Source organism: Emydura macquarii, unplaced genomic scaffold, assembly GCF_026122565.2.
Source record: "Emydura macquarii macquarii isolate MOO-44397 ecotype Brisbane River unplaced genomic scaffold, CSIRO-AGI_Emac_v2 contig_383, whole genome shotgun sequence".
In the NCBI taxonomy this organism is placed as follows: domain Eukaryota; kingdom Metazoa; phylum Chordata; order Testudines; family Chelidae; genus Emydura; species Emydura macquarii.
In genome coordinates this window covers 1,171,997-1,316,175 of record NW_027130520.1, presented here as the reverse complement: position 1 = coordinate 1,316,175, position 144,179 = coordinate 1,171,997, and the positions used below count along the sequence as shown (strand labels likewise).

At 40.7% G+C, this 144,179-nt stretch overlaps 1 protein-coding gene across 3 annotated transcripts; it reads left to right on the top strand.

Moving 5' to 3' along the window:
- Window positions 1–39,812: 39,812 nt before the first annotated feature.
- On the top strand, window positions 39,813–115,366 carry TRIQK (triple QxxK/R motif containing). 3 transcript variants are annotated; one of them, XM_067536393.1, is made up of 4 exons: window positions 39,813–40,377; window positions 63,485–63,566; window positions 87,680–87,765; window positions 112,626–115,366. In XM_067536393.1, exons 2-4 carry the CDS (start codon window positions 63,506–63,508, stop codon window positions 112,737–112,739), a joined length of 261 nt encoding a protein of 86 aa, XP_067392494.1. In that variant the 5' UTR covers window positions 39,813–40,377; window positions 63,485–63,505; the 3' UTR covers window positions 112,740–115,366. The 3 variants fall into 3 exon arrangements, with proteins under 3 accessions (XP_067392494.1, XP_067392487.1, XP_067392498.1); XM_067536386.1 differs by lacking the exon at window positions 39,813–40,377 and adding an exon at window positions 40,393–41,099; XM_067536397.1 differs by lacking the exon at window positions 39,813–40,377 and adding an exon at window positions 54,928–55,068.
- The last annotated feature ends 28,813 nt before the right edge of the window (window positions 115,367–144,179 follow it).

Here is a 144,179-nt window from a genome sequence, read left to right as displayed (position 1 = left end):
TGTACCAAAACAATGCACTTAATGGGCACTCCCTGACCACAGCCTTAGTACTAAAGGCCTACATGCCCAGGACCCTGACTGGATGGACAGGCAGCACTCCCATTGGATACCTGCACTGTATAAAGGCCCCAACAGGAAGAGGAAGCTGTCTGAACAACAGACCAGTGCCTGATGATTGATCCCCTGATGACCTTGCCTCTTCACCTGACGCTGCCTTGTCAAATCATGTCCCCAACCCACTGACTCAGCCCCATGGATTGGATATTCTGGTTACTAATCCCTGTGAGAACTCAACCATTGCCCTTGACTGCCTCTGATATTGACTGACCTGTTGGCTACCCAACCACCTGGGCACACTTAACTGCTGCTCTGGACTGCCCCCAGCTGTCGTTGGCCACTGGATATTACAACATTTTACATGAGCGATGTGATAAATCAGCCTAGGATCACTTTTGAATCTTAAAAAAAAAAAAAAAATCTCCCAGGTTTTAGATCTCTAGTGGATTCACTCAACCTTGGTGTAATGTGTGGTTTCCTTGCAAACACTTTGCATTGCTCCTTCTAAATTTACCATTCTGTAGTCTGAAACAGACAGTTACACTGAACTCTATTTTAAGACGGGACTGTCTGTTAGTGCAGTGCTTAATTACCGTCTTTTGGTAATAATAATAATAAAAATGTGATGGAAACATGATTCATCTTACAAGAAGTTTCCAAGTGGTTGCCAAATGTCTGTTCAAAGCACCCTGCGTTAAAGCAGCCAAACTAGTGAATATGTTCTCAACATCTTTGCGATGTGGCAAGCAGGAATAATGTAATATTCTTCCTCCAGATGCATTACATTGTTAAGTACTTAATCTCAAGGACCTTTTTGAAGTTCAGATAGTCCTACTTTATTCATCATCTAGTGTTTAGCTAAAAGTAACAAATGATCGAGCTGGAAGTCTTTCAGAAACAAAATTCCTTTTTTCCCCATACATAAACAGAGTTGCAGCCCTTGCATTTTTCACCATCTGGCCTGCAGTGTGAAATGACATTAGTAGCATGTCAGGTTTATTCTCTTTTCAAAAAAAAAAAGAGAGAAAAAACATAATCCTAATCTATAGTATGAAGAGTATTAAAATGAAACATCTGCCTCACTGAAAAGAGTGGATGAACTCTACAAGCTGCTGGAGTTTGTCAAGTATATGTTTACATTGCTGACTGTTGTAAATTTTCAGGATGGTGACAAGATGTCTACAAAGTAAAATATCTTATTGAATGTTTTTAAACACTCTTTTTTAACTTGTCAACTCTGTTTTTTTTTTTTAAATGTACGTTTTCTTTTTAAAAATAGAGTAGGCCAGAACAATGCAGTGTCACTGTGATCACAGTCAGATTGAAGACACAATAATATCATAACTCATGTTTACATAATAAAAGTTGTAAAGAACTGATGTCAAGAGACACTTATAACTAAAGTTACAAGCCTGTTTTCTAAAATCAATGGAGTGGTCAGAGAATTCTGTTTGTAAGGTAGCCCTGTAACTTGATCCAGAGTAAAGACAAAATATGATAGATTTCAAATGCACCCTAAAAGGATTGCTTTTACTCTGGCACCTGCTGCAGAGTTGATCACAAACTCCACTAATTCTGTCCGCACATCTTCTAAAGATCAAAGACAGTAAATTCCTCTAAACCTTTCTAAAAACAAATAATCACTTGAAAAAAGTTGTTGTATAGTCTAACCAATGAACCTTATCCCCACTATAAAAAGTTGTTGTGCACTTCTTCAGTTTCCAGTTCTAGTATAAACACCTCCTTTTCATCCTCAATTTGATCTAGTGACAGTGCCATGCACCAAATAGGATTCTTTTTTTCTGTGCCTAGTAAAACATCCCGAAATGTTCAGAGCTCTGAAAGGGTGGCAGATTCCATTGCCTCTTTTTTTGAGAAGACAGCCATTGCCTAGGGTGAAACATTGAACACAGGATGTTCCTGGTCACTGCTGATGAAGGGAAAGCCTTAAAATTGTAATTACATTTATTTTAACTTCTAAACTAATTATGTGACATGTTAGAACTTTTCCCCGAAAATGACTGAACATACTGGGAGGCTGTTAACAAAGAGGCGGACATTTCATTAACTGTCCCCACCATTAAAGGGCCCAGCCTGACTCTCAGGAAATATTTAAGCTCTAAACTCAGAAAGGATAATAGATTTCAATAAACCTCCTCGATGTCTTTGACCAAGTGAAACTGTGGGAAGAACTATACAGTTCTTAATTACCCTACTTAGCTTTATCATAAGCAGCTGCATATGTGTTGGCTCTGAAGTTTCCCAGAAAGATACAACAAACAAGTAATGAATTACAACTCTGCCATTGATTGGCTATATTACTTGGGCAAGTCACTGTCTCTCTGTGGCTCAGTCTCCCTGTTTATAAAAGGGGCATAATAATGCTTACTTACATTTGTAAAGGGCTCTGAAATTTACAAATGAAAAGAGCTGTGTAAGTGCAAAGTATTGTTAATATTTATTTCATTATTAGAGTAATGTGGGAGAAACAAATCTACTTAAAGAGACTGGCTGCCATCTCAACACTGTTTGAGTTGTTGGATTTTTTTATAGAAATGTCCAGTATATGTGTTTAAATGGCTAAGTTATAGTAAGTCTACTAGGGTGGTCAGACTGGAGCACAACCTAACTTAATGGCAGCTTGCTTGTGAGGTGAGGTGAGTATGGGTAAAAAGAAAGAAGCTTGATTTATGAGACAGGAACAAGGAAAGGAATGAATGCCCTCACAGTCAACCACCCACAATGGGCGATGAGACTCTCAGCTCTTGGCACATAACTCGGGCTACACTTTCTACCAAAGAATGCTATTAAGTTTTATTAGATCTTCATATTTATCTGTAACACAGCTTTCAGATAGCATGAACTGATCTACTAGATTGCTTTTAATATTGCCTTTTTCTGCATAGTATCATGTTTCCTGTCCTGTATCATTTTGGCCTTGTAAATAGTGTTATTGTTATTTATTATTTGATTTATATCACAATAGCACCTAGGAGCCCACCCTTGGACCAGGACCCCATACATAAATATAATCAATATAAGTCTCTTTGAGTGCACCTTATTTAAGGAAGCAACTTTCCAAAGACTTTGTCAGTAGAGGATTCTCCCACTTCAGGGTAGTCTCCAGCCACCCCTTCAGGGCACATTTCTAGTTGCTTTGTTCTGCCTCCAGGGCTAGAACAGGGGCTGAGGATCTGGCCCCCATGTCACTGCAATTCAGTCATCAGTGTCCCAGAGGTTCACGCTATGGCAAGTGAGAGAGTCCATAATGGAGCTGATAATAATGAGGCACATGAGAAAAGACTCCATGACAAAATATGAACAGATTAAGGTATTTAACTGTAATAATTTACCTTTATAAAGCACCTTTTCTGTGAAAGAATGCCATTGCGCTTTACAAACGTTATATATTGTTCAGAAATCACTTTACTGACTCTGTAGGTGCCTTCTCCTCCGGGATGGAACATGGAAATGGTGACAAGGCACAATAACACTGTATTGTTGATTAGAACTGGAAAGAAAGTTGAAACAGCAGGGGGAATTTAGGTAGGCAGAAAGGGCTAGAGCCAGTGACTAAGTACAACATAAATAAAGCTCAAGTCCCTTCATGGATCTAGCCCAAAGTAATTAACCAAACTGGAATTTGGCCAGGATACTAGGGACTGGTATCCTACCAAAGTGCTGTGATCAAGACCTCAATTTAGCATCTTATCTGAAAAAGGGCACCTCCCGCAGTTCTAACAAGTATTGGTTAAGTATGAACTGAAATGAAGGAGTGCTGTTTTCTATAGTGCCTTCCTTTTTCTTGGTGGTCAGATCTCTGAGGATCAACTCTGCTTGCCTTTTGAAATCTGATGAGATTATGGCCCTCTATAATATTGTTCCCAGCTAATACATAAGTAAGTCCTCCCCAGTGATGGTTCTCTGCTTATGAGTGCATCTTTCATTTTACTTTCTTTTCTGTCATATCTAACCTGGTTGTATAATTGTCCCTTTATTAGGAAAAGAGTTGTTATCACAAACACTTGTATACCAAATATGCTAGTTTCCCATTTCTCAATTAGCAGTGTGTTAATGTAGACCTGCATTCAGTTGAACTGAAAGTGATTGAGTGAGATTTTCACTCTGAAAATGTAAGAGGTTTTAGTGTATGTGGATTTCTCATTCTCTCAGTAAATTCATTCCTGTTAAAACCACAAAGCTTATACAATTGAATGCAGCAGAGAAAGCTGCCATGTCTGTTGATAGGAGCACATCTGTTAAACCTAGCAACAAATAATCAAAATACATTTAAAACTTTAAATGCAATTTAGATTAGAAAAAGTAGACAAATACCTGCAAAGATTTTTACCGTCTAGCTGCTTCATGAAGTTCTACAAACACAAAGTAGCATTCCCACACACAGTACAACTTTATTTAACATGTAGGTGTATCTTTTATGTACTTAGCTCTCCTAAACAAGGATCTGGATCAAGGGCCAACATGTTTCAGAAAGCCTAAAAAACATAGTCTTATGGTCTAGTAGCTTATTTGTGAGCATAAGTCCAATTAATTTTAATGAGTTACTTGTGTACATACATTGCAGAGAGAGCAGACCATGTCATTTGGTAAACAGGAATAAGAAAAGGGCATTTATTTGACTGTGTAAATATAAGAGACCTAAGAAAAGCTGGCCACAGTTCAGATGTATTTCCACTATGTGGGTTGGAACAGGATTGAGGAGCCCACACATTGTATTGTGCACAGAGTTTAATTTCATGGAGTCTCTTTGCACAGAGCTGTAGAGATGAGTTATGGGCCAGGCCAGTGAATGAGAAGGGTATTTATTATTATGCAGAACCAATTACTGCATGACTCCAGGGAGGGGACGCACAGCCCAAGAGGAGGCTACTGAATCCTCCACTGAAGTCAGTGGCATTACACAGGGAACAAGTTTAGTCCATTAAATGATTCAGGTAGACACATGAATTTGCAGCAAGGGTGGGAGGAGAAACCTCTTTTCTTTTTCCCCCACCTTCAGCATTCTGGAGTTCTGTCTACTTTAACTTCAGTGAAGTTAAACAGAGTGTGAAGTTGGTTCAAAGTATTGAATACCTGGGGCTCTCTCTATGTGCCATTAAAACAGAAACCAAGATGAGTGAGAGGATAATATTAGGACAGCAGTTACTCTTCTTCTATGGGCACAATCATGACCACTTTATTTTACTTTTGTATTTATGAGACATATTTAATTTTTAGAGCTGTATTTTATATATGGACAATAATCTTTTTATTAGACTTGAATTAATCCACTTACATATTAACTTCAACATTGGTCTCTGTAAATGAGAGTCAGATAATCTTTGTATATGAAAAATAGGTGAAGGAAACCTGAATGAAAAGATAGCTGACTTTACCTAATTTTTCTTTCTTTCCTATTAATAGTTTTTATTTGGGAGGAGGAGCAGGACCGGTATTTTAAAAACCCAGCCTTCATGCATTAATTTAAAATATGTTAGCTTTCTATTGCACTTCAGGAGTGTAAAAAAATCTGGTGATAGGAGATCCCTTAAAAATGTAAATATTTGCAAAGAATTGGAAAAGCACTGAAGGACAAGTTTCATGTAAATCATAGGGATTTTGAACGAGCTAGAATTACATACAATGGATATATGAAAAATATAACACGACATTTATGATGTAATAAAAAGTGGATAGTTGACTTAAGGCTAAACATTTTGGCACATAGTTCAGCCTGTGTAAAAATATGCCAAAAGTAGAATAACATACTGTACTACGGTATATTCTGTCATATTAAGGAAAATACCTAATTTGCCAAACTTCCTTTGCCAGCCGTAATATCCTTCAACTCGATTATAACAGGATAATATCCTTAGAGTTATCACCCTGAGTGCTTAATACTTCCTCAGAAGCCTCCCCAGATCATGTCAAATGTAAAATATTTCATGATGGGCCAGGCTTTACTAAAGAAACTCTAATCAAGCTGCTTCTGCTTGATAGTTTATCTAAAAGACACATTATGAGAAATCTCTTCCTTGTACAGGAATTTTTTTGTATTGTTTATATAGGTATCACGGAGAGATATGTTTGATACAAATTGTTTCAGTTAGAAAGAGCTCTGCCAAAGAAAACAGACAGGCAGCTGTTTGCATTGCATATAAAAAAATTGTTAAATATGGCTGCACCTGTGTAAACACAAATTTATTTCCAAGAAGTACCCCTGCAGCTGCAAAAGCTTTCAGACACTGCCAGACAAGTTATTTTTATTAAACCATGTAACATACTAAATAGCTCTTTGGTTGGCTGTCATGCCTTAAAACACATAATATAAAAAATCATGTTCATTTTTAGGGTAGATATTTTTATTTTCCTTTTTCACAATGCTAACAGAGCAAGGGCCTGCTTCCTACCTCACGTTGTGTTTTGTATGAGGGATTAAAGCAGGGGATATAAAATATATTTGCCATGCAAACAGTATGTAATAATCATTAGAGCTTTTTATTTTATTTACACCTGAGCACAGGCCTGATCCAAAGCCCACTGAAGTCAATGGAAAGACTGCCACTCACTTCAGTGGATTTTGGATCAGGCTCTAAACCAGTAACATCAGATGTTTTTATCTGGCATGGCAGCATACATTCTCTGTTTCATCTCCAAACTGGACATAAGCAAACAAGTGCATTTGAAGATCAGGAAACACTGGGGCAGAGCACAGTTTGTACAATGTACAGGCACAAGGGCACACTCCCTTCCTTATTCCTTTGTGCTAGTGTGCCATACCACCACTTCCAGCATGTGGGAGGAAGCAGAGCCGCTCCATCTCCTCCACCATGGGGAAGGTGGACAGGAAGAGGAGGATGCATGGAGTGGGTAGAGCCTTGACTCTGCCTCCTCAACAGATCTGGTGACATAGCTATGCCTACGCTTCAGAGAGCATACACGGCAACATGAGGAGCCCAGAAACAGCACAATAACATGCTAGCCCTTACTATGGGGTAGATGGCAATCACAGGGGATTGTGAAAGCCAAAAATGTAACTTGGTTCCAAAAAGAATTAGATAAGATCATGGAGAATAGGGCCATCAATGGCTATTAGCCAAGATGATCAGGGATGCAACCCCATGCTTTAGGTGTCCCTAAGCCTCTGACTGCCAGAAGCTGGGACTGGACGACAGGAGATGGATCACTCAATAATTGCCCTGTTCTGTTCATTCCCTCTGAAGCATCTGGCACTGGCTGTTGTTGGAAGACAGGATACTGGGCTAGATGGACCGTATGCTTGATCCAGTCTGGCCATTCTTATGTTCTTATTGAGCCATCTGTTATATTATTGAAAGTTACATTTCAGTCCACATAGATTTTTCAGTCTTTCTTCATAAAATGGAAAAGAATTAGTAAAAAGCCTGGTTTTTATTTTTAAAGAAACGGCTCTTCTGTGAGTTCCTGAAGTGGTGTGCAAATAAGATATAGCCAAACCAACCCAATGAAAATTAAAGGGAATCTCTTTTGGAAAAGGTATGGGTTTTTTTTTTCCATGAACTAACTGTTATCTAAATGAGGGTGCAAAAACTAGATGTGATGGGTCAAGTTCTGTGCTCAGTTACACTGCAGCAACTGAAGGTAGGATTTGGCCCACTGAGGGGTATGTACCTCTGGTCTGGGCATCCGCAATTCAGATGGGATTTTATTCTTGTATTTCTTTTTTGAGTTCATTCAATTTATAATTCCAGGCAGTGAAAAAACAAAAGCTCTTTAAAGAAAAACACATTCACAGGGCAAAAGCTGGTAGGCTGTGTGCCTAGATGCAAATCAGCAGACCTACACTCCACAGTGGGACTGAGGTACCCACTCTGGTCACCTGTTGTAGGCATCCTAAAAACTCATGGAAAGATCCCTCCACAGGTCCTGCAGAAGGGTTTTCCTGGCAGGCACCTAGTGATCAGGGAATGTGGTCCATGTTTATGGATATATATTCCCTAAACTTGAAGTGATCTCATACACAGGATTTACCTGGATGGTGTGTCTGTGGATTGGGGCTGTGCATCAAGTTGTCTGCCAGAATACAGGTGTATGTTGTGCAGTGTATATATCTGCACAGTTTGCTGTAGTTCCAAAATTTGGCCCCAAATATGTATATCATTATTTTGGTTGTGTAATAGTTTGGGGTTGGCCCGGGGTGTTGGCCTCGGAGGGAAGCCACACCACCTTGCTACAGGCAGGCAAACAGTCAGGAGCCTTGGCCCTCGGTCAGGGCCAAGTCTTTAGCCCTGGCCCTTCTGACAGGGCGGAGCAGACAAAATACACAGTCTCTAGCACAGGCCCTCAGTCAGGGCAGGCAGGCAAAACGACACAGTCTATATGCCCAGGTCCTCAGGCCGGGGCGGGGTCAGCAAGACAGTCTATACGCGCAGGTCCTCAGACTGGGCCAGCAGGCAAGACAAACAGAGCAACCAGCTACATCCTATCGAGGCTTAGCAGGCCGAGGGGCCAGTGACCCTGAGGGGAGGGGACGCAGGCCCACCAGGTGGCGTGCGTCAGCCCCTTGGTGTCAGCCTCAGAGGGAGGCCACACCGCTTCGCTACAGGTCTATATGCATATACACACAATATATATATGCAATACACATCTCTTCTTAATATGCTCACGTATCTCCCATTGACATTTATGCTGGTTACACATGTGACTCACGTTCAAGGAGAACAGAAGCCCTTGTATTCTGTAGGTTCTGTAAGTGTCTTCCTCTAGCAAGCTGAAATCAATAGCTCTGAGTGGTTCAATCAGTGTAGGTTCAAAACTGTTTCAAAGGTTAGGGCTCTTGGTTGTAATGATAACAATGCTGATGAGTCCATCTGAGCTCAGTTTTCTTTCCTTTCTCTTTGTGAAGATTCACAATAAGGGGTGATAGGTCCACTGAAAAGCTGAGATCCATGAATTACAAGTACATTGTTAGCTCATGTACCATATTTGAACTCAAATATGATCTGGCCACTTGTGGCTCACTTTTATGAATAGCTGTAGCAATTAACAGATTGTTGCAAAAATGAATAATCCATCCATTGTTCAAGTATCTGGGTGCACTGTACATGTATTTAGATCAAGTACAAGAGAACTGTTTCCCACTAACAGAATATTACATACTATAACCCCCTTAGCATCATCAGCCTAGTTGCTCTGTGAAGACCTGAGAAGGCAAAACTAATTGACAGGTTGGATAACAGGGAAACACCAAAACTGTCAGGTTCCTATTCACTTCATCATAGAAATGTGATCTGAATCAGCAGAAATATTCATCACATTTCCAGTGTGAACACACTTAAAATACTGACAGAAAAGCAGTCGAGAAAAGGCAATCTCGCCACAATGTGCAGTTGGGCACAGTGCTGACATGATCATTCAGCATGATTACAGGTCTAAAACTGTGGGGAGGGGTGTGTGTGGTTAGGAAAGAAAGAAAAAAAATGAAAATTAGAGCGAGAGAGAGCAGGTCAAAAGTGGCAAAAACAGGGTTCAGAAACATTAATTTGAATTCCAAACAGCTGTTTGTTTAGAACATGACAGGGCTTCTTTTTTGTTGTTGTTCACAAACATTCCTGTGAATCATTCATATGAATGTTTGGAAAATGATTTCTTTGTACAAATGCCCATAATCAGAAGTTGGAACATAGGTGTGATCCAGTATGGCTAGTCCCGTGTCTGGTCTCTGACAGTGGGCAGCACAAGATGCTTCAGCAGAAGATATAAGGAATCCTGACATCGACAGATGTAGGATAATCTGTCCCTCAAGAAGGTCTCATCCTAGTCCTTAGCACTGATTGATGCAAGCCCTGAAATATGCACTTCCATATCCCTTCCAAAAGTTTTGTTAGCATTGACTATTATAGTTCTGGACAGTCATGCTATAATAATGATTAGGTATACATGTATGAACAAGAATATTTGTTATTCACTATTCATCACTTGTTAGTCTCCTGTTTTAAAAGTTTTGTTAGCCAATCAGGGAGCAGAAACTATACAGAACAGCCAAAGTAAACTGCTTGCAAACAACCAGAGTCTGAAATTTGTTCACAAAAATTTCTGTTAGACAGTCAGAAATAGCTAAATAAATAAACAAAATACATTTGTAAAAATGGTAATTCAGGAAGGGGAATAAAGTATTAAATTAAAAAGACAGAATTCATCTTGTTTTTGCTGATTTGAGCTTTGATCATGAGCCTCAGCTTGTATGTGCAGCCCTTCTAGTATATAATAGGTGAGCCCATGTTCTGAAGTTCAGATCCAGATTAAAATTTTCTCAGAGTTCCAGGTAGTCCAAACCCCTGTGTCCTTGGTAAATTCAAGTACGCAGTGGTTCTTTCCTGGGCCATTTGTGCGGGAATGAAATTAAGGTCTGTGATGTAGTCTGCAGTCCTTCAATGCCATGTCTTATGGCTCATCTGTGTGGTAACCTGGAGCAATTCATGCTTTATCGGTTTGTCTGAGAGCTGAATATCCAGGGTGCATTACAAGGTGTATCAGTGTCCAATAACCTTAGAAAACAATTCCCTTAATATTCATGATGGTGAAGTCCTGGTTCTAGTTTGCTGGAAGAGGCTCCAGATTGGCAATGACAACATGAGTCCCACATGTGGAAACAATAGCAAATCACTCAAAAAACAACCTCATCCCTTTAGAACATAAAATTCCCCACAGATTTCAATGGGTGTTCTCTATGCTGAGCAACTACAGGGACAGGTGGTAGACACCAATCTTTCTGGTGAAAGGAGTGTAGAATGTACTGGAAATTGAAATGCGTGATCAATCTACGTTCATTCTTTCCAGGGAAGAAAAGAGCTCTCCTTCTAGCTTCCCACACAGGGAATTTACAATGGTCATTTCTGGGTTTCTGTTCAGTATGTAAAATGCAGTATATAAAATGAATGCAAAAGCAAAATTGTGCAGAAAAATCTCGGAACATGTTGCCCACTCACATACAATAATTCATGTTTTATTGAACAAAGCCCTGAAAATATAAAGTGTTAGTTGATTATGTGTAATTAAATTATGTTAGATGTCCATGGGCAATTATAATAAAATATTAAAACAGTTTTATAGCCTAGAAAAAAAAGATAAAAATATACAGCCATATACTTTTGATTTAGTTGCTTCAACTTCCTTTTTTGTACATTAAAAATGTATATAAGAGCTGCTATCTCAATGGCATAGGATATGAAGCTACTTTATTTTTTTAGAAATATCAAGTTAACTGAAGTACTGTCGAATTGCCAGGAGTCACAAAGAGTTGCTGCCGCTAAGCTACACATAAACTGAGTCAAGCTCATGATCCTGCCTTTAATAATAAATTTAGAATCCTTATTAGAAAAATATGTCGCTGTCTAGCACTTGGAGATAAACTATGTTGCAGAAGTCTCTCGAAAAAGATAGAAATAAGTTGCTTAATAAAGTCTAAATCATTCCTTAGGTTAGCTAATAGAAGCACCCGTGGTTATAAAATTAATCAGTTCCTGCTATTACAGCAAATTGGTGAAGATTGTATTGACACATCTTCATCTGCATGTCTCATCAGAGGTGTCCGTGCCATTTAGCTACAAAACCCTGGAGGCTTTACTCTGCACAGAATCTTATAATACTTCAATTAAGGGACACCAAGCTGCCAGCCAGACAGCAGAGCATTTATTTCTTGATGACTCCTTAAGTTGTGCCACAGGCCTATCATTAAGAGAATATTTTTCACAGCATGTTGCAAAGATCCTCATGCCATTAAAAGGAATTGAAAAAGCATCAATTTGTTGTTTTCACCTAACAAAGATATTTTTCATTGCTGGAACAGCCATTAAAAACAATCTGTTTTATTGCATTCTGAAAAGATCACAGGAAGTACACAGTGATTTATTTGAAGTATGACATTAGTATTAAAAGCATGGTGAATCTGTAGTATTTGAAATAAATATTTAGGAAAACGAAGTATTAAATATGCTTTTTTCCCTGAAGAATTATTTGCCCCATTTTATTTAATACCTTAAATCAAAGGTTCTTAAATGCCCTTGAGGGGATACTTTCTTTCTGAGAGAGGCACAGAGGTCACAGTGGCATTGTGATGGTTCAGACAGCTAATAGAAAACTCCACACACTGAATGTGGGGATAAGACATGGAGTTTTTGTGCTCATGCCTCTTATAAAGCTGTGACCCTTTCTCAAAGCATGGAAATGCATTTTAGCCCTTTGCACTTCTTACATCTTGACAGCCAGTTTTGCAGATAACAATAATTATTATTACTGATTGATGTTTTCACAGCACTGTAACAGTGTGTGAGGCACTTTACAGAACAAATAACACTGCCACAAAGAGCTTACAAACTAATTTAAGTATGATGTGAGGAGTGTAGGTAACAGCTGACAGGGAGGGGACAGGTTGAGGAAAGACAAGGGCACAACACGTTACTGTGATTACTTACTTTGGGCCATATCAAATGCTCAGTGAAGGCAGTGGAAAGATTCCCATTCATCTCAATGGGCTTTGGATCACTTGATACCTTGATTTACATTAGTATAAATTATAATGCTCTTTCATGGTGGTTGGTGCTGTCAAAGGGACTGCTTTAAACTGTTTCAGATTCACCAGAATCAGGCACTGATAGCCCTTTTGAACCTAATTCTGCCTTTGCTCACTTAGGTACAACTCCTGCTAAGTTCAATGGGAACAGCATCTGTACAACTTAGGGCAGAACTGAACTCTCCATGTTTTAAACAGCATTCATTACTGCTGTGGGACCATTTTGAAACTAAGCAAATGTCTCAAGCTTAATTTCTCATTGAAACAATGGGAAAAGTGACTTTTTCTTTTAGAGATGGGTAAAGATCTGGTAAAGATCAAACCCGGGATATGAACACCCCTGAATCTTACAGAAGTTTATGGCTGGACTTGAATTCCATAGATAGCCCCATTTTTATAATAGGTTAAACCAAATCCCTGCATCCAGACACCCAGAAATTTAGAGAAGAGAGGGCTGAAATCTTCACAGAGGGAAACCCTGCAGATTAGTCATTGCCAGCATATAAATAGTGTCTAGGCGTGCCTCCTGATTATCTCCACTCCTTAGAAAAATGAAAAGTATCATTGCCACCTGATCTTATAATACAGAATGATTTTATCAACAAACTCTGATTCAACAAGTGGAATGGTTAGTAAAAAATGTCTGTCTTACATGGGTCAGCAAGCAATTGGTTTATCTGAGCTTAATCTTGAACCTGTGAACCTTAACTCTGGTGTGAAGTTCCACTGAGTTCGGTGAGATTCCTCCTGTGATTAAGGACTATTTGCCTAAGAAAAAGTTCCCAGGATCAAGTCCCTATTTGTAGGAAGTTGTTTCAGGACGCATCATTAAGATGAAGCATCTCCTCCTTTTTAAATCAGCACTGAAATAGTACAGTAATACGCTCCTTAGAGAGAAAAAGAGATTAAATTATTTGGCCTACTGCTCTTATTCATAAATTCAGAATTCTGGAAATATATTGAAAGGAGCAACTTTTGCAATTTCATCTCCTCTCCAATAAATTAATTGAAAACTAACATAGATGCTGAGTGTCAGTTTTGTGGAAAACAAATTTACTGTATAGAATAAGGGCCAGACATCACAACTCTAATTCATGTGAATAGTCTTTACTGACGTGAGAACTCAATGGACTATTCACATGAGTTCAATGGGATTACTCTCATGAACAATACCCTATGTTATTTAGGATGAAAAGTGCCATATACATGTAAACTGTTATAAAATATTAATAATATGCATTTTTAAAATGCTGTAGTCACAGCCAAATATGCATTTATCCTGCTAGAATCATTATAGCCGATAAGGTAAATAATGCTTTTACAAAGACATTTCTACTACACATACCAAAATACTTATTTAACTGGGTTACTAATAAGTAGGTTTTTTGTAAAGACATACATACGCATTCATAAGAACACAAATACTGCACGTATTTCTGAAGGAGCCTTTCAGGGCCTTCAGGTAAATACTGCATGTATTTCTTTATTCCCTGGAGGCAATTTCTTTTCGTTTTCCTTTTCAAGAATAAACAAAACATCAAGGTCCAAATTCATCCCTGCAGTAATAGTATTGTCTTCAATGGGGTTTCACCAGAACCTAGAAGGTAATTTCATACAAATAGCACCACAGAATCTCTGTTGTAAACCATTCCAAAGCCCTGATCCTGGAAATTGTTCTGTGCCGGCAGATACCACACACAGACACACATGTACAGAGCCCCAGCGAGTGTATTGTTCCATGCAGTATCACACAACCAAAGATATGAAATTCACAGACACGATAAGATGCAGATGTTTCCTTAACCCAAGTTGCAGTTTTATTCACCACCCTAACAATATTGGATTATGTCAACATTCATGGCACTTTTCCTGGCTTTGTGTCAGCCAAACATTTAATAAATGATATTTTTATGTAATGTTATCAGTGACATTTTATAAAATGTTATGAAGATTCAGTCGAACACTTTTTATGTCAGCTTTAAATAAGAAATTGTCAGCCAATCTGTACATGAGCAGCCTCCCCTTGATACAATCATGTATTCAACAAAAGTCATTCAGAGCATGTGGGCCAGATCCTCAGGTGGTGTAAATTGGCCTAACACCACTGACTTCATTTTAAAATTATCTGAATTTTTAAGATTCAGATGCAAGTAATCTGCTAATCTGCACCTCTGAAATTCATTGCTGTGTACTGAATTCACAATATGTTGCCCATGAAATCATTCTCTGACAAGAAAATATTTTACATGAATAAAACTAATGTAGTGGTTTATATAATTACATATTAATGTTTTGCCAATAAAATATCCATTTAAATGGCACTTAAAATTTAAGGGTCCAGTCCTCAATGGGATCCTTTCAATGAGAGGTGCAGGCACTTTTAGATGAACAACTCTATTTCTCCAAATCAACTGAATCCCATGCCTACAGTCTCAGCCACCTTTTCACCACCTTTGATTTACTCCTCAGACCCTCCTCTCCTTCTGTCTCTACTTCTCTCTCCACACAGGATCTTGCCAATTTCTTCCAAGAGAAAACTGACACAATACAGTATTACCTTTCCCCTCCCCTTGTCTTGCCTTCCCTTCTCCTCCCCTTACAACTCTGTCCTCTTTCTTCCCTCTCACAGACACACAAGTTTCTCCTCTCCTCTAACCGCTCCACTTGCTTCAGTGACTGTGTCCCATCCCATCTCCTGATCTCCTTCACAGTCACTCTCATGCTTATCCCCACTCTTACACTTCTTAACTTCTCACTCTCTGCTGGCTTATTCCCCTCATAATACAAGCATGCTTTAATCTTTCCCATCTTAAAAAAAAATGATTACTACCCTTTCCATAACTGTTCTTTGAGATATGTTGCTCATGTCCATTTCACATTAGGTGTATGGCTGCTGCATGAACCATTGCCGGAGATTTTTCCCTTAGTGGTATCCATCGGATCCTTTCTAGCACTCTCTGGTGTTGCGTGCTCATGCACCGGTATAAGGGGCACCACCAGCCACTCACCCTCTCATCTCCTTCTTGCTGGACAACTCTGACTAGGAGGATGGATCGTAGAATGGACATGAGCAACGCCTCTTGAAGAACAACAGTTATGAAAGGTTAGTAACTGTTTTTTCTTCTTCTTCAAGTACTTCTTCATGTCAATTTCATGTTAGGTGACTCACAAGCAGTCCCTCAGGAGGTGGGCTCAGAATTCGTGGAAATGCTGACTGCAATGCTGCTGTTCTGAATTTGGTATTGTCTCAAGCCTGTTGTGTGATGGTGTAGTGGGATGAAAAGGTATGCACCAACAATCAAGTTGTGGCCCTGCAGATGTCCTGGATTGGAATCTGTGCAAGAAATACTGCTGATGAGGCTTCGACTCTCATGGAGTAAGCAGTTAGGATGGCTGGAGGTGGGACATTTGCCTGCTCATAGCAAGCCTGAAAATAGGCAGTTATTCAGGATAAGATCCTTCCAGTGTCCGCCCTTTCACCTTTTCTGCTACTGCTACAAAGAGTTCTGTGGATTTGTAAAATGGACAGACAGGAAAAAATATTTTGCAGGATATCGCGTTGCTACCAAGCTGCACAAAGAAATTGGAGATATACAGATATCATCTTTAATATATGCTATGGGGATGCAAGCATAGCATATCTTTAAATCCTTTGACTTTACTGAAGGCAGTCACAAAAATGAGTTTGAAGGGGTTCTGGCTATGTTTGATACACACTTTATACCTCAAGGAAAGGGGCATGTTTTCACCAGAGAATTCTAGAATCAGAGGGAAATGTAGACCGTTTTATAAGAGCTCTGCATACGTTGGCTGAAAATTGTGATTTTGGGAATGCAAAACATGAAAATATCAGAGATAGGCTGGTTATTTGGTTAACAGATAAATACCTTTCACAACAACTACAAGTGAAGAGAGATTTAACCCTAGCCACAGCTATTGAAATGCAAAATTGTCTGAAAAACCATAAGATCCCTGAGACAAGGAGAGAGAACACCCTGTTTAAGAGGGACAAATTCCAGGTTACATGCACAAGGTGTGGAAAAAGTCATATCCGAAATGATGATGATGATGCATCTCCAACCAGAGGTACATGGTCTAACACATGCATGAAATATAGACATTTTATAGCTGTTTGCCACAGCAAAGCAGTCAGGAAGTTGATTCATATTACAGACAATCAAGAGCCATTGTTTCCGGGATCATCATTTGTGATAACATAGAGCCTGCTTGGAGAGTTAAACTGAATATTCATGGCAAGACTATTGACTTTAAAATTAACTCAGGAGCTGATGTCACAGTCATCTCAGAAGGGGCTTACAATCACCTTCAACCCCTACCAGAGCTGAAGTCACCTGACACAGCTCTGACTAGCCCTGGAGATTTTCTGAACTGGCATGGGCCAGTTCACCACAGAAACAACTTCCAAAGACAAAAGTTATGCATTCAAAGTGTATGTGATCAAAGACCAACAAACTTCTCAGCCACAGTTGGCAGCCATGAAGGGCCTAGTGAGAAAGTTGGAAGAACTCAATGGAGGATATGATGATATCAGACTTTTGAAAGAAGATCCAGTACAAATCAACTTAATGCTGAACCATACAGTATACAAAAACCCCCTCCACACCTCTTCCGGAGAGACCATGGAAGAGACTAGCTGCAGATTTTCACAAATTCAGAGGACATCAGTACCTGGCTGATGCGGACTATTTTTCAAGATATGTAGAAATAATATACTTGCAAGACATAACATGTTGCAGTGTTATCGAGAAACTGAAGTGCACTTTTGTTCACTTTGCTATTCCAGAACTAGTAATGGATAATGGACCCCAATTCATTGCAGCAGAATTTAAGCCATTCAACACAAAGTGTGATTTTAATCATATTACTAGAAACCCACATTACCCACAAGCAAATGGAAAGGCTGAGAGAGATGAACAGACAACCAAGAAAATCCTACAGCAGGAAGATCCATTCCTTGCTCTTAGGATGGAAGAATCCCATGCACTGCTACAGACTGGAAACCGACGAGCTAGGCAGCAGTTCGGCAGAAAAGGACCTGGGAGTTACAGTGGACAAGAAGCTGGATATGAGTCAACAGTGCGCCTTAACTGCCAAGAAGACTAATGACATATTGGGCTGCATCAGTAGGAGCATTGCCAGCAGATCGAGGGAAGTGATTATTCCCTTCTATTCAGCACTGGTGAGGTCTCATTTGGAGTATTGTGTCCAGTTTTGGACCCCTCACTACAGAAAGGATGTGGACAAATTGGAAAGAGTCCAGCAGAAGGCAACAGAAGTGATCAGGAAGCTGGAGCACATGGCTTATGAAGAGAGGCTGAGGGAACTAGGTTTGTTTAGTCTGCAGAAGAGAAGAATGAGGGGGGATCTGATAGCAATCTTTAACTACCTGAAGGGGGGTTCCTGGTTGAATAGAACTAGGCTGTTCTCAGTGATGGTAGATGACAGGACTAGGAGCAATGGTCTCAAGTTGCAGTGGGGGAGGTCTAGATTGGATATTAGGAAAAATGTTTTTATTAGGAAGATGGCAAAGCATTGGAATGGGTTACCTAGGGAGGAGGTGGAATCTCCACCCTTAGAGGTTTTTAAGGTGCAACTTGACAAAGCCCTGACTGGGATGGTTTATTTGGGATTGGTCCTGTTTTGAGCAGGGGGATTGGACGAGATTACCTCCTGAGGTCCCATCTAACCCCAGTCTTCAATAACTCAGAGATTCCCAAATGACCACAGTCAGTTGTTGCAACTAATAGACAGCCAGATGACCAAGTTGTTATACATTCGGGTCATGTAATTAGAAAACCAATATGATTCAGACTGATATGTACTGAACTTGAAAGACAGAGTAATACTGTAAATATTGTAAATGGTAAATATAGAACTTAAAGTGGGAGAGATAATGGAATGTTAAACTGTATTATACTGTTCAACCAGTAGGTGGCACTGTGTGTAAAAGGCCTCATTTTAACGAACTTCATCCATACCTGACAGAGCATTAGATCTTCTGATGAACAAATCTGCTGTGTATAGGCAAGCTCTTTAGTCAGTCCATATCTGGTACAAGAGCATGACAGTAGCATACTAAACATAGATGAATGCTCATTCATACTGGATGTTTAGTAGTAGATTTACAACTCAGTGTCACGTGATTTGTTTTCATAAAATGCATCATTCCTCATACATAATGTCAACGGCTTCAGCCACAAGCATTTTCTTGACCTAAAAAGCCTTTTTTCCCCATGTATGAGAATTTTGTCTTATTCTGGCAAAAGTCCCCTGTTAAAGAGCCAAAGTGCTTCAAACACCCGACTAATGGTACAGTAAATTACATTTTCTCATTTGGAACATTGTAATAGATTTCTCTACAGAGTGATTTATCATGCAACAATTAGGAACCCCAGGGAATTAGATGACCATTTTAAATTTTATCAGCTTGTTTCAATAAACTGTTAATGTGACCCTAATGTTTGGGAAGCACTTTAATATAATCAGATTTCAGTTGTTCAATCTACTGACATTAATGGCTACCTCATTAATCATAGGATTCTCACTGAGACCTAAGAGGCTGTGCTAAGTTCAGTGGACCAATTCTTACAATAATAAAAACAACAGGCAATTTTCAACAGGGAAAAAAATCTCACTTTAACTGCAAAATGCTCTTTTTGTTATCCTCCAGGAGTTGAAAGGTCATGTAGTAATTCCCTAAATCTTGGAAAAACAACACTTGTATTTAGTTCAGCTTTCTTCTTAAATTGGGCAATTAAATATGGTACAGTTAGAAGAATTCTAATCTTTTGCTATAAACAAACATGGGGCTGTGTGAGGAGATTCAAAATATGAGAGGAAAACTGTAATGGCATGTGTAAGAGTGTGAACCCTTAGCATTTGTGGTTTATGAGAGTCACCCTGTGAATCCAGGGATGGTGATGTTTCCTCATTAAAAATACAACAGCTTTCTACAGTGATGGCTCAATGCACACTAGCTTACAACAACACTATGCTGTTTAAGCCTTTACTCTGGGATATGTCAGAGGTTTTTATATTGTGACTGGAAATGAGAGTACTATAACATCCATTTAAAAATAGCTTGTTTACCTTAATTAGTAAAGCTTTTGTTAATGACATCATCTTTCTTTAAATTAAAACTGAAGGCTACACAAACCTTACTCTTAGACAGATAAATGATAATCATACTTATGAAGAATGAGCAGATTCAGGTTTGGTAACCTCCCTCTCAAGGTCTACTGAAATCACTGATTACTGTCCCATATAAAAGCCTTGGTCCCACAAGCCCTTTCAGGGTATGTAGCAGGAAACACGAGGTTATTGCACTCCAGTGCAAATTTGAGCAGAGGCTAAGTATGGCTTGAAGAAAAGTTAAACATTAGACACGGTCCTCTGCACTGAAAAGCAAATATCTAGCCACTTGAGCATCTGTTTCCTGACTCTCAAGAACAGGGTAGGCAGGGTGTGAGCTGAGAATGAATGGCTTTTAAGAAATCAAAACACCAGCAAAAAGCATTGGAATATTATTAACTCTCCAAAATAGGTGCATTAGAGGATGGGAGCTTCCAGAAGATTTTCATTTGCACAGATTGCTGAGTCATGTGAAGACTCTTCTTATACTGACTCATTCTCTGAACTCTGATGGCCAGAACAATGGATAGAACCTCCAGTGCCTCAGATTGTTATCAATTTCTCCTAATAATGTATCCTTAAGGACAACCAATAGTTACTAATGGGATGTAGTACATGTTTTGTGTTTGTCAAACAGCATTGAAGGAGTTCATTTTAAATGTTTGATTTTAATAGGTTTTGGTTCGTGTATTGATATTGCAATCTAAATTATGTACATACAATTTATAAATTATTCACATTGCTGTCAGCACTGGTTAATGCATACTTATTTTATCTGTACAGTTTGTCTGTGGGTCCAAAATATTAAAATGGTAACCAGTTTAAAAGAGTGTATATGCTACTGATATATTAATCAGATGGGTGATGGAGTTTCAATAAGATTAGGTTAACCAAGTTAGACAGCTAATAGTTTAATACATTAGCAAAAACTGCATGTGCTTTGATTTCCTTTTGTTCAGTAACAGCGAACACAAAATGAAATCTGAGCTTCTGATGTATGTGACAATACAAAATGAAGGGCCTGATCTTGCCCTCAGTTAAGGGACAGAAACTAAATGGAATAGTGCTGTGTTCAGGATGACAAGAAGGGAAATTTTAGCATAGTTTTGGATGACTGGAAAGCAGCAAAGCGATACTACACAACCAAATGGGAATTGCTTATATAAAATGTGAGAAGGGAGTGCAGAATTTCAAGGCATATCTTTCAGGGACGTGAAAGGCAAGTCATGTTATTATTTCTGTGGTGCCAGATTTAGAAGAATGTCCGTGATGTTGTCCTCTACAGACAATTAATAAGAGAGGTCCTTGTTCTGCAGATATTACAATCTAGACAAGACACAAGGTTGACAAGTGAAGTGTATGTACATGTGTGCTGGAGGTGGGAGGAAGATATAAGAAATGGTGACCGTTAACAATCATGAGATAAGTTATGGCATGTACACATCTTGAGCTTAGTTTTTAGTGGTGTATATTAGTGATATTTAGACATCACAGTATTTTAAATGTATTATTTCACTGAGTTAATATATTAAGTAGATAGCTTGAGGGAGCCACGATTAGCAAAAGGGCAGAAGTGGTGGAATGAAGGCCATCAAAAGGCTAACTGAACAAAGCGAGTCTGGAGGAGAAATCTGAAAGCTATAGCCTTGAATACAGAAGCAGAGGGCGCTGCAAGAATATGCAAGATGTTCTGTGTGGGAGATGGAGAGTGGGGGGAGACAAGAGCTGGCAGAGTGTATAGTTCAAGCAGAAGAGTAGGAGGAGATAAGAGAAGTGTAGGCCAGGGTAGATTGTACAAGCCTTGGTGAGACTGAGGCATTTAAATTTTTGCAATAACCCTTAATGTTTTCTTTTAACTTTTAATTAGTGAGTGACTATAAGCATGGCTTAAGTGTGACTGCAGCACAGGAGTTACATGCTATATGGTTTTAGTGTGATATGTGCATTTTTAGTATGTGTTATCTGCAGTGATCCATCACAGAATAATATGTCAGATCATCCTTTGGAGCTCTGGTCATTTTACTTCAGGTGATTTTATTTACAGTTGGTGCAGCTGCAGATGAGATAGTGAAATCAGGCTGGTATATGATGAGCAGAACAAACAAAGCACATACAAAATGCATTCAGTTAAATAGAAAGGGAACTGCCGGCAGGGATCTCAAATTTGAATTTACTCCATCGCTTGGTCCAAAACAGCCCCAGTCTGTTGAACTCCAGGATTCATGGCAAGGCCTGACTATTACCCTGGTTTTTGGGGAGGGAGGGGAACAATAAAGGAAGGTGTTCCCATGGGAGGAGGTTATTGTTTGAACTTCATGTATTTTGATTGCTGCTTTTTGCTTTGGGGAGAGAAATAGATGCTGGCTTTTACTATTGATTTAACTGTATATTTCATTTTAACAAAGGAAACTGCAGACCAGGATAGTTGAGTTTTTCTTATTTATAGGCCAAAATAAATGGTCAGGAGCTGAATCCAGCATGCAGAGATAGGTGTGAGCCAAAATCCTGGAATGAAAATTTTGACACAGAATCCAGATTCAAATGTTGTAGCTTGGGTCAGTATGTGCTGAGGCACAAAGAAAGGGTAGGCAGCCAAGAGGCAGTGGGGAAGGACTGTTCCACAGCAAGTAATGTGTTGCAATGGTGGGAAAGGCCTCCTTGTAATGGGAAAGGAGGAAGATAATAGAAGCAATGGGAGCAGAAGCTGGAAAGGAGATGGGATTTGTACTGAAAGGGTAATGAAGATCCTAAGGATTAATGGTCTAGTCAACTCTTGATGCACTAGGTATTTATGTGGGTAGCTCTTCTTAGGTTTAATGTGACTAATGTGCATAAATCCCCTGTGCATTGAGAGAGGAATGAACTTCTTAACATTTCCATGACAAATACTTTGAAACCTTCATAAAACATTCATATTAGATGGAGAGGAAAACCTGCTTTAATAAAACATGTTTACTACTATTAAACTATGCAGCAGTTGGTATTTTATCTGTTCAAGTATCATGTACGCCGTACTTGCATTACTGGTGCATGTTGTAAGACTGAAATCATTGTACATCGGAGAGCTAGTTTGTTTATGTAACACAAAACTCCATTTTTCAGTATACTTGAAGAGAAATATTTTATGTAAGAAAGCCAGGGATTTAGAGCCTCATGTTAAAAAAAACTTCGTAATTTCTTATTCCAGGATTATTCTTCTGAACATGGCTTCAGATAATAGCTATTTCTACCAATGTTTTTGATTTCAGAATGATAATTAGTTAACATTTACATCACAGTAGCATTTAAAGACCATAACTAAGTTGGACCCTATTGAGTCAGGCCTGGTACAAACATATAAGAAATCATAGTTGCTACCCCAGAGAACTACAAAATCGAGCCGTGCAGTGAGACTGGAGTCTCACGGGTCCCACAGGACCCACTTCCATAATAGTGGGAGTAGGTAAAATGTACCTTGCTGTGGGCAGGATCGGGTGGGCAAAAAAACCAGACTGATGTAATTCTCATCTAAATCTCTCTTCAGTTTACCATGTAAAAATTGTGTCTGAATTCCATTTATATATACATGTAATATATTAACCGACTATTGTTTTGTTTGTTTGTTTTTAGGTGGCTTGGGGGAATCTCTCTCGCAGGATCTAAAGTTTTTGTGAGTGGGAGTGGGATAAAAATGAAAGAAACAATGTGGGAGCAGGTGGGTACTGAGTGGATATTGCGGGGTGGGACTGGAGCGGGATTTTTAAAATAGCCACACATAGAACTCTACTTCAAAATTATAACCATGTTAATGTAATAATCACATCCATCTTTCACAGAATTGTTTGTAAAACAATTATTATTTAAAATGTAAAGTTAATATTCAGAGTAACTGAAATAACATTTCTCTTTCATAAGTTTCTAATGCCACATCTGTAATGTTTCCTAATTTTATTGGAATAGAAACCTTGAGAGGCACTACCACATATACTTAAATGTATTTAATGCTCCAGAAACAGCAAATATGACTGACCCATGTATAAACAAGATAATGCCCACAAAAGCTGACTCAACAAGATATTAATAGGTATAATTTAATTTTGATCATGAAAAACTGTGTAGTCATACAATCGCTAAATCAGAATAATCAAACAATGATTAATAATAAATCCTGTTCTCTTGGTATGTCATAAATATCTTTGTCCTTTTTATAATCATAAGCTTTTTTTCTAGCTTCATCATCCTCATACACTGCATCTTCCTTGAAGCTGATACAATAAATTCCTGGTATCAGTTAAAGGGTGATTTTTAAATCCTCTCTGCAGAAATGGATTGACCTTGAGTATAATTCATGGCCACCCAAAAAATTGCACAGAACACCTCTTAAATTTATTATCTAATAGACAAGCATATATGGTAGAAGAATTTGTTTTCTTGACATCATGAATCAAGGTGTTGCATCAGAGAAGGATTTTCAGAAGCAGGGCAAAAACACCAAAAAATGAGTGTGTGAGAGATAGATATGGAGAGATGAAAGAATGCATCAGAAAGAAAAATAAATGGAAAATGTGTTTAGACTCTATATTCCATTTAACCATAACAAATTTAATTGGGATGGACACTTTTTTGGGACATCTCCAAGAGAAATTATTGGAAGGTATGAACAGAATGGGTGCTTAAAAAGTCAAAATAAAAATAAATTTAGCCTGTGATAGTTGATTGCAATTATAGATGCTTAATGGGGACAGATTTAGCAAATGGGAACAGAATTAGCAAAAACCCTGTTTAAATGGGATGTATTTATTATTAAGTGCTATTTAACCAGGTGCTAAATAGGGTCTTCATCCTGAAAACACTTACACTCTTCTACCATTAGGCGTTCCATTGTGTAGTAAAATTAAGCACATGCATAACTCTTTGGAGGATCAGGGCCTAGGTGTGAAAATCTAACTTGTAGCCTTTTAAGATAGTAGTTATAAGTAAATATAAAAAAGAAATAAAGTATTGTTTTAAGTCTTTTCTTATGTTCTTAATTTTAAGTCTATATTTATCTAGCTATAAGAAAAGACCTCTTTTCTTAACTGTGATGCTAGGCTGTCCACTAGTATGTCCCAGTTAAGAGGATTCTCTACTTTATCTGATATAGCTAAGCAGCAGATAATTTGAACAACGTTAACAAACGTGATCAATAACTGATTTCCCCCTCCTCAATTAGGAAGATTTTGGAAATTAGACAGCCGTGAAACAAGCAATCAAAATCTGACTAAACCATTGTGGGTTAAATTCACTCCTGAATGAGAACTTCTGCCCTACTTAAGTCTTGCTTTGTCCTGGTGTGAATTTCACCTTGTTTGTATAATAAGCAGAGCCATATGCATTTTTTATTTATCGTAGGTTATTTTGTTAGTGTCCACAATTACACAAATTAAATGATAAAATATAACCAATTTTACATTAATTTTTATATGTGCAAATGTGTTATTGCCAATGTTATACACCTTTTGATGGCTCCTGGCATTTTAACAACCCTGAATATAAGAGTAGTGCACTTAATACTCAGATATCATGAGTAAAATCTGCCACACTTCTTGAGGAAATGTTAAAATGTTCAACATCCATGTTCTCAACAAGTAAATAACACATTATATAGCTACATTATGACCAGATTATATCTATTAGTTACTGCTGTGCACCATGTAAATCTCCAGATTCCCCTGGGAAATGAGAAAATCATTTCAGACTTCAATAACTAACAATCAGTTATTGCTCTGGGCAATAATAAAGCTGAATGCAATTACCTAAAGTGAAGTTAGCAGTGTAACAAATGAAATACAGATTTCTTTCTCTCTTAAAATAAATGTAGCATCTCCTCATCACACACTACTGCATAGCATAATAGGGTCTTCTAAACAGTGTATAGTCTGAACAGCCTATTTGAGCTTTGAAATATATGTGATTAAAACTTATAAAAGTTACTTTTTATGACACCACTTGCATGATTACTGCAGGAAAAGTACTAAGGACTATAAAACTGCAAAAGTAAAACACTCATTCTAGGGAAATAGATTTTAAAAAGCCACACTCTGCTCCCAGTAGCACTCCTCACTTGTCTGTAGAGGCAAGCTACACAAAAAAAAGATAAAGGAAGGTTTCTGTTCATAAAAGGCCTTTTGATAAGGTCATTTGCAAAACAGGCTACAATTGTACTGACAGAATATGTAGACTGCTATACTTATTTCACCTATTTTCAGATTGTTATACCTATTCCTTCTACTTTCATGAAACTACAATTTTTAGGAGCAAAAATTATTGGTATGTAAGTAGGATTCTTTCTATAAATAAAATAGTTGCCTGTTAAGGCCCCAGTCCTTCAAACACAAATGAACATACTTAACTTTAGAACTACTTGCTGTTATAAAATTAAGCACATGCATAAGTATTTGAAGGATCAGGGCCTTAGTGTATAGGTTTAGTATTGGTTATTTTTGTTATAGGAATGAAAAGAATGTATATTGGATGAAGAAATTTCCTATTCTTTAACAAAAATTCATAACTCGGAATAATGCTCTTTTCCATATATTACTTTGTGCTTTATTTCTGAGTATTAATTTTTTATCCTGAATTTGTTTCTAATTAATTATTTGCATGTATTTCCTCTTTGTCGTAACAGAATTAAATTAACTTGAAATAGATTTCCCAGTAGAAAGTTAATCCTAACTCCTAATGTTGTGTGAAACCAATTTTTATATGAATGCAGTATGGGTTTGAGCAGCAAATGCTTCAGAAACATTAAATGTTTCTGGAAAACATACTGTTTCTTTATATTTGGTGATGCAAACTAAATGTATTATTACTAATACTAATGTATTATTCCAAAACATTTTTTACCCTTAATTCTAACATAATTGCTATTATTTTTTTCTATCTCCTTGGGAGCTAATTACATTGTATTGGGGAGGAATAGAAGGTGTATCTACTGGTTTGTTGTTGTAGGGTTGTTCAATAGTGTTGGGTTGTGCGTCACTCCAGGCAGGGAACGTTTTTCTGTTCTGTGTTTGTGTGGTGCTTCTACACAGTGGGGCTTTAGATACTATTGCAATACAATACAAATTTTTGTAAAAAGAGCATTATGGCATTTAGGACCAAAGCCTGATATCTTTCATTTCAATGAAAGTTTTAACTGAATAAAGATGAAGCCTTCTTGATTTGGTCTTTATTGAATTACTGGATTTTGCAAAAGACAAGACTGAGAAGGTGTGTCAATGTCTATGCCTACTAACCTTGAGAATAACCCCTGAGGATAAAGTGATCAGTTATTCAGAACATTTTTACATTTTTTTTTATATCATTCAGAAATTAAACCCATGCAGCCATTAAAGTGTAGTATCATGAAGATTCATAATATGCAGCAGTTAGGTAACATGCTGTTAAACAAGAATGAGAATGGGAATGCTGTCTGCTGGTTAGGTCTGGGATTAGGAGTCAGGTGCTGTGGGTCCTGATCTTGAAAACATTAACGCATATTTTTTAGATGAGGTAACTAAAGCTCATAGAGGCTCAGTGACATGGCTAGAAAACACTGTGCCCTGGTGAATTAGACAATGGCTGTCAAACCAAAAGGCTCATTTTCTAATTTAGCATCTGACATGTAATTTGATATGATTTTTTAGCATTGGTAAATTGGTGAGACCAATACTGGAATATTGTATGCAGTTCTATTGTCTACATTTTAAAAAGGTTGTTGAAAAACTGGAGAGGGTGCAAAAAAGATCTACCAAAATTATTTGAGGGCTGCAGACTTTCACTGAGATACCTCAAGAGCTCAGTCTGTTTAGTTGATCAAAAAGAAGATTGAGAAGGACTTGAGTACCGCGTACTAGTACCTTCAGAGGCCAAAAATACCAGGTAATAAAGGGCTCTTTAATCTAGCAGAGATAGACGTAACATGAAACAATGACTAGTACCTGAAGCCAAACAAACTGAAATTAGAAATTAGGCGCAATATTCTAATAGTGGGATTGATTAACCAGTGGAACAAACTACCCAGGGAAGTGGTATTTTCCAGCTTCCAATCAATACTATATGCCTTTCTGTAAAATATGCTTTAGTCAAATACAAGTTATTGGGCTCAATACAGGGTAATTAAGTGAAATGTAATGGCTTGTGATATACAGAAAGTCAGACTAGATGAACTAATGGTTCCTTCTGGCCTTAAACTCCATGTATCTGTAAAAGGCAGGCAGTGTGGTACAGGTGTGTGTTTCTAACTTCGTTATCTGTGGTAAGCATAATTTGTCTTGTTGAAAGAGGCAGCAATCTGCATCAGTCAATATCAGTTTGGCCAGCACTACTCAGTGCATTAATTTAGTAATCTTGTGACCCAATGTTATGGGGTGTGCCTGTCCTGTTACATCCTCTGCTGAGTTATTATGCTCCATAATCTCCATGCCTCAGTTTCCCTTCTCAGGAAGCCACTAATTCCACTTCAGGCACTCTTGATTTTGATTCAACAATACCCTTCTTAGGGCTTGTTTGTTCCAAACCTCTTACAAAAAGGGGGTTTGTATTGTCCAGAAGAGAGCTGGGCAGTACAAGACGTACATTTCTGGGGAAAGACTGGGAGTATACTGGTGTCACTCTATAGTGTAATCCAAGAGTGGCTGGCTGCAGTACTCACACAATATAGCTAGGAGTGATTTATATGCTGGAGGCAGCATGTAAGCAAACCAGGAGTGATATCTCACAGCAAAGCTGCGTAAAAGGCACCCCAGGTTAGAGAACTGAGGTGACACACATTTGTTCATCAGTCCAGATTGTACGCCGGGCATGTCACAGACCTCTTTCCTCTCTGCCCATATCTCCTCAGGCTTTGTGTATCAGACCATCCCCAAACTCTTAAAAGGGCCATGCCAGGTAATGGGAAGGATTAATCAGTAAACAGTACTGCCTGTAAAGGGCAGACTATTCCCTCACACCCACCCATCATATATATGAAATACATAAAAATCTTACACTGACTACATAAAATAAATATATTAAGTGGGGAAAATGCATATTTCATCACAACACAATAATCTTAACTCTGACCAAAAATAAATAGTATTATTTCACTAATAACCACAAAATAAAAACATAGCACAAAATCACTCAGAAAAAGAAAAACTAATGGCAAATATTGATCAACCTCAAATGGAAGTCTACATATATACATAACTTTACCATAAATTGAGCTATACACTTTCTTGTTAAACTACAAATGCATTATTCTTAAGGGAAATTAAAAATCATTTACAAATAAATAATAAAAAAATATATTATTAGTTGACTATAGGTGAGGCTTGTAGTCTGCCTATTATTAAGGTTGTCCCACTCTTCCCGTTACAAGACCCTATTTTCAGTTCCTTAAAACTTTGTCAAACTGTTTGGGCTGAAATTTTTCCATGCTGGCTGTTTGCTGCAGGCTTAACTTTTTTGGAAAATTTCAGTCAAAACAGTTCTGCCATTCCCAAGAACAAGACTAGAAAGCAGTACACCCATGCTAAAGATTTCTGATGACTTTCTCTTGGAACAGCTCTAGTGCTCCCATAATTTGAAACCAGAACTTGAAATTTGGCAGGGGTTGGCCTTTGTTTCAGCAATGTGCTTTTTGCCATCACCAAGAAAAACCACTCATTTTGACTAAATTATAAGACTTTGAAAAATTATAGATTTCACTTGCACAGTGAAGACTTTGGTTTTACTAGCTAAAACCTCCAAAGATTTGGTCCTCACTGAGCAGTTGAGCGGCTGGACAAAGGGATTGAGAGAAGGCCCAGGAAAGGCAGAGATTAGGCCAAAGAGCCACAGAGTGAGTGGCAGTGGAGACTGGGATTTAATGAACAGCCTGTGGAAGGAGACTAGGACCAGGACCCAGTGTGAGGGAAGAGACATATTGGATAAGGAGCTGAGAGGGGGAACTAGGACTGGCCAGGCAAGGAGCGTGGGACTAGGATGAGAAGCCTGAAGAATGGAGACTGGGAAGGCCAAGAGAATGGAACTGGGACATGGAGCCAGGGATGGAGGAGACAGCACTAGGACAGGGACAGGCTGGAGCCAATGGGGAGAAGGGGCCAAGCTGGGAGAAATGGGCAGAAGAGTCTGTGCCCACTAGAAACATTTCTCTCCTCCCCCCCCCCCCCAACCCTGGAATGAAACCCAAGATTCCTGAGTCTCACTATTACTCTGCTGTCAGCAAATATCTGGGAAACCCACTTCAACTCACAACTTCTCTCCCCCTCCTGTCTCCACTCCCTTTCTAGTGCTGGTCCACCTAGAGCAGTGTTTCTTAACCTGGGGTTTTAGAGGGGTCGCAAGTGCAGAGCTGGTATTGGGGGTGGCAAGAAAGGCAATTGCCTGGAGCCACAGGGGCGCCATGAAACTAAGTTACATGCCTCAGCCCCGTGGGGGTGGGACTCAGGCTTCAGGGGTACAGTAGTTTGGAAAGGTTAAGAACCACTGACCTAGAGGATGACAGCCTACAACTGCTCAGTTGCTTTTTTAACTCAAGGGATAGAGGTCTCTGCGATAGATTTAAAGGTTCTCCTTTGAGTAGCGTCCCTATGGATGCTCCATTTCAGGTGTGCATCCACCCCCATGCACCTTTGATGGGAGATTTTTGGTAGCAGTGCCTGTTTGGCCCATGCATGCGCCCTACACAGCCTCATGCATTGTACCAAGCATATATAGGGCAGTGCAGGCAGATCAGTTGCCTTCAGCTTGAGATGGTGCATCAAGCGTTTCCACTTTACTGAGGTTTAGTTTTTTAATATAGTTTGTTAGTTTAGTTTAGGTAGTTATTAATTTGGGGTTGTTGTTGTTTTTCCTCTTTCGTTAGTTTTTCCCCAATTGAGGAGTTGTTCTGGAGTTTTTTGATCTGGGATATCCTGGGATCCCCAGACTTTCAGGGTGCCAGGAAGCTATTCTGGTCAGTTACGGCCATTCTTGGCACCTCCGCTGTTTGGGAAACACCCATATCTCGAGTAAGTGTAAGATCTGCTCCTCTGTGAAAAGCAGATCTCAGAAAAACATGACCAATGATGGAGCAAGCTCTAAGACCAGTCTCTGACCCTGGCTCTGAGAATCCTCTGTTCATCGGCCTCGAAGCACACTTAATGCCTCATCTATTTCAGAATCCTGGTCACCGAGGGCCCCAAAGGATACAATCGCTGCTACTCCATCAATCTCCATGTCTCAGCCACCAAAAACCTTAGGGGAGGCAATGCCTGCATCAGTGTCTGTGGTACAGCAAGCTTCATATTCTAAGTCTCTGGGTACCAACTAGAATTGTAGACATGCTAGAAATCCTTCTAAGAAGTCTTGGTCATCTGAGAAAAATTTTCCAGAGACCTCAGGTGCCAGTGTGAGTTCTATTGAGGCTCTGAGTGGTTCTGGTACTGTGAGGTTGGTAAGGCTTCCCCTAAGATCCATACTACTATTAAACAGAATCAGTACCAAAAACCTCTTCAGCTTCAAGTGGTCATATCCTTACTAGTAGAAGTTCTATGACAAAAAAGTCTAGGCCATTGGACTTTTCTGTATCCCCAGTACCTATACTGTAATCCCGTACCTCTACATTGATACCACTGGAATCTGACATTGAATACACTCATACTACCCATTTGGGGTATGTAGCACAGATAGGCACCTATACAGGTACTGTGGCTGGCCTCCACAGGATCTTGTTTAATTCTAGCCTATGTACCATCAGTACTGCAAGTTTTTTGATACTCTTATGTCTAATGATCCAGAGTCCCCATTACTTACCAGTACTAGAAAGCTGTCTGAACCAAGATCTCCTGGGTCAACAACTCCACATTTTTCATTATTCACTGAATTTGACCATCCCAGATTAACAACTATCACCTCTCCTGAAATATGTTGACAATGACTCTTCTGGCTTGTAGATTTTGGTACAGGATTCTCCTATTTATTCTGTGAGACACCATTCTCCTACCCATTCTGTTTCTGTCCAGAATCTTCCCCAGTCCAACTCCTGCTTGGCTTCCTGCTACATAAACAGTAAAGACATGCTCACGCAGCCAAGCCTGAAGATAAAGTTCTGACTTGGATTTATTATTATTTATAGTTGTTTATTTGTAATATAGCATCTGAAAGGATTGAGGACAGATGATCTCAACCTCCATCTACCTAATATAATCAATGGAGGATGCCTCCTCCTATGCCCTATGGGCCTCCCCAGTGGCCTTACTAGGACCCTTGGGCCCTATATCACCAGTTCATAAGTCATTCTCATAAAGAGCATAGAAAGAACTATTCTCCTCAGCCTTCAGTTCCATCTTGTCAACATGAACCATTAGAGGAGACCTTTGAGAAGCAGGAGGTAAGGTCTGACAAGGTAAAACCTCACACAAATATTTTGTCATCATTGCCAGATGAGGCTCTACCACCTTCCATGACAGATGACTTCAGACAATTCCAGGAGCAGACAAAGCACATCACTGATATGCTTCAAATTCCTATAGGAGCAGTCCAAGACTCTTGTCAGAAACTCCTGGCCATTTTCCTTAGTTCAGCTTCTGCATGTGTGGCCCTTCCTGTGAATGAGGCTTTCCTAGAGCATGCTAAGACCATCTGGCAGACTCCAGCTACAGCACCTTCTTCTTGTCAATGTGCTGACATAATTATTATGTTCCAGTCATGAACTCAGAATTTTTATTTTCACACTCAACACCAATTCCCTGGGTTGTGGATGCAGTTAATGAATGCAGAAGACAGTACAATGCAATGGCTACCCCTTACAACAAAGACCAGAAGCGACTCAACCCTTTCAGTCATACGTCTTACTCCTCTGCAATGTTGCAATTCAGGATAGCTAACCATCAAGTGCTCATGTCAAAATATAACTATCTGAATTATAATAAATTCAATACTTTTACTGAGCATTTACCAGAAGAGCACCACAAGCAGGAGCGCCGGAACCTGTGTAGAAGTCATGGGGCCACTGGTGCCAAAACTGTGGCCTCACCCCCTGCTCCTCCTCTTTTCCTCGAACCCCAGATCCAGAAGCCAGAGCCAGGGGGCAGGCCTCAACAGGACGAGGAGGAGCAGGAGCAGAGCCCTGTGGTGGTGGTGGCAGCTAAGGCCCACCTCAGCCCCCCATTGAGAAGAGGCTGGCACCGTTAACAGGGGCTGTGTTTTGAGGTGGGAGAGCTGATCGCCTTATCAGTCGTCCTCTCCACTCCGTGCCTGCTTGCGTCTCCTACACCCATATTAAAAAGTGGGCGGGTGTCGTGGCCTTCCTGGCTCCCCCATGGTTCCAGCATCGCTGACCACAAGCAATTTAAGACCATCATAAATGAAGGACAATTCTTAGCAAAAACATAATTACAGGTCTCCTTAGATGTGACCAGTACTGCAGCCTGATCCATTTCCACCGCAATTGTGATGGGATGAGCAACTTGATTTCAGTTGTCCAGCTTCCCTAGGGAAGACTTATTTGGGTGGCAAGATGGGATCAGAGTATATAGGAGTTGACCCTGAGTTGAATCAAACAAGCTAGTGTGTAGACTGTCCCCTTGGGGATAACAAACCTATTAATATCTGTGAGTGCAGTGGTTAAGAGCTGGACAGTGCAGTGTGTGCTTTGAGGACTTGGCGTTGGTTGTGCCTATCACTAGTGTGCACAGCGAGAATAAGACCTGTGGAGGCCTGAAAGATAGTGGTCGTATTGCCAGAAGTTGTTGGTTTCAGGGAACTGAACAACAGCAGACACAGAGAAGACCACTCCATACTAACAGCAAGTAGTGGTGAAATCCCTCATAACCTTGGGTACTGCTGGAGAATGTCACAGTAACCTCTCCTTCCCACCCTGCTGATGACCCATGTGGGTGTTGATATGTTGCAAAATGATGGAATTTCAGTTTTTGTAGTTTTAAAAAAAATCTAGGAAATTACATATAACAAACTGTGTTAACAGAACATTATTAAGGTTGCAAAGTCAAGAACACTCAAGTTAGGAAATGCCCCAGTTAAGGGTGCCTGTGCAATCTTAACTTGGCCCCTTTATAGGTATGTATTATGATTACACTTGGAAGATTTAGGTGTTTTATCAATAAATATCCACAAATGTTGATTTTACAATACGCAGCCAAACCAACAAAAGATTTTCCATCAATAATAACTGAAATTTACGGATAGACAAAGTAAGGAAAATGCTGCTTGAGAACTTATTAGAGTTTGATTTAACTTGTATATTTTCATAGGTGACATTGACAATTTTTGTTTTCATGGTTCTAAAGCGTTAACATTTTGAATATCAGCATCTACTGTCATTAAATAATTGTCTGATCCATGTCCCATAATTTCCTGCAACTGTGTACATTTAAAATGATAAAAATAAAAAAATGCTTACAAATAAACATCAATATTATCCATCAAAATTATTAGAAACAAAATTAATTTTGCCAAGCTTAATTATGATTCACTCCTTAATTACATGATCATATTTTGTCAAAGGAACTACTGTCTCATTAAGTACACAGAATAACCTCGTTTGGGGATAAATCAGGTTGTGTAGTAAAGGGGGCTGTTGTCTGTAGGACCCCTGCCTTATTTGTTGCAGAAATTGGAAGGTGGGTATTGAATGAGGCAGGGGCTGCAGAAAAAGAAAGAACAGTCTCATGGTTAAAGCAGTTGAATGCTGCCCTGGAGAGTTAGATTCTATCCCAGCCCCTGCCACAGAGTTCCTATGTGATGCTAGGCAAGTCAATTAAAACAAACTTTTCACAGATCATTATGTGTTCCTCATTTTCTGGGTATCCAGCTTGATATCCTGGAATCTGACTTGCAAAAGTGCTGAGCACTCACAGCTGCAACTGAAGTCAATGAAAGCTGTGATTTAAACACACCAAGTGCTATATTATGCTCAGTACTCTGAAAAAATCAGGTCCCAAGCATCTCAAATTGGGCATGCAAAATTAATGGAAACTTTTTACTTTAATCTCTCTATGCCTCAGATTCTAATCTGTAAAATGGGGATAATATCAATCCCCCACCTCAGGTTGTTGTGAAGAGATATTTATATTTGTGAAGCATTTAGAAACTAATGATAGTACCATCAAAAAGCTGATGAGTATATTATCTGTTTTCAGAGCAGAGTTTGAACACAATACAGTAAATATGGCATGGGGCCACGCACTGAAAAATGAGAATAAAATAATATATTGAATAGTTGCTCATTTAATGAACTATCCTGTGTACTGAATGAGGAACAGGTCCTGTGGAAAAAATAGTATGTGATCATGTGATTAATGACTGTATCATAATTCATATGCATAAGGGGGCTGACTTCAGGTTGCACATGCAATCTTAAATCTGGAATTTTCAAATTTTTCAGTACTTGACTTTGCTAGTATTCATAGTTCTTATGTGTATATATAACTGACTTTTTCCTTTTAAGAGTATTCTTTTTATGACATTTTCCATTAGAAGAAAATGTTTTGATGTGAAATCAAGTTAACAATAGTACATAATACCCTACAAGATGGATCTGAGCTAAGATTATGCTGTGATTAAATATTTCTTTATATTGATGAAAATGTGTTGGACAGTATGTTGATGGAATCTACAGAAAACCTGAAGTTAGATAAATGTGAGCAGGTTATCCTTAACTATTTATTTTCTTGATTTTTAATACCTGGGATGAAATCCCGGCCCCAAAGAAATCAATGGGAAAACTTCCATGGACTTCAGTAGAGCGAGGATTTCACCTTTGATTTTTTTAAATGCTATAATAGATAATGCCACTTAGCAACCTTAACAGGTTTTCGAAACAATAAACCAAATTGGTCTCATATTAAATGACAAGTCACGAAAGTTTTATTTTTTCTTATACTTGACTGCTTTTGAAATATTAACACAAGTTACTACATGGAAAATAATTTCAGTTTTTCCAAATATGTCATAAATCACAGGCATTATCTAAGTAAATTCAGCAGACAAAACTTTGTCACACAACATACACAATAACATCATTTAGGGGTAATAATTATGTAAGTTCTCGTAGAAAGAGCCTCAGAATTCCAAAAACTGCATTGGAAGAAAAATATCACGTAATGCTACAGAGATTTTGACATTATTAAATCTTAGGGGAAAATCAGTAAATATATATACAGCAATCTAAGAATTGACTATAGGTAGGTTCCAAACTCTGTGGGTAAAAACAAAACTTCCCTACCATATAGAAAACTTGTTAATACATTAGAAAACAGAAGGTTTAATATGTAAATTCTTCCACAAGGTCCCCAAACATGCATCCAAAGCATACTCCTTCTCCCTATAAGCGCCAGATCCAAAGTCAATTGAAGTCAATGAGAGTTTAAAGCAGTAAGACCCTTTGTTTAATGTTTATAGATAACTCTTTTTGTCAGTGTTGGCTTAAACGTGGGCGGGAGAGGGAGAATATAAATTAAAAACATCTTCCAGTGACATAAGTCTCATGAAGAATTAACTAGGATAAGCACTTATTCTAGTTGGTGCACTGACAAGCTGAACAATGCAGACAAAAATAATAATTAAAACATAGCTTCATGCTGAGATGAAACTTTCAAGAGTCTCAACTGTGTTGAGTTTATGATTTTTCCATTTTTTTGTTTGCGAGCATAATTATGTCCCAGAGGCAGCAGGAGCTAGTGCTTGTCATTCACCATATCCCCCCTCTGAAAGGAGATTAATTTCTTTACACAGAAATCCAAAAGTTGATGCCAGAGCAATAATAATAATGTAAACAAGCCCTTTATTCATTTAATCTGGAATGCATAATTTAATGGCAGAGTAATATAAATAATGAAAATACCACATATACTTTAGACAATTAAGGGTAAACTGAAAGGTAACATTTAATGTAGTATTGATTGACTGCATCAACAAATGACGGCAGACATCTGTATGGATGATAGCATTTAGAAAAATGCTATAAAGTATATCAGTACAGAAGAAGTGGGGATGGAATGAAGTAGATTTGATGGCTCAGAAAACTGGTAATGGAATATGGAGCCTTTCACCCCTAGATCACGGATTCAAATTGGCCCAGGTCAATAGTGACTGAAAGTCATTACCATCTGATGGCTCTTCAGTGGCCTGTGTGAAATTAGTTGGTTCTTGTACGGCTCCCAATGGACCAGGTGTTCATGTCACAAAACCATCATCTATCACGACTGACACCCTGTTGGGACTTGGAGCAGAAACTAAGAAATGAAAAAGCATGGAGTCTGAATTACTTTTACCCTCCTCATCAAGGATGAGAAACATTGCTGAATTTGGGTGGAGTAGAGAAACTTGTTCTGTAATTGTCTATGCTGTAGATGGTCCATGGATATAGGATTTCAGCTTCTAGGGCTATCAATATAGCATTTTTCATCATCTCTAAAAAAGCAATTCCCCCACTGTCAACCCTCCCTTAAAAACAAAAGTAAAAAAGCATAAGGATTTAAATGCTGATGAAAATTATACTGTTAGGGAGTTAGGATAACACATATGTATTTATTAAGTAAAGAGGATCTACATAGAGGTACTTTATCTTATTTCTAATGAGGACTGAAGATGTATGTTTTAAAATAGATTTGACCTATGACAATTTATTGAGATAAAGTACAAATTATAGATTTCTTCAGTAACGAATTTTGCATATTTAAAAGGTATTTCTGGTATATTCACATATTTAATGGGTGTGGCATTAAACTGATATGTGTGTTGTGAAACTCAATGACAATATTTCTTGCCCTTTTATAAACTAATATTAATATGGTGTCAGTGTGGGTACGTTTTCAGAAATGTTATCCCTTAAGTGTTGAAAAAGACAGAATTTGGACCACTGCAGTTGCCCCTGGACACACAGATTCCTACCATCCTGCTTGGCATTCTACAAAATACAGAAAGCCTCCCAATGCTACTCTCCTCATCAGAAAATCTTACACTACACTTCTAAACGTTTTACTATTATAAACATATTATATATACACACCTTTCTATTGTCCAGGAGAAGAAACCAGGACAATAGAAACAAATAATGTTTTCTTGGAGGGACCTGGGCCTATATAAGGAAAGAGAAATTGAAGATGGTGGAAAATTTGTCAATCGGTAACGTTCCTTCCAATGGAGACATGGCACAAATGTAGTAAGTGAAAAGCACATCTTTACAGAAGCTGCTAGGAAAACACTAGGTTTGTTTACATTGGAAAAAACGACCTGCTGGTAAAAATGGGCATCACCGAGAGGTGCAGCTGAATCAGTCCTGAATACCAATTAGCTGCATGTTCAGACAAGGACAAACAGTGTTCAGCACCATTTCAGATAACTCAGAACCATGTAAAAAGGCGCTAGGGTTCAGATATCCACACATGCTTATTTCTGCTGTTTGTTTCAGTGCTTATACAGTCAAGTAACCACATAGAGTATATTTGAATATGATCCTGTGTATTGTACATACGTACTATATTTGGATGTGCAATTGCACAAACATTTCTAGGTTTAACTGAATCTCAAATATTCCAATATTTTTAGTTGAAATGTTCACTCATGGTTCTTTATCAGTTAAGAATATTAAATGGAAAATCAGTTAATGAAATGTTATTGCTGAAATTTTAAACATAAGAATTACATTTATAGTGTCAGCAGCAGATTCATAGAATCTAAGGTAAGAAGGGAACCACTGTGATCATCCAGTCTGACCTTCTGTACAGTACAGGGTATAGAGCTTTCCCAGAATAAAAGATGTAATGAAGCCACATTGAACATATACAGTAAAGTCTAAAACAAGTTTAACAGCATATTAAGTGAATTATCAATGTTCAAAGAAGCCAGTTATTTTTGGCATGTGAATTGTAAACAGAAAAGGCATATAAGCCTGAGTAGTCTCCACAGAGGTAAATAAATCATCACCACTTGAAATCAAGATTGGATGTCCTTTTAAAAAAGATACGCCCTATTTCAACCACAAATGACTGAACTTGCTGCAGGATTTACTGGGGGAAATTCTATGGTTTGTGAAATACAAGAGGACAGACTAGATAATCACAATGGTCCCTTCTTGTCTTAGAATCTATGAAAAATCCAAATAAGAGTCATGGAGTTAACATATAGTAAACAATGATCAATCATGGCACTTTTCCATACAGCCCATTCTCTACCATATTTGCATACAATGCCTAGATTGAAAACTCTTTTGGTTAAAAACCTTGATTTTCTGTGTTGAGGAGTGGTAAAGAGATTAAGGTATAGGCTGATGTAAGGGAATGATAGCGTTGGATTATGAGCTGAGTGATATGTGTATTTGTTTTTGTAATTGTAAATAACGGGTGGGGTGCTCACAGCCTGAGTGTGGGTGCTCTTTATTGTTTTATGTCAAAACAAAAACGTTTGAAAAGGACCTAGGACTGTTGGCACTATACCAGTAAAAAAGAGTGACATTCCTATTTTGTGTTGCAAGAATTTTAATTTATACGCTGGTGAAACAGGCTTTTTGGTCATGTTGACCTGTTTGGGGAAGATTGTATTTATAATTCTATGTTCCACACATTTCATATAACAAACTCTACAGATACATCCCTCATAGTGTTGTCCCTAGGGGATGTGGGGCCTGGGGCAAAGCTGAGATCCTGGTGGTAGCCACCCACCTCCCGCCCAGCACAAAGCACGGGGCCCTCCAAAACACAGGACCTGAGGCGGTTGCCCCGATTTGCTGTACCCTAGGGACAGCTCCCTGCCACCATGAGAAAGCTAAAAATAAGGATATTAGCAAAGAAAAATAGGAACGAGATTGAACTACATTGGACATCAAGAGCTTTTTGAACCGGCATGGTGGGAAAATAGCCAATTGCTGCTTTAAAAAATAGGGATGATCCCTCTTAAGCAGGTAGCGTTGGCAGCTATGCAACCAGTGTTCAGGCAGCAAGATGCCTTACGATTTAGGATAAATTACAGAGTGCTGACCCATCTAATCCACACCAAGGCCACATTTTCCACGGGCACCTGCGAAGTGTGCGAGTTCAGCTGCTGGCCTGTTGGTGGGAACCCGCTGCTGCCTGCAGGTGCATGTTCTAAGGGATGGCCCTGGAGTGGAGGCCTGTCCCCGGCCGGATGGGGGGAACGGGGGGGGGGGGGGGGCTAGGTTCCCCAAGGGAAGAAAGGAGCCCGCATCTCCCGCCTAGCTCCGTCTGCGTACGCTGGACAGCTGGGCCGGGGCCGCAGAAGCCAGCGAGGCTGCCTTCGCAGGCCGGGATGGGGGCTGTCCCGGCTGTGCGCGGAGCGACGGCAGGAGAGGCGCTGGCCTGAGAAGCCCGCCCAACAGCGGCTGGAGGAGGCGGAGCTCGCCTTGGTCAGCGCAGGAGGTACCGAGCCGCGGTTGGGGAGAGAGCGCGCTGGCCCAGCCGCTGCCGCTGCCGCTGTCACTGCGCGTCCCCCGAGGTTGACGCTTCACCCAGGCCGCAGACCCGGCCCAGCGACGCCAGCGGCGATAGCGGATCATCATCATCATCATCATCATCGTGCGAGCTGGGGGAGGGGGCACTCTCGGTGGCACGCCCGCCTCCATCTTTGCCTCCTCTTCATTGGTCGAGTAGAACCGCTCGTCTCCGCGATTGGCCCAGGTGCGCTGCCAATCTAGGCGAAGGGACGTTCTCCCGTCTCCCCGCTCGCAGAGGCTGCGCTCGGCTTTATGGCCGCGGCGGCCATTTTGGTTGCGGGCGGGAAAGGCCCTTGAGAGAAACGGTGCCAGTTATGGGGCGCGGAGCCGGCGAGTGCCTTGGGGGAAGTGGGCCGGAGCAGGCCCACTGGCTGCAGCCTATCGGGGGTGCGGCGCGCCCAACCCTTTTCCCTATGTCCGTCCTGCGGCCGCGGCCTTTCCCCGGCCTGTCTCTGTACACTCACGCCCTGCCCCGTAACTCCCTGGAGCTGACAGGGCGGCCCAGCCGCGGAGGCAGCCCCTGTGGGCTCTGCCCTGCGCCCGCTGCTCGCGGCTCCTCCCGGCTCGGCTCTGGCGTTGCTGTGTCTCCACAGCAGCAGCGAGACGCGGTGGCAACGAGGGCCTTTGAGGGCTGCAGCAGCAGGCGCTGATGATGCTTTCAAAGAATTAGCTGCCTCTTCTTAAGGGGCCCCTTGGCAGAGTCACTTCACCTCCCCCCTTGCAAAACGTGCTAGTCCCTCGCTCCTGTGGGGCCGTGGGGTTTGCTCCCAAAGGAAGCCCCTTGGCAGATGCTGGGGTTGGCATGATTACGTTTGATCTTGAATCAGTCTGTACAATTTCCCCTCCTAGGGGGGAGGATATGGTCTGTGCCTACGTGGAGCCCTCAGAGATATAACACCGCCCCAGGTCAGTACTTTAAATGTGAACACAGGGAAGATGAAGAACAAGGCTCACTTTGGTAACTGTTCATTCTGCTGGGAGTTATTCTGCAGTTTGAGGAAATGAGCATTGCTCCCCTCTATCCTTGTTCCTTACCCAAGAGTGAATTCTCTTAGCATCTTGATTGATTAACGTGAGCCTGCTCAGTAGAAACAAAATTGGAGTTTTAAAATGTCTTAAATGACTATTTCAATTTTTTAAGTTTTCTGTTTTCAGCGGCAAAAGCAAAACATCTTTATTAAGGATGTAGTTAGTGGTTTGAGAGAGATTGCTTTAAGGAGAATACTGTTGAAACTGGTAATACCTCTTCCAGTGGAAGTAAGTTTATATATATATATATATATATATATATATATATATATATATATTTTTTTCTCATGGAATTCAATATTAAATACCATGAACTGTTTGTGATGGGAGCAGCCCAGGTGTTAGTTCATGAATTCAGTTGCCACATTTCATTTAATGTTTTTGGCTTCTCCACAGCTCTTGTTTGAAAAACTGATGGTGACAAATTGTAACTTGAAGCTAGATATATACCTTTTAGAAAAATCTGGAGTGAATTTAGTGATTATGAAAATAAGGGACTAATAATATTAAATTGAGCTAGGGTTGGGGCATGCACTATGCAAATTACCACATGCTCCTCTGACAAATTACTTCAGTTCTGAATTGCAGCTCTTGCTCTTCCATTCTGGAGTTTCTCAAGCAAAACATACCAAATGTTTGTTAGCTTTGTGATGTGGACGAGAAAGACTGAATCAAAGTCATTGTTGCTCCAAGGTAGGATTTGAACACATGTCCCTACAATGTCTGTGTACTAGTTCTCAATACCACCAAACTTCTTGAGATCATAATTATATTGTGGATTGGCTTGTAGGATTTACTGTATTTAAATGCAGTAGCATACAATGTTGTTGTAGCTGTGTTGGTCCCAGGATATTGGAGAGTCAAGGTGGATGAGGTAATATTTTTTTTATTGGACCAGCTTCTATTGGTGAGAGAGAGAAGCTTTCGATCTTACACAGAGCTAGTCTCTCTCACCAACAGAAGTTGGCCCAATAAAAGATAGTACTTCCCCCCCACCTTATCTGTCCGTATTTAAATAGGTCACTCAACCTGGTCTCCTTAGTCCTGTGAATACACATATCTATATCTGTGCATTCTCAAGATAAAATATAACTATTTTATTTCACAGTGCTGTGCAGCAGATCTTCTATGTATTTTTTGTTTTTGAACCTCAATCCTTGGTACCACAAATTTATTTAAAAATCAAAACTAAGAAGAAACTAGACACATTTACACTGAATTGCATTTAACATCTTTCTTTTTCCTCTGAAAAGGAATTAGGAAGTTTTTTGGTTGTTTGTCTGGGGTATCTTTCCATATTAACTATTCAAAAATATTTTTATTATGCAATAGAAATTCCTAATTAGAGATAATTAACTTTTTATAATAGGCACATCTGATGTATAAAATAAAATTAAATTAAAAGGATATTTTGCAGTTTCTTTATGAACTATTCTTGAAATTAGGAGGGTGAATGTTACAAAGAGTATTTCTAGGGAAAAGATGGGTATAATGGTGAGAACCATAGTGGACAGCTCTGGTTTCGTGTTATATCACAGATAAAGTGTTATCTGAATGAGTTATATAAAAAAATAAAATAAAATAACCCTCCCTATTTTATTTTTAAAATAAAAAATGAAGTGCTTTTCAATGCCATAGCTACCCTCATTTCAAATGAAGTCTGCAATAATTAAATATTAAAATGATTGATGCATTACATTAATATAAAAACTTTTCAGGAGATTATTACAAAGATTAACATTTTTAATGTTTTAATACTTTCATAATTTATCAATCACAGACACTGAAACTGTTTTCAGTCACCATGCTGATAATTTCATATATCATTGCAGTGTTATGCACTAACTATATAAACAGTATGGTACTGGTGGTAGAGAAGATGAAGAAACACAATTCTTGTTAAGACCCTTTAATATGAATTTTTGGTGTGGAAATATTCTTTGACATGTGAATGAGTAAGTAGTTATTTTTCTGGTGCTGAAGATGAGACAGAAACCCAGTTTCAGGAATGAAATGAAGTGTCATTTGCCATTCATAAAGGAACTTTGTTTCATGTAATGACAAACCTAGGTGGTCTGTAGCAAAGGCTGAAAGAAGAAGAAAAAGCCCTAGCATGTGTTTTCTTAGGAAGGACACACATGAATGCAGCCTTAGTATCCTAAAATTGTCTGCAACTGCCTATGATTAGAGATACATTTTTACTCTTTCTGTTTGAATTATGTTTGTGGGTCATGAGAAAATGTCATGGCACCCCAGGTGCTTTTGTTTCACTAGCTGTATGTAGCCCTACCACCATAATTCAGAGGCTTGACTAAACATTTACCCCAGGCGTTCTTAAAATGGAGGATGCTAATTTCTTTGTTTTGCATTTCTTCTGCATTTCCTTAAGCAGTAGGTTTAGCAATCAACTTTAGTATCATTTTGTTTGATTTCTCCTAGCTAACAATATATTGCCGTTGTACTGTGCAACTTTATTTTGTATAACTTATATATCCCAGGACTCTTTGCAGAGCTAAATACAAAACAGTATGTGAATAAATTATTATTTATTTGAGTGTCAACACTGTGCTTGGCGCTATACAAAACAAAGAAGACGTGATCCCTGCTCCATTGTGCTTGCAATCTCAAACAAAGAACAGTGATAGTATTATTAATTCATCACCATGCAGTGTCTAAGTCCAATAAAAGAGGTAAAGAGGAATAAGAAGGCATAGTCAGAATAGAAGTGATAAAATTAGATTAGAAAATAGATGAAGAGCTGGTGAATTGAATAGATACAGAAAGATTGTTCCAGGTGGCAGAAGCTACAGCAGAGAAATTTCTTGCACCAAAAGTGAAAAGTTCGAGAGAAGGGACAGAGCAAATGTGGATGCTAGATGAATATAGAAAATGGTAGTGGGAAGAGGAGGTCCGTAAGGTAGACTGGAAAGGACAATATCGTCAACAAGTAAGATATTGTTATTCATATAGGCCAATTTGTCAGCTGTATGGAGTGCTGTCTGTGGATTTGTGTCTTCTAAATTATGGACAAAATCCTGGTGTAATTCCATTGAAATCAAAAAAACAAACCAAATACCTTTTACATTCTGAATTGTCCAAATTTTGCTCTTAGTTCAATTTTTATATACTAGGAAAACCGATTAGTTTGGAATACAGAAAATGTCAAAGTTTCAATCGTTGTTTTCTGTTCGATTGTGCTATTTGGTATAAATAAGGAAAAAGAGAGAACTTGGCCCATGATAATTGCGTCGCATAGTTAACTTCCTGAATATACATTAACCATATCAGTCAGCCTTTGAGTTTTAGTTATTGTTTTTTCATTGTAACCTTTACACATTAAGGCCTTGATCTTACAAAGATTTGCATGCTCAACTTTATGCACTGTGAGTAGTCCCATTGACTTCACTCAGTCTCTACTAGTTTCAAGAGATATTGTTATTCTTCACTTTCTGGTTTAAATGCTGTTTGATTTTAAACTGCTGCTGCATTCCACTTCAGAGCTGGCAGCATTTCAGTGTTCAGTATACCACATATCTACATCTCTGTTCAGATCTCACCTTAAAGAGCAACTCTACTCTGAAAAGTGACTGTGTAGCAATGGTACCTTGGGGATATGATTTGCGGAAGTGTTGAGCACTTGCAACAGCAACTGAAGTAAGTGGGAGCTGTGCTTTGAACATATAAATGCTAACTGTTCTCAAAAGTCAGGCTGTAGGTGTCTCAAATTGGGCAACCAAAATTAGTGGACACTTCTTTATACCTCAGATCTGCATCTGCAAAATGGGGATGATACCATCCTTCATTGCATAGTGGTGTTATGAAAATTAATTAATGTTTGTGAAGCACTCAGATATTAGAGTAATGAGCACCAGTGAAAACCCCATGACAAAATTAATATTTTTGCCTTTAGAGCAGGGCTTGAATAGTGTACAGTCATGAGCGGCAGGTATAATAGACCAGGCCTGGCGCAGCTGCCACCAACCCGCTGCCAGATACCTGGGCATGGTGGCTGCGCCTTCCCGTCCCTGCTCTGCCCCTTCTCCTAGGCTCTCCCCCCGCCTGCCGCTGCATTGCTGCTCCTCTCCTCCACCCTCCTCCCCTTGAGACTTCCCCCGCCCATCGCATCCCTTCTTACCCCCACCCCCATGAGACCCTGCCACTCGCCTCATCCCTCCTCACCCCACCCCCACAAGACTACCCCCCCACCCATTCTCTGCATCCCTCTGGCAGTAGGAGGTCAAGCAGGGGAGGGTATGGGGCCTGGGGTGAAGTGGGGGTAGAATGTGGGCAGGGCTGTGGACAGAAGAGGCTAGACAGGGAGCTAGCCTTCCCCAGGGGAAGTTTCACCTGCCGCCGATGCGTGCAGTAAATAAAGCCTAGGTCTTACATCCAGGGGACAACAAAATATTGAATTGCAGCTCATTCAGCAAACACCATCCATCCTGTGCACTGAATGAGCAAGGGGGGTCCTGTAGGAAAATAGTATGTAATCATGTAATTAAAGACTTTTTGAGATAATATTCCTGTAAATAGTTTGTGAACCCTGTAGTGGTGCTCACTGTGTTTTGTAAAAACAACGAGAGTTCTGTAGCACTTTAAAGACTAACAAATTTAATTTCTGCAGGCATAAGCTTTCGTGGGCTGTAACCAACTTTGTCAGATGTAAGGAATAGAAATCAGATAGGAGGTATATATATACATCTAAGAGTAAGGAACAACAATGGGGAAGTTAGATATAAGCAAAGTCCATTCAGTTAGAGTAGTTGAGGCCTATTCACAACCATTGATTAGGAGGTGAGAATGTGTGAACAGTGACAATTACTTCTTGTAATGAGATAACCATTCCAAGTCCCTATTTAGACCCAGTTTAACTGTGGTTTTGTGTTGTAGAAACCATGTGAAACCAGTCAGCACTGGCAGTATTTATGCAGCTAGTCCTGGCAAGTTTGTCTATATTAAGTAAACCCATTTATTTGTGATCCAGCTGTGTCCCTGTGGTTTCTTTTTATTGTTTTGGTGTGTAAAGAGCAAAAGACACAGTACTACCTAAAACATTGTTGGAGGTCCCGATCCTTCAATAGTGTAAGCACTTGCTTAACTTTAAGTACTGTGAGTAGTTCCATTGACTTCAGTATCATAGAATGAGAATAGGACATTATGATGAACAAGAAAAACCTTTCTTCTCTTCCACTAAAGTCAAGTTAAAGACAATTTCACTTGAAACTACAAGTTGATAGAATTTAGTTACACAGGTCGGTCCCTGTTTAGATTTGAAGGATCAAGGTAGTATGGCTGCAGACATGATCATGCAACATTGGTTTATGTCACACAAAGGAACTGTACTTATCGGTTTTGATTATTTATATTGAGGTAGCACCAAAGACCGTAACAAGGAAGCAAGCCAATGTATGCTTACAATTTGACAAGACAAAAAGACATAAAGTGTGGGGGAAAGGATAAAACATGCAAGCAAAATGAGCAGGGTGATGGCAGATAAACATGTTAGTCTCATGTCTTTTTTTTTTAATATTTGTTAATATTTTCTTATTTATGTTGCAGAAACTCTGGGCCAGATCCTCAGCTGATGTAATTTAGTTTATTTCAATAGAAGTTAGTAGTGCTCTGTGAATTTTGACTAGATATTTGGCTTTGCTGACTTACCCCAAATGAGGACCTATCTTCTAGAGAGTGGGTTTTTGGTTGGGGTGCTGCTCTTGTACTGAAGTGGGGAAGAGGTGAGGGAGGCATAAGAAGAGAGTGGGTAAAGAGAGAGGGAGATAGAATGGGAAAGGAAACGGGTGAAGGGGAGAAGGAAAGTAAGACTCATAGTAGGCTGGGAGAGTAAGGTTGGGCAGATGAAGGTTTGTACAGTTAAGGGGGAATGGAATGAAGAGGGAATCAAGAGTCTATGGCAAAGGGGGAAAAGTCCTCAGAGTTCAGAGTAAAGAGAATTACAAAGTCAGCTGTGAAGTCTCTTCTGGGAGGGTAGGCTTAGAATTTGTTGGCTGGAAGTAGGGATGTAAAATATTAAACGGTTAACCGATAAGTATTAGTCTTACTGTTAACCGATAAGTATTAGTCTTAGTCTACATGATGACGGCCCATGCAGACTGTTCCACTATGGAACACTGGGGATCTGGTTTGCAACTCTGGGTCTGAGATGGGGATCCCCCACAGGGCCGGGCTAACACAATCTCTAGTTCTCACAGCTACTGCCCCACACCTGGTCCCGGACCTGACGGGGAGGGAAGGATGTAGTGGTGTGGGCTCTTGGGCACAGGCAGAGCTGGCCGTGTTGCTGCTGCTGCTGCCCAGGGCAGTTGAGGCCCTGCAGTGAGTCCCGCTGCAGAATACCGGGGACCTGGTCCACTGTCTGAGATGGGGGATCTCTTGCGGAACTGGGCCTGTCACATGCAGGTTCCTGCTCTTGTATTTGCTGCCCCACACCTGGACCCACCAGGGGGAAAGGGCATGGCAGCGTGGGTTCTTGGAGCAGTTGCCATGCGTGGGAGGAGAGTGCGCCACACTACCAAGGTGGACCTAAGGGCCAATGAAGCCACTGCAGCCGGGCAGGCACAGCCCTGTGCAGGCCTCCCCATACCTGTGTGTCACACCCGTGCATCCTGCAGGGCCAGTGACATGGGCAGGGATCTGCCTCAGCCCTACCCCCGCCAGGCCTAGCTGCAATCACAAAGCGGAAGGGAGGAGGATGCTGCAGTGTGCCTGGTGTCTGCCCAGACCACTCAGCTCAGCCGTGCTGCTGGCAGCATGGGCCGGATTCTCTGCCCCAGCCTGCACACGTGCCTCCCCCTCTCTTTTGCTCTATCTAGCACACACCTTCCAGAGCTGCCTGTGCAACCACCTCATCCGGCCTCCCCTCTTCCACTATCAGGCACTCTCACTAGCTCACACGTGTTGCCAACACTAGGGATTTACTCGTCAGTATGTGCATTTGGCCCCTGCCGCGCAGTCTCCTCCAAGCATGTAAGAAGCACCTCCTGCCTCAGGACAGTGGCTCTACCAAAGCCCTTCGAGGACACCACATGCATTTACCTCCAGCCCTTCTTACCCTCAGTGCAAGCAGCGCTGCTCTCACGGCCAAAATTATACAAAATTATATCAGTTAAATGGTTAATCGATATAATGTTGATAGTTTAAATGATTACCTTTTTTAAACAAAATGTACATTCCTAGCCCGAGGGCCCTGATTTACTGTCTCTGCCTTTAGTTGCAACTGGTGTTGGATGCTTTGGGGAGGGAGGCCTGATGGTCTTGGAACATCCATATTATGCCTGCTGCTGTGGTTCCCAATCTGAGTGGGGAGAATGCTACCAGATTGGTCATTTTTTTTCTAATGCTTAGTGGCACATGTATAGCAGGGCTCCTTCAGGGGTGGCCAAATTTACTGACCCTCCGAGACGCACTCGACAATCTTCAGAAGTTCAAGAGCCAGGGTGCACCTGCCAGAGCTTGGGGCTTCAGCCCTGTGGCAGGGTAGTGGGGCTTGGTACTTCTGCTCTGCAGGTAGGGGAGATCTCGGGGCTTCTGCCCCTCGGGAGGCATGTGCCAGGTGTCATGGCTTCTGCCCTTTGGGAGGTGCTTGCTGGGGCTTCTGCCCCACTTCTGCTGAAGCCATGTTAGGCGTGCCCCATGGGGCTGAAGCTCCAAGACACTCCTCTCCCTACCACCCCGTCACAGGGCAGAACCCCCAATTCCCCCCCCCCCCCCCACTGGTAGGCGGAGAATGGGTGGAGAGAGCTCTGAGCCGTATTTTAGCTGTAAAAGAGCCATGGTTTGGCCACACCTGTTATATAGTGTGTGAATGTGTAATGGAAGTTTCTTCTGTAATGTGTATGTGCACTCTCCAACTTTTGTTTGATTAAAATCTGAGAGTTGGATTTTTGTCTGGTGTGAATTGGTGTGACTTCAACAGAGCTACCCAGATTTTCACTATCTGAGGATCTGGCCTTCAGTTTTAATGTATTCATATAGATTTTTTTTTGTATATACCGTTCAAATGTAACTGTTACGAACAGATCTTTCAGTAATTTGCAGGGGAAAAAGTGAACAGTGTATCCTCAGACTACTGTAATTTACTTACTTGTCATCTATTTATTGAGAAAGATAGGACAATATTTGATTTTATATCTAGTTAGGAAGCCAGTGCAGAAAACCAGCAGGCCAGATAGGTATAGGAATATCTGAAAAATCAGTGTGTAACCATTATAGTTAAGGATGAAAACTTAATTTAAATTGGAAATAGCATTTTTGAAGTACTCTGTGATATTAAATAATATTAGTAACCTCTGTTAAAGGAACAGAGCATAATAACTTAACACAAAAGGTCCCAGTATACTTGCTAATATCCTTTGTCTTTAATAGAATCGACTTGAAATGATTTACAAAGCAAAGCTGTTGGATGAATTCTTCCAGTTCTATATGTAAAGAGTCTGTTGGTCTTTCTGTGCGTTTATATGTACCCATGGAAATTATGATCTAAATGTGGGTATAGTATTAAAACATAACCATATATGCCGAACAGAAAAATGAAGTCAAGAATTCAGAGCACTTGCATTCTACCACTTATGTACACAGAAAACGTATATTGTATAGACTGTTAAATTCTGTCTCTTGACCATAGAAGGACTGTATAGAATTTTCACCATTTCCCTAAGTAATTTTCAAGGCTAAGGAACAATATGTTTGTGCACTCATACAGAAAAGAGTTCAGTGCATCCACAGTCTGCAGCAAATCTATCAGTCTGTTGTGAAGAACTCAGACACCATCAGTGCCAAAATCTTTAACAAGCCTTGATTTTATTTTGTCTCATCTGTGGCAACCTCTTTCATTCTTGACTAACCTTGCCCCTTTCAATCCATCCAAAATCTTGTTGCCGAAACTCTATCCACTGCTCCATGCTTACTTGTCCCTTTCAAATAATTTCACCTGACACCATTTTCTTCTATATAAAACTTACGGACCTTGTCTTTGCCTTAAAGACCCTGCACAATTTAACTTATGCATATCTCTGCTTGCATCTCTATTCTCTCTATATGCTGTTTTGTTCTGGTACCATTCCCCTCCTTGTGGTATTTGCGTGCTTTCCAAGGATAAATTAAACAAATTGACTATAATCTGTCACGTGAGGTTCCATTTCCAATCTTCTCCAAAGAGAGAAATTTTCAAGTAGTGAATTTTTGCTTTTGTTTCTGTAAAATGGGAATATTATCTGGTGGGGTGAAGACAGAGTAGAATAAGTGTGACTTACAGTTGGACTGGAGAGGTTTGAGGCAGTTTCTACCATCATGAGCGCCACAATCTTGGACCAGCCTATGAGAAGAGTGTAAGGGGAAATCTACGCTGACCTGCAGTTTGGACTGTGAGGATGTGAATAGCAGTGTGCACCAAAATGCTGCACTGTACTCCTCTGTATGTGGACGCTGTGGGCGTAAACTAAAAGGTTCCTAGTTCACATTTATATAATCCCCTTAAACAGAATGATCTTAATGCAAATTAGGAACCTTTTATTTTGGAGCTGCAACATTCACACAGGGGAGTTACGACATTGCACTTTAAAGCACACTGGTATTCATACCCCCGTAGTCTGAACTGTGGGGCAGTGTAGATGTGCCGTTAGTCTCCTGTAATGATGTCCTTCACTCTTTCGGTGGATAATTCTATTGTGGCGAAGAAGCAAAGTTGTTGATCGTTGAGATCCCAGAGTGTGAAGTGATCTTTAAGACATCCCTGGCCCAGCCCATTTAGCACCTTGACACAAAGGACCAAGGCCTTGAACTTGAATGCAGTGTTCTCTGGAAAGCCAGTAGTTGGTGTTCTGGCTTCTTTTCTGTTTTCTTTGCAAAGAAGAATTTTGGGAGGTTTTTCCACTTTTAGACCTAGCATTTTTATTGTGTTTCTGAACTGACAAATAGTTCCATTTTAGACATTTCCGCTGTAGTATGCTAGTATCAATTTTCATGAACACAGCCTGTATGAAAGCCCATCAGAGTGGTAAAACTAGGATATCAGCAAAGAGGTGTGTGTGTGTGTGTGTGTGTGTGTATGTGAGGTAGTATTACACACTCATAATCCTGCAATAAAATGGAAAGAATTCTAATTAAACTCCTACACAAAATTGATATAGCTCTTCTCTACTCTTTGAGTCTACTTACAAGGTAATAGGGCGTAAGAACAAAATGATAGTACTAGGAAAGAGAATAGCCTTTGATAGATTTCTGATATTGATACTGTATTTCATCTGCTCATTTATTTGCTCTGATGCAAGCTGGCCTAGATTTATATTATTGAATGCCATAGTATTCTTTTATGTAGAAACTTTAGGGCTGTATTTCAGCAAATGTTCTCCTTTGACTCTAGCTAACTCCTAATGCTTAGAGACATGAACTCAGGATATTAAAGTGGTCTATTTTATTTTGGGCTATGTTTTCTGAATAGATCCTCATGGCCCTAGAACGACTCATTAAATGCTCTCACTGTAGAGAGAGGTTATTTGTGGAAGAGAAATCTTCAAACTTTCCCATTGCTAACTGGTCAGAGGTGCAGAAAACAAATGCAAAATGTGTATTGGGTCATGACACCAGCTATTATGCCTACGAAGTATTCTGACATCTTCTTATTATAACATTGCCTAAAATGTTGGTGGATGTTGGATATGTAACTGGGGAAGTAACACTTAATCGTGGTTTGAAAAACAGAGTTAGATAGAGATAGTAATGTTATACCAAATTTGTTTAACTTTCCTAGTTACAGCTCTAAAATTTTGGAGTCATGTCTTTCTGATCCATACCAAAGCCATGGCATGCTGCTGTCATTTGTAACTTGCTTTCAGCCTTTACCTGTTTGTTCTTGCTACCAAGTGAGACAGAGATTAAAGAATATCAAAATAGGAAAGGTTGATCACCAGTTTTGTTGACAGATTATGACAGAATTTAGATGTCATGTGGTGATGTGACATTGGTTAATCCTACCACCACAATATGAGGCAAAGAAACAAATTTGCCTGACTTCCAGCTTTTGGGTGGTGGCTTGATTTATTTATTTATTTATTGGTATTTTCTCCAGCTCTCCCAGCCTCCAATTTAAGTTAGGCTGCCAGGGTGGACAAGTCCAGTTGCTAAGACTCTCACTTCTCCTTCCACTATCCCAGACAATCGCTACATTAAAATGAAGTTAAAATAGAATATGTAACAGTAATTCAGGATCAGTGTGGTAAAGGGAAATTGTAACTATCCCCAAACCATGCATTCTAAAAGCAGGAAATTCAGAATGAAGTTTTAACTTAAATCCAAACATGTTAGTGTAAGAAATGCATAGTTAGGGCACCTAAACAACCTAAACTTTGACCTGTTGGGAGCCCAGGGTGGGAAAAATATGGAAAAAATGTGCTGCACTTCCCCAAGCTAGGGAAAAGGAGATGAGGTGATTATCCTTGGCTTTTAGCAGAGTACTTAATACCTGAGTGGAGCAAAAAAACGTTTTTGATACCATGGAGTAAGATACCAATGAAAAAACATAGCGCTCTATTTACTATATGAATTGTAACCTCATAAGGCAGTGTTTCCCAACCGGGCTGCCGTGGTGCACTGGTGTGCTATCAGACCTGAGCAGGTGTGCCATGAAATTTTTTGAAAAACTACATGAAGAGTTCTGGATTGGCTCATGAATATTCATGAGTTAATTTGGAGACTGTATAGTGGTGTGCCTCAGAATAATTAAAGATATCAAGGTATGCCATAGCAGAGAGAAGGTTGGGAACCACTGCCATAAGGTATTGTAACTAGAGTGCTTAGAAGTTAATTTTGAAATTCAAGGTGTACAAACTATATAGCACGGTAGCTTTAATTCTCATCAAAAGAAGTGAATGGTGAAGGTGTGGATGTTAATGATCAAAGAGGGAATGAAAGTGCCTATATTTAACCGTATTGTAGACTGTTTGTTGTTGGTATATTGAATCACTGAGGCAGAACAAATAATTGATTCTAGTCATTCCTCTTGACTCACTAAGCTTTTAACTTGCACTGTAAAACATGCATGCTTTATTTTCATAATGTATATGAGTGACAAATGCTCTTGCTCTCCATATCTACCCTCAAATCACAATCAATATGAATAGCGTCTGCACTTGCTTTTAATGCTTCTTATTTATACCAAATACTATACATAAGTGTAACATTATTTTACAAAATATAAGTTAGCATTAAATATCATATATATTTATATATGTCATATCATTTTTCTTTCAGAGAGAACCCCCTCCCCTTACACACACACCAGTTCTTCCTTTTTTTGTTAGGTGATGGTAAAAGCCATATATAATATTATCTGATTTTATAGATTTTAATGGAAAATTATAGAATTTAAGGAAAATTTAAAATAAAGATATTGAAAATAAGTAATATTGATGTGATAGCCATGTCTTCATTTATAGGCATTCTTTCCATCTTCCCAGTTCTGAGAGATGCTTCTGATCTTTATTCAAGTAGATAATTGCACTTCTAGACCTGGTGTAAATAGTTTTGCTTGTACTTTGTACATTGACCAGGCTAACTGCCACACAATGGAAGGCATTAAAATCTTCTTCAGTATGTTTGACTGAGAGGGTTTTCTTCTCTTAGCATCAGAAGGGTAGAAAGTCTCTTTTTTGATTGCAGACATTCAGTATTTTTAAGTGAATATACTATATATAAATTGAACAGAAATCTTAATTTTTAGGATATAGGACAACTTGTACTGAGAGCCCAGTAAGAAGAAGAATGCTACTGTTGCTTTCTCTCTATCAGAGTTAGGCCCTGATGCAGCAAAGCATTTAGATACATACATGACTTTAAGCACGTGAGTAGTGACGTGCTTAAATTAAACACATGTTGAAGTTCTTTGCTGGAATGTGCCTGCCTGACAATATCAAATATTGGAACTTTATTCACATGAGTTCAAATTCAAATTTTTATGCATATAAATGAGATGGGGTAGAAGCCTCCTTTGTGTGATTGCAGAGTCCATATATATATATATACTGTTTTCTCATGAAACAGATATCCTTTCTACATGGACTTCCTCCATGAGTGGCTATTTCTTCACACCCAAAAATGGTCGTATTTTCTAGTGAAGGCATTAATATTTTCAGAGTCCTGAAGCTTAACCTTTTGTTCAGGTGAAAGTCCATCTTTACATAAAAATGTATGTAACTTCTAGGAAAACCAAAGCTCAATGTGACCTTGATGTGGGTTGTAGCTTCTAGGTTCTATTAAATACAAATCATGATTATGATAATAATAATGAAAAACAACATTTCTGGACTGTATAAAGTCCCAAAAATGGCAAATATTTTTCAATCAGATGCCACAAGCGTTTATACAACCCTGTTATTCAGACACAGATATCTGCTATACTAAATAAATTTTATACAGATATATTCTGGTCAAATACATTTTGGACCTGATTTTGCTGCTCCCACAGAAGCCTATGACCAACTGCACGACTTCAGTGGGAATGGTAAGCTATTTATTTTTGTATAGATGTCTCCTTTTGTTATCAGATTTGATTTACTGTGAACATCTTGATTTAAATCCTACTAGGATAGTATTTTAATTAGAATTTTAATATTTTTCTCTCATGATCAAAATAAATCAATACATTTTTAACTCTTATCTTTAGTATTAGGTGTCTAATAAAATATTTAAACTGTTTTTATTGAAGAATCCAAATAAAAATCTATGATACTTAATTTCTTTTTTATTATATTTTTCATCACAGTAGATTTTGAAATGAACTAAGGAATATAGAACATTGAGTGGGGATGCTGTGTATATATGCCACTCCTATTAGGTAAAATCATAATTGCTCTACTGTCTGTTATAGATACAATATTACTAACAGATAATGGGATAGCTCCTTTTCCTAAAGTGGTAGGGGCCTATTGTTTGAAAGCAAGAAGTTATGAGTGCTAGTTCTGTTGCTGCCATGAAGTTCTGAGTTGTCATGCAGCATAGTGATGACAACTGTGACTTATTTTTTGTGATAGATAGCTATGAGATTTGTTTCAGTACTTTGTTCTGTTGTCCTTATGTAAAATATTAGACTTTTTTGTCGTTAGTAATGTTTTCCCACTGCATTTATGGAACCTTATGGTCTCCCTCCTTTGGCTAATTTATCTCCTATTAAAAAACCTTGGTTATTAAACTTACTCAATAAGCTTTACATCAGACTTAGAGTTATAGACTGAGTTAGGACTAAGCTTCCTTATAGTTTGAAAACACTGAGCTACATTGCATCAGAAAAATAGTGTGCTTGCCTGTTTGTGACATCCATTTGTAGTACATGCAAAAGGATAGCTACATGTACAGATATTCAATTACCCATTATGAGTGTGTACATACTAATGCATGTGTGAATTAGACTTAGGTGCTAGTATCTGAAAATTTGATCCATAACATTAACATTCTGTAGGGAGTCTTTCAGTCACAAATTCTTGATTTCTCTTCTATCAAATGAATAATTACATTTCAATCTTTAATTTTCTTTACTGTTCAAAAATACCATATACTAATATTTAAACAATTCTTACAGTTGAAGAATCAAAACATATTATTCAATACCAAGTCTCATTTTCATGAAAGTTTGCACGCAGCAGCTTTGCTATGTACAGTGGAACCCACTTAAGACTTTATTATTGTTGTTAATCATTTATATAGCACCGTAAATGTACAAAGCACAGTGCCATGTGCTTTATAGTCCCTATATTTATTTTTTATTAATTTTTTTAGTCATTCACAATATGTTTCTGTTCCATTAATGAAAGGACTGTATGATCCCTTATATGGTTTGAATAATACTTTTGAAATTCCCATGAACAGTAAAACAGAAGTGTATTTCAGGAGTAGTGAGTTAAATTCTCTCATGGTCAGATCTTGAAAGGACATTCAAAAAGTGCTTTGTCTATAGTTCCCATGAACTGTTTAAATCAGAAATATATTATTGACACTAGAGGGTGAGTTAGGCAACTTATTCATATGTGAGAGTGATCAATATGTGATAGAACAGGAGAAAAAAAAGATAAAGTATCCCTCTTGTGGTGCAAACCCTCAAAGTGTGGGGAAAGAGAGGGGAAAAAAAGACCCAGGAAGAAATTGCAAAAAATTCTGTTACCCTTTAAAAACCTGAAAACAAGCTAAGAAACAAAATATTCAAATAATTTGTATGTGATTTTTTTATAAAAAGTATCTTTCATAGAAGCTGAGACTTGGGAGAAAGCTCCCATGGATTTTTAATGACCTGAAATTACTCAAGTCTTTTTTAAAATTTTTTTTTAGCAATATCTAAAAGAAGACTGACAAACTCCTTTAGATGGTTTTTAAAAGGGATATAGTCATTAAAATTCCAGGTACCTGCAGAATGTTTAGCACTTCATGATTGTGCAGAATTCAGATTAAATAAAGAAACACAGAAATGGGTCTCGATCCTGCGCCATCTGACATTAATGAAGTTTTGCTATTGAGTACAGTGGAAGCAGGATTGAGCCAATACTTAGTTAAACTGTGTGAATCATTTTGGGAAACAAGAGATATATTGTATTTGAGTGAATTTTTTCTTTTTTAAACGGGGTAACAATTTTCCCTTCAAAGTGTTTCGTGAGTCATAAAGGTTCCAGGCTTTTTCCTTTTAGAAATCTGATCTGATGGTTACATTTTAAACTATTCCTACAGCAAGATTCATAAATAATAAATATTATCTCTTATTAATCCATATTTTAGCTTAACTCTGGCTCATAGCTAGCTACTTCCTCAGGGAATGCAGAATTCTTTACAAGGGAAGGTGATGAGCTACAGCCCCCAAGGAATTAAATTGTGAAAACAATCTTGGTTTCGTACATGCTAATATAGATCTGTATTCCCTTTCCACATTTATCACAACACATTTTAAATTGTGGCTGATCTTTTATGCAAATAGCTGTCTTATTAGACATTGCGGCTGTATGTGCTAATGTCTCTACGGGTTTCTCGGGAGTTTGCTATCTAACCATCAAAGCAGTAGAAATGAATGATGATTACTGCATAGCTTTGAAGAACAAAGAAAAGTCGCAGCATTTTAGAGGTTCTAGATGCTCGAGTCAGTGACAGTTTGAATCACACAAATGAACTGGATTGTCTCTGTCGCTCATGTTAAGTAGGCCAAATATATTTTTAACTAATGGGAAATATTTTTTGTCTGTACTCTTGTGTTTTATTGGCACCACTAAAATTGCAAGAACCTTTTACAACTAACATGTTGTTACAAAACATTACTAGGCTATTGAAAATGCAAAAGGCAAGTCAAATGTTGTTTCTAGCAGTGGAATAAACTAGATTTTGCTATATAAAAATCTATTATCTATTTGAGTTGAAATATTAACTTTATTTTCCATTGTTGCCATGGTGTAAGCATTATGTGGGAATCAGTTGCCTTTCTTCCCAGCTGGGTTATGATTTTACAGGCAATGGGGCGAGGCACTGGAAAAAAATAAATGTTGTACTTTTTCCTTAGTTTCATTCAACTTAGTATAAGTTATAGATACCTAAAGGTAAGTTATTTACTGAGTTAAACATACTTAGTGTGTGAAAATCTTCAGTAATATTAATTTTGACCTGCACTAAAAGTGTAGCATCATTAATTTGTACATATCTGTTCCTCTTGAACACATTTAAGTATTCACTGATTTGTGAAAACTCAGTTTCATTCTAAATCTCACCTTAAGATAGAAGGCCTGTTTCTTTTCCTATTAAAAACACTAGAAGTTTTGCCATTGGCCAGATTTTTTTTGTCATATACACTAATTTAAATCTGGAGTAACTCCACTTAAGTTGATGGAGCTACGCTGTATTTGTAATGGGGTGCTTAATTCTGGCTAGTATGGTGAAAAAAATCAGAATTGGGCCCAAAATGAGCAAATGGACAAACAGTGAAAATAATTGCTGTATTGTTTGAGGTATTAATAAGCTTTGGGGATTATTTCTTGGTTCTGTGCTTAGAATCTGGCTTGAAAACAGTTATGCCATTTACTATAGCTCATTTGACAAAAATATCTTGGTGGTTTAATATATTTTTGCACATAGATTTAAAGCCAGATTTTGGCTCTTGGAATAGAGGGTGAAATTAACCCATTGCCAGAATCCCACTGAGCCAGATAAGCCGTGTGTTGCCACTTGGTGAGGAGAGAAACACACATCAGGGGAACAGCGGTATACAGTGTCTTAGCACTTCTTACATAATATATAGCTGGTGTGTTTGGGATGGGCTGGAATGGTTATTGGAATCATGATTGTGTTGCTCTGGTGGAGAAAAGTGATACCAAGGTCTGAGGAAGTTATGACTATTAGTGGGAATAGCAGCCTCAGAGGGTCTATAGTGCAGCTCCCCTCCAGTCTATTTGGAGTTCCCTGTACAAAAGGCTGATTAATTCATTAGACTTTGGAAGGTGATGGATGAATTTCATCCTTGCTGTTTTAATTTTAGAACGTCTGTAAGTTTTGATATATTACTCTGAAGGTTTTAAACATAATGTAGATAGGGAGATAGTGGATTTAGACTCTGGAGACCTGAGTTAGATTGTAAATTTGTAGTCCCCATTTGTGCACATCCCAGTTACTACACACCTATATTATAAGATGATTTGTCACCTCTGGTCAAGAGAAACTATGAACTGGAATAGCAAGTTGGAGGACTAAGGTACCTGGGTTCTGGACTGAGCTGCAGGCCAGAAAAATCCATGTGTTTTCTCCTCCAGAGTTTTCTCTGAATTGATCTGTTTTGGTCTTCCCTGCATTGGAAAAAGATGAGTTAGACCCACACTTCTTGCTGATCCTCAAACATGTGCATGAATTTTGGGTACCATCCTGGGATAGAGGGCCATCCATGTGGAGCCCCTGCATTTCTGTACCAGCTCTGCATCTCCTGGAGCTGCACTGTCAAGACTCCCCAATAAATGCCTGCTCCCGAGACCCCTTTAAAAGCAAGAAGGGTTAATATAAGAAGTACAGGAAAGTTAACACAGGCTCTGACGGTATTTAATCTCCTCTTGTTTTGCTGCTAGGTGTAGGTGGAGGATAAGCAAAGTGGCTCCACCTACTATCCATACTTTCCTCACTTGAAGATTTCTAGAACTATGGATAGGCCTCCCTGGGTGGCAGGAGAATGGGGCACTGCTATTGTGGAGGCAAGCAGACTGCCCCTTCTGTTTTGGATGGGGGAGATAAGTGCCTGGAAGGTCCTGCTGTTCATGTGGATCTTACAGGCACAATCTGTCCCTATATCTGCATGAGCTTGCACATTGCCTTCACTCTTACTAGCTCATATTCTTGGGCACCCAGTTTCTGTGGGGATGGGCATAGTAGAAATTTGAATAACAGCAGACTTGAAATTTAGTCAGTGATTTATCAAAGAAAAATAGTTATACTTTAAGTGAATTCAACAGTATCAAGGTTTATATTGGATTGCAGCTTTTTATACTATGTTTATTTTGTTTTTTCCAACTGAGTTCTGTACAATTAATAAACCAAATGATAGAATAAGAGTACTTCTAGAATCATTGTATAGAGTTTGTAATATTGATTAGTTCCAGTATCCCGTTGTTGTTGTTTGAGTGATTGTGTATGTCCATTCTGCTATAGGTGTATGTGTTCTCCAGTGCATAGTTGGAGAGTTTTTTCCCGTTAGTGGTAAACGTCAGGGTGGCATGAGCGCCTTATGCATTGCGTGCAGGCATAAAGGGTTGAGCCACTGCAAGTTCCTTCCTAGCTCCATGACAGTTTTTGGAGCTCCAATTCTAACCTCTTCAAGTCCCTTCTTTTGTTGTAAATAGATTAGTAGTATCCATGTTTGTTAATAGTCTGTGTAGTTTAGATAGTGAAGCTTAGTTTAGTAGTTTTTAAAAAAAAAAGTTGTCACCGGTACCCAATTTGCTCCTGGTCCTGCAGCTACACTGTGCTCTCCAGCCTTCATCAGGCTGTTCATCAACCACAACTGGCCCCTTCACCCAGACATAAGCAAGGCCCATTTTCCAGCTCTGTGGAACTCCCCAAGTGGATCTGTTTGCAACAGAAGTCACCAAAAATGTCACCAGTTTTGCTCCCCAGTGGCCACAATCTGGGTTCATTGACAGATGCGTTTCTACTGCCATGGTCAGATGGATGCCTGTATGTTTTTCTTCCCATTCTTCTCCTGCCCAAAGTAGTGTGCCAAGTCAAGCAGGACAAGGCTTATCTTATTTCATTGGAGGCATGACCTTGTCAACACCGGTTTTCGGAGCTGTTAGACCTATCAGTCAGTCCCCATTGTCACTCCTACACATAGACTTGATTTCACAGAATCAGGGTCACCTCCTCCATCCCAATCTGCAAACCCTTCTCCTGATGGTCCTCCATCCCAATCTGGAGATCTTCTCCTGATGGCCTCCTGGGGGCATCTTGGCTAACGTCTGCAGAGGAGTCTGATTCTGGGGTAGTTCAGGAAGTGCTGCTAAATAATAGAAAACCATCAACTAGGAGTAACCTGGCTAAATGGAAGAGGTTCTCCATCCGGTTCAGAATGAAAGGCGTTTCCCCAGTCTTAGTCCTGTATGTGCTGAACAGAAACAATTTTCTGTTCCTAAGACATCCAGGGTTAGCAATTAATTCAATCTCAGCTTTCCACCTGCCTGTTGATAACCATTTTCTTTTTCTCAGCTTTGTCTCTAAGCTTTTTAAATGGCCTGGACAGACTATTTTCACAGGTGCAAAATCCAGTTCCCCCATGGAGCTTGAATTTAGTCTTGGCAAAACTGATGAGTCCCCTTCCTTTGAGTCTCTAGCGACCGCTCCCTGTTGCACTTTTCTATGAAAGTGGAATTTTTAGTGGCCCCTATGTCAGCCAGAAGAATGCGGGAGTTAAAGGCGTTAGTATTAGGTCCTCCATATACAGTTTTCTACACAGACAAAGTTTGCCTTTGTTACGAGAGAATCTCCAGTCCTGATATTACTTCATACTGATAACCGCTATTGTGGTCCGCTCTAAAGGAATTTCTAGAGAGAGCCGCAACTAGCTTGCTTTCTCTTGAAAGCACATGGATACAGCCCTCCAATTGAGAAAAGATATACAAGCAATAATACTTCGAAAAACAGAAACAATGTTTATTTAGAAGTGAGTAGTTATAGTAAAAGGAAAAAATAGAGGTAGGTAGAATATAGGAATTATTGAATTCAATTAATAAATAATATACTTAACACTCTATATCATATATCAATAAACAACAATATACTTAACACCATTAATAATGATATACTTAACACTATAAAAAATTAGCTATCATCCAGCAAGAGTTCGGCCAGGCGGTTACTGGATGATACAATAAAATTTAAAAAAAATTTAACTTACAGAAAAAGAAAAACCTTGGAAAAAATCCCTCTGTAATCATCAAGGTCCTTCTGCTTTGTCTGTTCGCTGCTGCTGTACAGGATGCTACTTGATGGCTGATGTCTGCTGTTAATGCCTTTCAGTGACTTTGAGCTCCTCTTCTTGCTGCTCCTTGCTAGTGTACTTTTGCTGCTGCTGCTTCTCTGGGTCTGTCCTGCTTTCCTATCTTTCTCTTTAGGGTCTGCTCCCCCACTGAGCTTAGCCTGCTGGCTGTTGGCTTTATATACAATTTGGTCACCCAAGCTCAACCAGTCAGCTTAAAGGTCACCTAGTCACGTGTATCATCCTGTGATTTTGCAGCCAATCAGCTTTCATTAATTTACATACCAGTCACATTTACTGCAAGAGGGGTCACATATACTTCCTGTCTGGAGGTCCCATGTAAGTCAATGGGCTGCAGTTTATTTCTATGGGCCTTGCTAAGTCATTTCCCACAGGAAGTAATTGGTTGCATCATACCAATGCAAGTCTCTGGGTTTGCAACGTATTCCTATGGGACTTTGCTGAATCAGTGTCTCCTGGAAGTAGTTCATCATTGCTTTCCAATACAAGTCTATGGAATACAATGTATTCCTATGGAACTTACTTTCCTAACTGCCATTTCCAACTGTCAATACTGGATTTTCTATTACTAATTCTTACCTAAATAAAACTTCTATTCTAAAACTAATTACTGTTTTAAGCATCACAAAATGTTCTGATACTGACACCACTCTTTAATTATTCAAATAACCAACCTATTATTTTCTGAATTTTAAACTCCTTCCAAGGCTTTTCTGCAAGCCTTTTCTCTTTGGCAGTTTAGACAACTGAGACACAATCTCTCGCTACACTCATCTGAAGCTTCTTACCAAGGTGGTTTCCAGTTTTCAGATTAACCAAGCAATCTTCTTACTAACCTTCTTTCTAAAGCCTCATGATCTTAAAGGTGAGGAGAGGCTTCATACTCTATTAGAAAAGCTTTAGCTTTTTATCTAGAACGGATTAAAGAGGTTAGGTCTTTGACACAACTGTTCACTGCATTTGTGGACAGAATGAAGGTCTGTCCTATATCCACCCAAAGGATCTCATTTTGGATATCTAGTTACGTTACCAGTTAGTGAATATGAAGGCTCAGGATAGAGTATTGGGTCATTTGACTAGATCCCAAGTTTGTGGCCTTTCTGGCTCACGTTCCCATATTAGACATTTGCAAAGTGGCAACCGGGTCGTCATGGAATATGTTTTCCTCTCACTGTGCTATCTCTCAACAGTCTAGAGACATTGCTAAATTTGGACAAGTTGTCCTGCAGTCTCTGTTCAAATAGACTCTGAGCCCATCTCCAGTTTGGACTGCTTGTGAGTCACCTGTGTAATCACTTGAAGAAGAAGAAATGGTTACTAACTTTTCCATAACTCTTGTTCTTCAAGATGTGTTGCACATATTCATTCCATGACCTGCCCTCCTTCCCCTCTCTATTGGAGTCTTTCTGGTAGAAAGGAGCTGACGGGGTCAGGACAACTCTGCGCTTTATGCCTACTCGCAGTACATGAGGCAGCAGAGGGAGATCATGCTGCCCCAATGGGTTAACGCTAATGGAAAAACTGACAACTGTGCATTGGGGTACACAAACACCTACAGCAGAGTGGACATTCTCAACACATCTCAAAGAACAACAGTTACAGAAAGGTTACTAGCCATTTCTACTGTATATAGGTTTATTCCTTTTGTATGGAATTACTTGTTAAAGACTTTTTGTGATATGCATAGAATTGATTGTTTTGTTTCAATAATTCATTCTTTAAGAATAATGTCATTTTTTTCACCTTTCTTACTTAGTGGTTTTGGACTCAAAAAAAGATGGGTAGAAAGGATGCCTCTGCCGCAAGAATTCCTGTTGAGCAATACAGGAAACAAATAGGTAAGGAATACAGATTAATGTCCCCTTTTGGGATGCATCCTATGTTAAGGGCCAGCCCATCCAGCAAAGACTTCTCTGACAGAAGAAAAAAGTGCATAACTTTAAAAGAAAACAATATATTTTATGTTTGCAAATGTCAATAAAATATTAAAAGTAAATGTCATGTTTGATTGGGTCACAGCAGTCACAGCAGAGTAGCAAATAACATGAAGTGAACAAAGGGCTGTACAATCAGAAACTTATGCTAGGAAACACAAGTTCACATTCAGTAACTGCCATGACTTACTAATGCCACCAGGCATGTCCCTGTCCCATTTTTTAAAGTCACTGAAGGACTTTGCTCCAAATCTGCTTCTTGTTGCTGTCCCAATTGAGCAGGTATGTTGGCTATCAGAGTGCTGATTAACTGGATTTTGCTCTATAATTAAGTTAAAACCAGAGTGTTTTCTAAAATAAATAATAACAGTATTTTTGACAGCATATCAAACAGGAAAATATGAGAGCTCCTAGCCTTTTTTTACTTATGCTGTTTTTCTATTGCCATCATGTCTGCATTGCAGCTGTAATATTTGTATCTGTACTAATATTCTAAACTGTAATTTTGCTAGGGATTGTAATTTTTCTCAAAAAAGAGTAGTAATTTCATATTGGAGTGTACATTTTGTTCCTGAGAATTAATTTTCATATATAATGTCAGTAAAATCTGTTTTAGCTTTTTATTGCTAAGAATGGGGGTCTGGGTGTTTTAGAGGATGATTGATAAATGGGATATTGCAAGTTTCAGTAATAAATCACTGGTGCAAATTCAATCCAAGTGATAGGGTAAAGTGGTCCTGTATGACTGACTGATTTTGGATAGCATTACAACGTGGATAAATATAAATTATTATTTTTTTTTTAAAAAACTCAGATATTTATCAGATTTTTAAAAAATTTAAATTAAATACAGGTTTACTTTTAAAGAAATAAGCCTTTTTAAAGTTAAATTTGAAGTTATAATATTTGTAGGACTTAGCAGGTGTCGTAATCTATTAAAATAAAGTAAATTTACATACAAAAATAATATTAAGGCATAGATTAAGCTGCCAAGTTTTAAAGAAAGTGAAAACTCTTACTCCTGAGGGAATTAGGCACCAAAATTTAAAAATTCTGTGCACAGTATTTTAAAATTTTGCATATTTTGGCAAAATCACACAATATAATCATACCATTTTCAATTATTTTGGTAACTCATTTCAAAATACTTCTCAGGATGTTTGTCTGTAACAATACAGACAACAAAAAAGATTCAGGAAATGTTTTTTGACAAATAGATTCCTTACTAAGCATATTAGCACATCTATATGGCTCCACAGAGCAGATGGCAATACTAATATTTCCATGTATGTGATGCACAGAAGGCTTTAAGGGTATTTCAACAAAGAAAAACCCGTGGCTGGCCTATCTCAGCCAACTCAAGCTCACGGGATCAGGCTGTGGGGCTGTTTCATTGCTGTGCACACTTCTGGGCTTGGACTAGAGCCAGAACTCTGGGGCCCTCCTACCCTGTAGGGTCATAGAATCATAGAAAATTTGGGTTGGAAGGACCTCCGGAGCTCATCTAGTTTACCCCCCTGCTCAAAGCAGGACCAACCCCAACTAAATCATCTCAGCCAGTGCTTTGTCAAGCCACACTTTAAAAATCTCTAAGAATGGAGATTCCACCACCTCCCTAGGTAACCTATTCCAGTGCTTCACCACCCTCCTTCACTGCCCAGGCTCCAGACCCAGTCCCGAAGTCTACACAGCAGTGTAACAGCCCCACAGTTCAAGCCCTGGGAGCTTGAGCTGGCTGGTATGGGCCAGCTGCAGGTTTTTCTTTGCTGTGTAGACATACCCTAAAGGACAGCACATCCTTAGGAGTGAAGTTAGGCCATGATCTGACACAGCACTTAAATATGTGCATAAAATTCAGCACCCGAGTATCCCCATTGAAACTAATGCTTTGCCAGACTGAGGCCTTAGTGGATGGCATTGCTAAGTAGTACCTCAGCATGTCACTGTACAGTCACTGGACTAGAACTGAAATTGTTGCTGACAGTAGATAAGAAGAGCAATGGGAATGGAGGCTCCAGCATGGTACTGGGGAGTGCAGGCCACTGGCAGCACAGAAGTGGGGGATCACCCTGCAGCCCTTCCCCCTACTCCCATGGACTTGGCAGTGAGGCTGCACCTGACTGACACAGTGCAAGGGCCGGGCCTTCCCCAGAAATAGCCTGGGGCCCTGCCCTCCTCTCTTCGTGCACCACAATAGTGAGTGAGAGGGACAGTCTTGCATGCACTCCCAGCACTGCCCCCCAATCCAGGTGTGGGGCAAGCAGGCTCAGCCTGGCAGGATCCAAGTGTGGGGGGGAATTCAGGTGTGGGGTGAGAGGGTTTTGGGTGAGGCAATCTAAGTGCAGGTGGCTCAGTGGGGGGACCAGGAGAAGGTGGTTGGGGCTCAGCAGGGTGCTATGGGTGCAGAAGGCGCTCAGTATTGGAGATGGGTTCTTGGGTAGTGGGGCTTGGTGGGGTGGGGGTCACGTGCAGATGGTTGGGCTCAGTGAGGTAGGGATCTGGGGCTTGGCCCAGGGGGCTTGGCATGGTCCAGGTGCAGGGGGTGTGGTTTTGAATGTGAGGGGCTCTGAGGGGTGGTGGTCTGGGTGCAGGGGCTGGGGCTTGGCAGGAGGGAACTGGGTGTGTGTGGGGGGGTCTAGCGGCACGGGGGATTGGGCAGATTGGGGCACTTCCTCCACAGCTGGAGAGTGATGGGGGCAAGTAGTGGGGGGGAGGGTGCAGAGCTTTCTGCAGCCAGGGAAGGTCTGACCCAGTCCTGGCCCATGTAGCAGAAGAGGAAATCTCATCCCCCTGAGCCCAGCTAGGACTAGCAACTGGAGCTCAGCACAATGTAGGAGCCATTGCCAGGGTTAACCCAGCCCTGCCCTTCCCCAGCTCTGGACGCACTGTGATAGCAAGCAAGAGGGAAAGAGTTTCACATGCATACCCAATCCTGCCTCTGTATAGATAGAATGTATCTTCCTAGTTAACAAAAAGAAATATGAAAGTTATTGTTAGGGCTATATTTAGTTGTAAATTAAAATGTTTGAGTAGTTACCAAACAATGAGAAATCAACCTTTTTTTAGGAAAATAACAAAAAACCACAAATGCTAAACACAATTAAAATATATTATTTAAATCAAGGTTTCCTGCGTCTTGATTTAAATCATGATTAAAATCGGCAATTTAAATAGACTCAGACTTTAAAGTCAGAAGGGACCAATATGATCATCTAGTCTGACCTGCACCTGCAGGCCACAGAACCTCACCCACCCACTCCTGTAATAAACCTCTAACCTATGACTGAGTTATTGAAGTCCTCAAATCATGGTTTAAAGACTTTAAGGTACAGAGAATCCACCAGCAAGTGAGCTGTGCCCAATGCTACAAACGAAGGTAAAAACTCCCCAGAGCCTTCGCCAATCTCTCCTGTGGGAAAATTCCTTCCCGACCCCAAATATGGTGATCAGTTAAACCCTGAGCATGTGGGCAAGACTCACCAGCCAGACTCCCAGAAAGAATTCTCTGTAATACCTCAGAACCCACCCCATCTAACATCCCTTCACAGGCCATTGGCATATCTACCACCAGTAGTCAAAGATCAGTGCATTGCCAAACTAGGCTGTCCCATCATATCATCCCCTCCATAAACTTATCAAGCTCAGTTTTGAAGCCAGGTAGCTTTTTGCCCCCACTGCTCACCTTGGAAGGCTATTCCTGAACTTCAGTCCTCTGATGGTTAGAAACCTGCATCTAATGTCAAGTCTAAACTTCCTGATGGCCAGTTTATATCCATTAGTTCTTGCGTCCACATTGGCGCTGAACTTAAATAATTCCTCTCCCTCCCAGATATTTATCCCTTTGATGTATTTATAGAGAGCAATCATATCTCCCCTCTTTCTTCTTATATGGCTATAAAACCTTTTACTCTTGATTTTAATTCCTTTTGCAAGTTCCAACTCTACTTGACCTTTTGGCCTTTCTCACTTTATCTCTACATGTTCTGATCTCCAAGAGGTAGCTTTCCTTGCTGATCCCTTCCATCTTCCACTCTTTGGGGGACTTCTGCTTTCTGTTAATCACCTGTCTGAGATGCTTACTCATCCAGCTTGGTCTGCAACTCTTGCCTATGATTTTTTTCCCCTTCCTTGCGATGCAGGTTTCAGAAAGTTCCTGCAACTTTGACTTGACGTAATTCCAAGCCTCCTCCACCTTTAGATCTATGAGTTCTTCAGTCCAGTCCACTTCCCCAACTAATTCCCTTTAATTTTTTAAATTTAGCCCTTTTGAAATCAAAGACCCCTAGTCACAGATCTTTTTTTGTTTATCCTTCCATTTAGTTTGAACTGAATTAGGTCATGGTCCCTCAAACCAAGGTTGTCCCTACAACCAGTTCTTCTATGAGGTCCTCGCTACTCACCAACACCAAATCTAAAATGACATTCCGTCTTGTTGGTTCAGTAACTATTTGGTGAAGGAATCTGTCAGCTATCACATCCAGAAAAATCTGGGCCTTATTATTACTACTAGCATTTGTCCTCCAGTCTATATCTAGGAAGTTAAAGTCTCCCATAATCACATAGTTCCCAATAGTATTTACTGCATTAAAAACCTTCAAGAGGTCTCTGTCTATGTCCAAATCAGATCCCGGTGGTCTGTAGCACACCCTGAGCACTATCTCAGGGGAAACTCTAGTAGTTTTCTTTCACAGTGTGATTTTTACCAAGACAGACTGTCTTATCAATTCCATCTTTTCTAATTTCTTTACAGTCTACCTCGTCATTGATATACAATGCTACTCCACCACTTTTGCCTTTATAGCTGTGTTTCCTAACCAGCATATACCCTTCAATACTTGTACACCAGCATATATTGGTATGGAATTTCCTATGACTTTTATAAAGAACAGTAAAGGGAAAGTGGTGAAGTACACTCTATATTACAGTATGTGCAATCAATGAGCCCTTGTCTCATCCCACAGACAGTTTATCATCTCATAAGTAAGATGGGCAGGATTCCTTCAAAACCCTACCTCCTTTCATACACACCTTTATAGGATGGAGTGGGCAGAGCTAGAGTTACAGTTGTATTCTACAGCCCTGTAGTTTCTTAAACCTGAAATTCGATTGCATCTTATTAACCACACATACACATCCAACAGATTCCTGACACATTGTCTCTTCAGTGGAAATTTCCACTCAGTTTATATGTTGCACACATGTGCAGTGGCAGTGGAAGAGCAGGTAATAAGTAGTTTTAATAATTGAATATAATCCATCATGCATGTGCAAAGTCCCTTTTATAAACCTATAAAACCTAGCCTAATCCGATCCAATATTTATTGGAGCCCTGGAAGGCACATCTACATCCTTGGAACAGCATTCCTACCAAATTCCAATTTTCAATCTCTCTCCGCTGAGGTGTTAGAGCTGTTCAAAAACAGGTGCAACCATTTTTCTTGCAAATTTCCACCTCCTCTCCCTCCCTCCAGGCCTATGCTTGAAATGAAACCATCAGAAGAACAATTCTCCCATAATTTCAATAAAAATATATGTCTTGCAAAACTTACAAGCAGCTAAAAATTTGTAACAGGAATGCTAAGGCAATCTTGACTGCATGTGATGCATATAATAGATACTCTTCGTGGTGTGTCCCCCAAGGGTGCTCCACTTGAGGTGATTGCGCGCCCCTGTGCTTGTATTTGGAGATTTGTACTAGTAGTGCCTGGCTGGTTCGCGCATGCTCTGTCCCTGTCTCACGACTCCACGTAGTGCTCTGTGACCAGCCCCCCTCAATTCCTTCTCTATCCCCCTTGGCTTGAGACAGAGCACTCACCAGCACCTACGTACTATAATTTAGTCTATTTACTTAGTTAGTTTTAGGTTAGTTTTATAGTTACTTCTCTTTCACTGGTTATTTTCTCCCCCCAAAACCAAAAAAATCCTACCTTTTTTCCTCTTATATTAGGAATTCAAGTTTCAATTGTTAGTGACCCTTTAGAATAGCTTAGTTGTCCACCCTGCTGGGAGAAAACCCTTCATTAAGGGGCATGCCTGGCTCCCCAGATTTCGGACACTGTCTGATGGGCATATTCTCTATCCTGGTCTCGGACGTACATTCAGAGTGTCTGCTGCATTGGTGAGACACATATCTTGCAGCACTGTTTACACTGCCATAATTTGAAAGCCCGAGCCAGGAAGGTGAGAGACCTGCAATTGAAACTCCTCATGATGGAGGAGTCTCTGCATCTGGCGTCCGAGCCTGGCTCACGGACCCCTCTGGACACCAGTTTCTTACATCAGCCTCTGACAGCCTTCACATGCTGAGACAAAAGAACACCAAGAAGGCAACTAAAAAGCGGGCTCTGACTTCCCCTCTTCGGGAACCTGCCAAGAAATGGCATTCTCCACCTTGGCAGACTTCAGTACCGACTGCTCCGGGACCTTCTATCTCTGAGGTAGTGGGACCATCCAATACTGTGGGTACCACCTGAGCAAAAGATCCTAAGCGGGCTAGCTCAGACAAAGGCAAAACGAAACCCTCTGCCTTGGTACCATCAGAGCCTTTGAGGCTTTCGGTGCCATATCTAAACAGAGACTGTCTAAATGGATCTCTGGATTAATTGACTCTTTTTTATCACCAACAGCAGCCACAACTCCAACCGAGGGCCTTCACACATTCCACCAGAGCTCTATCTGCTTCAATAGCCTTCCTTAACAATATCTCTATTATGGACAACTGCAAAGCAGCAAACTGCGTCAGCCCATACATTCACACAACACTATGCCATAGAGCAGCATTCATCCTTACATACCCTATTCAGAATTATGGTTTTATTATCCTTCATGACTTCAACTCCAAAGCCCTTTCCTTCCACTAAGGAGCGCTACTCTACAGTCACCTAAAGTGGAGCACCCACAGGGACAGTCCTTGAAGAAGAAGAGGAGGAGAAGGTTACTCATCCTGTGCAGTAACAGGTTCTTCTAGATGATTGTCCCTGTAGGTGCTCCACTTTAGGTGATTGTACACCCCGTGCTTGTAAATCACCAAAAGTGGAGCACCCACTGGGACAACCATCTCAAAGTACATCAGTTACTGCATAGGGTGAGTAACCTTCTCTTTCCATCTGATTTGCTATTATTTTCTTCTATATGTTATTTGTTTTAAGGCACAAAATGATTCAGAGTGGGGGATGTTGAAAAGGAGACTAGTCAACTAGTTTATAAGCAGGATCTCCCATCCATTTTTAACAGTGAGGATAATTAACCATTGAAACAACTACCAAGGGAAATAGTGAATTCTCCATCTCTTAATATTTTCAGATCAAGACTTGATACCTTTTTGGAAGATATGTTTTAGTCAAACACAAGTTAATTGGGCTCAAAACAGGTTAACTGGGTGAAATGTTATAGTCTGTGTTATACAGGAGATCAGACTAGATGATCTGATGGTCTTTTGAGGCCTTTAAAATGTATGATCTATGAATACCACATGAAGGGACTTTTCTTGCAAGGAAATGGGCACTAAGCACTTCACAAGATCAAGCCTGTGTAACTGCAGAGCATTTTGTGAACAAACAGGCATTGCCAAATGCTTGTTTTCTGGTTGGTTTTAGGATGCCTTTAGGTTTTTTGTGTGTGCCATACAGGGAAGTGTGTTTAATTCCAGAAACTAAAATCTCTAAGCACGTTTATAAATATTTAATATACATTTTTAATAAATGAGTAATTGATTTTAAAGTCTAGTAATAATGGGAGCTAGTTTGAAGGAAGTGGTTTTCAATATATGAACCTTTTAAATAAATTAGCATATGCCATTAGAGAAACATCTCTTGTACAATAATAAATAAATAATTACGATTAATACTTTGCACTTCTGTAGCACCTTCTATCCAAGGATCTCAAAGTGCTTCACAAACATTGACTAAGCCACCCAGCATCTTGATAGGTACTATTTTACAGATGGAAAAACTGTGGCAGAGAGAGATTGTTACTTCCTTGTGTTCATGCAGCTGGCCAGTGAAAGACATAGGAATATAAACTAGTTCCATGCTCTAATCACTTCACTGCAGTATTCTTTCAGGAGGAAAATTAACTTCCTCACTACCCAATCCTAATTCATAATATTGCTTGACAGCGATAACATTCTTAGCAGACTAAAAGTGCTTTGGAAGGAAGTTTAAGGAAAAATAATAATGATGATTTTACTTCGAAAGTGTCTCAGCCAGGTACCTTGAACTGTACAAGCTATTTAAAATACATTAAACTTTAAAACAAGATTATTTTCTGAAACCAGTCACAAGGGTCCCAAAAATAAGAGGTAAAAGGGGAAAATGATAAATACAGGGCCAGCAATGGTCAAACTCAAAACAGAGATCGAAATAATGAAAACAAAAAGACCCCAAATAGATCCATTGCCTGCATTCTGGTAGATGATTATATGGTGGCAAGATGATTAAATAAATTGTGCCTGCAAATTAATTCATTGCTATATATATGAAGGGGGAGGTGTCTAAAAGCCAAACAATTCTCTATCATGTACCTTAAATGGCAGTATTTGGCGAATTGCACATCAGACTCATGAAACACTGTTTTCACCCAAAGCACTTAATTCAGGCCTGGGATAAGTGGTGAAATTCCATTGTTCTTAGCAAACACTTTTTAATATGGACACACAGAGGTCCTCCTTCTGTTGAGTCTCCAAAAGAAAAAAAAATGGAATAATATGTCTGGGAAAATATAGACAAGTTTAACAATCAGCCAATTTCCTTTATCCTTTCTTTATGCAGTAGCAGGTGTTAATAACACAAACACAGATCCGATCATTAGCTTTAGCCCACTTTTGCATTTGAAAGCAAAATTGTACCTCCCAATATGTGCTCTAGACATTATTTCACCTGTAGTTATGAGGTCCATAAACCAAAACTCTAGGTGCTCATAAATATGCATTTCCTTTACTCTTTTAAGTAAGCTACTATTGCTGTCATTCACTTTTAGTTAAGACCTGTCAGGTGGTGTTTATGTTGAAGGAAAGGAGTTTAAATTACAAGTGAACTGAAGAACTGTATTTCTTTGGAGTGCTAAAATTATGAGTAACTTGGGAAGATTATTCCCCACAAGTAATTTTTGAATCCCAAGAGATAATGGTGACGTGTAAAAGAGATGTTCCTGTCCCCATTAATTCCATTAAAGCCATCCAATTTCCACACTGGTGGTGAGTGGGTCTCCAAGAACTTGTTTCGATGCAAATTTTCCATTTTGCATAATCACTTTCACAGTGTCATCTAACATACACTTTGCTTAGAGTGTCAGTGCATTGATTCCTGAAGTGACAGTGATATATAGATCTGACAAAGCATCCTTTGTAATATGCTTCATTGATGTGAAAATTGCAAATGTTGACAATATTACTGGAAACATCTTACTTGGACAGAATTAACAAATTGCACTGACACTATATAAAGAATCTTGGAATGGTTTTTTAATGTGCAGCTGGTCCAGAATAACATGATTCCTTTTACTGAGGTGTCGTAACATATAGGCAGACAGCATCTAAGAATTTAGAGCCTCATCCTAAATTGAGAAGTACCATGATCTGCTGTATGAGGCACCGGATTAGCAGTTAAGACATTTGGGTTCTATTTCTAGCTCTGTCACTGGACTGTGTGTGACCTTGGACAATTCCCTTCTCTGCCTTTGTTTCCCCTCCTGTTCTTTGTCTGTCTTGTCTGCTTAGACTGTGTCTCAGCTAGGGCTATATGCACTTTTGACCCTCTCTTGTATCTAAGAGTGCACCCCTCTCTCAACAGTAGGAATACAGCATAATAAAAGTGAGGGTTTTAACACAATGAACAGTTTATAAACATTTTATGTAAAGCTTAGAGAGGCCTAACTTCTCCAGGCACACCCACTTGTGGGACTGGGTTTCAATCTATTTCCCTGCAATTCCTGTTTTCCTTTCTCTTTGTGCTTCAGGGGATCTTCTGTCAGTCCCAGAGTTCTTTGTTTGCCCTGGGTCTGTTAAATTTGGTGAAAGTTTATATGGCCCCTTAAGAAGACGGGGATAGACTTTATAGTATCACAGATTTTAAGGCGAGAAGGGATCACCAGATCATTTAGTCTGACCTGTATATTACAGGCCATCAACGCTATCCAGCACCCGCACTCTAAACCCAACAATCAAAATTAGACCAAATTTACAGCCCACTTCAAAGCAGTTGGTTTTCTGCTCTGACAAAAGTAGTGATAACTGGTAGCTATCAGAAGTATTTGTCTGCTTTCCTGCCTACTTTAAGATCAGCTGCTTCTGGAATTAACCCCTGGTAATTATTTAGGTAACAACAAAAATTAGACAGATGGAACACACAATATTCATAAAATATTACAGGCAGCTCCTTCATCCTTCACAGTGAGCTTGGGACAGGGACAGTTGTTACTATGTGTTTATACAATGCCTAGCCCTAATCTCAATTGTGTTCTCAAGGCAGGGCCAGCCTTAGGGAGAATGATGTATTTTGGCATCTCTGGCCCCCATGGGTGCGGTGGCCCCCCCTATTGTCCCTGACCCCAGTGGGCTTCCCAGCCCGTCCACTCCCCCATCACTCCTGGCCCTCATGGGCTCCTTGGCTCCCAGGGCCCCATTGCCTTCCCCCAGTGCTTAATTTATATTGAAAGATGGTCCCCAGCAAACCCCAGCACAAATTAAGGACTGGCTGGGTGGCCAGAGTGGCGGCTCCTCGCTTGGCACCCAGCTCTGAAGGCAGTGCCACCACCAGCACCAGCGCAGTAATACAGGTGGCATGATAAATGTTGTACTGCCACCCTTGCTTTGGTTTCTGCATTCTCCCAAGAATAGAGTAAAGGAAGGAGAGAACCCAGGCAGACAGAAAGGGAGATGGACCAATCTTGTGCTAGTGCAAAGAAGCTGAGAGATGGTAGTCACTGATAAAATTCAGCATGATTTCAATCATGTAATCTGCAATGGATGTCTGAAATTATTTGTAAAATACACAGTAAAAATAATAATGAATAACTCCTTCCATGGGTGATGGGTATAAGAGGCTTGGGGAGGCTAACCCCCCCCCCCCCCCAACAGCCGCCACCACTGAAAGCTCCCACTCAGCCTCTGCCCCTGAGGTCTTGCCGTCCCTCCTCCTCTTCCTGTCCTGTCGCATCCTAGCTGCCCCTGCTTCACACAGGAGCAAGCGGTGGGGGGGGGGGACACCTATGACTCCTTCAACCCAATCCTTTTCTGTGTCCTGTTTGCCCCACCCCTTTCTGCACCCCTTCTCCCCTAATTCTTACACTCCTTCCCAATCCTTAAACTATGCCACCTTCTCCCCTAACCCTTTCTACACCCCTTTGTTACCACACACTAGGGCACCCGACCTTTATCCCAATTTGTAGGGCTCAAGGCATAATCCGGTTAAGGCAACCCCATCCTTTCCCAATCCGAAGATCTCTGGGAAAAGGCACCGTGACCTACCCGTATCCAATTCACACTGTAGGGCTGAGGGTCACCCACTCCCAATCCATAGTGCTCCAGGCGTAACCTGGTTAATTGAAGTACCACTCTTTCCCAATTCGTAAAGCTTCTGAAATAATCTTCCGTGGGCTTGCAGGACCTTTTACCAGTGAAGGAGCATTACACAGTAATATCCTTATTCTCTATTTATTAACAATTACCAAAACAGAATACACACGGTAAACATACAATACTCACCACTCCCAATAAGGTAGATAAACTTCTCCCATTGGCCATTCAGGATTAGATCATCTGGGGACTCCAGCTGCATGATATGGTTGGCAGGGTGTTGAGATTTGGCACCTCTGATCTTGAGCTGTGTCCTAGAGTTAGGTTCCAAAGAACTTCCTTTTGGACCTCAGTTTATATAGTTAAAACTTGGGTCCAGCTTAGCTATACCTTAACCACTCATTTTAAACTGAACTACTGCAATCCTAGCCCATTACAAAACAGTTCTTTAACCAATCATCTCCCACAACCTTAGTTGATTTAAATATTGCACAATTAGTTATGCAACAGACAGAAACAATCAAAGAACCAGACAGAAATCATTCAGGTAAACAACAGAGAAGTGGGTACCATAAAGAAAAAAACAAAGTGTAGATTTCACAACCACACTGTTGATTCATTGCTGGACAGAATGCTATCAAACAAAGTTTTCTTTAAACATCTTAGGATTTGTTTCTTTATCTGGTGGTGGTTGGTATTGTTAGTACAGTAGAACCTTCTTAACAGCCCAGTATTACATTGTTTAATGTAATTTAGATGGGGATGTGAAGATGTGGCCACATGCTTTTTAGCATATGATTACTGCCTCCCCGCAGGGAGCTGAGCCCAGCTGCAGCTCACCCCCCGGCGCTGGGTCTCACGCCTCCCCTGCTCACTGGGAGCCAAGCCCAGGTGCGGTTACCCCACCCCCACGCTGGGCTCTGTGCTTTCCCGCCAGCGAGAGCTGCCCGGCTGCTGCTTCCCTCCACCCCACATTTTAAATGGTAATCAGCTGTTTAAAATGTTTAAACAGCTGATTATCATTTAAACAAAACAGTTAACCTTTACATCCCTAGCATGGAGCAGCTGACGCTGCTGTGTGCTGCCCCCCTCAAACACTGCTGCTGTGCACACCCTTAGGGGGCTGCAAGGTGGGGAGTGAGCTTTCCCTATCTGGACTGAGTAAGGGAAGCGCAGGAGAGCAGCAGCTCCTGATGCTTGCCTCGCATTACTGCCCACATTGGGAAAGTGAGCTGGATGCATCGAGCACTTGGTGTTGCTCCTGGCTCACCCCCTAACAGCCTCCTAGAGAGGAGCAGAGGAACAGTGGGGGAGCGAGCAGTATCTGTGTGTCCTCGCTCCTCATCTTCCTCTGCTGGAAGGAAGCTGGGAGAAATCTGGGCATGTACACCCACATGTATTGCCTCTGCGAGTTTGCAGCACTTCCCTGCCAACTGCCAGTGTGCACCTCTGCTGCTGCACAACACCCCCCAGGCATGATGTTCTGTGCTGTCACCTGGCTGGCCCACTCCTAAGGCCAGCCCAGCCTCAAGCGGCTACTATAATACAACTAGATGATCATAATAGTAATAACTGGTCTCTCTCTGCTTTACTGTAAAGCTTATACGTAGAACATTCCCTAGAGCCCCTCTTGCTTGGCTTTCTGCTACAATTTTAAATAAATTGTACATGTATCTTCAAATAGCTCATAATCAAAAAAGTTTGTCTCCTCTGTGCTGCAGAGAACATTTCATACACTTGTACAGTTGTAAACCTGTTGACTCGCGTACTGTGTCTATCTTCCCCTAGGGGCTTTGAGCTTGATTCTGTTTTCACTTACTCTAGACTAAAATCATGTCTGTCACTCTATTTGAAGTCAACAGAATTAGTAAAATTGGTTTAAGCAAAGTCAGAATCAGGCCAGTCCTGTCAAAGGCTGCAGGTGTGCTTTTTGGCCTGTGCATCTATCCCGTCTACTCAATAATGTGCTGCCTCTGTACAGCATAATGATCCCACAATACTTAATGTTAAGAAACTAGTTACTATAATTTCTTTTGTCCCCAAAACAGTCTGACCAATTATTTGGTATAACTCTGGCTTGTAAATTATGATAATTATCAGTACTGTACACAGGCTCCTAAACAGTAGTGATTTTGTTTTGCTTTGTCCACAATTCTAGAACTTACTATGAAACCTGTTTATTAACATGGTAGTAGAAATGCTTCTAGTTTTCCCTAGCAATGTATAAATGGGGCAGGGAGAGGGGCAATACACGCATGAAGTGGCCTGGTTCAAATTAATTGTATTAATTTCTTTTTAAGAGTCTTAACATTGTCTTTGTTCATTTTAATATAAAATGTTAAAATGATCATTGGAAAGGTTAAATCAAGAATTGTAATAGTGCATGTTCAGGAAACTCCTACTAATGGATAACTGCCATCTTTATAATACCCACAAACTAGAAACTATTGTGACCATTAGACTTGCGTTAGGAGAGAAACTCTGAAATATACGATTATATGGAAAATCATATTATTTGAACACTGTGCCTAATATAGATCAACATTTGTGTGAGCATTGTTCTTTATATCATTTATTTATTTTATACAATTCATTCTGCACATTCTACGGGTTTTGGAAATATAATTAAAATCATATCACTGTTAACTTAGTTGATTTTAAATTGTGGTCTCATTGTTTAGTATTTGTTTTTAAATTATTTGTATTCCATTTTCTAAAAGTCCTTTGTAAATTGCTTCTATGGATATTTTAAAAATGTTGCTTAAAATGAATGAGTGCAAGAAAGAAATTAAATAGTTGAAATATCTTTTTATTATCTAGTATAGTATGCATAAATGCAGAGATTTTAAACATGTTCCTTTTTGCAAAATACTGCTTTCTATAGCATAGAAGCCCTTTGCAAGTTCTGCAAAGGGTCGGCTGTTTGCAGGTATTTTTAATTCCATCTTAAAATTATATTTAAAATGTGTCGCAAGACTTCTGAGTTGGAATCAGAAGAGGGCTGAAATATTTGGATGGGATGATTGGGTTATACTTAAAGAAACCTTATATTTAAAAAAAAAGTTGTAGATAGTACAAGAGAAACTTACTCACTTTAATGCATCCTTCTTGTTGGCTTAAAGCTGAAATGTAGTTGCTCTAAAATTAATTTAGCTTTCATGAACAACTGGTTGGATTATCTTTGTAGCATTAAATGTAATGATATGTCAACCCTGAGCTCTGAGCACATTGTGTCTACTGTAAAAAAGTTGTCCCTGAGCACTTAATGTTGTGTTAAATGATGATGTGTCCTTTGCAAATGTATTATTAGTGTCAAGCTGCTCCATCTCTCACGATTGAAAAATGGTCAGTGATTTGAGCTTCCATTAAACTTGAATAAAAAAGAGAGAGGCTGTGGGGGGTTTTCATGCTTTTTTTGAGCACATACATACTCTCTTGAGTATGTACAATACGTATCAGAATGTTTCTGTTCTCCAAAAACATCTCTAATCACAGCAATTTTATGTTTTGAAACTGTATTAAAGCATATCTCTCTTCTGGTTTGAGGGGGAGGAGGGGTAAGATCACTGAAGATGTTAGTAGGGTGTTGAGAGGGCAAAAAGCAGGCTAAATGCTTTAAGACCAAATCCTATTCCTATCAAAGTAATTAGGGGTTTTGTACCTTTAATTTGCATGGCAGCTGGGATTGGGCCCTTAATTACCCTGGGATTTTTTCTTTTTCCAGATTCCATTAATATTCTAAATAAATTGTTACTCCTAGTCAGTTTAAATTAGTAACAGTATGTGTTGTACCTTGGCATTTCATCTATGCATTGTTTAAAATGTACATATCATACCAGATTGGCATTAGGTTGGATTGCTTATTGAATAAATGGTAAATGGCTTAGTACCTATTTGCCAGAGAGACACCTCTTCCCCTCACACTGCTAACCGTTAAGATTAGCAGAAGCGCCCAAGGAGAAGCCTTGCTGTTACACAGCTGGAGGGGCTGCCAGCAGGGTGTTCTCCAGGATGCTGCGAGGAAGTTGAAAAAACCCATTGGACACCTTGCCAATCTTGCCGCAAGGGAAAAATTCCTTACTGATCCACACAACTGGTGATCAGTCAAACCCACAGCATCTTGGAGACATAGTTCAAACTCTGCTTCAGTTATAGGATAGGGAGAGCAGGGCAGCAAATACAGTAGGGTAGCTGCACACCTGGGTGGGCGGACTTTACATTACACCAAAGTGGTGGAATAAAGGACTTTTCCCTCTCCCTCCCCAGCCTGACCAACAGTCACCATAAGTGGGGGAAAACTCTCTTCCTCCCTTGTTACTGCACCCCACTCATTCTCCATGTGCATTCTGGGTCAGGGGAGTAGTAGGGGAAGGGCTCTGGAGAGACTGAGCCCTCTCCCTTCTTTTTCAGGATTCTAGGGATTGTCTTTCTCGTGCCAGTCCAAATAAAACATTCTTCACTCTCCTGCCTCTCCATACACCTGCCTTGAGATGGAGCAGGGGTTAGGGGTGGCGAATATATCCATTTGGAACCAGACAGTGGAAACCCTATTTATACTGGTGAGACTTTGCACTATTGGTACCATTGACTTCAACTGAATTAGTTATGTAAGTATTTTCAACATGAGAGTAAGGATTACCAAAGTCTGCCATAGATTTGTTAGTGTTTTTAATTGGCCACCTATATATTTTTAAACCTGATATATGTGATAAAACATAGATTGCCATTACTTATGGTACTTAAATGACTAATATTTGCACTTTAGTTACACTGTAACTTAACTAATTTTTACATCTGAAATGGATCACTACAGTGTAGAATAAATGTTATTACAGTTTTGATTATGATTGTAATACCAGCATAAAAAGATTCAGGACATCAGTTTATTTATGGTTACAAATTGGACTGAAAGTATTGAGAGGGATTTTAAATCTATAATGTTGATTAGCAACTTTTACTATCTGTCAGTTTTTTTGGCATACTGTAAATAACTCATCTTCAAATAATTCATCTGAGTAATTAAATTTAGATTGCACATTTCTCATTTCAAATATTTTGACTCTTATCTATTTGGTTTTCCATTGTGGCTTAATTGGTGTGGTCTATATAAACGGACAATGAATTTATATACCTTTTGTTGTAAATATCAGTCAATGAATAGAACTTGGTATTCATCCCAGACGGAATTATGATTGAATGTATTTGCAAGATTAAAGCACTGAATTTACTTTTTTCTAATTAAAGGCAATTAAAGATTTGCAGACACAAATAAAAGACAATGAATTGAGGAATAAGTGTAGGAGCAAGTCCATTTGCAGGTGAAAAGAAGTGCCTTTGAAGCAGAACCAGCTGTATTTTCATTGAAAGAATTACAGTTTAGGAAGCTTTTCTGTATGTGCTTGCTTGATAGCATAATGTACTCATAAGCAGCTTATGCAGTACAGTATTCAGAAAATAGCAGTGCATTAATTTTTAAAGAAGAAAATGCAGACGAAGAGCAGCACTGCCACATGATGATAATGAGGGTGGATATTGTAAAATCTACTGAGGGAAAAGGAAGCAGGGAGCTTCTGAAACGTGAACATTTATAAAACAATAACAAGATATTCATATGATAATGAGCGTGGACATCAGTATCAACAAAGGGCAAAGATGCAGCCCTATTTCTGGTTAAGCCCGATGAATTGAAAAGCAGTTAGATACTCTTTAGTCTGTTATTCAGTCCTGGTAATAAACTATTGTTAAAATATGAGCTTATTTGAAAGAGTAAATATTAGTGTCCCCTCACCCCAAATGAAGCTAATTTGTTGTTTGGCCAAGTTGTATTTTAAGTTGTGCACTCTTGTGTATAGTCCGTTTCCTCAAATATTGTTCTCAGTGCAATACACTGTCAATCACAACACAATACAATATTTGCAACAACTACAGAAATATGGTGGTATTCATGCCAGCGAAATAGTGATTTAGTGACAAAATATTTCTGATGCCTAAAGAAAAGAACTTGTCCAATTCATCCTTAATGTTTAATTTAGGTTTTGTACTAACCATCTTGTTGTGGCATGAAACACAACAGATTAATTTGAAAAAAAAAATACACAAAATTCTGGGTCAGGTCCTCTCTAATTTGTTGTTAAAATTATTTAAATAAAAAGATGTATGAGGCTTTATTCCCACTTACTAATAGTGGTATAAATCTCACTAATTTCAATGAAATCAATGTATTTTAATACTATTTATGTGAGAGGAGAATCAAGCACATGTTGTGTGTTATGTGAAAACCTAGCATTTGTTCTGGAGGATGAACTTTGGCATTTTTCACTGTGAAACTGTTTCCCGGCAGGAATGAAAAACTTTGCCCTTATCCTTTACCAATGTCTAAATTTGCAAATAGTAGCAGAGTATTTGCTGAGAGTAGCTGAGAGTTCTCAGCTTCTGCACATAAAAATTCTCAAAGCAAAATTTATAGTGACATGCAACTTAATAAAAGTGGCTACTATAGCTGCTGAACTAACAAAAGAAGAGAATTGTGGGCTGACCAAGAAGCAAGATGTGAAGAGGACAGGTAATGCTTTTGTGCTGAACTTTGAGGTTTTGTTCAGGTCAGGCCACTTAGGTTTAAGATGTATCAGTGCCACAGGTAAATGTGTCCCTAGTCATCTTCCCATCAGAAGTGCTTCAGGAGATAGTCCAGGTGCAAGCAGTGTTGACTGATATGCTAGCAGTGCTTTATATGTGTTCATATAAAAGGTCAGCGTAGGCTCTGACATCTTCATTAAAACCTTTTCTTCATCTGTTGGGGGCTGCGTAATCAGGGTTCTAGGTGGAGTATCTGCAGCTCTGAGTGCTGTCTCCAATATGTGTTCAGTGTTGAAGGACAATTCCATCATACATATCTGAACTCTTTGAATCCTGGTTAGGCCATCCTGTGGTTTTGAACCCAATAACGCCACTAAGGCCTCATATTCTGTTTCTGTGTTAAAATCCAAGCTAAACAGATAGGCACTGAGCCATTCACAGATCTAAGCAACTACTAGAGCTTTCTTTTTCACTTGAATGTTCCACTTCTCGGTTTGTGTGAGGCTTCTTGATATAAATGCAACAAGTGTCTTGTCTACTTTTGGCTGCTTTTGGCTGAGTGCTGCTTCTAACCCATATGAAAATTTGTCTGCTATTACTGTTGTGTAATTTACAAAGTATTGTGCTGAAAAAGATGTATATATCAGTAGATCTTGCATTTTATTAAATGTTTTGTTCTGTGATCCTCAATATCTTTATATTGTGACCATTAAAGAGATCTCGTAAGGGTTTTGTTGGACAGGCTAAATTTGGCAAGAATTTCCCAAAATGATTTGTTATGCCCGGGTATCTTCTTACAGCAGTACCATCTTGTGGGGTTTGGGTATGGATATAATGCCTTCAGTTTTTCTGAATCCAGCTGAATTCCCTGTTTGCTAATTATGTGTCCTACACATTTTTATCTGCTCCTTTCCAAATTAACGTTTCTTATTCAGAATGAGGCCAGCTTGTTGTAAGCATCTCAAAACTGCACTCATCTTCATTTTTGTCTCTGCTACATACTAAAAGATGCCAGGCAAACTCAATGTCGTCTGAGAGATTCTTTTTTGGAGATGTTCTGGTGCTGAAAATATGCCAAATGGCAGTTGACTGAAACAGTACTTCCCAAGCATGGAGATGTAGGTAGTTAATCGTATAGATTCTTCAGCAAGGAGGATTTGACAGAAATCTGCTGTAGCATCTAATATTGATAATAGTTTGGCTTCTGATAGCTGAGTTAATGTCTGGTCAGCTGCAGGAAGCTTATGTCTATCTCTGCAAGTTGTATAAGATTCACACAAATGTGAATTTTGCCATTGGGCTTCAGCCTGTGGTTTCTTTTATCTGGGAAATAACCCCCATGTCTTACATTCTCTTTTATTATTCTTTGACTTTCCCCAGCCAAGAGTAAAGAAGTGTGGCATGGATCTTTGAGAGCAAAACTGAGTTGCTGATGGCACCAATTTTATTTTGTACTCCCATGACAGCTTCCTAACTCAGTGAAGATGTGAGGATACACTTCCTGAATAGTTTGCTTTTTGCCATTATTGCAATCCAGTTTCTCTAGTAGTTGTAGTCCTTATATTGCTGCAACCCTAGAGAGGAGTTGTTAGTCTTTGTATCACATATATTTGTTTCTGTCCTTTCTCTAGTTTCCCAAGGAACTGTCCACAAACATCCAAGGTAATGTTATTAGCCCCATATAGAATCTTATTTGGTCTTCATACATCTCCATTCTGGGACTCATTATCTCTTTTTGGCATTGCAGTGACTGTTGCTCCAGTATCATTGTTAAATTTAGGGTTTCAACCTTTTACATTCACATTTGTACACCAAGGTGTAATCTCTTCTAATGAGAATATAGTCCCTAGAAATATAGATTAATTGACATCTTACAATAACACTCCTCCTTGGATTGTTTACATTACTCTTAGTGACCTGTGTGCTATTGCAAATTGTCACATTTTGTGGCATCTCCTACATTCTGCCTCTTTTGCTAGATGTTGTTGCCAGCTGTGAGTGCTTGCCACATCTTCTAAAGCTTTTCCAACCTTCGCTCTTTGAGTTGTTTGATTTCTCACTTTCGAGTTGTGCACTCTTCTTACGTTGTAAATTTCATCCTACTGCACTTTTCACATTTGTGTCTTTTCTCTTTTTTGTGTTGGTATTATGTGATGCAGTCTCTCCTATGCTGCTAGTATGTAAGTCATGTTTCTTTGTTTCTTTCATTTTCATTTTTGCTATTGCTTGTGCTTTTGTGATATCTGGGGCTAATTGAAGCTGTGCTGATAAATTGGCAGCTCTTATGCCAACAAGTATCCTGTTTCTTATTAGCTATTCTTTTAATGTTCCATATTTACAGTGTCCAGCAAGACTATGAACTGTGGTAATAAAAACATCCATTATTTCCCCTTGTTCCTGGCATCTCCTATTAAATTTGGCCCTGTCTTATATTCTGTCTGTCTATGAAATGGGCATCAAAAGCCTCTTTCACTTACGTGCATTCTTTCTTTCCCTCATCAATGAAGGGTAGAGCACATTGGGTGAGCTGCTGCTGATATGCTTATCAATATCAGGGCATTTATCTGGTATTCTTATGCGTTCTCTGGTAAACCAGAAGCTGTCCAGAATCACTCAGAACTCTGGATCCAACAAGGTCACAGCGAGTTGCCATAACCAAACTTCTCTAGCAGTCATTTGTGTTCTGGGTTCCGGTGCTGTGCATGTCTTTAACGCTTTCTTGCTGTGGCTTTCTCGGGTCTCCTTCCTGATTTTCCACTTTCCTTAACAACTCACCATTCTGAAAGTCTAGCGGCAAGGTCCTCTTTTCTTTCCCTTACTAGTGCTTTAAGGAGAGGGATGCACTCTCTTTGACTCCATGCAGCGTGAAGACAGACACAAAAAGCCATGCCTTAAAAACAGAAACCAGAGAACTTTCTGACCTGTAACCTCCTCCCTTTATTATGCCCGCTACTGCAATATGTCTTAGTCCTTTTTGGTAACTATGGAGGACCAGGAATTCTCTCACTCTACAGAGGATAGTCGAGAAGAGGTGGAAGAGAAGAGGGTTTTGCTTAAACAATGCACAAAGTCAGATTTAGTCTGGAAGTATTCGAGTGCCATCCTCTGCTGCTTCTCTGCCTGTGCTCCCTCAGAAACTCAGTGTCAGTCAAATAGACACTGGGTAAGAGACAAATGGGGCTTTGTCCGATGAGTCCATCTTAACAGGCTTTAACTGTCACTTCCTGGGAAGAAGAAACCGCTTAGGTTGATGATGACTGATATATATATACAGAGAGAGCTTGCACTATTAGCAAGATGAAATAGGAAGGAATTAGAAGCGTGTAAATGCATATTCCAACCTATTGAATTTGTAGGCTCAAAGAACATAAGGAACTTACATTATTTATCTGTGCAAGGTGTTACAGGTAATAACTATCAGTTTTATATGCCAGGGACTTTGCATTTCGTAGTTCATAACAGACCTGTAGTGTAGATGTATTTCCAATAGCCTTAGAAAGCTCATATATTTAAAAGGTTTTGTAGTACAGTTGTAGAATCTGGTTTCAATTGTAAAAAACTGAACAGATGCCCTTTAAAAGCTTTTGCACTTGGTGGACTCAAGACTCTTCTCCAGCATGTGTTTTTTCTTTTGGATGTCACATTCAGCAAGGAGTGGTAAATTAATGACAGGTGCATTGTTTTGGAGAATTAGTAGCTGTAGAGTCATTATTAAAATATTTGTTATATAGATTATTTTAGTTCATATCTACTTTAATATAAATCTGGAAGTATTCTCTATGTAACTGTAATCCAACCTCAGCAATAACCACATTACTGGAATAAATAGTACCAGTGTGCTTGAAACTGATGAAAAGAGCAATGCAGCAGGGTGGCACAACCTTTAAAGGCTGGTGGGCTGTGGCTCCTCATTACAGAGTGAGACAAACCTGGGAAAGATTAGGGTAATTGCCCTATAGTCTGGAAGTAGCAGTAGATTGCAGTGGTTTTGGAAAGTTCAAGAAAGTGTAGAGAGATGGGAGGGAGTATGAAGGGCTCTTGCAGGGATACCCTGAGACCAATGGAGCAGGAGGCTTCTATGGGAAAACCTGAGTTGAGTTTGGACCTAGAAGTTTGGGGGCCTAGAGGCCAGTGCCAGGAGACTGAGCTCCAGCCAGGCAGAGCTGGGTGGACAGGCTGTGAAAACAGTTGGAACAGAAGAAGAGCTCTGGCTGTGAGAGAAGACACCAGAGCTAATTATGGACTGTTGTGTGGTGATGGACTTTATTTTGGGACCCTGATGTTTGTTTTTATTGTTAAACTATCCCCAAGCACACAGTGTTGTTAGCCTGTGTGAAAGCCTGTGTATAGTTCTTAAGGAGAGACCAAAAGGAGAAGGGTGCCTGAGAAGCAACCCCTGGCCTCAAGGAGCACGCAGTATATGGCCACCTTGTTACAAGCGACAATAGACTTTCTCCTTCTAATAGTAGATTTGACCCTAACAAATGAACTTTAATCAAAGAGAGTACACACCCCACGTGAAATATTTACACCAACATCGGTCAGATTTACAGTTTACCCTTCAGGGTGAATATTAATAAATGGGGGGATTTCAGTTGTTGACATCAGTTATTTCTGGTTCCTGTGCTCTTTCAAAGCTGCATATTTCTCATTACCTAATTTTCTTGCATCACTGGAAGAGCAGATATTTGGATGTAAGTCATTCTGTTGGTTGTTCTGCTTTGTTTACCATGGAAGGAATGACAGAGAATTTGAGTCATGAGAGCTGAAACTGGAGCTAGCACTTCTCAATTATCTTTTTTTTTTTTTTTCAGTTGAAGATATTTTTAGTGCTTAAAAAATCCCAAATGGATCCATTTCCATAGTTTGTTCACAAGTAAGTTTTAGAACAGCTGCATCACTTTATTGAAAATTGGCTCAAAAAATAAAATATTCCAAGCTGGGATAGTTCTGTGCCAAATTTCACCCTGGAGTGAATTTTTATGAGTTATAAATTCCTGCAATTTATAATGGAAATTCTGACAGCTCCTTAACCATTGCAAAGCAAACAGTGCTATTATAATATTTTGAGGGGAGAAAGCTCTGCTGGTTCTGTTTCCCCTCTTCTCATGAGGTAATCTTTGGGTTGTTTCTCTGATTGCTTTAGAAAATGATTATTCTTCTGCTCTGTGGTGCCCTCCTATTTTAGGAGGTCAGCATCTCTTACAGTATAAAGCCCCAGTGGCCCTATACTCTAATGGTAGAAAATATTTCTTTATGACACATTGACTGGATGAATTTGTTGGAGTTTAAGATACAGATTTTCATTCCCTCACTCTCTTTTCCTTCCTTCCCCTAAGAGGATCTCTTAGCTTTCCTCTGACAATACATTCTGGTGCTGTGCCTTTCCTTTTGGCATCAGATGCATCATAATTATTCATATCCTTTATGCATGACTTTTGTCCAAGTGCAGAGGGTCTTCACAATATTTAATCCCTAAGGTGGGGCTGTTTGGGGAAGGAGCGCTTATATATGTGTGCCAAAAAGGGGATCTCGCCATTGGATATTAATAGATGGTGAATAGACTGGTGGCAGGGGTGGAGGTCCTGTGGAAGCAATCTCTCGTACATTTGAGCTGTCTGATGGCTACTCAACAGTTGCCATTTTAACTAAGTAAATAACGTACCATTGGAGGGCTACCATAATTTGTATTTTGTTAGCTCACTGGACTACCAGGCTCTCAATTGATTTGTTAACTACTGGTTTTCTTAGGATTTTTTGGTTGTTGTTATTTGTTTTGACCCTGCTATTGGTCCCATTCTTGTGGCACAACTCTTTCTTTCTATCACTGAACTGTTAAAATTTTTAGATCTGCCACAGAAGCTAAAATAATTGTGGGTGTACCTTATTTTCAGTGCATCATTTACATGAACTCTCTTTTTTATCTTAGGAAAACAAGATTACAAGAAAAACAGGCCAGTGTTAAGAGCAACAAGATTAAAAGCAGAGGCCAAGAAAACTGCACTAGGCATAAAGGTAGATATCTATTTGATAGCTTACACCATGTTGAGTTTCTTTTCCCCAGAGATGTATTGTGTGAATATTGATTTTTGAGAGATATTGTTTGACACTTCAAGACCTAAGTGGAATGCCAGAATCTAAAATATTTATGAGGGATTGCTTTTACTTAACCTTCAAATAACTGGAATAACTGAAGCTCTAAAGGACTGTAAGTGTTCCACATCCTTGATATGAAGCATGCTTTTATTTAACAGTGCCAGTGAAATATTATGTTTAGAAACAGGATTTTTTAGACAAGTATTGTATAAAAAAAAAAGCTTTAATGATTTTATATAGTTATGCAAAATAGCTGCCTTCCTGCCTTCCTCTACTACGTTATATCCAGGAGTTGTTTAAAAACAAATATTGGTATAATCTCATCATTCATAAGCATAATATATTATGTGGCTACATCCATTCACTTCGACTCCAGCATGGAAAATGATTGCCATCACTACCAACAAAATAGCAAGGAGGGTATTCAACTTCAAACTGCTTGGAAACTTCCTATTTTGAAGTGTGTCTGAAGTATAATTATAACTAAATAGTCATGGCAATAAATACTAACGTGAAGGACAAATATTCTGTACTACTTAACATGATATTATGATGGAATTTAGCTAAGCACATGTCATTTATTTAAGTTGCATCCAATATTTTTCCACAAAGTTTACTTCTGAATCAAAATAAAATAATACGAAATTAACTTGGCAGCCATACTGAGACACATGCCGAATAAAAATTGTTAAAAAATCTACTGTTCTATTGAAAAAAACTTAGAAATGTTAAAAAGAGAACATATTCTTGTTTCTGGCAGATGAGAAAGCAATTTTTTCACGTTATAGCTTATAGCAAATGCCAAGGTATTACTACCAAGCTGTAACAGCTGTTGAGCTGCCAGATGATGTATTTGGTAGTCTTCCAGAATTTGCTATTATAATCACGAAACAGTACTTTCTTTTTGCTCCTGATTGCTGATCTCGATCAAGCATTGCCGTGCGATGCAGTATGTTTTCACAACATAATCTCCTCAGTTAGTGCTGTGTGTCAGTTTTTAATGAGAAAAAGTAGATTGCCCTTTTTGTTTAAAAGATAGATTACTAACCTTTTGAGTTCTGTGTTTTTTCCCTTCTTATTAAATTTTACTCTTATTTTTTTTAGTTCCGTGAGGTGACCTTTTGAAAGTGATGTTCTAACTGGTCATTTTCATTATAGATTCATCTCCCAGTTCAATGGGTATTCAATGGGTATTTTGGAGATTTTGCTAAATATCTTTTACAAGTGAGAATATTGTGTACCTGTGTTCTCAGAAACTATATCATATTACATAATTCTTACTTTAAAAGGACACAAAATTGAGAATAAAGATATAGAGAATCTTAAGTACAAATGTTAGTGACTGAGGAAAATAAGAATATTATGTAGCAACATATTTCAGCATACTTCCTTAACGTACTGTCGTCTAGCAGAGCCACCAGCTCTGCTGAAGTTAAGGTTGAGTGTTGCCATATAAGGGTTGATCACTGTAAATTCTCAAAAATATGCAGATTAGTTAGATTGTCTTTAACTTTGCTGTGCCTCATGGGGTGCTGTGGGGAGTGTTAGTGATCTAAATTTGCAGTAATTTGAGCAAGAGGGCCTCCCCCCCTCCGTCCGAAAAACCAGCAGTTTACAAAATCACCTGGTTCATCTAACTATTTTTGCAACTGGGGTTCAAACTCTGGCTTTGGTCCTCCCCAAATTGATCGAAGTCGCTGAGGATTTATTTTAGCTAGTTCATGGGACCACTGCCCCTTTGGGTAAGCAATATAGAAAAAATTATTAAGTTCAGTGCATGCCAAACTGATGTGCCTAAAAGAGTGAAATACTCATTTGCAGCAAGGCAAGGGCTGTGTTGAAGCCAGAAGGTTGGCACACTGTCTGTTGTCACAGAAGTGCTGTGGTGATTGAACCTGAGCTGCACCCATGCAATGTGAATTTGAGCCCTACCATTGGCGGCTTTTAGATAATGTGTGTTGTGTGTGCCCTTGGTCTCTGACTGCATTCTGCAGGAAAGTTTTGCCCTGAGACCAAAATTTCTGGTTTAAGAGTAATATTTTAATGAGATATGCTCTAAAATCCACATTCAGACTCTGATTTTACTTTAAAGATATTATCAAGGAAATTAATATTCATTAAATAAAGAGAAGATGAATGATAGTAAGTGGTTAGAGTAATGTACTCATGACTCATAGTCTTCACCTGCTTCCATAGAATGGAACTAAGTGAGCTCAAAAGGAAAGCAAGTAGCTCAGTCATTTGGTTAAGGGTTCCTCATACAAAGCTCTCACTTAACATCAGATGCTCATAACATTTTCAGCTTCTAATACTTCTTTTGGTACAGAGCTAGGGAATATAGGGAAGTCAGAATAACAAAGGGAAAAGTGGGGATGTGTGGGAGCAGTGCAGGGGGTATGGAGATTGGAAGGATGCAGGATGGTGGCTTTGCCCCTTTGCCAATGTTTGCCCCTTAGAGCTGTGTAGCACACCCCTAGACAATGACCTTTATTAGTATAAATGATCAGCCAAATACTGTGGCTATTCTTTTGAAAACCCAATTCAGTGACTAGAGTTTTGATGCAGAACTGGATTTCCAAAAATGTAGTTTATTCACTGAGGGATCTCAGAAAAAGGATCATCCTCAAATGAACCTTTACTTTTTGGCTGCTCAGAAGTGCTGACAGAGCAGAATCAAGGGGGAGGGGAAGTTGGGCAACATTGATAAACTTGAGAGGGAAAGGGAGATGGAGTCACCTGTGCCCTTCCACCTCATCCTCCACAAATATCCTCATCTCCTATAATTCTTCCCATTGCTTCTCTAATGGAGGTTACTCAGGGGCTTTCCTTCCCTCCACTATCCCCTAATCAGGGGAAGAAACCCAAAACTTCCCTCCTTCCCCATGCTGCCTCCAGCAGTGGAGGGGGGCTGAAGGCTCATCCTTCACTGGTTGCTGTTGCTACTAGGGAAAAAGGGAGGTCAGAGCAGTGCAGGAGAGTGTGGGAAGGAGAGTATGGTGATCAGAGCATGGAGTGAGGAATTTGGGAAGCGCCTCAGCTTTCCCCCTCAAATATCCCCTTCTGCATACCACCACTATTTCTGTCCCCCTTTCAAAATATGACTCCACAGTACTGAGACTAGGATGGGAACAAGAATGTTCCGTGCATGACACAGGTATACAATATGGAGGCTGGGTGAGGAATAGAATGGGCATATTCAGAGCATGACACAGCATTAAGAACATAAGAATGGCCATACTAGGTCCAACCAATGGTCCATCTAGCCCAGTATCCTGTCTTCTGACAATGGCCAGTGCCAGGTGCTTCAGTGGGAATTAACAGAACAGGCAGTCATCAAATGATCCATCTCCTGTCATCCACTCCTAGCTTTTGATAGTCAGAGGCTAGGGACACCTAGAGCATTGGGTTGCATTCCTGACCATCTTGGCTAATAGCCACTGATGGACCTATCCTTCAGGAACTTATATCATTCTTTTTTTAACCCATTTATAGTTTTGGCATCCTCTGGCAACAAGCTCCATAGATTGACTGTGTGTTGTGTGAAGAAGTACTTTCTTTAATTCATTTTAAACCTGCTCCTTATTCATTTCATTGGATGACCCCTGTTTCATGTGTTGTAAAGGAGTAAATAACACTTCCTTATTCACTTTCTCCACACCTTTCATGATTTTATAGACCTCTATCGTATCCCCCTCCTTAGTCGTCGTCTTTTCCAAGCTGCAAAGTCCTCATCTTTTTAATCTCTCCTCATACGGAAGCTGTTGCGTACCCTTAATCATTTTTGTTGCCCTTCTTTGTAGTAGATCATAGTTGGGGGCTGATAACAGATATGCTCAGTGCATAGAAAAGGCATACAATACAGAGGTTTTGATGAGGAGGGGAATGGATATGTTCAGTGCATGGTACAGTACACAACACTAAGATCATAGTTGAGAGTTGAGAACTGACATGACCAGAGCATGCACCAATGACAGTGCTGAGACCAGGGTGAGGAGCCAAGAACAGACTTTCTTACAGACCCACAAGTGCCAAGGGATGAGAAGACCCATTGAAATGAATGGAGCAGCTCTTACCTCTCTGAACTCTTTTTCAGGCTTCGTTCATCTTTATGGTGTGTTCTCGTTCAGTTGGGGACGTCTCATTGAGATGAATGGGCCATTTCACCTCTCTGAGCCTGCTAACAGTAAGCTGTAGCTGCAGATACAGGAACGGGGAGTAGAGGAGAACCTGCAAATGCTGGTGAGCGAGCTATATGCTGTGGGAGAGCTGTATGCTATGAGGGATGATGGGGTAAGGAGAAGGTGAGAAGAAGAGGCACACACCAGCCTCCTCTCATGTGCTTACAGTTACTGTAAACTACATGGAATAATTATTTCAAAATATTGTGAAAATATCTGTTTTCTCTCCCTATGCTGTCAGCACTTCCATACTTAGAAAAAATGTCATAGCATGGCCATTATCACCATTCAACTATAATGAAGTGCATAGGAATAGGAAGGACCTCACCATACATACCGTCTGGTATCTTTAATCTGTCTTCAGTTCCACCTGCATTTCATGTAATAACTATACCTCCTTAACTTAACACTGTCTCCTACAACATCTTTTTCTGTTAAAAAAATTAGGAAATACACTGAGAAAACATTGTTAATGAAGAACCAAGGTTGCCCAATGGTGTCTCGCACTCTTCCAGAACATCAAATTCAGCTACACTTAAACTTCTGAAAAGCAGGAAGTGAAGAGTTAAGCAAAACAAACTTAAACCTTTGAAAACTAGGAAGAAAACAGTTAAAATACATGCAATCCCTGCAACATGCCATTCGTTCAACGCAATCTTAACTCTGCCTTGTTTGAGTGATACCCCCAGTATACTCAGGTCTGACATAGTAAAGGGGAGATGCCTACACTCGGACACTGAGCCTACTCCACACAAACCACCCAGACTTGCTAAATGTCACACTCAGCCCCTTCACCAAATTACTGACAATTCCCATGACAAAAAGACCCGCTGTGAACTGCTACTGATACAACTTACAGAACCATCATTGAAGTGAATCATACTTGATATTTCAATGTACATGTGCACCTGTCATCATATCACAGTGACAGTTCTTTCAATCTGCTCCACCTAAACTCAGCACTATTCAATACAGTTACATCTAGCACAGTGAATGCAATTGGAGTTCATGCAGATAAATCTGAGTCTGAAATCCTTCCCATGCCATCAAACGTCGCTTAGGGCACAAACAAAGCTCTGTCATCCCTGTCTGTCCTGAGCTGCTTTGTATGTCCTCTGCATTTTTAAAGCACGTAAGTTTTCCCTCTTAGCCCCTTTTATGTGTTCTTCAGCTGCCTGATGGCATGTTGCCTGATGGCAAATGCTCTGGCTTCATTCTGAACACATGTCCCAAATAGCTCCATCTTCTTTTCTGGATAACTCTGGAGATATGAAGTAGTTGAAATCTGTCTACTTATTTATGGCATCTTCTTTACTGAACCATTCCCAGTGGCTGTTGCCAGCTGCAGGGGTTAGAGTTAAGGTTGCCTTGCAGGGATGGCATGTCCTTCAACTGCGTATTTCTTGGTTTTGAAAGGCTTAAATTTGCATTATCTCAGTGGATTAGAATAATAGAATCCTAGAATATTAGAGTTGGAAGGGTCCTCAGGAAGTCATCTAGTTCAACCCCCTGCTCGAAGCAGGACTAACCTCAGCTAAATCATCCCAGCCAGGGTTTTGTCAAACTGCAGCTTAAAAACTTCTAAAGGTGGAGATTCTACCACCTCCCTAGGTAACCTATTCCAGTGCTTCACCACCCTCTTAGTGAAAAACTTTTTCCTAATATCCAACCTAGACCTCCCCCACTGCAACTTGAGACCATTGCTCCTTGTTCTGTCATCTACTACCATTGAGAATAGCCTAGCTCCATCCTCCCTGGAACTCCTTTCAGGTAGTTAAAGGCTGCTATCAAATCCCCCCTCATTCTCATCTTCTGCAGACTAAACAAACCTAGTTCCCTCAGCCTCTCCTCATAAGTCTTGTGCTCCATCCCCCTAATTTTTTTTGATGCCCTCCACTGGACTCTCTCCAACTTGTCCACATCCTTTCTGTAGTGGGGGGCCCAAAACTGGACACAATACTCCAAATGTGGTCTCACTAATGCCGAATAGAGGGGAATAATCACTTCCCTCGATCTGCTGGCAATGCTCCTACTAATGCAGCCCAATATGCTATTAGCCTTCTTGGCAACCAGGGCACACTGCTGACTCATATCCAGCTTCTTGTCCACTGTTACCCCCAGGTCCTTTCCTGCAGACTGCTGCCTAGCCCGTCGGTCCCCAGTCTGTAGCTGTGCATGGGATTCTTCCGTCCTAAGTGGAGAATTCTGCACTTGTCCTTGTTGAAGCTCATCAGATTTCGTTTTGCCCAATCCTCCAATTTGTGTAGGCCACTCTGTATCCTATCCCTACCTTCCAGGGTATCTAGCTTAGTGTCATCTGCAAACTTGCTGAGGGTGCAATCTACCCCATCCTCCAGATCATTAATGAAGATGTTGAACAAAACTGGCCTCAGGACCAACCCCTGGGGCACTCCGCTTGCTACCGGCTGCCAGCTAGACATGGAGCCATTGATCAGTACCCGTTGGTCCCGATGATCTAGCAAGTTCTTTATCCATTTTGTAGTCTGTTCATCCAACCTATACTTCTTTAACGTGCTGATAAGGATACTGTGGGACACTGTGTCAAAAGCTTTGCTAAAGTCAAGGATTGAGTGTAGCTGAGCTTGAGATGCTGGAAGGTCATGAGGTACCACCAGACAAACTTAACTCTGCATAAACAAACTTTTTTGTTGGTGAACTATTAAGACATATGAACCCTGTTGCTTCTAAGGGTAGGACTTTATTTTCTTTAAAGAATACAGGCCTGGATCCTGTACTATTAAAATCAATGGGATTTGCCATTGACTTCAGGGAGGGTCAGATCAAGACCGTGATGTGTTTTTGAAAAGTAGCTGACATACAAAATTATGAAATAATTGCAATGGTAGAAAAGAGTCTGGAGGCAACATAAGAAATAATCCTGAAAGTGTCTAGCCTTGTTGCTAAATCTGTGAAAAACACATACTTAGGTATATTTTCCAAGGATTTTATTTACTCAGAATGGCTTCAACATGGGGTGCAATATTCGGCCCTTTTTAAAATGTATTGACACTTGAAAATTGCTAATTTATAGATAACAGAAGTATTATAAGGGCAAATCCATCCCTGGCATAACTGCAGTTGTAATTATTATTTAATGTATTAAGTTGTACTGCAATAGTGCCTAGAGATGCCTATCAAGGAATAGGATTCCATTACACTAGACACTATACAGACATATAATAGACAGTCCCTGCCCCCAAAGAGCTTGCAATCCAAACATGTAAGGTGAGACAATAAGTGGATATAAACAAAGGAAGAGGGTAGAATGTGAGGAGAAGGGAGAGGAGAGGACAAATTAACAGTGAAACAGTCATCGTCTCATAACCAGGGAAGTTAGTAGAGTTCCAGCAGGGGTACATTTCACCCAAAGAGTTTACAAGGTTTGTTTGAAAAAAATGAGGAAGAAAAAAACCCCTGGAAATAACATGAAACTTTTTGGAATCAACCCCCTGAAGGTGCTGTACCTCTCAGAGCCAGCATGCTAATTAGCTTGTCATACTTTGATTGTTTTTCATTTTAATGCAGGATTTAAAGTAACAAAGTTTCTTTCAGTCATTGCCATTTAGTACTTTTTAATTTCCCCAATGAGCGATTTTATCCATGTTGATAATGTCAGAGCAGCAGCTAAGGACTTATAAATATCAAAAGTTATTTGAACCAGAGTGACCGTACTTCTTTTGAGTTGCGACCCGTCCGTGCCTAGGGCAGCCACCTGAAAATGCCAAGGTCAGGGCAGGCTGTAAAACGAGAGCAGATTTTCACAGCACTGGTGGGTGACACTGAAGTCAGACTTCCCAACCAGCCACAAACTGTGCTTCTAATTCCCCACACTGGTATCAAGAAGCCAGTATACAGATACACACAGTCCCCTTTACTGCATTTCAGTCTCTGGCTCCCAATCAGCCACCAGGTCCAGTAAAGAGACCAGTTATTTAAACTCTATGCTCTTTACTAAAAAGGTTCCTCCTGACCCCAAAGGGTCAGCCACAGGACCAGATCAGCATAAGTTTGGATCTTACCCAAAATACCACGCTGCCAGCCAATCCTTTAGTAACTAAAACTAAAGGTTTATTATAAAAAGAAAGAAACAAACCATAAGAGAAATGTTAAACGAATAAAGCAATCAGATACATAAAAATGATTTGAAAGTCCATATACATCAGGTTTTTAGAAGAATTGTGGAGTTTGCAGGCTTGTATAGTCCTTCTGGTACACATCCAGTACCTGGATGGGCCTCAGTCCTTTGTTTTACAGCTTCAGTTGCAGATGTAGTTCAGTCCAGAGGTAGATAGGTGACTGGAAGCTAAACAGGATTGAAGACAAAATGGATTCCAAGGCTTCTGCCTTATATATCCTCTGGCCCCTGCCATGCTGCTTGTGGAATTTTACAGGAACCAAAATGGAGTCCAGAGTCACATGGGCAAGTCCTGGTGACTCATCAGGTATATCCCTGGCTGCTTCTCCTGGGCCCCTTGCACCTGGGAATGTCTTAATGAGCCATTAAGCAGGCTATTGTTCTGCAGCCATCCTGTCTGGGGTGTGTCCCAGATAGGACAATTTGAAATACAGATATCTCAAACATATTCATAACTTCTATTACACATATAACACGTGCACATAAACATTATCGTCTTACTTAGCACATTATAGCCTTTTTAACAGTACCTGACATGGCATATCTTACATGAATTATTATGATTTTGACGTACTGATGTCAAAAAATACTATACTATACTATAAATGCTCCCCACCCAATCCAGCCAGCGTGACATGAGTGTACAGTATTTTGTCCTTTAAAAGAAAAAAATCAAATATTGTAACATAGTCATTGATCTGGCTGGGTCTGGGTGTATGGCACATCTTCAGGCAGCCTCTAAATGGTATAACACCTCCCAGGCGGGAAGGAGCTGTACCTATGGGCATAACTCTGAGATTATATCTATACTACAAGCTAAGAGTTTGATTCTTCTGTTCATATACACGTACTTGCTCTAGATCTCATTTAATTAGTGTATAAATTGAGTATGAATTAGAGTATTAATAGCAGTAGTAATAGTAATAATTAATAGTAGCTGCAGCAGCAGAGGTACAGCTGGGCTGTGCTGAGTACAAACCCAGCTGAAACTGGTGAACATAAGAATGGCCAGACTGGGTCAGACCAATGATCTATCTAGCCTAGTATCCTGTTGTCCAATAGTGGCCAATACCAGATGCTTCAGAGGGACTGAACAGAACAGGTCAGTTATCAAGTAATCCATCTCGTGTCATCCACTCCCTGGTTCGGGCAATCAGAGGTTTAGGGACACCCAGAACACGGGGCTGCATCTCTGATCATCTTGGCTAATAGCCACTGATGGACCTATCTTCCAGAAATTTATCTAATTGTGTTATGGACCCAGTTATACTTTTGGCCTTCACAACATCCCCTGGCAATGAGTTCCACAGGAGGACCGTTTGTTGTGTGAAGTAATATTTCCTTTTATTGTTTTAAACCTGCTGCCTATTAATTTAATTGGGTAACCCGTAGTTCTTGTATTCTGGGAAGGGGTAAATAGCATTACCTTATTCACTTTCTCCACACCATTCATGATTTTATAGACCTCTGTCATATCCCCTCTTAATTGTCTCTTTTCCAAGCTGAACAGTCCCAGTCTTTTTAATCTCTCTCCTCATATGGAAGCTGTTCCATACCCTTAATCATTTTTGTTGCCCTTTTCTGTACCTTTTCCAATTCTAATATATCTTTTTTGAGATGAGGTGACCAGAAATGCATGAAATATTCAAGGGGTGGACATACCATGGATTTATAAAGTGACATTATCATATTTACTGTCTTTTTTTATCTATCCCTTTCCTAATGGCTCCTAGCATTGGTAGCTTTTTGACTGCCGCTGCACATTGAGCGGATGTTTTCAGAGAACAATCCACAATGACTCCAAGATCTCTTTCTTGAGTGATAACAGCTAATTTAGACCCCATCATTTTGAATGTCTAGTTGGAATTATGTTTTCCAATGTGCATTACTTTGCATTTATCAACATTGAATTTCATCTGCTATTTTGTTGCCCAGTTTTGTGAGATCTCTTTGTAACTCTTCACAGACTGCTTTGGATTTAGCTATCTTGAGCAATTTTGTATCATCTTCAAATTTTGCTATCTCACTCTTTACCCCATTTTTCAGTTCATTTATGAATATGTTGAACAGCACTGATCCCAATACAGATCTCTCGGGTACGCTGCTATTTAACTGTCTCCATTCTGAAAACTGACCATTTATTCCTAGCCTTTGTTTCCTGTCTTATAACGTGTTACTGATCCATGAGAGGACCTTCCCTCTTCTCCCATGACTGCTTACTTTGCTTAACAGCCTTTAGTGAGGGACCTTGTCAAAGGCTTTCTGAAAGTCTAAGCACACTATATTCACTGGATCACCCTTGTCCACATACTTGTTGATCCCCTCAAAGAATTCTAATAGATTGGTGCGGCATGATTTCCCTTTACAAAAGCAGTGTTGACTCTTTCCCAACAAACTGAGTTCATTTGTGTGTCTGATAATTCTGTTCTTTGTTATAATTGCCTGGTTCTGAAGTTAGGCTTACTGGCCTGTAATTGCCAGGATTGCCTCTGCAGCCTTTTTTAAAAATTGGCTTCACGTTAGTTATCTGCCAGTCATTTGGTACAGAAGCTCATTTAAATGATAGGATACATACCACAGTTAGTAGTTCTGCAGTTTCATATTTGAGTTCTGTAAGAACTCTTGGGTGAATACCATCTGGTCCTGGTGATGTATTACTGTTTAATTTAACAATTTGTTACAAAACTGCCCCTACTGATGTTGCAATCTGGGACAGTTCCTCAGACTTGTCACCTAAAAAGAATGACTCAGGTGTGGTAATCTCTGTCACATTCTTTACAATGAAGATGGATGCAAAGAAGTCCTTTAGCTTCTCTGCAATCTCTTTCTCTTCCTTGAATGCTCGTTTAGCACCTTGATCGTCCAATGACCGCACTGATTGTTTGGCAGGTTTCCTGCTTCTGATGTACTTACACATTTTTCTGCTGTTTAGTTTTTGTCTTTTGATAATTGCTGTTCAAATTCAAATGGGTATTTGTTTGGCATGGCTCAGCCATGCTTCCACTACACTCCCTGTGATACTGCAGCTACACTGCTATTTCTACTTGCGCTAGTTCAGGTGAGTATGTGTATATGAACAAGGTAATCACACTCTCGCTCATAGAGTAGATGTAGCCTCAGAGGAAGTTGAAGAGTGTACATTTCCTGCATTGGTGAGTGCTGGAAGCTCTTTGTACCAGCAGCACCAGCAAAAGGAGGGGACTGTCTCTGTACAGAGTACAGCTATAGAATGCAAAACTGCAAATTCTCGTTGAAGCCATCATATAAGTAAGTGAATTAGATCTGTTCCATGAGCTGCAAAAGCATGAAGTAGTAGTACCAAGGGTCTGGGTCCCAAGAGGATCAGTGATATAATTAAGTCTGCAGAAGGCAATGGAAATACTGACCAGAGAAGTCAGATAGCTTTGGATGGAGACGGGGGCACTGTAGCAGACAGTACTGAGGTTGAGATGTTCAGGTGTTCAATCAAGAGGAATAAGGCAATGCCCAAATCAGGACCTGATGAGGCACTGGAGGATATGTCTACATGGCAAGCCAGGAGCCCATGGCAGCAAGTCTCAGAGCTCGAGTCTGTAGACTTGATCTGGCAGAGCTTACACTACAGCACTAAAATAGGTGTGTAGATGCTCCAGCTGGAGACCTGGGCTCTGAGACTCATTGGCACAGGCTGCTGCTTGCCATGTAGACATACCCAGAGTGAATTAGCGAATGTCACAGAGGATTAGGGATGTAAAGCCAACCTGTCAAAATGGGTCCAAGACAAGAACCCATACATTTTACACCAGTGAATCCTGAAAAGAGTGAAGCTGAAGCAGTTGGTTGCTTGGAGCCTGTCAGTGTGAGGTAAAATGTATGGATGGTGTTTGAGTCTGATCAAAGCAGAGGTCCTGTTTTACTGCAGATCAAATCTGGGATTAAAAAATGGGAACCAGCAATGGCATACACCCTCTAATAATATTTGGGAGCACCTACAACTCAAGGGGACCTGTGTTAGCTATCTGGCCAAGTAGGGTTCAAAGGATAGAACAGAAAGATCCATTCATCCAACCCATACTTCTTTAACTTGCTGATAAGAATACTGTGAGAGACCGTATCAAAAGCTTTGCTAAAGTCAAGGTATATCACGTCCCCACATCCACAGAGTCAGTCATCTCTTCATAGAAAGCAATCAGATTGGTCAGGCATGACTTTCCCTTTGTGAATCCATGTTGACTGTTCCTGATCACCTTCCTCTCTTCCAAGTGCCTTAAAATGGATTCCTTGAGGACCTGCTCCATGATTTTTCCAGGGATTGAAGTGAGGCTGACGGGTCTGTAGTTCACCGGATCCTCTTTCCTCCCTTTCTTGAAGATGGGCACTATATTTGCTTTTTTCCAGTCATCAGGGACCTCCCCCAGTTGCCACGAGCTTTCAAAGATAATAGCCAATGGCTCTGAAATCACATCAGCTAACTCCCTCAGCACTCTCGGGTGCATTGCATCTGGCTCCATGGACTTGTGTATGTCCAGTCTTTCTAAGTAGTCTTGGACCTGTTCCATCAGCACTACGGGATGTTCACCTCCTTCCCATTCTGTGCCGCCCAGTGCAGTAGTCTGGGAGCTGACCTTGTCTGTGAAGACAGAGGCAAAAAAGGCATTGAGTACCTCAGCTCTCCACACATCCTCTATCACTAGGTTGTTTCCCCCATTCTGTAAGGGGCCCACACTTTCCCTAATCTTCCTCTTGTTGGTAACATACCTGTAGAAACCCTTCTTGTTCCCCTTCACGTCCCTTGCTAGCTGCAACTAATTGTGCTTTGGCCTTCTTGATTTCATTCCTGCATGTTCGAGCAGTATTTTTATAATCTTCCCTAGTCATCTGACCAAGCTTCCACTTCTTGTAAGCTTCTTTTTTGTGTTTAAGTTCACCAAAGACTTCTTTGTTAAGCCAAGCTGGACGCCTTCCATATTTGCTATTCTTTCTGCACATCGGGATGGATTGTTCCTGTGCCCTCAATAAGGTTTCTTTAAAATACAGCCAGCTCTCTTGAATTCCTTTCCCCCTCATATTAGCCTCCCAGGGGATCCTGCCCATCAGCTCCCTGAGGGAGTCAAAGTCTGCTTTTCTGAAGTCCATGGTCTGTATCTTGCTGTTCTCCTTTCTTCCTTTTTTCAGGATCCTGAACTCGGCCATCTCATCTAATAAATATAACAAACACAGTGGAGAGGGTAAGAGTAGAGTCCTGATTCTCCACTACCTTGTCCCTTGTGCAGCCATTTACATCTATACAAAGGAAGTGAAATATGCTACCAAATCAGAATGGTAGCATTTTACACCAACTTTGCTCATATGTACATGACTGTGAATCCATAGAGAATAAGGCCCACTAAATAGAGGGGACATTAATGGAACCAAGGAAAAACTAATTTCTAAATATGGGAAATGTACTATCCATCCATCCTTTTACATAACTATCTCATCTATTTATCTGTACAGCTAGTGCCCTACCAAGAATCTGTCTCATCTGGAACTAGTTGCATACAAATAGGTGACAATATTCCTCATGCAGTTTCCAAAGAGTGTCCTCTGTTTTCATGCTGTTTATAATCTTCTGAGTTAACCCAGTTTGGCAAGATAAATTAGGGATGTCTTGTCACCTACACATTTTCATAATTTGCTCCCCAAAAAAGAAATGTCCAGTATTACTGTCATGTTCTTCTTTTTTTCCCTTTTCACACATGCTTGAGTTTAAACTGACTAGAACTAGCTTAGAATTCTAGGGACACACACCTGTGATGTTCAGTCATATTGAGTTTCAAGGTGATGTCAGTCAGGATATTTATACACATGGACTGGGAGGATTTAAAATAAATACATCAGAGTGTTTTTTCCCCCTGCGAGTACTGACTGTAGTTTTCTATGTATAGCATGGGAGTTTGTCATGTCTCGTGTCCAAAATGGGCTGCACTGTATTTTTTTCCTTGGTTAGGCCCCAACTCTGCAAAGTGCTCAATATGCTTAGGCCTCAGGGCATTCTCAGAGTCCTACTGACTTCACTGGGATTCTGTGCTGGTGTTGGGGTCTATCCACATAGAGTAATTTGCAGGATCAGGGATTTATGCTGATGTAAATCATTGTAGTCAACTGAGTATCGATGTAAAATTGGCATAAATGAGAGGAAAGTCAGGCTTATCTATACAGTAAATAAGTATGTTTCCTTTATGGAAAAGTCCTATCAAACTTAATACTGATGAACTCAACAGGGTCCTACAGAAACAATTAAAAAACTCTATAGAGGTTAATAGACGATGATATTCTTTTTAAAGACTTGTTTAACCATACTTTAGAATTCTATAGCAGTGATATTAGTCTCTTAAATTCTGTACTGCGGTGTGAAAAAACTGATGATCATTTTCTGTTAATGGCTATAGGTCTTTTTCCATAAGAGTTGATTATTCAGCGTGAAATCCTCTGAGTAAAGTAACTTTTTACAGAGGAACGATACATAAGTTACCAATTGTAGGGAGCTAGATTTGTGAAGCAGACCACGTTTTAAGGCTTTGCCTTTATGTATGGCTCACAGATTGCAAAGGCTGATATGATAGATAAAAATTAAAATGACAACTTTTACTCTTGTTGCAAAGTATAGCAGTTTTGTAGTGTTTCAGGTGCAATTTTCATTGCAGTGTTTTTATTTGTAGGTTTAAAAATTAGACACAGTTCTAAGACTCAGGCTTGGAAGGATTAGTGTTTTATCGGTAAACATCAATCTCACCGTATGTACACAAACCAAAAAAAATACTACCTTTGATTATCAGAATTTACAGATAGGCAAAGAAAGAAAAATGCTGTTTGAGAACTTAGAGTTTGATTTAAGGATCTTTATTTTGTATATTTTGAGGTGTGATGTTGATAATTTGTGTTTTAATGGTTATAAAGCTTTAACTTCTTCTTCGAGTAGTGTACCTGTGAGTGCTCCACTATAGGTGTGTCTGCGTCCCTGAACTGCTGATCGGAGAATTTTGGTAGCAATGTCTGTTGGGCCCGCACATGCGTCGTCTTTCCTTGTGCTGCGCATGCAGGCTAGCCATCCGAAGTTCCTTCTCAAGTGTCCCTGACTAGAGATGGAGCTTTAGCTGTCGGTTTTGGGACTAACAACTCTTTTATTAATTGCTAATTTTTATCTTCCTTTGAAGCCTCTTTTCTTTCTTTTCTTTGTTTGCTTTTCTTTGGCTGTTGCCTTAAAAAAAAAAAAGAAAAGAAAAAGGAAAGGACTTTATTCTTTTGTCAACCCCCCGGTGCAGGGGGAAACACCCTCCACCTCTGACATGGGTATTCAAGAAGGGCTTCAAGAAGTGCATCTGCTGCCTCGGTGAGCTCCACATCCAACAAAAATGTACCCTATGCCAGCAGCTCCAGCTGAGATTCCGCAAGGACAGAGAGCTTCGCCAAAAAATTATCTTCATGTAGGCAGCTCTTCAACTTCAGTCTTCCAACAGACATGGATCTTCCCCCCAGCCTTCAACTTCAAAGGACAGTGGGTCGAGGAAATGTACAGGGGATTCCTCTCACAAGTCAAAAAAGAGAGTGGGAGACCCCCTCAGCTCAGCGAGCCTAGAGATAGCAGTAAGCAATCGCTGTGTCACTTGGTATCCTCGGCACCATCAGCATCAAGGTCACAATTCGGCACCCATGCCTCACAGCGACCATCAGTATCCATTACTGTTGACAGGCCCACGGACCATTTGGGCATGGACATTGAATCATTGGTACCAAAAGATACGGGAAAACACCTTAGGAAGCTGTTCCCAATATGCGAGTCGACCTTGGTACTGTCAGCAACAGTTAGCCCACCTGGCACTGGAGAGACTGGAACAGATAAGGTCTCCATTTTCCCCGGCACTGCCACTACCACCAAGACAATTGGTACTGGTGGAATTCTACCAGACCAGAGACCTCTGCATGATGGAGGTACTTGAGTCTCCACCCCTTGGTACCAATATCATGGCACCGAGCCTTTGCCAGGCACGGAGGATATCTCTGCAATCATGCCATGCCCCTCCACTGTCTAGTGAGGGGTTGGGCAGTGAGCCAGCGGAACCTCCACAGTTCCATGTAAGACTCACTATCAACAGGACCTGGGAATGTACCCACAGATGGTTCCACCACTATCTTGGTATGGCCACTGATGAGCACCTCCACCAGGCCATATGCCACCACAATGACCATTCCGGAATCCTTCAGTAGCACACCAACAGTCAGCCTTATGAGCTTCAAGTCTCGCCTAACAACCCTCCTGGCATGCTTCTTTGGCTGCGGCATCTAGGGTCTCAGAGCCTCAGGAAATGGAGAAACAACATGCTGACACAGAGAACAATGTAACACTAAGCCATATCCTCCTCTTCTCCAGACAAAGTGGTCATCTTCATCACTGTCCATGGCAGATGACTTCTGTCTGTTCCAGGAGCTGGCAAAAAGAGTAGTGGATACCCTGCACATACCACTGGACAAGTTCAAGACACACACCACCAGCTCCTTAATATCCTCCACTCTTCATCCTCCTTGAAGATTTCCCTCCCAATTAATGAAGCCATCTAAGAGCCGGCTAATACGGTATGACAAACCCCTTGTCGGTAGCCCCAACGCGCAAGCATGCGGACAAGAAATATTATGGCCCTGCAAAGGAATCAGAGTTCCTTTCCTCCTACCTGCCACCCAATTCCATCGTGGTAGATGTTGTGAATTCCCCTGGCTGACAACACCATTCCAGGGCAGTGCCCTATGATGGGGATTGGAAGTGCCTTGATTTTTTTGGCAGAAATGCCACCTTACAATTCCTCATTGCCTACTATCAGGTGCTCATGGCAAAATACGATTACACAAACTACAAAAAACTGACTTTATTGATAAACTGCCAGACAGTCATCAAGAATCCTTCAAGGCCATCATTCAGGAGGGACAACTAGTGTCAAAAATATCACTACAGCTGACCCTCAACGCTGCTGACACAGCAGTTTAGATCCATCTCCATGGCTCTGGTGATGAGACTGGCATCATGGTTCCACTTGTCAGGATTCCCAAAGGAGGTGTAGACCACAGTAGAAGACCTCCCCTTCGAGGCTGCGAAGCTGTTCACTGAGAAGATTGATGCCTCTTTCCATATCTTGAAGGATTCCAGGGCCACTCTCAGGTCGCTGGGAATCTATATACCAAGGCAAAAAAGACTCTTTGACAGCCCCCCCGCCCCTCCCCCCCCCCCCTCCCCCGTCCCAACACAGGCCATATATAACTCAGTTCCCATCACAGCACCATTATCAGCAGCCGCAAAGAAAAAATAGAAAATTCCCAAAGCACAAGCCATCTGGTCCATAATCTTTGATCCAGCCCCCTGCCTCTAAGCACCACTTTTGAAAGGCTGGTCGAGGTGTCGCAAGACCACTCCCTGCAATTGACTATGATTATGCACCCATTTGGCAGTGTTTTGCAGTGCTAGGAATGCATAACGTCGGACAGATCGGTTTGACAGGTTGCCCAATCCGGATACTCCATCCACTATACCCTCTCCACAACACCCTTCCCCGTCCCCCTTCAGGGACCCTTCTCAGAAGAGTCTACTACAGCAGGAGATAGATCGACTTCTCCATTTAGGAGCCATAGAACCAGTACCTCAAAATCTACGAGGCAAGGGGTTCTATTCTTGCTACTTCCTAATACCCAAAAGAAAAGGAGGTTGGCGACCCATACTGGACCTCAGAGCTCTCAACAAGTTTGTCAAAGCTCAGAAGTTCAAGATGGTCACCTTATCGACAATCATTCCATCACTGGAACAGGGAGACTGGTATTTAGCCCTGCCTACTTTTACTTTTCGATCCTACCAGCTCACAAATGATTTTTCAGATTCGCTCTGGGATGTGATCATTACCAATACAGAGTCCTCCCCTTCAGAGTCTCATTGGCCCCTAGAGTATTTTCTAAAGTTCTCTCAGTGGTAGCCGCTGATTTACGCTCATGAGGGATAGTGATCTACCCATACCTGGACGATTGTCTCCTCAGAGTCCGGTCGCTTCAGGATGCTCGTCAAACCATCGATACCACGATACACCTTACAGATTAATACGCAGAAGTCAACCCTCATGCCAGTGCTGCACCTGGAATTCATAGGGGATGACCCAAAGGCTCTACAGGCCAAAGCCTTCCTACCTCAACACAGGTTCCTATCCCTGGTCTCACTCATAGACACGGCTCAACGCAGTCCACAGATACCAGCCAAACTCTGCCTCCAGTGTTGTGGCATATGGTGGTGGGCATGGCAGTGATACCACATGCCAGACTTCACATGTGATGTCTCCAACCATGGTTCAGTTCAGTTTACAGACCAAACAGGGACAGTCTGGACAAACCCCTGTCACTACCTACAACGATAAAAAAACTCCTTAGATTGGTGGAAGGATCCAGCCAATGTGTGCAGAGGGATCCCCTTCTCGCATACATCACCATCATCACTCCTTACTATTGACACATCACTCAGCGTGAGGTGTTCATTTAAATAGCCTCATGATGCAAGACAAACGGTCACCTACAGAGATATCTCTAAACATCAATCTCCTTGAACTGAGAGCAGTCAGGAATGCCTGCATCCATTTCATCCTGCTGACAGCAGGATTGCATACAAAGATCCTAACAGACAATATAGCCTGCATGTACTACATCAACTCTCAGGGGGGGGATGGAACAGGTTGCCCTCCCTTTTGCACTCCGACAATGAGACTATGGAAGTGGTGCATCTCTCAGAATGTCATTTTGTCCATGGCTTACCTCCCAGGTACACAGAACTCAATAGCAGACATCCTCAGTTGCAAATTTCTACATGATCACGAGTGGGAGATGCACCAGTCAGTACTCCATGACCTGTTTACAGGATGGGGAACACTGTCCATAAACCTGTTTGCCACTTACCCAGCACAAGAAGTGTCCACACTACTGCTCCAGGGACAACACTCTCTAGGTGATGCTCTTCTCCTCTGAGACAAGGACCTTCTTTATGCCTTTCCCTCATTTCCTTTTCTGCTGAGGGCCCCATTAAAAATAAAAAGGGACTGAGCTCAGATCATTCTGATTGCTCCTACTTGGCCCTTACCTGACACAGCTCGCAGCATGCCTGCCGATCTCTCTCCCAACCTTTCCGCACCTCCTCTCACAGGCTGACGGACATACCATATATCCCACCTTGGGGATTCTTTGCCTCAAAGCAGGGCTGCTGCTTGGTTCCAGCATCTAGAAAGTTCATGCTCAAAGGAAGTAAAAGAGGTTCTAATACACAGTAGAAAGTCCTCCACATGACGTACTTACGTGCAGAAATTATCCAGATTTCAGATTTGATGCATGTCCCAACAAATCTCTCCAATATCAGCAACTCTTCCACATATTTTGAAATATGTGCTGACCCTTAAAAAATCAGGGTTTTCCCTAAGCTCTATTAAGATCCATCGAGCAGCTGTCACAACTTTTTATCGAACTGTAGAGGGATAGTCGGTGCTGTCGCACCCAACCACTAAAAGGTTAAGGGTATAATAAACCTCTTCCCTCAACCTCGACTTCCACATGGGACCTAAACCTGGTACTGAAAAGGCTGACTCAGTCCCCCTTCGGACCCATGGCCACCTGTTCACTAATATACCTATCAGTGAAAATGGCCTGTCTGATAGCAATTACCTTGGCTAGAAGAATAGAGGAGATAGCAGCTCTGATGGCACATCAAGACAAGGTTTCACTTAGGCCACATCCAAAATTCATCCCTAAAGTAACCTCCCTGTTTCACATCAATCTATCAATTCACCTTCCTATCCCAAGCATCACCAAAACAATAGGGAGGCCATACTACATACCTTAAATGTTAGGAGAGCCCTGGCCTTCTATCTCTATAGGACAGCAGCCTTCAGGAAGTCCCCTAGACTCTTCCTTTCTGTGGTGGAAAGATGCAAGGGATCAGCAATATTAGCCCAAAGATTCTCTAAGGTGGGTCTTGAATTGCATTAGACAGTGCTACCAAATTGACCCCTCCATACACATTCCACAGGATTGATTTCCTCATCTCTCGCCTTCTTCAAGGGTGTCCTTATTTCAGAGATCTGCAGAGCGATGACATTGGTGTCAGTTCACACTTTCTCAGAGCCCTGTACAATCACTGGGGACTCTGCCTCCAATGCCATCTTCGGATCCACAGTACTGTCATTTGTAACTGACCCGACTGCAAAGTCCCAGTCCTCCAAAAGAGATACTGCTCGGGCATCACTGACCATGGAGAACCCATAGGGATGCTACTCAAAGTAAAAGAGGAAGTTACTCAGCTGGTGCAGTAACAATGGTTCTTTGAGGTGTGTGTCCCTATGGGTGTTCCACAACCCGCCTTCCTCCTCATTACTTTGGAGTTCTCATTATGACCCTACAGTAGAGAAAGAAGTGAGGATGGTTAGCCCGCACGTGCTGGTTAACCTCATGGCACAGCACAAGGAAAGACAGCACGTATGTGGGCCCAACGGACACTGCTACCATAGTTCTCTCATCAGGAGCTGAGAGACACAGACACACCTAGAGTGGAGCATCTATAGGGACACATCTCAAAGAACCATAGTTATACTGAATAAGGTGAGTAACTTCCTCTTTTTGAATTTCAACATCTACTGTCATATATAATTATTGGCCAATCCCCAGTTGTCTGATAACCCCTCGGTAATTGCCCACAACTGTGAAAATTTAAATTGATAAACATAGGAAAAAAATGCTTAACCCATAATTTTGAACAACTGAAAATTTAAATAGATTAAAATAGGAAAAATGATAACAAATAAACATCAGTTTTATCTGTTAAAATTATTTTTTTTAAAATCAAATTCCTGCAAGCCTAGACATACTAGACTACATGCCTAATTGTGAACAATGTATCATTCATTCTGTTAGATCAGTTTGTTGCCTGACAGAATTTGTTACTCAAATATTTGCAACTGCAGTATCAGTTTTTTTGTTCTACTGAGTTTCTCAATAACTCAAAGTTGAAGCTCTTGTATAATACTTAAGCCTAGAATTTTAATACATTTGTTTCACTTCTCTAAGTCCTATCATCCTTTCAGTACTAAGATCTCTTACTGCTTAACAAACATTAGGTCTCCCACCTCCTTCCTAATACCCCCATGAGGAAAAAAGCCTGGCATACAAATTTGAGAAAAAAGTTTAATATTGCTTTCTGTCAGTGTGAATGGTGGCTGTATTGTATGGTTTTGTTGTCCACTCTTCTGAGCAGATGGAATTTGCAGTTGTGTGTCACTTGTTCATTACATCCTCTTAAAATTAGTAGCTGTGTGGCCAGATGGGTCTGGGAACACAGCTGTGGATTCAAGAAAATAAATGAAACCTGTCTGATTCTGCCATGCCCTTTTGAGATACTGAAGTGTTGCAACTGTTACAAAGCAAAAATCACATTCATATAACATGTTAGTAAATTAGATGTAATTGTTCTTTTTAATCAAAACATATACAATGAGATGATAAGGTTCGAATTATCGTATAATTCTAATAGGAAGTTCTAGTTACAGCCTATAGCAAATGTCCTAAGCAAATTCATACAAACAATTTAAACATTTGTTTAGAAGAATAAAAACCACTTATAAATTAGAGGAAGAAAGTGAGTGAGGTAATATCTTTTATTGGGCCAACTTCTGTTGGTGAAGAAGAGCTCTGTGTAAGCTCAAAAGCTTATCTCTTTCACCAACAGAAGTTGGTCCAATAAAAGATATTGCCTCACCCACCTTGTCTCTCTAATATCCTGGGGCCAACACAGCTACAATGATACTGCAAACAACTTATAAATTAAAACTCCATCCCTGCAGAACATAAACTGAAGGGTTCTGATAGAACGAAGATTCATACAGAGCATAAGCCAAATAAGCAGTAATATTTCAAAGTTTATTAGATGACATATGTTGAATTATTGATCCAACATTCGGATTGAATATAAAATGCATTCATGTAAATGCAAATGAAAGTGCTCTTTTAGAGAAGAATGCCAGATCACGGGCCTGATTTTAAAACATGGAGCTATTAAAAGTTTTAATTCCTTCAGTATTGGGGACACAATTGGGCTATGGCTTTTCTACACTTAAAATGTTACAGCAGCACAGTGTAGACACTAACTACATCAATGGGAGTGATTCTTCCATTGTCATAGGTAATCCACCTCCCTGAGAGACAGTAGCTATGTCAGCAGAAGAATTCTTCCATCAACCTAGCGCTGTCTATTTAGGGATTTAAGTCAGTTGAACTAGACTGCTTAGGGGTGTGGATTTTCTGAACAATGTAGTGATGCAAACCTAATTTTTTAGTGTAGACCAGGCCCTATTCAGAAGGCTGGGGTCGGTACCCAGGTCTAAATAGCTCCTACTATAGTGCCCTTCCTACCATTGTGCCCTTCCCACTGTGGCCCTGTCTATGGAACTTTCTTGCTGACAATATCTATGTGACCCCTCTCTGTCTGTTTTCAAACCCTGTTGTCAGTCTTTCCTGTTCAGATTAGTTAGTACTCAGCTACTTAGCTCCCCTTTTCTCCTTCTATCCTTCTACATATATGGATGGGTTTGATGCAAATGATTTATAGATGGACCACTGGACCAAGTTTTTAATTTATTTTTGGGAGGAGTGATGGGGATTGGTTTTAACAGAATTCAGCTGTTTTTGTTGAGGGCCCTCAATATATGATTTAAAAATAAATCATAATAATAGGCAGTGAGGTAATGTGTAATCACTCTGGTCACCAGTGGAACAGACAATTTCCATCTACTGTGCCCACATAACAGTTCAGTATTCAGAGTCATACTCCATATTTCACTGCCTTTAAAAAATGGTAGTCAACACTGTATATTATAGGGGAGTATGTTGCCCTCTCCAATGAACTGAAAATATCGTTTTTAATAGAACATTGTCTTTGGAAGTCAAGCATTTTGTGTTGTAAAGAGGTAGGGTTATAAGGAGGATAATTATACTGCAATTTAATACATTTGGGAGCCTTAGTTAAGTAGCCCTAAGAAAGAGAGGATATGATAACAGACAGCCCTGTGGCATTTACTACAAAAGTATTTCTCAAATTCTGTAGCCTACTATAAATCAAGTACACTGTAGAGGATTCATTTATTATAATTAAAGCAGCTACTGAAGGGTTTTTCTTTGGAGAGAGAGAGAGAGAGAGATAGTGAATTGCAAATGCAAACCCTGGTGCTTTCTGCCAGCATTATTGAAGTGAAGAACATGGAAAAGTTCTGTTCTGCAATGAGGGATTTTGCAATTGGTACTATGGCACATAGTTTTCTGCTAGGATGGGAGGTGGGCATAACATTTTTCATTGATATCCACTGTAGTGTACATACTTCATTAATAATTTGCAGTCTTGTTGCTAAAAGAACAAATGCAGGCCATACTTACAGGATGGAGACTCTATCCTGGGAAGTAGTGACGCTAAACAATTTGGGGGTTGTGGTGGGTAATCAGCTGAACATGAACTTCCAGCATAATGCTGTAGCCAAAAGAGCTAATGAGGTCTCAAACAGGAGCAGAGAGGTTACTTTACCTCTGTATTGGGCACTCCTGCGACCTCTGCTGGAATACTGTGTCTAGTTCAGGTGCCCCCAATTCAATAAGATGTTGATAAATTAGAGAGGATTCAGAGAAGAGACACAAGAATGATTAAAGGATTAGAAAACATGCCTTCTAGTAATAGATTCAAGGCGCTCAGTCTGTTTAGTTTAACAAAGAGAAGATTGAGGGATGACTCGAGTAGTCTGTAGATAGCTACATGGGGAATAAAAACGAGCTCTTTAGTCTAGCAGAGAAAGGTATAACACGATCCAATGTCTGGAAGCTGAAGCTAGAGAAATTCAGACTGGCAATAAAGTGTAACTTTTTTAACATTGAGGGTAACTAACTATTGGCCTAACTTACCAAGGGTCATGCTGGATTCTCCATCACTGATCATTTTAAAAATCAAGATTGGATGTTTTTCTAAAAGATATACTCTGTGGTGCCTTCTGACCTTAGAATCTACCAATCTATGAAAAAAGTGATCATATTGCTAAAAAATGTACAAATAGCCAAACACAATCTAAATTCATTGCTCAAATTTGCATTCAAACTTATGAATTCTTTTATGAACTTTGTCTGTGTTGATTGCCAAAAGGATATGTCTGGCCACCCAAAAAACATCATCCCATCAAGTAAAATTTTTCCATAATGTGCTGAAATGGTGGCCTCAAAGAAATGTTAATTAAAAAGCCACTTGGTTGTGTGAACTATATGTCTGATGAAAACTTAACTTCTGCAGGCTTGATACAGATGGAAAGGTAACATTTGTTCCTGATTTATCTGAAATGATGATACTATATCTAACATTTTATCATTTTGAAAATTTTCTCTCGTTTGTACAGGAAGTTGCCCTTGTCCTTGCAGCTCTACTGGTATTTCTGTTGGCTTTCTACGCTTTTTTTTATCTTAACCTATCAAGCGAAGTTGACCTTGATCTGGATCCAAATGAAAACTAGCAGATGCAATGTATCTATCCTATCATCAGATTATCTTCTGGAAAAGCAACTACCTTGAACAACACTACTTGGGAACACACAGTTCTAATGCATAATAATACTATGCAATATCTCTATTGCTCTTAAAATTCAGATCTGCAGAACAGGCAAAGAAGACTCATGCAAAACCAGCTGCTTTCATTAAAGCAAAAGCTATACTATTATGAATGAAATGAATTGTTTACATTATTTGTTTCTCAGGCTGAGAACTTTGATGCCAAAAGACAGTTTTTTGTATATTGTTGTTGGTATTGAAAAGGGTAGATGCTGACTTCTTGGTAGTCTGTCTTGATTTAAATCCATGAATGAAAACTTCCCAAGAGCCAAATTAGGTTTCTTTTTTTTAAAATACAAAAGAAAAACAAGTCCCCAAATAAAACTTGCTTCACTGATTTGTATTTCCAGTCCATCTGCACTTCCCTCAGTCTTGTGCTCTCTTTCTCTCCTTACATGGAGGAAGTCATAGGAAATGTCTCTTTTTAGAGACAGTCTCCCACTTCCTGTATGGGCCTACTTTATATCCTAGATTCTGTATGCACATATATCTACAGTAATCTTTTTCATTCCTTGCCAACTGCTCAGAGCACATGTGGTCTGTCAGAAATGGCACCTGGATGACAGAAGCTCGAACATTAACATATGCCTTGAAACAGAGTTCCTTGCCTTTTGGGCTGTCTGAACTGGTATAAATAGAAAGTTGATGTTGATTTTAATTAGTATATTGCTCTATTAATAATACAAAGTTGAAATTCTATTTTAATTGTACTGTTGCTGCTAGTTGCAATATCAGCTTGCTTCTCTCGTTAGGAAGATGTGGTAAAATTTTGCTTTCCAATTATGCAATCTTTTCCCTATCAAACTAATAGAAGGGGTTGTACCTGCTAACAAATCTTTTTCTTGCATACTCCCAAAAACTGGAAGAGTCTTGATTCACTGACCTCTGTTAGAAACTCTATTGGCAAATTAAGCCTAATTTTTTTTATATAACAGTCTCACAGCTAAGGGTTAAACCACTGAGTTCCCTTTGTTTAGTGACCTGTTTTGGAAGTTTTAAAGTTAGACTTAGTTTTGACATGAGTATATTGGAAGCAAAGAGAAAGCAAAATATAACTGATATTGTAGTATATAAGACTATGTTTATTTTAAATTGACCCACAGTCCCATTATCACCACTTAAAACCTGCTTCAGGAATTTAGATCAATACAGCTAATTTTTTAGACCATATAGTATTGATGCTTATATTCATTATGAGTCTCTAAGGATGCACTTTTGATGTCATGTTCTTCATTCGGTTTGTGTAATGCATGACACCTCATCTAAAAATACAGAATGCAACAGCACCTCCAGCGTATATATGAAAAGGAAATATTATACTTATTTCTCATTCTCTAAATTGTGACTTTTGCAGTCTCAAAATCCACAAAATCATACATTCATAGTATTTGTAGTACAATAATATTATATATACCACCAAATGTGTAGCAACATATTCCATGTGGGGTGAAGCATTTTATGACATGTGGCCTTCCTTTCAGTGTAGTGAAGGCAATTACAAGCTGGCTTTTTGGATGTGACATGCCTTTCACTTCACCGAGTGCCATACCACATGTCTCAAAATGCTTCAGTCCTCTTTCATTTTGCATGAGCAATTTCCATTTTCCACTAACTCACAGGGATGCTGTAAGAATTATTTAACTTATGTTTGCACAGCACTTTGTGTGTGAAATGCAATAGAAGTGATAAGTATTTTATATTTTCTTATGCATTTAACTGAAACAGTTAAATGAAAAGAAGAATATTTCTAACTTAAAATAGTAACTTGAAATTATTAGAACATTTCCCATATTGTATGAGTCACAGGTGAAAACAAAACTACATCTATGAATGAATGAAATTTGTTTATGGAGCAGATGTCCCCTAGACTAGAGACAAATCTCCATTATCTTCTCAAGTACTGAATTTTGCATGTGGCTATTTTTCATTTAAATGAAAGACATAGGTAAGTCACATGTAACTAGAAAGTTGACTGTTGCTTAGAACATCTGAGAAAATTCATGCCTAGTGCACATGGAAATGCATGGAGAATATTGCACTTGTGCTTTCAGTCCAATAGTTACAGACAAGGGTTTGTTAATAGCAGGTATATAGGGCTAAAAAACTCCCAGCTTTAGTCAGACTATCCACTTCTTGTTTTTTTTAATTTACAAACACAAATGCATTAAACATAGGGCCTGAGTTGGGTCTTGCTTACACCCTTTTATACTGAATCCTTTGACTTCAGTGAAATTACTCTTGATTACTCCTAATTACTCGCACTACTGTGAGATCAGAATTTGGCCTGTGGTATGTCTCCCAATATGCCTTTTGGAGCACAGCAGGTATCCTTTCCTGATATCTTTAAGTGAAGTTGCTTTTAGCTCCTCAAATGCATGTTAGGTGTTCTCTCTCTCTCTCTCTCTCTCTCTCTCTCTCTCTAATGATGATACATATGTCAAAATCAATCCCATAGTTTTTTTAGGACGTTTATCTTTGTAACTGTAGCTCATGGCCTATTTTAATAATAAAATGAATTTTTTAAACTTTGAAATTTTTTTAATTGCTTATTAAAATTGGATCTGTTGCATTGCTGTGGTTCTTAAGAACATTAATATTAGCTTAGACAACACAAAATCTGAGTTTGAGCAGTGCTACCAGAGAATGCACATTGTTTATAAGTTTTGGAGCAAACCATGTGATTCCTCCATTGGGTTTGAATGTTGACAATGTAACGAAGAGAACTTCACTTCTGTTCTAGCCTCTTATAATACCGTACATTTATTTTACAAATTGAAAAGTTCTGTTCTGATCCTAATCATTTTGACACTGATAGAAAATTCTATAAAAGTAATTATATATGGCTTGCTTTAAGGAAAGAATGCTGTGTCCTTTACTACCACTGTGGACTTGACTCAACTCCATGGGGCAGCTACAAATGTGAGAGTTCAACTCTAGGGATAGAGCAGGTTCCAGTATTGCTGCAGTCCTCTGCTTTGGAAATGCATCTTTAAACTCTAATCCTGGCTCCAAGCCAGCAGAAGCTGCTTAGGAGATGCGCTGACTCAGAGCATGTTCCAGCTGCTTTAGGCCTGACTGGCCATGCCCTCTTTTTTGGGCAGTGATGGATGACTCTAGGTCCTCCAGAAGAATGAGGGTTGCTGCTCTGTTTCTCCTCCCCACTTAGGTTGATGTTCTGTCTCTGGAGGGACAGTAGCCTGCTAGCAATGATTCTGAGTAATACAGCTTGGTTTTTCCCTGACAAGTATAAGCAGACCTAGGATATACAACAATTTTCAGGAGTACAACAGAAGCCTAGAACTCCATACCGGTGATTATAATGATACAAATAGTGCAGGAGTTATACATTACCACTTAGTTATTAACTGTATTTGTAGTAATCCATGCATGTGTTTTTATTGGAAGCGAGGGATGCACTGTAATTATAAGTATTTCTGTAACAAGACCCCCAGAGATTTATTTAAAATTTTATTGAAGGATGCTCTATTTAAAGATTATTGAAGCTTGTTAAAAAGACACTACGTGATCCTGTATATATCATAGCCCCATCAGCTTATCCCATTAGCTGTAGCAGCTATGACATATACAAGCATGCAATATGGCATTTACATCTAACTGAGAACATATGAGATAGTTCCTTTGTTTGCTTAGGTTTCCAGTGTAGTCCTGAAGTCTAGATAATAATTGACTTTTCCACTTGCTCACAAATTATATTTGAAAATACATAATATTTAAATTATCCTTTCTAATGGGGGAAGGGCAGAAACCATATTAAAAGACCCATACTGGTTCAGTGACAGTGCTGTGGAAGGGTTCATCACTTAATTTAGGGCTAGATTATGTATGGCCCCTTTGCAAACGAGCAAGAAGCCTCTTAACAGTTCCTAATAGGGAAGTACTCCATACTGTTCCAACATGGGCTTGTGCCTATAAGGTAAAATTGAGTCATTTGTCAAGGTCAAGTGGAACGTGCTTAAAATCAACTTAGACTGCCAACAAACAGAATAATAAAGATTTTTATGGCATTTAGAGTTTTATATAAACTAGCAGAATAATCAATGATTCTGATTATTAAGGAAATAACAATATAGCATGGCAATAACACCACAGAAATATGGTGCTTGAGCTGCTGCTTAGTGTAGTAGATTATGCTTGCACTTGTACAAATGAATCTATAAGATGAATAAACTGGCAAAGACTGTGTGTACAACATTGAGTTTGTTGACACCCTGAGATGGAGCGGGGGTGGAGGCAGTGAAGAACAGACTTGCATTTTTTGCAGCATTGTGCTTCTTTCCTTCATCCTACCTACTGCTTAGCTTGCCTTAGCATACCATGCTATATGTTTGGTACATATTTCTGAGAACAGAAAAGCATTTTTATACAACATGTCAATGCGTTTAATTGACAGCATCCTCTCTTTTTTTTTTTTTAATGACAACCAAATTGGTGAAGAGACAGCCAAAATGTTAGGTAGGAGTGTCTCTCAAACAGATGTCACACCATTATTTTTTAGCTCGTTTAGATGAATAAACATGTTAAACTGTGAAGTATTACATTTTAGACTTTTTCATTAAAAAAAAGGGACAATCTGTTTACTGTCCCTAATTGAGACAACAGTCTTGGTTGTTGCCAATTTTGACAGTTGTAACAATGAACTATAGATATTGGGACCAATCAAATAACTAGTGATAGTGAAGGATAGTTCATGTGAAAGGCTCCATTTTCATGGATGCTTGTTTCACTGATGTATTTTTTTCTAACTTCTGGAAATATAATCATGTTATATTGGTTTTGCATGATAAGCCAAAAAAAATCATTTAAACAATAGATTTGTTTCTGTGTCTTTTTATTAAGTCACTCAAAATGTGGATTAAATAAAGCTCATAGATGGGCCCAAACAGCAAAATCAATATTTTACCCCAAACGCTCACAAAGGAATGTTTGTTCAAAATCATTATCATGCATGGAGTTTATATCTGCTGAAACTTGGGATAATTCTGGAAAGGAGTTCAGATCTGGAGGTTTGACTGGTCTCTGATAGAATGTATGGATTTTAGAGCATAGAGGCATGAGGAGAGTGGACAATAGGAGCTGTGATGATTGGCTAATATAACTCTGGTGTCACTATCCTACTATGACAGAGAGAAGAAGAAAGAACTGATGATCACTTTATGTCTGAAATCCTTTTGGGAGGAGGTCATAAATTCAGTGTGCATTCATAAAGGAAGAGAGAAAAGAGCTGCTTCTGATGACAAGGTTTCCTTGTCCACAAGTGAGATCTTCCTAGGACAAAACAAACAGGAAGAAGAAAATGTAGGAGAGAAGAAGGGAATAGAATAGTTTCTTGCCAGATGATGCAGATGATTAATTTATCTAGGTATTCTATATAATGGGTTGGATCTTGGGGTTTGGCTGACCTAGTCAGAGTGTATGTGTGTTGGGGGGTGTTGATGCCTCATCTTTGCACAGCTTATGTGCCTCTGGTGAATTATTGTAGCAAAGGGGGGGTTCCCGTGTATGCCAGCTGCCAACAGTTAGGGACTGAAATGACAGCTGAGCATTGACATGGCAAGGGCATCCTGGTCTTGTTCCCTTTTCTCTGGATACACCTTCCTCCCCCTGTTACACTAACAGTGGAGAGGGGGAGTGGCATAAGAGCCCCTGTGTTGGTTTACACCACGAGAGGAATACTTGTGCACCAAGTTGACCATCCCTAGGCCTGTTGTGCTGACTTTAGAGCCCAATTCCATTAGTTCATCTGGGGTTTTTTGAAAGGTAAAGAAGAGCAGAATGTGGTTCATCCTACATGGAGAGAATCTTCTACCACCCTTCATTTGTGATAATTAGACGCTGTGATATTTGGGATATGTTTTAGGAGAGCAAGATGCTAGAAAAAGTTTTTTCCTACTGAAATTTCGGCAAACATGACCAGAACTTGTGTTTGTTCACTGGTGTTTTTCTTATTCAGTATCTATATGTGGCAAGTTGTGAAAACACTCCATCTTGCAAGGAGGTACCAGGTTCATGCCTATCACCAGCCTCATCTGGGGAGGATTATGGAAGGGAAGGGAAGAGAAAGCTGGAGCAATGGACACTATCTTGGGGACAAAGGTATCCTGTCTTCTTCCCGCCCAGCCAGTTGAAGTTGAAAAGGCCTCTGCTACTTATACCCAGTAGTTTGAGCTTGTTTTTTCTGGGTTTTGTTTGCGTTTTGGAACTAAAACGAGTCCTGAAGAAACAGAGGTGAGGAGACCTGTACCTGGAACTTTATTTTTCCTCTCCTGGCTGGTGAGTCTGCACATCAGAATACTGTTGTGAGAAATGCAATTTCTTAAGATTCCTCTCAGGTTGTCATCTTAAAGATCTCTAATTTGAACTAAGGTGCTACCATTTTTGACTCAAAGCAAGGCTATTTGTAACAATTGTCTCAAGAGTTCTTACCAGCTTAATGAGCTGGTAGCAGCTCATTCTAAAATAGCAGGCAATCATATGTGTCTTTATCTGTTCATTAATCATTGGCATTCTCAAGCTGCTCTGTTCAAGCAATTCTTTACCTTTGTGCCACTGTATCTGTCCTTCAAATGCTAGCAGTTTGTGATGTACAAACAGAAGAGCATGGGGGTTCCTCCAAATCTTTACTAAACCCAAGAATTAATTCAAACATGCAGTTTTCTTAGGGCATATTTCCTAATATTCAAAATGCTTTATCTATGTTGATTTTAGAAGGTAGCAATTTACAACCTGATCTGTACTTGTGAACATCTGGCAATCTTGCTTTATGCTTAAAGACTTTGAGTACTGTCTTAACTATGTACTTTGAGATCTGTGTATTCTGAATAAACCACATCTGTGCTATATCTGTGATTGAAAGGTCAGGTTTGCACATTTGAGAGAGTTTGTACTACTCATTCATGGCTATGGCCATCTCAGACTCAAGCTGATAAAAACATTCTGCCACACCCTGTCATTTATATTTGTATTTGTGTACAGCCATGAGAAACATCTGTCACTTTATATAAATACCAAATGTGTCAAATCTGAAGCAGAAGATAACTTCTCTTCTGTGCACTTTAATGTGAAAAACAAATGTATATAAGATATTGTCCTGACCAAAGGTGTTTGACTGAAAGGAAGAGGGGATTTGTACAATGTACAATTAAGAAAACAATATGAATATTAAGGGTAAGATCTTGTATGTTGTTACATGCTTGCTAAGGGATGTAAAGAGGCAGAGATGCCCTTCCTTCCCCTGTATGGTGTATGTCACCCTGCTGCTTACATTTCAAGCGGGGGGAGAGGTAGCGTCCATTCTCTTCCTGCACAGCTCAGTTGGGAGTGTGTGACCTGAGGTGGAGATGGAATGTGGAACCTTGTGAATGGGCCAGTGCACCTGAACCAGCATGGAATGGGAACTAATGTGCTACTGGTATAGACCAGTAGAAGATTACTTCCCTCAAGAGCTAGAGGGGAACCAGGAAATTAGCTGTGACTCTCAGATCTACAGTTCATGCCCTGGTCTGCCCTGGCAGCAGCACAGAAGCTCTGTCCCTCACTCAGGGCAGATTCATAAATCATAATCATAAATGATTCAGTATTTCCCAGAAATTGAAAAAAATAAACAATCACTGTTGAGTTCTTATTTATTTAGATATTTAAAATGTGCCTGTCAAAACTCAAAGCACATATGCAATAATGTATCTACAAATGTTACAAAGCAATACAAACTAGTGGAAAAAATTAGGCTGCCCGTCAATTGCTCAGTCAGTCAGTCAATGAAATCATCAACACTCAACTGAACTATAAACCTGACCTGTAGGCCCCGTTGTGCCCTTCCCTCTCATCATTGTAAAAAGCCTGAAAGAACAGATCTAACTAGACAATCAGCGTTTGTATAGCACATATCACTATAGTATTATATCATGTACAAGGATTAAAAATGCACTGACATCTGCCTAGGGCAGAAAAGTCTCCAGGTCTCCATTTTACTATGCATGTAATCTGGACTTCATATTTTTCTTAGAAAGTGGCACTTCAAAAGTTTCTTTTATTTTTTGACAGCTTCTACCAGTTGGAGACAGATCCCATACACTTAAAATGGAGAGTAATGCTGCAGGGACTGATAAAACATTCCAAGATGGAAAACAAACCTTTTAAAGTAAAATGTCTGCACGTGAGTCCTGTTGGAACAAGAGGTAGAAGTATAGGCTCAGATTCTGGAGATTCCCAGTGCCACAGCAGAGGCCCAAGGCATTTGTGCTAACAGATCTTGAGGGATCCACAATGGTTGGAGACACATGTACTGCTAGATGGGTGATGGTGCTTTGATACAGGACTGTATGATGCATCTAGTACTGTGTGTGTTGCATAGTGTGATTGCTTCTATTTGTTGCTTTGTTCCCAGCCACCAGGTAGCTCTGGCAAAATGAAGGAAGTTCATGTAAATCTTTCTTGCTGGTACATAGCCTCTCCACAGTCAAGACTTCCTCGTAGCACCAGCTGGAAACTGAGTGCAGCTTGGGACTGCAAGCTAAATGTATGAGAGATTTCAGAGCAGCATGGGCCCCAGAGGTACAGTGTTCAGGCCCACCAGTGTGTGGATATGGCCTGGTACTCACCTACAATGCCCCAGCTATGGATAAATAGTCCCAACCATGGATTAAATGGTGAAGGTGGCCAGCCTTCAATGTGAAGATGAACAACTTCTCAAAGGCTTCTTCACAGTAGCTGCTACCTATGGGTTAAATAGCTGCATCCTCACCAGCTCCTTTTTGCAGTTTTCTGTGCCAATTGGGCATTTGTCTGGCCGGAATATGAGAGGGAGATTGGCTGGTGCACAAACCCCTCCCACTTAAATCCAGTCAATGTGCAAGTAGTCAATTTGTCTGGCAAGTTTCAGAGTCCTGAAGCAATGGGTCAGTGGCAGTGGGGGCAGACAGATGCTGTTGGGAGCACCCAGTCACAAACCTGCACGCATGGCAGTGTGGGCATGATGGTCACTTATTATGGATACTGAAGCAGCTGCATCATCTGTATCCTGCCCATTAATCAGAGCAGCCCTTTTTAGGGACAGCCCTGCTCCCCACCAATCTGAGGAAAGGGGAGAAAAGGATCTATTTCCTGCTCCATTTCCTGACCTGGCAGCTTACCTTGGCTGGTTGATCATCCAACTCTGAAGTCAAAATACAAAGAATGTAGAATATCTAAAACATACCATCAATACTGCTTCGTGAAATGTCCAGATGCTTCTGGACACTGATAACCGAGCACAGAGGAGGATTGCCATCATTGCCTGAGAACTGAACAGATATGACATTGACATCACTGCTCTCAGTAAAACTGGCTTCGCCAATGAGTCTCAGCTTGAAGAGTTTGGTGCCAGATACATTTTCTATTGGATCGGTTGGACTGCTGCCAAAAGGCGCCAGTCAGGTGTTAGTTTTTGCCATTTGAACATCCATCTCACAGGAGCTGGATTCTCTACCAAAAGGCATCAGTGACAGACTTAAGGTTCTGCATATTGGTCTGTCCAGTGGAAGATATGTTCTGCACATTGGTGCATATGTTCCCTCTGTGACAAACCCCACAGAAACCAACGAAAATCATACAGCCTAAAAGAACATCATTGGCCACCATGGCATTGGCAGTGAAAACTGGAATGGTACTCTCTTTCTATCCACCTGTGCTGCCAATGGATTGGTCATTACCAAAACTGTATTGCAGGAAGCAAACAAATTTAAAATAACATGGATGCATCCTCATCCTGCCACCAGAATCTGATAGACTTTGTCATAGTGTGGCCCAATGTGATCTGCAGGATGTCAACCTGACCAGGGTGATGAAAGGTACTCACTGTTGGTCTGACAATAGACTGGTGCAGAGCAAATGTAGTTAGCCATCTGTTCCAAGAAGCATCAGTAGTGAGCCAAAACCATAAAGAAACGTAACATCCAGACGCTCCAGCTCTTAGATAAACAGACCTGCAGCAAATGTTTTCAGAGGCTTTTCCATCATCAGACAGCTCTGTAATGGATGTTGAGGCTGATTAGAGCCAGCTTCATGATATAACACACTCAGTCTTGCCAGTGATGTGCTAGACTTTAGCACAAGGAAACATCAAGATTTGTTCAATGAAAACACCTCAAAGATAATGTGTGTACATGACTTGCTGCATGTGACACATAAAGCATGGTTATCTGACAAGACTTCAAACTAAGAAACTGCCTATCACAGCTTTAAGCAATCTTCCCATTCTAAGCCTGCATATAAAGAAAGATGACTGATGGAAACACACAGAAGAAAATATCCAACAGGCTGCAGACCAGAAAGACTTTAAACACTTTGACGATCAATTGAAAATGTTTTTTTGGTCCTGTATCTTGCAGTAGAGTTCCCATTCGTAGTGTAGATCAGAGGTTCTCAAACTGGAGGGGAAGAAAGCAGGCCCTCCTGAGGGGAGGGACATGTAATGTATTTGGGGTGGGGGGTATGAGACGCTTTGGGGGAAAAATGTAATGAATAACAGCAATGAATAACTAGCAAAGCTTGATTCGTCCAGACATATCCGGTCCTGAGATGGCTCTGTGCATTTGACTTTAGATGGTGCTCTGCATTTTGATGGATTTCTGTTAAACATGCATAGCATTATACAAAGTCATTACCATCTGTACGTTAATCCATTTGCTACAAAGTGATATGCACATTTAATTGTAGGCATGGACCACAATCACAGTTTCACTTTTGCTCTTATACAAGTGGCTCACTTGTATAACAAAAAACAACTAAAATGAAAAAGAAGCTGAAACTGATTAAAGTGAAGCACTGCTGCCACATATATTTGTGTATATACTTGTGGGGGGGTGGAGGGCGTAAACTACTACAGACACAAAGAAGGGGGTTGCGATCAAATAAGTTTGAGAACCACTGGTGTAGGTGGCAGTATACTATACAAGACTATACAAGAAAGCCATTGTCTATTGTTGGGCTGAATACTTTAACAATCTACTCAGTCATCCATCTGCAGTTCTGGAAGCTGCTATCAACAGTAAACCACAGTTCTCAGTAGAGCCCAAACTCACTAGACCACCACATTTTATTGAGACAGAAGCTGCCATCAAACATTCATCACAAGGAAAGGCACCTGGCTTAGACAGAATGCCACTAGAAGTCTATAAGCATGGTGGTTATCACATGTCTCAATGCTCACCTGGCTCTTCAGCATTATCTGAGAGCAGGAGACCATGCCTCAAAACTTCAAGGATGCATCAGTTGTCTATATATACAAATACAAAGGAGATTGAGCTGTCTGCGACAACCATTGTAATATCTTGCTTCTTTCCAGTGCTGGGAAGATTTTGGCACGTCTTGCTCAATAGACTCTCCACCATTACTGATAACATCATCTCAGAGAGTTAGTGAGACTTTCGTGTGGGATGCAGAACAGTGAATATAATTTTTGCTGCTCACCAAATACAGAAAAAGGTGCTGGGAACAAAACTGTGACCTCTGTCGGGTGATAGTAGACCTGACAAAGACATTTGACATTGTTAGTCGTGAGGATGGATCTTGCACGAAGTTGGGTGCCTGCACAAATTCATCACCATTGTGCACTCATTCCATACTAGCATGCTGGCTAGAGTGCTGGAAAATGAAGCTTCATCAGAGCCTTTCTTTGTCATGAATGGCGTTAAGCAGGGCTGCGTGCTTACACCTACACTATTTACCATTCTCTTTTGTGCTACACTGTTAGATTCTTTCAAAGACTGTTACTGGGATGCAATACAGTGCCACACTGCTGGCAGCATCTTCAGTCTCCAGCGTCTTCATGCTCACACTACAGTGATCGACTTGTTCGTCAGGCAGTTCCACTTCACTGATGACTGTGCACTTGTAATATATACCATAAAAGACATGCAGCATCTAATCAACTGCTTTTCTAGATCAGCAAAATAATTTGGACTCTCTATCAGTCTCAAGAAAGCCACAGTGCTTTATTAGCCTACTACAGGAAAAATGTATTCTGCCCCTGAAATTGCAGTTGATGACACACGGCTTGATGCAGTGGAAAAATTTTGCTGTCTTGGCAGCACTCTGTCTAATTATGCCACAAACAACGATGAAATCACACAGCCCATTTCTAAAATCAGGTCTGCCTGTGGTCAAATTTGTCGCCACCTGTGGAGTATGAGAGGCATTTGGCCTCACCAAGATTAGTGTCTGTCATGCAATCATGTTAAACATTCTTCTCTATGGCTGTGAAACATTGACACTCTGTAGCAGGCACTTAAAGCAGCTAGAGCAGCATTTTTCGTATGTGGCCACCGTGGCTGCATGTGGCCACTAGCGGAATTTTTTTGTGGCCATGACAGCTTTCAAAGCATGGGTTGAGATGGGGTGGGGGACAAAGCAGTGGCCCCTCCCTGTAGTGCCCAGCTCTTGCTCCTGGATGCACTACCTTGGTGTTTGTGTTGGTGCCACCAGCAGGGATCGGCACCCTGCAACCACAGCCTCCCCAGGGGCTCTGGGCAGCACCTCTGGAAACAAATGAGGCCGGTGTGCATGGCACCAGCGGAACCTGGGACTCCGGTCCCTGAGTTACTGATCCACCTTCCCCGAGTGGAAGGGCTAGGATTTGGGCTTCAGCCCCAGGGTGGGGCTTTGGCCCTGGGGGAGCAGGAAACATTTTCAGAGCAGCCACCAGCAAGAGTTGGTGGCCACACGCTGAGGCCACCAAAAATTTTGTTGAGAGAACTCCTGAACTAGAGCGTTTTTACATGTGCTGTCTGCGTCTCATCTGCAATATCAAGTGGTCAGACAGGATACCAAACATCGAAGCCCTGGACTGGTGCTGCATGACTAGTGTTGAATCTGTAATCAAACAGGCTCATCTTCACCAGACTGGTCACCTTGTACGTATGGATGATGCGTGATTCCCCGAAGCCATATTTAATGGAAAGTTTAAAACTTGAGCATATAGGCTGGGAGGCCAACGAAAACGATATAAGGACACTCTCAAAGCTCACCTAAAAGCTGACAAGTTAACCCGAACCCATGGGAAGCTACTGCTACTGACAGATCAGGATGGTGACAGACCTATGGTTTACACTTAAAGGCATTGAGAATAGATGAGCAGAAGAAGCCAAAGAAAAGTGAGCGAAGAAAGCAAGCTGTGGCAAAACATGTGGCCACATCTGTCTGACATGAGGACACATCTGTTGATCCCTCATCAATTTACATTTGCACAAGAAGATGCACAGAAAGAAACTGACTTTCATACATAGACCACGACAGGAGACTCCAACAACTGCTAGATACCACTCTCTATGCATCCTCCCTGCAATGGAATGATGTTAGGAATATTCTGTGAGGAAATCCATGACATTTTCTTCCCCATGGCTACTCCTTAGAAGTGTTGGTGACCAGTCTCTGCTATTATGGTAACTGCATATGCTGAGCTACATCTACCAGGATATAATACTGAGAGTTCATTTGTGAATGTTACCACATCTTTGCAAAATGTAATGGCCTATGTTATATAGCAAAAAGGCGTAAAACATATCACAGGAAACCCTAGTTTGCTACACCTATCTATCAGAATATGAGAATAAAAGAACATTTGAACTAGAAACATTTTAATGCTGTTCAAGAAGAACTAGTGGCAGCAACAACTCTGATGGCGATTGAGGACAGTGTAATGCGTACTAATGACGTCTGTCAGTGGTAGAGCATTCCATCATTCCACACAGCTAACATGAACATTTTAATGAAACAAAACAGTATCCCAAAACTCTAGGCCAACCAGTCAGAGACGAAGAGTCAAAAAACAGATGTAGATATCATAAAGAGCCACTCTTCACGCTGCTGCGTCAATTTCGGCGGCAGCTGGTCAATTGCACTGACTATCTCAAAAAGCCACAAAGACCAAAGAGCCGCATGTTAAGAGCCGCTTGCGGGTTGCGAGCCGCATTTGTATAAGCAAAGAGCCGCATGCGGCTCGCGAGCCGCGGGTTGGCCACCCCTGCTCTAGGCTTCCCTCTGTGTATGTGGCTGTAGAAACAAGGCTCTTGATTTATTAAATATAGCTTGCAGAGGTACCCCACTATTACATTCCTCCCAGCCAAATATTAAAACGAGATCTATAAGCAGCGCTTTCATGCACTGCCAAGATCTTCTGTGTATCAGAACTCTCAAGGAATACAGGGACTCATATGCATGGGACTTTTTGTCTTACATCTCTTCTCTTGCAAGGTAAAGTTTGAGCTTACTGTTGGTTGAAACAGAAGTCGGAGGGCTAATGAGAATAGTTACAGCATGCAGCAACTGACATTGGAAATACTGAAATTAAACAGGAGCAGAAGAGACAGACAGAGCCAGATTACCCCCAAAGAGCTACATCCAAGCAGAATTTTCAAGAGTAACACTCTCTGCAAGTGTGTCATACTTCATCATGCTCAATGGTACTGTAGCAAGGAATTTGGCAACTCTTGTGTTTGGTTGATTGGATGGCTTAAATATTACTACTTTTACTCCCATTTTTATCTTCCACCAACCAATGGCAGACAACACATCTTCCCTTGGATATGGAGTAAAATATCCCAGGCTACTTTGTAGGTTGTCTGAAAAATATATCGTTGTATCTTCTTCCCAGACCTGTGTCCCATTCTGACACCAGTGTTGCTTTTCTGTCAAGTGGTAATAGTAGTTTTGGGCCTTGCTGGCACAAGAGTAGCGCAAATTGCACCTGTCTTCATCAGCAAAAATAGCACCTCCAGCTGGGGCATTTATGCTGGGTACTGTTTCCACTACCACTCTTTCCCTGGGTTCTGCCAACTTTAATATACAGCACCTTCCAGGTGCCCTTGTGGATCTCACTTCTTAGGTAGGGTTGCCTGCTTTCTGGATTACACTAGCTGGGGATGTCCCTGCACTGACAGAGCAAGAGCTAATATTGCCACAGCCCTCCAAGAGGTTTACTATTCACAGGGTTTATCTAAGAATTAGTAGTGAGTACTGAGGCAGAACCAAAAAAGAATGCATGTGGGAGGATGAGGAGGAGTCCCAGGTGACACACTGAGTTAATCATAGGATTAGGGTTAGGGTGGAAGAATGTCAATATCTCATCTAGTCCAGGTCCCTGCACCAGGCAGGACTAAGTTTTATAATGCGCTAAATTGTTTTTTTAAATTTGGCTCAGGTCAGAAGTGATGGCAATGTGGCAGCTCCATTCTAATTCTCGACTGTTGTGTAGTGGATAATTGTCCAGATCACAAACCATTGTGAAGCAGAAAGGGAGCTCAGCTTCTTGGTTCAAATGGAATTTCAAAAGTTTTTAGAGTAGTTTTGAAACAACTTTGACTTTCTACTGTTTGTATTTTGAGGACAACATAAGAACATACAACACCATCTTAGTAATTTACAAAGGGAGACAATTTGGGCTGAAGCAGGTGTCTCAGTAGTGTTCTACACAGCGTAACCCTTATGAGATTTACCATGTGTTTTGTGAGTCCTGACAATCTTTCCCTGCAGAGCCAACAAGATTTATATATAACAGCAGCCCTCTTTTTGGAGCACTGCATTTGATTTCAGTGGCTACAATAACAAGAGCCCAGCTCATGAGAAAGTAGCCAGGGAAGGCTGGGAAAGGCCACCAGAGGCTTCTTGAACAAATCAGAAGTCAGGGACTTTTCCCCAAGAGAAAGGAGAATAAGAGTATGTCTACACAGCTACTGGGAACGAGTCTTGCAGCACGGGTTGATGGACTTGGGCTAGCAGGGCATGTACCACTGTGCTAAATATAACTGTGTGGCAGTTGGGGCTTTGGCTGGAGCTCAGGCTTGAAATCCCCCTCCCCCGCTCCCTACCTCTCCAATCCTGCTTCAGAGCCAAATTCCAGCCTCAACTTGAATGTTAAAGTGCTGTCTAGACGCTATTTTTAGTGTCCTAGCCCAAGTCCCACTAGTGCGAGTCTGTTGACCCAGGCTGCAAGACTCGCTCCCAGCAGCTATGTAGATATTCTCTGAAAGGCTGAGGGAGAGAAGGCAGGGAGCTCTGATGGGAAGAGAAGGGAAGGCTCAGCCAGAGCTCTTTCGTCATCCTCTGTAAGCTCTAGTTAGAGTGGCACTAGCAGATAGACCTTGCTGCTGACAAAATGTCTTCCCAGGCCGACAGGGGCCTCAGGTAGAACTCCAAGCTAAAGTATAGAGCCTGAAGCAACAGTGGAAAGATCCTTACCCCCAGAGGAAGAAAGGCAGAGCTGCCTGTGTTGGTGCAGCGAAACTTCTGAGAAACTAGGACATAACCTGTATGTGAAATCTGACTAAATGAGGGCAGGACTAAAGGAAACGAAATAAAATAAGTCTTGTAAAATAAATTTGGGGAAAGGAGAGTTCTATCTCCAAGCATCAGGGAGATCTCAGCAGAGAGTGTGAGACATTCACACACACAAACAGAGCACAAAACAGGGAGGTTTCCATTAACTTATAGTTTGCATAGTGAATATAGGAGAAGTGCAATGTTTGAATGGAAAAAATAAAAATATGAAAAATAAAAAATGTAAAAGACCCAACATTCTGCTATTGTATCGTAAATATGTGTAAATATGTGTCTGCCTAGCCCCATACCACCCTGAGCAACCAGCCATTAGCTCTCAAAAGCTAAACATGGCTGGACTGAATCAGAGCTTGGATAGGAGACTTGCAAAGAACAGGCGTGGTGGCTTGGGGCCCAATCCTTTCAGGTGCCTGGAACCTTCAACTCTCATTAATGTCAGTGGGTGTGTAGGACTGGGCAGGTCTCTTCTTTCTGACTCTATACTGAAGCAGTGCTCCCGAATGGTTTGGAGAGTGCTGTGCAGCTGGATGTTCTGTATTTAGGATGAAATGGAATGGAATGACATAACTGTGGTCATTAAACAACCTATGCACTTATTTCAAAGCTAAGTGTTTTAAACCTGATGTTCTGCCATCTCAAGTCATCCCCCTTCAGTATCTTTTAGTTACAGTGCTGTTCTTTATTTCTGATCCTACTCTATCATGCAGTGTTTCTATGGTGTGCTGCTAAGGAATAGCTATGTTTCACCACAGAGGTGACTGCATTTCAGAATCTGGGTAAATTGTTTCCTTCGATATCATTTTGCTAAGTTTGTAAAATGCTTTTGGGAGGAAAGGTGCTATTTAAATGTAAATTACTGTAGTATTATTATTATCTAAGAGTAGGGGTAGTTAATAAGAATTTATCATTCCACTGTGGCAGCAGAAACAAGCACACAAGGGTGAATCTGAAGGGTGTTTGTCCACCTGTTGCTTATTGTAAATGGACTTGCACTTTATTACCTCTGCTGTATTTGTTACATTGGCTTAAATGGTGCTAAAGATAATAAAAGGGATTTGAAGATATTTATTTGAATTCAATAAACAAATGATTTTTAAACTGCTTAGAGCATGAATTTTATATTACAGCTTTATTATCCGGGCAGGTTTTATCATTCATTTGTAGGACATCGGAATATCGACTACATCAGACAGTCAGAGGAAAGGTTGCAGGTATGTCTCACCTGGGGCTCATTACTATTAGAATCTTATCATGAAGATAATGGTTGTAAAATGCCTTAGCTGGAAATCTATTACCAGTTTAACTAAACATGACAGTAAACAACAGATTCCTAATGATAACAGGACCTCCCTTCATTTGCTAATATGAGCTCCAGCAATAGGGAAACATTTTCCCTTTGCCCCTCTGAGCCACACGGGCCAAGGAGAATGAAGTCAAGTGGAAAGTTCCTCACTATTCTACCTGTACAGAGCAAAAGAGCCTAGAAGGAATGGGCAGAGCCACTCTGCTGCTGCTGCTGCTGCTGCAACAGAATGGACTGTTTTCTCCATCCACTGTTTCACTTCCCTTGGGCCAAGCAGTCAAGAGAATACGAGGGTCCAGCTCTCAAAGATATTTAAAGGTATGGCAAAGGTGCCTAATGCCCATTGAAATCTTTGAGTATCTGAATCTAGGTCTACCTTGACCTAGGTCTACATCTTACCCTGGGCCTTTTTTCAGATACCCCCTCTGTCTCTCTCACCCCCAGTACACAGTCTCAGGGGAGTACTTTGTTCTTAATTTCCATCTGTCATGTGCACCATTTAAACATGACCATAACCTTCATGTTAGCAATGGGCGAGCTGTGTTCCTGAGTTTTTACCTGTCCAGTTTTGCAGTGCAGAAATGGAGGAGGTTTCTATAACGATGCTGCAAAATAATAAACATCGCTAAGGCATGCTGCAATCTCCAAATAATGTAGATGGGTATTTTTCCCTTTTAATTACAATCCACAGTGCTGTCTACTGTCAGAATAATACAGCCAGGAAAGTATTTAATTAATATAGGGATGGAGTTTAACAATAGCACAAGGGTTTTGTACTTGCCCCAGTGGCTGCCGGTAGTAGCTAAAATAGTGATAACAGGACATGGCCATTGTTGTCACCTCATTAGAAAATTAGCATTTAATTAACTTAGGAAGATATGGAACAGTTCTTATGCGAGACATATTTGTACACATTTTCCCTTGGAATGTTCCCATCGAGCAGAAAAGCACAGCAGCATCCTTAGCTGGTCGCTTTTTAAGCTACATGGATCCTGGGGGCTATGAAGCTGCAGTCCTTGCTCCTGATTTGGAAGGAAAGGGGAAAGATCCCTTCACCAGAAGCCACAGAAAGTCATCTTAGGCATTTCAGGGAGACCTATACCTGCCCTCCTCCCAGTGGTGGAGTCAGCCTTCTTGTTGCAGGCAGTATAGGAATGATACTGGGGGGCTCACTGGGCATACAGTGTCCCCCACCAGTATGCTAATGCAAGGCCCCATGCCTACCTGTGAATAATAGTCTGGCAAATAAGAAGGGGCCGTGGCACTGATTCAAACTGTGTCTGATCCTGAGTGTCTGTCTGTTGATATCAGTGGGCTTTGGATCAGCCCACTGGGATCTTCTTGCCTGACTGCTCCAGTTCTGTGATCAGCCAGATGCGAGAGGTCAAGCAGCACCCCAGCCAGAAAACAAAGACATGCTGCAGGGAGAGGAGGAGTCTGCTGGAAGCAGGGCAACTGGATTTTGTTACTGCTACTCTCTTGTGGCAACAAATCTAATTTGGTGCTTTCATGGTTTAAAAGATCACCTTTAAATTACGCTGTTGAAAAGTGAGCTTAACTCACCCACCTGCAAACATGGGTCCTAGGCACTTGGTTATTCTGCTTTTGCAAAACCAGAAAAATAATTGAGCTATGTGCTAGACTGACTCTCAGGGAGATCTAATTGACACCCACCTGCACCAACAGGGCCCTCTGCCTTTATGGGCGATTCACCCAAGTGAAGATAAGTGATTGTATCGCCTCAGTGCCCCCTTGGGACTGGGAGCAGATCGTGCACACTCTTCTGCACCAGCTTAACTTTACACACATGTAAAACTGACCATGTCACATGTAAAGTTAAACAGGTGCATAAGTGTTTGCAAGATTGGGGCCTTAGCTTCCACAAAGCTACGTGACAGCTCTGCTGGTAACTGCTGTGACTCAGCATCCCAAAGCTGCTCCCGCCCCACTCCCTCACTGACCAGTGTACACACTTTTTGGACTCTGCTGATACGAGGGGAGATTGTAGGTGCCTGAAGTCAGCCCAAAAAACTGATTTTCCATCACTGGGGGCCTTGCAGCTGGGGTTATGACAGCAGCAGCCATCTTAACCCTGGGCTGAACTAGCCATTCACATAAGCAAGTCTCTCTGGGCTGTAATCTCCTCTCTGCTAAAATGTGTAAAAGCTGTCATTGGCCTTGCCAGGAAAAATAGAATTTCCAGCTCTTCAATAGCCCTTCCCCAGCCTGCGAAGTAGATTACTGCTTGCTGGGAGATCTGCAATGGGATATTATATTCTCATTGAAAGGGATGGGTGGGCTGTATTGTATAAATCTGTTTCCCGAGAGGGGAGCTCATTCCTGTCAATGCAAGGAGCTGACAGGTAGAGACCGACAGCACCCATCAATCACACCTTTAACAGCCTGAAATGCTGCCATTTCTCTTCCAGAGAGCAGCAGCCAAGAAGACAGGCTGCACAATGCTGTCAATGAGGTAAAAGTCCTTGGTGACAGAACTTCTCCTGAGGGGATCTCCCATAATTGTGCATGTTTATCCAGAGCAGCTGCCCCATTTTTCCCCCTAGCATGAGGTGAACAAATAAAGTGGCTGGAGAAGGGGATTAAGAGTAACTGTTGTGAACAGTCCAGATGCTTTTTAATGCACATACTAAACTGCTTGACACAGTACTGTGCACCCCATGACATGGAGTAAGGCAGGTAGCTAAATGAATATATACCAAGAGAAGCAAAACTGAATATTATAGGGAAGGGCTGTGCACATTTGTATGTTACAATTTTTAATTGGCAGCAGCTATTAAAAGCTGTTTATGTAATTTACTGACAGTGTGTGAAACAAGCAGTGTAAATGAACAGAAGTAGTGAGGCTTTTCCATTAGTTATGAAGGAACCCATTCTTCTTTGTTCAAGAAACAGCACTATGTGATCGTTGCTAAAAAAAACAGATGCTTTCAGAAGAAGAAAACTAATTCACAATGAAAAGGATTAGAAACAACGCAGTTCAGACTCATTTGCATGAGACATGGCCATGAGTAAACACCTGATTGGGGAAACAAACAAATCGAGGGCAGAACAGAAACTGTACACCCTTATCTGTGAAATGGGTTCCTACACCTTCCTATCACCACTTCAGAACTCTGGCTGCTCTCTGGCCTCAGAATGATTCTCAGGCAGTCTGTTGGAATAAGTATTTTGGGCCCACATGAAAAATTGCCTCACTGTTTGGGCCAGCAGTTCTACAGTCACAATTAAAGATATTTAGTTCTTCTGTGAGTTGCTCTGTGTGCTCCCGTTTATGGGTATTTTGCCACCTGGTGGCACCTAACAGTAGCACCTTCTCCAAGCAGAGCCTGCTGGAGTGCACACGCCCATCCTACTCCTCCGCTCTGTGTCTGCAAACATTGCAAGTCTGAGACTAGCTAAGAGGGCCCTGTGCCCTCTACCACCTCTGTTCCTTCCAACTGCTGGGGCAGAAGGAAGTTAACCACTCCGGTTCTTCAGATCCAGGGTTTTCTCCATTATCAATGCTCTGTTAGAGTATAGCTTATAGTTATTTGTTCTCAGAGTAGTCAGTATAGGTTAGTGTTTTAGTATAGATAGAGTATATAATTGGTAAGGTTGGTTCATAACATAAGGTGCATTATGGCAGACCTGCAGAAGGAAAAGAAGCTGGGCTTTAAAAGGTGCCCTTCGTGCCCTACTGTTTTCCCAGCGTTTGGATGATTACACATGTATGGGTGAAGGACATTCTCCTGGTGAGTGCTCCATTTGCCAAACTTTCACTCCCCTAGCACATAAGGATAGGCAGACCAAGCTTGAGGTACTGTTGCCTAAAGAAGCTCTGGCTGTTAAATCATGCCAATCTGGGAGTTCATTGGCACCAAAAACTTAAGAGCCTGGATTCGAAGCTGGTGGTTTCCTTCAGTAAGAAGAATTTCAAGTCATCATGACCAGAGAGAGAAAGAAAGGCATTCGGCCTGTCAAGGAACCTAAACTTATGTCTTCGAGCTCCATAGGTGCAGGAAAAGAAGAAGCTGTAGGAGAAGGTGACTGCTGTTAGGAGAGCCAAATCCCACTCATTAGACTTTTTGCATCTGTCCAATATAGACATAGTTGCTACAGTTCCAACATCAAAGTTGAAGTCAGTTCTGGTCTCTTTGAAGTCCTGTGTTGTGTGTGTGTGGGGGGGGGGGGGGGGGTTTCCCCAAATCCAGTATTTCCCAGGCCTGTGGTGCCAATTCTTGTCCTTTGCTCAAGTTCCAGGTCATCAAATCTGAAGAAGGAAACAGTAGTGGCTGATGTCCATCGTCCTCTTCCTGAGCATTCCTTGGAGTCAACTGACAGGAACTGAGCAGTGCAGAAGAGACAATATTAATCAGTTCCATGATCTGCTTTGTCATCACTGAAAAGAGGAGGAGAGTAGAGGAGATTGTTAGTCTTTCTCTGGTCCCTTCTATGCCTTCTCCCAAGATGCTTATGGGATCTCCATGCTGATCATTCTCATCCTTTACTTATCTTTATCCTCTGGTTCCTCTGATCTCTCCAGTGAGGTCCATTCTGGATCTGAGGTCTGATCCATCCCTATAGGAAGATAGAGGAAGAATCAGAAGACCTGCTTCATTCTGGGTTATGCCTCCATATCCTTTAGCACCTCCTCCCATGAGTATGTTTCTGGATCCCAGCTACTGGAGAGACATGTTTTTTTGTGGCCCTATTGGGTTCCCCCACAACAATTTTTGGATTATCCTTCTCATGGATGGAGAGATGAAGTTGCCTCTTATAAACATCTGGTGGCTCATTAATCCTCAGTTCTGGTTCCTTTTGACCGGTCAGTGCAGACAGCAGCGCTCAATATGTTTTTGTAAGAAAAGGAGGAGTGTAGAAGCTAGGAGGTGTGACCTCCCGCGGAGATTGACAGTGAAGGAGGGCCAAACCCCCTCTTGGGGGCAGAACCTGGAACTCCACCCCTACCTGACCGGAAGCAAAGGGGCAGGACAGGAAGGGGAAATATAAAGGGCAGGCCTTCCAGCTCAGTTGGGAGAGCATGGCTGAGGAAGAAGGACATCTTTCCCTGGGTGCTGGGTCCGGAGCCTGACTGCTACCCTAGAGAGAGGCTGCCTGAGTTGCCCACTGGCTGGGGCCCCAAGGATCTGCCAGAGCTATCTGAGCCTAGTATACCCAACAAAATATCTGGGCCCTGTGACCTGGAGGAGGTGCCAGAGATCCAGAACTCGTGCAGACCAGAGGAGATATCTGGCCCTTGTGACCTGGAGGAGCAGCCATCCGCTGACAGTTACGAGGAACTGTCAGACCTGCCACCGATCGACGAGGCCAAAGGGTTCTGGAACCTCCCACTGGCAGAGTACCCTGAGGAGACTGAGTGTTACTTGGAGGATGAGGTACTCCAGGGAAAGGAGGGAAAGAAGGAGCCCAGGGAAGCCAGGTACCAGTCCAGCTCTGTTATGGCCTATAGCCAAGTCAGCATGTTTCAGCTAGAGCTCTGCTGACTTGGATCACTGCCAGGGTCACTGCCAGGGCCCTGGGCTGGGATGCAGTGCAGTTGGGTTGGCCTGCATCCCCCTTCCTACCGTGACCTACCCCACATAGTGCCAGAGACTATTTTCCTTAGTGGCCCTGTCCTGCCTAAGTGCCTGGGCTTTAGACTATTTGCCTACCTAGGGCTACAGCATATTTACTCGTCTGTCCCATCCTGCCTGAGCGTCTGGGCTTTCAAATGTTTGCTCACCAGACACAGATCTGGTAAATGCTCCCCTTTGCCTGAGGGCCCAGGCTTTGGACTGTTTGCTCACCCTATCCAGGGCTAGAAACTATGCTCTTTTGTCTGCCTGCCAGGCCTAAGGGTGAGGCTTTGAGCTGCTTGTTTGCCCGGCAGAGGGCTAGAAACTATCGGCCTGTTCGGCCCGGCCCTGACTGAGGGTCCTGGCCACAGACTACGTGATTGCCCCACCTGAGGGTTGGGGCCCAGGACTGTGGGATTGCCCAGCTAGGCCGAAGAGGCCATGAACTGCTAATTTTCCCCTTCTAGCTTAAGCCTCCCCACAAGACATAGCAGCCAGGAGATGTGGCCTCCCTCGGAGATTGACGGCGAGGGAGGGCCACTGCCCCCCACCCCCGCTGGGGAACATTTACAAGGAGAAAATAACTCTTCTTTTTAAACAAAAGTATCCAGATTCAGACCTCAATCTGGATTTGTTACCTGATGAGCACGTGTGTGTGGCTTCAGCATCCTCCCCTTCTGAGGATGCTTTGCAGTTCCATAACCTTATGGATATGGTAGCCACACTGAACTTACCTCCTGTGGCTGTGGAGAGGAACTCCCATCCTGTAGTTAAAATTTTGGGAGTTACCTTCATAAATTGGAGGTGGCTCCCTTTTGTGGATGGCCTTTTGCAGGTAGCTAAAGCTATCTGGTCAACTCCTGTTCCTGTCAGCTTGTTTCTAAGAAAGCAGACAAACTGTATTGTTACCAGATTTGCCCTTCACCTTGGGGTATGCTCATTTATTAGGGTTACCTTCCTGGAAGGGGGGTGTGATTCTAGGGGTGTGATTCTACTAATGTACTGTGTTACTTGTGTGTTTATAGGGCTACAAGCCCCCTCCCAATGGAGTTATCCTGCAGGACCTAAGGTTTTCAGGGCTGGGTTCCTCCAGCACCAGATTCAAATAAACCCCCCACAGATACACACACATATACACAGTTCAGCTCAACTTGGTGCGTCTGAGTGGACCGGGCTATCAGCACTCTCAGCTGACCCCTTATATGTCCCTGAACTCAGCAGGCTGGGTGACACCACACTCTCAGTGGCTACCCTTATATGCCCCTATGCAACACACCAGAATAGAGCAGGCTGGGTCCAAACAGCACCTTTTTGGCTACTCCCCTTAATTTCCCCTTGGATTCAATCAGGCTGGGTCAAACAGCACTTGAGCTGCACCCTCATTTGCCCCTGGACTCCGTAGGCTAGGCAGAGTAGCACTTCCTGGCTGTCCCCTTCATATGCCCCTTTACACCACAATTGTTCTAGCAGTAACCCCCTTGATGAGCAAACCCCATAGGATTTTTGGGCACTCCCGAGATCTTTGGCTTAGGTAAGAGAAGCGTTACTACAGAGCAAGATAGGGACCAAGGACACAAAGGAAGAAAATAAAGTTTGGAGAGATAGAGAGAGAAAGTGGCAACCAGCTTGATTATAACAGTTATTTTATTGCTAGGTATATAAAACTTACAATACTAATAGTAATACCATACCAGGAGAGAAAAACAATCAAACACTTACAGTACTACACAATTACAGTTGGGGGTATTGGAGAAAGCTATCCCAGGTTTGATTACAAAAGTAGAAAGTTATACCTGGACTAAGAGAGGGAGAGAGAGAGAGGGAGAGATAAGTTGTGTTGGGGGAAGAAGTGGGGGGGGGGGGGGGGGGGGGGGGGGGGGGGGGGTTGATCTCACCACTCCATGCAGTTCAGAGGTTCCCAGGAAGAGGCTTGTCAGTTCAGGGTCTGGAGGGCTTTGAGTCTGGCAGAGCCCCCAACACGATCAGTCAGGAAGAGAAGACAGGTTACAGTGGAACTGATGCAGAGTTTGGATCCAAGCATCAGAACAGAGGTTTGAACTTTGATAGGGAATTTGTAGATGCCAGGTTTGTTTATGGATAAACAATGTCTGGACAAAAGGAGCTGATCATTCCTGGAAGGGCGTCCTTTCTTGAGAGAGGGCTCACAATGCAACCAGGTTTCAGTGTTTTGCATACCAATAACTAGAATGGTCTGATAACTGCGGAGCTGGGTGTGTACAGGTGTGAGTTCAGTAGAGAGCAGAGATTTCCCAAAATGCAGTGCTTCCCTGCTTCAGCAATCCCAGAGTTCAGTGCGTGTTCCATCTTCGATGTAGATGAGGCTTCTGTTCTTCATTCATGTGCTAACTGAGATGCTTATGCGGCATGGGGAATTGTCTCACCCTTGATGGGAGGGTTCCAATTGTGTCTCTTGTATGAGGCATGGGGAGTTGTCTCACCTTTGATGGGAGGGTTCCAATTGTGTCTCTTGTATGAGGCATGGGGAGTTGTCTCACCCTTGATGGGAGGGTTTCAGTTGTGTCCCCTGCCTTTTCATATTGAAATGCCTTTGGTTTCTGGTTCAAGCAGCCTTTGGTTTCTGGTTCAAGCATGGGTTGGTGGTGGGGGGGGGGGGTAATTCAGGTGAGCCAGGGAGAGAGAGTTGGGGTTTTGCGCCCTGGTTCCCCAAGAACACAGAGCTGCTAGGTAACAGTATAAGGTGCTGCAGGAATGTTTTACTTGTTTCCACACCCATAATTTTGTGTACCAAATTCATTGGTGGTGGCTGCTGCCAGTAACAGGTTTAAGTCTCGCCAAGGTCACTCTACCCCAGAGGATAGAGAGGGGAAGATTGATGCACTTTTGAGAAAGGTGTTTTGTTCCTCCTTTCTGGAAATTAGAGTGGCTAATTACCAGGCAGTGATGGCATGTTACTTCCATGTATGGGGGGGAAATGGCTTTGTTTGTGCAAGAGCTTCCAGACCCTTGACTGGAGACTGACTAATGTTTCCCTCGCAGAAGGACAGAATGTGGCAAAGCATGCCCTCAGAGCATCATTCAATGCTTCAAATTCTTAAAATTTAAAAAAGGCTGCAGAGGCAATCCTGGCAATTATAGGCCAGTAAGCCTAATGTTGGTACCAGGCAAATCAGCTGAACTTACAATAAAGAACAGAATTCTCAGATACAAAGAAAAACACGATTTCTTAAGGAAGAGTCAACATGGTTTGTGAAAAGGGAAATCATACCTCACCAATCTATTAGAATTATTTGATGCGGGTTAATAAACATGTGGACAAGGGTGATCCAGTGGATATACTGTACTTGGACTTTCAGAAAGCCTTTGACAAGATCCTTCATCAAAGATTCTTAAGCAAAGTAAGCAGTCATGGGATAAGAGGGAAGGTCCTCTCCTGGATCAGTAACTGGTAAAAAGAGAGGAAACAAAGGGTCATTTTTCAGAATGGAGAGCTGTAAATAGTGGTATTCCCTAGGGTTCTGTACTGGGACCAGTGCTGTTCAACATATTCATAAATGATCTGGGAAAAGGGGTAAACAGTGAGGTAGCAAAATTTACAGACGATACAAAATTACTGAAGATTGTTAAGTCCAAAGCAAAGAGGGAAGTTACAAAGGGATCTCACAAAACTGAGTGACTTGGCAACAAAATTGCAGATGAAATTCAGTGTTGATCAGTGCAAAGTATTGCACATTGGAAAACATAATCCCAATCTTACATACGAAATTATGATCTAAATTAGCTGTTACCATTCAAGAAAGAGATCTTGGAATCACTGTGGATAATTCTCTGAAAACATCAGCTCAACGTGCGGCAGCAGTTGAAAAAGCTAACAATGTTAGGAACCATGAGGGAAGGGATAGATAATAAAACAGAAAAATATCATAATGCGTCTGTATAAATCTATGGTACACACCTTAAATACTATGTGCAGTTCTGGTCACCCCATCCAAAAATATATATTAGAATTGGACAAAGGTACAAAGAAGGGCAACAAAATGCTTGGGGGGGAGAGGGGGTGGAACAGCTTCCATATGAGAAGAGATTCAAAAGACTGGGACTTTTCAGTTTGGAAAAGAGACAACTAAGGGGGGGAGGGGAAGTTAATAGAGTTCTATAAAATCATGAATGGTGTGATGAGGTAGTGTTATTTGTCCCTTCCCTTAACACAAGTCACCCAGTGAGATTAATAAGCAACAGGTGTAAAACAAACTAAAGAAAGTACTACTTCACACAACACCTGAGTCAACCTGTGGAAATCAGTGCCAGGGAATGTTGTGAAGGCTAAAAGTATAACTCGGTTAAAAGGAATCAGATGAATTCATGGAGGTTAGGTGCATCAATGGCTATTAGCCAAGTTGGTCAGAGATGCAACTGCGTGCTCTGGGTGGCCTAAGCCTATAACTGCCAGAAACTGGGTCTGGACAACAGGGGATAGATCACATGACTCATAGACTTTAAGGTCAGAAGAGACCAAATATGATCATCTAGGCTGACATCTTGCACAACGCAGGCCACAGAACCTCACCCGCCCAGTCCTGTAATAGACCCCAAACCTATGATTGAGTTATAGAAGTCCTCAAATCATGGCTTAAACACTTCAAGGTACAGAGTATCCATCAGCAAGTGACCCCTGTGCCCCACGCTACATAAGGAGACAAAAAACCTCCAGGGCCTCTGCCAATCTGCCCTGGGGGAAAAGTCCTTCCTGACCCCAAATATGGCGATCAGCTAAATTCTGAGCATGTGAGCAAGACTCACCAGCCAGACACCTGGAAAGAATTCTCTGTAATACCTCAGAACCCACCCCATCTAACATCCCATCACAGGCCATTGGCGTATCTACTACCAGTAGTGAAAGATCAGTCAATTGCCAAATTAGGCTGTCCCATCATACCATCCCTTCCATAAACTTATCAAGCTCAGTCTTGAAGCCAGCTAGGTTTTTTTGCCCCCACTGCTTCCCTTCCCTTCACTCCTCTGATGATAAGAAACCTTTGTCTAATTTCAAGTCTAAACTTCCAGATGGCCATCTTATATCCATTTTGTCTTGTGTCCATGCTGAACTTAAATAATTCCTCTCCCTTCCTCGTATTAATCCCTCTGATATATTTATAGAGAGCAATCTCCCCTCAACCTTCTTTTGATTAGGCTAAACAAGCCAAACTCTTTGAGTCTCCTCTTACAAGGCAGGATTTCCATTCCTCAGATCATCTTAGTAGCCCTTCTCTGCACCTGTTCCAATTTGAATTCATCTTTCTTAAACGTGGAAGATCAGAACTGCACACAATATTCCAGATGAGGTCTCACCAGTGCCTTGTATAATGGTACTAACACTTCCTATCTCTACTGAAAATACCTCGTCTAATGCATCCTAGGACTGCATTAGCTTTTTTCATGGCCACATCACATTGCAGCTCATAGTCATCCTGTGATCAACCACTATGCCCAGGTCCTTCTTCCCCATGTCACTTCGAACTGATGCATCCCCAGCATATAGCAAAAATTCTTATTAGTTCCTAAATGCATGACCTTGCACTTTCCACAATTAAATATCATCCTTTTTCTCTTACTCCAGTTTACAAGATCATCCAGATCTTCTTGTATGATATCCTGATCCCTTTTTCTATTGGCAATACCTTCCAACTTTGTGTCATCCACAAACTTTATTAGCACATTCCCACTTTTTATGCCAAGGTCGGTAATAAAAAGGTTAAATATGATTGGTCCGAAGACCGATCCTTGAGGAACTCCACTAGTAACCTCCCTCCACCCTGACAGTTCACCTTTCAGAGACCCATTGTAGTCTCTCTTTTAACGAGTTCCTAATCCACCTTTCAATTTTCATATTAATCCCCATCTTTTCCAATTTAACTAATAATTTCCCATGTGGAAATGTATCAAATGCCTTACTGAAATCTAGGTAAATTAGATCCACTGCATTCCCTTTGTCTAAAAAATCTGTTATGCTCTCAAAAAAGGAGATCAAGTTCTGGCACGATCTACCTTTTGTAAAGGTATTTTGTCCCAATTACTGTTAATAGTCCTTCACCAAATAGTTGCTGAACCAATAAGAGGGGATGCTGTTTTAGATTTGGTATTAGTGAGTAGTGAGGACCTCATAGAAGAACTGGTTGTAGGGGACAACCTTGGTTTGAGTGATCATGAGCTAAGCCAGTTCAAACTAAATGGAAGGATAAACAAAAATAGATCAGTGACTATAGTCTTTTGATTTCAAAAGGGCTAAGTTTAAAAATTAAGGGAATTAGTTACGGAAGTGGACTGGACTGAACTCATGGATCTAAAAGTGAAGGTGACTTGGAATTACTTCAAATCAATGGAAAGGGAAAAAATTCTTATGCAAGAGTTGTAGACCAAGCTGGATGAGCAAACATCTCAGACAGGTGATTAAGAGAAAGCAGAAAGCCTACAAGGAGTGGAAGATGGGAGGGATCAGTAAGGAAAGCTATCTCTTGGGGATCAGAACATATAGGGATAAAGTGAGAAATGCCGAAAGTCAAGTCGAGTTGGACCTTGCAAAGGGAATTAAAACCACTAGTAAAAGGTCCTATAGCCATATAAATAGGAAGAAAACAAAGAAAGAAGAAGTGGGACTGCTAAGCATTGAGGATGGGGTGGAGATTAAGGATGATTTAAGCATGGCCCAATATCTGAAGAAATGGTTTGTTTCCATTTTTAATGAGGCTAATGAAGAGCTTGGGAATAGTGGCAGGGTGGCTAATGGGAATGAGGATATGGAGGTAAAAATTACCACATCTGAAGTAGAAGCCAAACTCGAACAGATTAATGGGACTAAATAGGGGGCCCCGGATAATCTCTATCCAAGAATATTAAATGAACTGGCACATGAAATTGCAAGCCCATTAGCAAGGATTTTTAGTGAATCTGTAAACCCAGGAGTTGTACTGTATGACTAGAGAATTGCTAACATAGTTTCTATTTTTAGAAAGGGGAAAAAAAGTGATCCTGGTAACTACAGGCCTGTAAGTTTTACCTCAGTAGTATGCAAGGTCTTGGGAAAAGTTTTGAAAGAGAAAGTAGTTAAGGACATTGAGGTTAATGGAAATTGGGACAAAATACAACATGGTTTACAAAAAGTAGATCATGCCACACCAACCTGATCTCCTTTGGGTGTTAGTATTGTTATACAAGGTGCTGGTGATACCTCATCTGGAATACTGTGTGCAATTCTGGTCTCCCATGTTTATGAAAGATGAATTGTTGGTTCAGCAACTATTTGGTGAAGGAACCTGTCAGCTGTCACATCCAGGAAAATCTGGGCCCTATTATTATTACTAACACTTCTCCTCCAGTCTATATCTGGGAAGTTAGTCTCCCATAATCACACAATTCCCAGTAGTATTTACTTCATTTAAAGAGATCTCTAGCCATATCCAAATGGGATCCTGGATGTCTCTAGCAGACCCCAAGCACTATCCCAGGGGAAGCTCTAGTAGCGTTCTTTCCCAATGTGATTTTCGCCCCCAGACAGACTGTCTTATCCATTCCATCACTTCTAAGTTCTTTACAGTCTACCTCATCATTGATATGCAATGCTACTCCACCATCTTTTCCTTTATTTCTGTCTTTCCTAAACAGCACATACCCTTCAATACTCCAGTCATGACTACTCTTCCACCATGTTTCTGTTATCCCTATAATATCTAGTTTCACTTCCTGCACCAGTAGCTCTAATTCCTCCATTTTGTTACCCAGGCTTCTCACACTGGTATACGAACATCTTAAATTTTGCTGTTTGGCTTCATTCCCATTCCTTACCTGATTTGGCACAGTCATTCTACTGCCAGTATTGTCTATTAGACTGGTATCTACACTACCCTTCCTCTTAGTGTCCATTCTCCTACCCACTGCTGTATCCTTCCTTATTTCATTTTCCTTCCTCTCAACGTTAAAATCAGGCGTGGAGATTACCTGAGCATCTCCCAACCATCTCCCCCAAATTCCTAGTTTAAAGGTCTCTTAATCAGTTGTGCCAACCTTCATCCTCGAAGGACACATGAATTTTAGTAGTCCTGTTGGTCAATGTCTGCTCAAAAACTACTTCATTCACATTGTCTTCATTGCTCCTATTTCTTTTT

What these genes read in the sequence shown, in the direction of transcription:
- TRIQK (XM_067536393.1), top strand. Translation starts at nt 63,506, where the DNA reads ATGGGTAGAAAGGATGCCTCTGCCGCAAGAATTCCTGTTGAGCAATAC. An exon ending in GCAATACAGGAAACAAATAG is followed by an intron (nt 63,567 to 87,679) that starts GTAAGGAATACA and finishes TTTTTATCTTAG; the next exon opens with GAAAACAAGATTACAAGAAA. An exon ending in AAACTGCACTAGGCATAAAG is followed by an intron (nt 87,766 to 112,625) that starts GTAGATATCTAT and finishes TCGTTTGTACAG; the next exon opens with GAAGTTGCCCTTGTCCTTGC.